General features: G+C 36.1%; 8 protein-coding genes across 8 annotated transcripts; 5 read left to right on the forward strand and 3 right to left on the reverse strand.

Moving 5' to 3' along the window:
* The first annotated feature begins 19,745 nt into the window (after window positions 1-19,745).
* LOC149943415 (uncharacterized) lies at window positions 19,746-20,931 on the forward strand. The gene is made up of 2 exons (XM_090175269.1): window positions 19,746-20,554; window positions 20,611-20,931. Exons 1-2 carry the CDS (start codon window positions 19,834-19,836, stop codon window positions 20,913-20,915), a joined length of 1,026 nt encoding a protein of 341 aa, XP_090031395.1. The 5' UTR covers window positions 19,746-19,833; the 3' UTR covers window positions 20,916-20,931.
* Window positions 20,931-22,001, forward strand: LOC149943416 (uncharacterized). Its single transcript, XM_090176084.1, has 5 exons — window positions 20,931-21,075; window positions 21,131-21,278; window positions 21,329-21,467; window positions 21,522-21,840; window positions 21,896-22,001. Exons 2-5 carry the CDS (start codon window positions 21,132-21,134, stop codon window positions 21,999-22,001), a joined length of 711 nt encoding a protein of 236 aa, XP_090032210.1. The 5' UTR covers window positions 20,931-21,075; window position 21,131.
* A 101-nt stretch (window positions 22,002-22,102) lies between these two features.
* LOC149943417 (uncharacterized) lies at window positions 22,103-24,458 on the forward strand. The gene is made up of 7 exons (XM_090176085.1): window positions 22,103-22,362; window positions 22,416-22,625; window positions 22,677-22,787; window positions 22,878-23,020; window positions 23,080-23,456; window positions 23,515-23,795; window positions 23,856-24,458. Exons 2-7 carry the CDS (start codon window positions 22,565-22,567, stop codon window positions 24,044-24,046), a joined length of 1,164 nt encoding a protein of 387 aa, XP_090032211.1. The 5' UTR covers window positions 22,103-22,362; window positions 22,416-22,564; the 3' UTR covers window positions 24,047-24,458.
* LOC149943418 (uncharacterized) lies at window positions 24,049-31,782 on the reverse strand. Its single transcript, XM_090176086.1, has 3 exons — window positions 31,711-31,782; window positions 31,090-31,652; window positions 24,049-24,074 (listed from the first exon to the last, which is right to left on the reverse strand). Coding segments are annotated over exons 1-3 (591 nt in total). The 5' UTR covers window positions 31,713-31,782.
* A 4,863-nt stretch (window positions 31,783-36,645) lies between these two features.
* On the forward strand, window positions 36,646-42,853 carry LOC149943419 (cytochrome P450 2J5-like). The gene is made up of 6 exons (XM_090175127.1): window positions 36,646-36,742; window positions 40,645-41,050; window positions 41,465-41,571; window positions 41,842-42,097; window positions 42,173-42,363; window positions 42,432-42,853. The coding sequence occupies exons 2-6, from the start codon at window positions 40,647-40,649 to the stop codon at window positions 42,605-42,607; spliced, it is 1,134 nt and encodes a 377-aa protein (XP_090031253.1). The 5' UTR covers window positions 36,646-36,742; window positions 40,645-40,646; the 3' UTR covers window positions 42,608-42,853.
* Window positions 42,854-66,511: 23,658 nt separating this feature from the next.
* LOC149943420 (cytochrome P450 2J6-like) lies at window positions 66,512-108,631 on the forward strand. Its single transcript, XM_090175154.1, has 6 exons — window positions 66,512-66,611; window positions 67,003-67,408; window positions 79,945-80,051; window positions 105,614-105,869; window positions 105,945-106,135; window positions 108,226-108,631. Exons 1-6 carry the CDS (start codon window positions 66,536-66,538, stop codon window positions 108,399-108,401), a joined length of 1,212 nt encoding a protein of 403 aa, XP_090031280.1. The 5' UTR covers window positions 66,512-66,535; the 3' UTR covers window positions 108,402-108,631.
* Window positions 108,632-136,804: 28,173 nt separating this feature from the next.
* On the reverse strand, window positions 136,805-137,704 carry LOC149943421 (uncharacterized). The gene has a single exon (XM_090176087.1). The coding sequence runs from the start codon at window positions 137,702-137,704 to the stop codon at window positions 136,805-136,807; it is 900 nt and encodes a 299-aa protein (XP_090032213.1).
* Window positions 137,705-137,822: 118 nt separating this feature from the next.
* LOC149943422 (uncharacterized) lies at window positions 137,823-140,387 on the reverse strand. Its single transcript, XM_090176088.1, has one exon. The coding sequence runs from the start codon at window positions 140,385-140,387 to the stop codon at window positions 137,823-137,825; it is 2,565 nt and encodes an 854-aa protein (XP_090032214.1).
* Between the last annotated feature and the right edge of the window lie 3,792 nt (window positions 140,388-144,179).

Below are 144,179 nucleotides of genomic sequence, written 5' to 3' on the forward strand. Positions count from 1 at the left end.
AATCACTAGAGATGGATATAGACTTATATGCTTTATCAGAAACCTGGTTTAAAGACTCTTATGCGGATTGTTATCCAAATCTATCGTTTGTAGGCCAAGGTCGTAAAGTGAAAGACGGAGGTGGGGTAGGTTTTTACTTAAAAAAAAACGTTTCTTATGACGTAGTCTCTGAAGCGTGTGTTGAAAATGAAATATGTGAAATTTTTACGATTAAAATCTATGACTTATACATTGCTGTGATATACCGTACAGGTCCTAAAATAGATGAATTTCTATTAACTCTTGAGTCACTAATTCAGAAAATGGGGCGACCGACGAATTGTAGGTGATTTGAACATTGACCTTGGAGTAACTAATCCCCCGATGCAGAAATTATTAGACCTCACCCGTAGTTATGGCCTGACCCAACTGGTATCGGAGCCCACAAGGGTAAAAATCAGAGCATCACTAATTGACCACTGCTTTACTAACTGCACCGCAATGGTTCAGGTCTTAAAAGATTTCGATGTCTCCGATCATTTTCCGCTATGGATAAAATTAGATTGCCCAACTAAGTTCAAATCCAAATTAAAAATTAGAAATTTTTTCTCAGCATAATTTAAATAAATTAACTAATACCTTAAAAAATAAAAATTGGGAATCTCTTGATAATCATTGAACTTGTTAATGACGCCTTTAACGAATTTCATGACTTCTTTGTTGACGCCTATATTACGAAGTTTTTAAAGGCGACTCCCACAAATGGATATCTGAGGATATTTTAATCGCAATCAAGCTAAAAAGAAAACTAAAAAATATTGTGAATCGAACTCCAACTGAAGCGTCCTAAAAAAAATACAAAGAACAGAGGAACTATTGTAATAACTTAACTAGAGATGCTAGAATTAACTACTATAAAAATAGTCTCGAGCTACATTCCGGTGATATTAAGAAGACTTGGAAAGTAGTTAACGATCTATTAGGGAGGAATAGGAAAAAAAAGGAATCGGAAATAGATAACACGGCAGATAATTTTAACAATTTTTTTAATCCCCCTAGACCCAGTCTAAGTCAAAATACAGAATCTAATGAAAGTATGCAGAATGTTAAAAAACCATCGAACTCCATGGTACTCTCTCAAAAAGATGCTTCAGTAGTTACCAATGTAATAGCCAGCTTAAAAAACGACTCGGCAGCGGGCTTTGATGACGTTACCCCTAAAATTGTTAAACTACTAGCGCCATTAATAATAAAACCACTCACCAAATTAATTAATCAATCGTTCCGAAGAGGCGTTTATCCAGATAGACTAAAAAAATCCATTATAATACCTATCCATAAAACTGGAAATATAAATCTACCCACGAACTATAGACCGATTTCCATCCTCTCTATTTTTGCGAAAATATTCGATAAATGTTTTTATTTACAACTTTTAAATTTTTCCTCGAAATATAAGCTGCTTTCCGACAATCAATTTGGCTTTAGAGAAGGTTCCAATGTTGAGCTTGCCAACTTACAGGTCTATAAAAAGATAACTGAATACCTTGATTTGAGTCAATATGCGCTAGCTGTTTTTCTAGATCTTAGAAAAGCATTCGACTCGATAAATCACGACCGTTTACTCGAGAAGCTATATCGAATGGGTCTACGAGGGGTTAGCTATGAATGGCTAAAGACGTACGTAAAAGAGAGATGCAGTTGTACCAAACTTAATAACCAAGTCTCCCAAGAGAACATAACATATACCGGGGTGCCTCAGGGCTCTATTCTCTCTCCCATTCTCTTTAACCTCTTCATTAACGACCTGATCTTGACTGACGAAAACGATTCGTTAACCCTATATGCGGATGATACAATCTGCGTTAAAGGTGGCCCCGATCTCTCGCAGCTGATAATTTCAACAAACTATATCCTAATAAAAATAGATACCTGGCTAAAAAACAACTTCCTTCTCCCAAATAAGGATAAAACGGTGTTTATGATATTTTCTAATATCAACAAGCCGCGTATAGGTCAAGAACAGGTTAAAATGGGTGAAGCTCTTCTGAATGAAGTAAGCCAATATAAATATCTAGGGGTCTGGTACGATTGCCATCTTAGCTTTAAAAAACATAGCTTATAGTACTTATATCTTAAATCAAAATAGAAGTATTTTCAAATATAAAACTCGCCTACAACTATACTACACCCTTATATATCCGCACTTAACGTTTTGTATTTCAATTTGGGGGAATACGTCTCAAATTAACCTAAACCGTCTATTCTTGCTACAAAAACGTGCCGTAAGAATAGTTGATAATAAGCCGTTTCTGGCTCACACTGATCACATTTTTAAAAGTTTGGGCCTTTTAACTATTTTCGAAATTTATGACTTTTTCTGTTTGGTATTAATTTTTAAAGCCCTTACTTCTAATTTATTTAATCCATTCAAAACTAATGACCGAAATAAATATAGTACACGACAAGTAAAAATTGTAGATCCGGGATTTGCACGAACCACACTAAGCTTAATTCTATCTTCTACAGAACTGTGAAACTTTTTAATGCTCTTAACCCTTCGACCAATAATAGCGTAGGAAGGTTTAAAGCCGTGGCACGTAAATATATATTAAACAAGCGTAATTTCATAACTTAATTTTATTGACTTTGTTATCTTAGGATTGCTGAATTGTTTCTCCTTTTTTTGTGTTTGTTTGTTTTGATTTATATTAATATTTTTTGTATTGTTTGTTTTTCAAAAGGCCTAAAAGTCGTTTTTCGACTTGGCCACTCCATCATGTTGTATTTAATTATAGCATCAAAATAAAAATATATTATTATTATTATTATTAAACAGGTGGCCCGGTTACAATGCGTAGGAGGGTGGTGGCAAGCCCTTCATGCCACGCGAGCCAACAGCTTCCTACACTAACTATTACCGTTAACTTCGACAAGTTTTTATGGGAAGGGGAAACCGAAGAACTCGACGGAAAACCCATTTAACCAGTGGGGAGAGAACTTGCAAACTCAACGCAAGGGATCACCGCAAAGGCCTAATTTGATAAACTTTGCCAACTTCGGTTCGTAGATATTCCTGTTGTAATTTGATATTTTATTTCAATAACCTGGTTTTAAAATATTATCTGGTTTTGTTTAGGCCCCATAACGATATTAATTTAAAACATTTGAAGAATAAATCCATAATTTTCGTACTTTTGGTCGCTTCGATGAGATTACCAACAAAATGGCTACCTATTTGGCTGGAATTTTTTATCTCCCCTCCCGGTTTCCATGGCGATCATAGGGCCCTCCCTTAGGCGCAAACTATGTATTGCCTAGGCGGAAAGGTGGCCCGATCGGTAACGCGGTTATTATTATCACGTGACTTCTTTGGACACTTTACTAGGTACATTAAAAAAGAGTGGTGAGGAGCAATACAAAAAGGTCCTCTCCTGGCCGGCGATTGCATCAGAAAAAGGCCTTTCTATAAAGCAACATTTGGCTCTCTTGTTTGGATGTTGCTGCTGCATCACGAGTGACGTATCATTGACGTTTTACTACGAAAAGCCCTGGACATAAGGGTAAATTTGACGAGGTACCCTGTTTTTAGTTCCACATCGATATATACATATATCGAAGTGGGACTATTGCTATGGACGGAATGTCGTTAAGTGTTGTTTGTTTGTTGTTTGATGTTTGTTTGTCGTGGAAAAGTGACGACACGGAGCTGCGAAAAATAATATATTTAATTTATATTATTCTCGACACTGCGATTCGAACCTAGATTTCCGGCCGCGTAATCTCCAAAACCGACGCCTTTACCAAGCTAGTCACGCCATCCTCTTCGAACTTCATGCTTGAACTTTTAGCCTTGAACACTTATAGTTTGTATAATTGGTCCAGAGATTTTCTTCCCCCTCACGCGTGCCGTTAATTTCCGCCCCCTCCGACCAACCCCCTTAAAGGGAGAGTGACCGAAAAACACAAGTTGATCTCATTCGATAGCACTCTTTCACGCGCACGCAGTGCCGTTAATTTCCGCCCCCGCCGACCAACCCCCTTAAAGGGAGAGTGACCGGAAAAAAAGTTGGTCTCATTCGATAGAACAATAAAAGTAAAAGATTGGAATCGTCTGCGCTCACGTCTTCGTGAAAGAGTGAGACCAAAAAATCCAAAGCAGTCGAACTTAGGTCCTGTTGCAAAAGTCTGCTTTTCTAGAATCACACATGCTAAATTCAATGGGCTAGCACTTTGGCTAGGGCTTTTGCAACAGGCCCCTAAGCTGCAAAGTATGCGACCATGGGGACAGAATCTCCGTCTTGCCATATTCTTAGTACATAAATACATTCTTGCAATAATATGATTCATGCAGTTGTTAATAATCCATGTTAAATACCTGCTCTAAGAAAATACCAATATAATCACCGAGATAATATAAAATCACAAGGCCTCAACAGCTTTCGTATTGGTTTGCCCACCAGGGTATCCTGAGGGTGGGCGGTGGCCACTCTTTAACATAAGATGGTAAATTATATATCAAACTATAGGAAATCACATGGCCTCAAAAGCTTTTTTATTGGTTTGCCCACCCGTGTATCCTGAGGGTGGGCGGTGGCCACTCTTTAACGTAGGATGGTAAATTATATATCAAACGATAGGGAATCACATGGCCTCAACAGCTTTTGTATTGGTTTGCCCACCCGCGTATCCTGAGGGTGGGTGGTGCCCAATCTTTAACATAGGATGGTAAATTATATATCAAACAATAGGAAATCACATGGGCTCAACAGCTTTTATATTAGTTTGCCCACCCGGGTCTCCTGATGGTGGGTGGCATCCACTCTTTAAATTAGGATGGCAATTTATATATCAAACGATAAGAAATCTTGTAGTCTCAACAGCTTTTGTATTAGTTTGCCTACCTGTGTCTACTAAGGGTGTATGGGTTTGCCCACCGGAATACACCGATGTGGAACTAAAATTACGGCCTGGGCCGACTTGTTAAATATACACTGAACTGAAATTCTACGTATTTCGTGACGAATGAGCTAAATGCCGAGGTAGGCTTTGGATAGATGTTAGAGCTTGGAATTTGGAAAAAGGTATGTAAAGGTTATTTATTACTTCTATTCCTGGTTATTTTGTCAAGATATTTTATTAATATCATTCCCCCAGCCCTAATTCATATTAACAAAGATACCGCATGTGTTGCTGTCAAAGATGGCCTACTTATACCGCATGTGTTGCTGATGGAGGAAATCAAAGAGCTTAATGGTCTTGTAGTAGCTGAGTTGACTAAATGTCATGTAAACACAGATTTTCCACAAAAGGTGGTGAGTAAATATTGAATGGAAAGCAAAGCTGAACCTTAGATCTAATTGAATTGGGAGGTAGAATGTAACACTGTCAAAACTTTAGTGGTTCTAACTTCCAAGGGTGCATTCTGATTTGTCTTTACACTTTATTTTATAAAAAGTATTTCTTTAGAAGAAACAATGGCTTCGCTGAAGATAAACAAAGGAATGGGATAAATATTTCAACAAGCTGTAATAAACTATCTGGAGGTGATTAGCAAAGGGTATAAAAGGGAAGAGTTACATGAGTTCAGATAAGTCTGGCAGAGAAAGCTTGGCCATGCGAAATTGAGAGATTTGTTTCGGAAAAAGGTTCCTAAAGAAATGACATAAAAGGCAAGAGAGGTATAGCTGGGCAAAACTTGACGTGCTATCTCTACAGGAACACCGTAACAAAAACTGTGGGCAAGGAAAAATTACAGGCTGATAAAGCGCGATTCCTAAATAAAACGTTACTAGAAGAAAATTACAGAGAGATAAAACGGTTCCTAAATTATCTGTTCCTAAAAGAAAGATACAGGGAGATAAAGGTGTTCCAAAAATGAAGATACACGGAGATAAAGGTGTTCCAAAAATAAAGATACAGGGAGATAAATTTGTTCCAAAAATAAAGATACAGGGAGATAAAGGTGTTCCAAAAATAAAGATACAGGGAGATAAAGGTGTTCCAAAAATAAAGATACAGGGAGATAAAGGTATTCCAAAAATAAAGATACAGGGAGATACAGGTGTTCGAAAAATAAAGATACAGGGAGATAAAGGTGTTCCAAAAATTAAGATAGAGGGAGATACAGGTGTTCCAAAAATTAAGATAGAGGGAGATACAGGTGTTACAAAAATAAAGTTAAAGGGGTATAAATTTGTTCCGAAAATAAGGATACAGGGAGATAAAGGTGTTACAAAAATAAAGATACAGGGATATAAATTTGTTCCAAAAATAAAGATACAGGGAGATAAATTTGTTCCAAAAATAAAGATACAGGGAGATAAAGGTGTTCCAAAAATAAAGATACAGGGAGATAAAGGTATTCCAAAAATAAAGCTACAGGGAGATAAAGGTGTTCCAAAAATAAAGATACAGGGAGATAAATTTGTTCCAAAAATAAAGATACAGGGAGATAAAAGTGTTCCAAAAATAAAGATACAGGGAGATAAATTTGTTCCAAAATTAAAGATACAGGGAGATAAAGGTGTTCCAAAAATAAAGATACAGGGAGATAAAGGTGTTCCAAAAATAAAGATAAAGGGAGATAAATTTGTTCCAAAAATAAAGATACAGGGAGATAAAGGTGTTCCAAAAATAAAGATAGAGGGATATAAATTTGTTCCAAAAATAAAGATATAGGGAGATAAAAGTGTTCCAAAAATAAAGATACAGGGAGATAAAGGTGTTCCAAAAATAACGATACAGGGAGATAAATTTGTTCCAAAAATAAAGATACAGGGAGATAAAGGTGTTCCAAAAATAAAGATACAGGGAAATAAAGGTGTTCAAAAAATAAAGATACAGGGAGATAAAGGTATTCCAAAAATAAAGATACAGGGAGATACAGGTGTTCGAAAAATAAAGATACAGGGAGATAAAGGTGTTCCAAAAATTAAAATAGAGGGAGATACAGGTGTTCCAAAAATAAAGATAGAGGGATATAAATTTGTTCCAAAAATAAAGATATAGGGAGATAAAAGTGTTCCAAAAATAAAGATAACAGGGAGATAAAGGTGTTCCAAAAATAACGATACAGGGAGATAAATTTGTTCCAAAAATAAAGATACAGGGAGATAAAGGTGTTCCAAAAATAAAGATACAGGGAGATAAAGGTGTTCCAAAAATTAAGATACAGGGAGATAAAGGTATTCCAAAAATAAAGATACAGGGAGATACAAGTGTTCGAAAAATAAAGATACAGGGAGATAAAGGTGTTCCAAAAATTAAGATAGAGGGAGATACAGGTGTTCCAAAAATTAAGATAGAGGGAGATACAGGTGTTACAAAAATAAAGTTAAAGGGGTATAAATTTGTTCCGAAAATAAGGATACAGGGAGATAAAGGTGTTACAAAAATAAAGATACAGGGATATAAATTTGTTCCAAAAATAAAGATACAGGGAGATAAATTTGTTCCAAAAATAAAGATACAGGGAGATACAGGTGTTCCAAAAAAAAAGATACAGGGAGATAAAGGTATTCCAAAAATAAAGCTACAGGGAGATAAAGGTGTTCCAAAAATAAAGATACAGAGAGATAAATTTGTTCCAAAAATAAAGATACAGGGAGATAAAGGTGTTCCAAAAATAAAGATAAAGGGAGATAAATTTGTTCCAAAAATAAAGATACAGGGAGATAAAGGTGTTCCAAAAATAAAGATACAGGGAGATAAAGGTGTTCCAAAAATAAAGATACAGGGAGATAAATTTGTTCCAAAAATAAAGATACAGGGAGATAAAGGTGTTCCAAAAATAAAGATAGAGGGATATAAATTTGTTCCAAAAATAAAGATATAGGGAGATAAAAGTGTTCCAAAAATTAAGATACAGGGAGATAAAGGTGTTCCAAAAATAACGATACAGGGAGATAAATTTGTTCCAAAAATAAAGATACAGGGAGATAAAGGTGTTCCAAAAATAAAGATACAGGGAAATAAAGGTGTTCCAAAAATAAAGATACAGGGAGATAAAGGTATTCCAAAAATAAAGATACAGGGAGATACAGGTGTTCGAAAAATAAAGATACAGGGAGATAAAGGTGTTCCAAAAATTAAGATAGAGGGAGATACAGGTGTTCCAAAAATTAAGATAGAGGGAGATACAGGTGTTACAAAAATAAAGTTAAAGGGGTATAAATTTGTTCCGAAAATAAGGATACAGGGAGATAAAGGTGTTCCAAAAATAAAGATACAGGGATATAAATTTGTTCCAAAAATAAAGATACAGGGAGATAAATTTGTTCCAAAAATAAAGATACAGGGAGATAAAGGTGTTCCAAAAATAAAGATACAGGGAGATAAAGGTATTCCAAAAATAAAGATACAGGGAGATAAAGGTATTCCAAAAATAAAGATACAGGGAGATAAAGGTGTTCCAAAAATAAAGATACAGGGAGATAAAGGTGTTCCAAAAATAAAGATACAGGGAGATAAAGGTATTCCAAAAATAAAAATATTCCAAAAATAAAGATACAGGGAGATAAAGTTATTCCAAAAATAACGATACAGGGAGATAAAGGTATTCAAAAAATAAAGATACAAGGAGATATAGGTGTTCCAAAAATAAAGATACAGGGAGATAAAGCTGTTCCAAAAATATAGATACAGGGAGATAAAGGTATTACAAAAATAAAGATACAGGGAGATAAAGGTATTCCAAAAATAAAGATACAGGGAGATAAAGTGTTCCAAAAATAAAGATACAGGGAGATAAAGGTATTCCAAAAATAAAGATACAGGGAGATAAAGCTGTTCCAAAAATAAAGATACAGGGAGATAAAGGTGTTCCAAAAATAAAGATACAGGGAGATAAAGGTATTCCAAAAATAAAGATACAGGGAGATAAAGGGGTATCAAAAATAAAGATACAGGGAGATAAAGGTGTTCCAACAATAAAGATACAGGGAGATAAAGGTGTTCCAAAAATAGAGATTCAGGGAGATAAAGTTGTATCAAAAATAAAGATACAGGGAGATAAAGGTGGTCCAAAAATAAAGATACAGGGAGATAAAGGTGTTCCAAAAATAAAGATACAGGTAGATAAAGGTGTTCCAAAAATAAAGATACAGGGAGATAAAAGTGTTCCAAAAATAAAGATACAGGGAGATAAAGGTGTTCCAAAAATAACGATACAGGGAGATAAATTTGTTCCAAAAATAAAGATACAGGGAGATAAAGGTGTTCCAAAAATAAAGATACAGGGAGATAAAGGTGTTCCAAAAATAAAGATACAGGGAGATAAATTTGTTCCAAAAATAAAGATACAGGGAGATAAAGGTGTTCCAAAAATAAAGATAGAGGGATATAAATTTGTTCCAAAAATAAAGATATAGGGAGATAAAAGTGTTCCAAAAATTAAGATACAGGGAGATAAAGGTGTTCCAAAAATAACGATACAGGGAGATAAATTTGTTCCAAAAATAAAGATACAGGGAGATAAAGGTGTTCCAAAAATAAAGATACAGGGAAATAAAGGTGTTCCAAAAATAAAGATACAGGGAGATAAAGGTATTCCAAAAATAAAGATACAGGGAGATACAGGTGTTCGAAAAATAAAGATACAGGGAGATAAAGGTGTTCCAAAAATTAAGATAGAGGGAGATACAGGTGTTCCAAAAATTAAGATAGAGGGAGATACAGGTGTTACAAAAATAAAGTTAAAGGGGTATAAATTTGTTCCGAAAATAAGGATACAGGGAGATAAAGGTGTTCCAAAAATAAAGATACAGGGATATAAATTTGTTCCAAAAATAAAGATACAGGGAGATAAATTTGTTCCAAAAATAAAGATACAGGGAGATAAAGGTGTTCCAAAAATAAAGATACAGGGAGATAAAGGTATTCCAAAAATAAAGATACAGGGAGATAAAGGTATTCCAAAAATAAAAATATTCCAAAAATAAAGATACAGGGAGATAAAGTTATTCCAAAAATAACGATACAGGGAGATAAAGGTATTCAAAAAATAAAGATACAAGGAGATATAGGTGTTCCAAAAATAAAGATACAGGGAGATAAAGCTGTTCCAAAAATAAAGATACAGGGAGATAAAGGTGTTCCAAAAATAAAGATACAGGGAGATAAAGGTATTCCAAAAATAAAGATACAGGGAGATAAAGCTGTTCCAAAAATAAAGATACAGGGAGATAAAGCTGTTCCAAAAATAAAGATACAGGGAGATAAAGGTGTTCCAAAAATAAAGATACAGGGAGATAAAGGTATTCCAAAAATAAAGATACAGGGAGATAAAGGGGTATCAAAAATAAAGATACAGGGAGATAAAGGTGTTCCAACAATAAAGATACAGGGAGATAAAGGTGTTCCAAAAATAGAGATTCAGGGAGATAAAGTTGTATCAAAAATAAAGATACAGGGAGATAAAGGTGGTCCAAAAATAAAGATACAGGGAGATAAAGGTGTTCCAAAAATAAAGATACAGGTAGATAAAGGTGTTCCAAAAATAAAGATACAGGGAGATAAAGGTATTCCAAAAATAAAGATTCAGGGAGATAAAGGTGTTCCAAAAATAAAGATACAGGAAGATAAAGGTGTTCCAAAAATAAAGATACAGGGAGATAAAGGTGTTCCAAAAATAAAGATACAGGGAGATAAAGGTATTCCAAAAATAAAGATACAGGGAGATAAAGGTGTTCCAAAAATAAAGATACAGGGAGATAAAGGTGTATCAAAAATAAAGATACAGGGAGATAAAGGTATTCCAAAAATAAAGATACAGGGAGATAAAGGTATTCCAAAAATAAAGATACAGGGAGATAAAGGGGTATCAAAAATAAAGATACAGGGAGATAAAGGTGTTCCAACAATAAAGATACAGGGAGATAAAGTTGTATCAAAAATAAAGATACAGGGAGATAAAGGTGGTCCAAAAATAAAGATACAGGGAGATAAAGGTGTTCCAAAAATAAAGATACAGGAAGATAAAGGTGTTCCAAAAATAAAGATACAGGGAGATAAATTTGTTCCAAAAATAAAGATACAGGGAGATAAAGGTGGTCCAAAAATAAAGATACAGGGAGATAAAGGTGTTCCAAAAATAAAGATACAGGAAGATAAAGGTGTTCCAAAAATAAAGATACAGGGAGATAAAGGTGTTCCAAAAATAAAGATACAGGGAGATAAAGGTGTCCCAAAAATAAAGATACAGGGAGATAAAGGTGTTCCAAAAATAAAGATACAGGGAGATAAAGGTGTTCCAAAAATAAAGATACAGGAAGATAAAGGTGTTCCAAAAATAAAGATACAGGGAGATAAAGGTGGTCCAAAAATAAAGATACAGGGAGATAAAGGTGTTCCAAAAATAAAGATACAGGAAGATAAAGGTGTTCCAAAAATAAAGATACAGGGAGATAAATTTGTTACAAAAATTAAGATACAGGGAGATAAAGGTGGTCCAAAAATAAAGATACAGGGAGATAAAGGTGTTCCAAAAATAAAGATACAGGGAGATAAAGGTGTTCCAAAAATAAAGATACAGGGAGATAAAGGTGTTCCAAAAATAAAGATACAGGAAGATAAAGGTGTTCCAAAAATAAAGATACAGGGAGATAAAGGTGGTCCAAAAATAAAGATACAGGGAGATAAAGGTGTTCCAAAAATAAAGATACAGGGAGATAAAGGTGTTCCAAAAATAAAGATACAGGGAGATAAAGGTGTTCCAAAAATAAAGATACAGGGAGATAAAGGTGTTCCAGAAATAAAAATACAGGGAGATAAAGGTGTTCCAAAAATAAAGATACAGGGAGATAAAGGTGTTCCAAAAATAAAGATACAGGGAGATAAAGGTGTTCCAAAAATAAAGATACAGGGAGATAAAGGTGTTCCAAAAATAAAGATACAGGGAGATAAAGGTGTTCCAAAAATAAAGATACAGGGAGATAAAGGTGTTCCAAAAATAAAGATACAGGAAGATAAAGGTGTTCCAAAAATAAAGATACCGGGAGATAAAGGTGTTCCAAAAATAAAGATACAGGGAGATAAAGGTGTTCCAAAAATAAAGATACAGGGAGATAAAGGTGTTCCAAAAATAAAGATACAGGGAGATAAAGGTGTTCCAAAAATAAAGATACAGGAAGATAAAGGTGTTCCAAAAATAAAGATACAGGGAGATAAAGGTGGTCCAAAAATAAAGATACAGGGAGATAAAGGTGTTCCAAAAATAAAGATACAGGGAGATAAAGGTGTTCCAAAAATAAAGATACAGGGAGATAAAGGTGTTCCAAAAATAAAGATACAGGGAGATAAAAGTGTTCCAAAAATAAAGATACAGGTAGATAAAGGTGTTCCAAAAATAAAGATACAGGGAGATAAAGGTATTCCAAAAATAAAGATTCAGGGAGATAAAGGTGTTCCAAAAATAAAGATACAGGGAGATAAAGGTGTTCCAAAAATAAAGATACAGGGAGATAAAGGTGTTCCAAAAATAAAGATACAGGAAGATAAAGGTGTTCCAAAAATAAAGATACAGGGAGATAAAGGTGGTCCAAAAATAAAGATACAGGGAGATAAAGGTGTTCCAAAAATAAAGATACAGGAAGATAAAGGTGTTCCAAAAATAAAGATACAGGGAGATAAATTTGTTACAAAAATTAAGATACAGGGAGATAAAGGTGGTCCAAAAATAAAGATACAGGGAGATAAAGGTGTTCCAAAAATAAAGATACAGGGAGATAAAGGTGTTCCAAAAATAAAGATACAGGGAGATAAAGGTGTTCCAAAAATAAAGATACAGGAAGATAAAGGTGTTCCAAAAATAAAGATACAGGGAGATAAAGGTGGTCCAAAAATAAAGATACAGGGAGATAAAGGTGTTCCAAAAATAAAGATACAGGGAGATAAAGGTGTTCCAAAAATAAAGATACAGGGAGATAAAGGTGTTCCAAAAATAAAGATACAGGGAGATAAAGGTGTTCCAGAAATAAAGATACAGGGAGATAAAGGTGTTCCAAAAATAAAGATACAGGGAGATAAAGGTGTTCCAAAAATAAAGATACAGGGAGATAAAGGTGTTCCAAAAATAAAGATACAGGGAGATAAAGGTGTTCCAAAAATAAAGATACAGGGAGATAAAGGTGTTCCAAAAATAAAGATACAGGGAGATAAAGGTGTTCCAAAAATAAAGATACAGGAAGATAAAGGTGTTCCAAAAATAAAGATACAGGAAGATAAAGGTGTTCCAAAAATAAAGATACAGGGAGATAAAGGTGGTCCAAAAATAAAGATACAGGGAGATAAAGGTGTTCCAAAAATAAAGATACAGGGAGATAAAGGTGTTCCAAAAATAAAGATACAGGGAGATAAAGGTGTTCCAAAAATAAAGATACAGGGAGATAAAAGTGTTCCAAAAATAAAGATACAGGGAGATAAAGGTGTTCCAAAAATAAAGATACAGGGTGATAAAGGTTTCTCAAAACAAATAGAGGGGGATAAATGTGTTCCTAAAAGAAAGATATAGAATGATAGTCCCGGTAAAGCTAAACGCTTAGCTTAGACTAGGTTTGGCAAAATGTGATATGAAATTACGCCACATGATATTCTGATAATTAGCAATTGTAGAAGTCAATTAAGTTGTGATACATTGCTTTAAATACCATAAATTTGATTTGTTCTGTTTTAAAAACATTTTCACATTATTTTCATTTTTAAAACATAATTTTATTAAAAACATTTTCACATTATTTTCATTTTTAAAACATAATTTTATTAAAAACATTTTCACATTATTTTCGTTTTTAAAATATCATTTTATTAAAAACATTTTCACATTATTTTCGTTTTTAAAATATCGTTTTATTAAAAACATTTTCACATTATTTTCGTTTTTGGCATATCAATTTAGTAGTTTTAGAAGATTGAAATGAATCCAAATTTACTTTACGGTAAAGTTGTTCTGCTGTTTTGGTGCATTTTCCCAGTTTTTACCTCTCCGAGGGGACAAAGTCCCCTAGGAGGGGTTATACAACGACCGTGTCTGTCTGTGGGTCTGTGGGTGGGTCTGTCTGTCTGTCAGGACTGCGAACGCGTTCGCATTTCGGTGCAAAGTGTAATCACTGCGTACGCAGTTTCTCAAAGGGTTGGCAAAACCACCGTGTGACGGTGAGCGTTAACGGATTCATTTGCGGTTTGGTTTGGATGGTGTTTTTTCGCTCACCGTCGTGACGGTTTGGTGTATTACGTTTTTGTTATGTTTATGCGTAGATTGTGAGTGTTGAATTTGTTGTGTTTGTGTTCTGATGGTTGTGCATGTTGTGTCTGTTGTGTTTATATGGGCGTTTTCTCTCCAACTTCTTCTTAACGACTTTGGGACGGACCGAGTGCTGAGTGTAATGCTACCTCTCAACGTCCAATGGCAGGGTTTCCACCAGTTGTACACGGTATTCGTCTTAGTATCAATTTGCGATCGCATCGGGCGGGATTTGAACCCGAGACCTCCTGATTGACAGGCGGACGTTCTACCACAGAACCACCGACACTTATTACGCCTTATTGAAAATTAGACCTTCAGCTTTATCGGAAGCGTATTTAATAGAGTACGAAATTTTGGTTTAATTGAAATAGAATTGAAATTGAAATTATTGCATCGAAGAAATTCTAATTTAGCGTTTCTCTATTGATTTAAAACAAATGCGCCACCCAGGTTTCGAACCCAGACCATTCGGCTTGGCAGTCGAGCGCTCTACCACAGAACCACCGATAGCTGCTTAGATTCACTGAAATTAAGACAGGCATCGTAAGCATAATAGGTAATAAAGTCTTTTTTTATTAATGAATTTATGAAGGCCTAATCTTGTATTTTTTAAAGGTTAAATCTTGTTTTAGCGCAGTCAGCCGAGATTAGAGGGTTAAAGGGTAGACCCTGTGGGTGGTCCACTTTCTTAACGACCTATATATAGTTCTGTTAATTCAAAGGAGATAATTTAACGTTAATTGCTTTAAGAGCTGGCGGTTAGTCAAGTGGCTCTCTGTGCTTTGTTGATGGTAAGGTTTTTGCTTCTTGTAAATACATTTGGTGTGGATATTTGGATATCTACGATTTCTAACGCAGTCAATGATTTCTTGGGTGTGCGAGTCATTATATGATATTGGAAATTGGAGGCATTGGTCTTTTTCATGTGGTATGCGTCACAACGTCAACAGGAAGTGAACGAGTCGTCCACTACCAGATATCTACGGTATCTTCATCAAGGGCGAGTGTTGAAATAAAATGAGCGTTAAAGATGCGGCAAGTATTTCGTAAGCGAGTAATTCCAAAAAGCCTCTGTAGATATTTCTTTCATTAAAATTTGCTTCGTATTATATTTAACTGATAAACTTGTTCTGTAAAAGGGTTTAATTCAATTGTGCATTGTTATAGTACGTCTAACTTACTGTTGTAACTACTTAACTTATGATATTCTGAATAAATTAAAATTGTTCGTTTCGTCTCAATTATTTTAATTATAATTAAAATTTTATACCGGGCGGGATAGAAATGGGTTAATATTTTTAACAAATAACTCTAAATTGCGGAGATATATCTTTAAGGGTTATCTCGAGAAATTAATACCACTAGGGACAATTCTTCCGAGGAGAGGTATATTTTGGCTTGCCAACTTGTTTCTTATATAAAAATAAAGGAAAAACAACGATAGTTAAAAGTGCACAAGAAGAAATTTTTATTATTAATTAATTAATATTTAAAGCACGATACCTTACTTCTCAAAAAATGTCTTCTTTTTATACTTTGGGTTATCGTGCTTTAAATATTTGCTCTAAGGATAACCTTCAGTCTGAATTGGACTTTCTTAAATTAGTCGCTATCGACAGAGACTATCCTCCTAAAATTGTTGACAAAGCAGTTAACAAATTTGATAATTCTAACGATATAACTAAACGTACTACTTTAAAACCATTTGATAAAAATTGCCCTATTATCTGTATCCCTTACTTTCCGAAAATATCCTCGAAAATAGCTAATAATATAAAAAATTCCCTAAACTGTAACATCACGTTTAAACCAATGAATAAAATAGTTAATCGCTTAAAATCACTAAAAGGTCCAATAAAAGCTGAAGATAAATCGGGCATATATGCTATACAATGCGAATGCAAAAAAGAATACATAGGACAAACTGAACGTGGTATTAAAAAACGTGTTAAAGAACATTGCGCCGATGTTAAACACAAAAGATTAGAAAAATCTGCCCTTGCTACCCATATCGCTGAAACTAGCCATGTTATTAACTTTGACTCTATTATATATAAAGAACATTGTAATAACCGCAACGAACTCGATATCTCGGAAGCTTTTTACATAAAAAAAGCAATAGAGGAAAAAAACTGTCTTGATCGTGATTACGGACCTGGTGTCGATAAATTGTATAACTGGAAAAAACTTTTGTAATAAGAAACGAGGTTATAACTAAGTGAATCTTTTGTAAACGGGTCATACCCCTGATGACGGCGCAATAACTCAGCCGAAACTAGTCGGACTTAAAATTTTTTAATAATAAAAATTTCTTCTTGTGCACTTTTAACTATCGTTGTTTTTCCTTTATTTTTATATAATATTTCTGTGCAAGTTAGCTAATAGTGTTTAATTCAGTTTGTTCTTTTAACGATTCCTCGCACATAATAATTTCTGTTGCCCAACATTCGAAATATTCTAATTCTTTTCACGTAGAGTTTATTGGGGCAGAATCCATTGAATTAGCATTTTCATGAGAGCGTAATCCATTATCAAATAATTGATAACACGCGTACAAATAATTGTGGCAGACTGGCAGGCCATAACCGAATCTTGATCATCCGGGGGACTTTCTTATTTTGGTTTGGCATAGTTATTAAGCTCTCCCAAAGTTTTATTGTCTCGCATTACTTTGGTAGGTCCAAATACGCTCAGTTTCGTCCATGAGTCTTTCTATATGAGCCAAATAGATCTTAAAAGAAATTGATTTGAAAAATTCAACGGTTATATTGTGTAAATTGGCGCGTGCTTGCTCGGAAGGGATAATCTTATTGGCTAAGACAAATGCGGATAAATATTGCTAAGCCCACGTGATTCTATTTTATTATCAGAATAAATAATTACACGTGCGACGAAAAAATGGGCGATATCATCGAGATTCACGCGTTTTTAATTTAAAAACCCTTCCTTTTGACGGTTTTTATTTTGGAGCGAATAATTTCTTTTAGCGTCTATTCAAGCCTCTAACTTGAGCTAACTTCTGGTTACCCGTCCGGTCAATTTCTCCATTGTGAACTATCCATTTTATTGGGAGTGATGCAAAGCGTTGATAAAATTTTTTAATTGGTGTGTCGGGAAACAAACCCAGTGAATCCATCTTTCTTTCAGGAATTGGAGGCAAATTGAGCCTTAAAACTGAAATCATAATAGCCATCATCCGTTTCAGTGTAACTTAACGAAGTAGGCATTCCTAAAGTGTGAGTAATGCCCAGGGGTACAATGTACCCACCTTGAAATTGGAAAGGGGCGCCAAATTGGTTTAGTAGGGGCGCAAAAAGCCTGTCGATGAGGGGGCGGCAAATTTAGCATTCAAGCTGTACCACCATAGATAAAATAACTTCGTATATAGATAGGAAACTTCATGTTGTAGAAGTGACGCCAGAATTTTGGCTGACATCTGGTGGCGGCACCCGAATAATATTATTTGGTGAAGTTCGCACTACTCGAAGTACGTACTAGAACCTTGGTGTAACGCAATCCCAATTGCAAAGGCTTAAGCGAGATATATGTATTAAAAGTACTTTTTCTTGAACTGAGAGCAAATTTTTAAAAATAGCACTAAAGAAATAGCATTCAGTAAAGATTTCAAGTTTGTTTTAAACGCTATTTCTGGTATATTTCAAGATATTTACCTTGCAAAATACGTTTATTCCCAAAACTCCGACCTCAAATTTCTCAATACGTTCTACGCTCTTGAGAACACAGCCAACTGGCGCAGTCACTAGATGTCAGGGCAATCTCGTGAGAGTCAGTTTGCCCCATTGAAGTTTCCTATCTATATACGAAGTTATTTTATCTATGTGTACCACCCTTAATCCAAAACGTTCCGACGCGCCTGGTAACGCCCCTACATTTGAAGTTAATCCGTCACAAACTAAATAGGTGCTCTCTAAACCAACGGATTGGAACGCCCAAATAATTTAAAAAGGAAATCGGCTATGAAACAATGTGAAGCTGGTTTGGAAAGCAACAAACTCATTGTTTCTTGAGTTCCATTTGAGTTTGCCAATGACCTTAATCTCATGAAAAATCAAGGCCCCTTCGGTTGGTGGTTTCACATTCCCAGGATGACCATAAGTGTACTTTTTTAAATTATCAGCTTCACATATAAGATATGTTAGATCAATTCTTTGTTTGCTTAGATTTTGCCTCAATTTATTTCTTATAGTGTGTACGCTTGGCAGTTTTATCACGTTGAAAGAAGCGAATGCTTCGTAAGCAGCACTGCCGTGCAAAGCACAAAAGCATTAACGACCAAAACCAAAATATGGAGAAAACCCGCGAAATTCAAAGTTTCTTTGCCTTAAGATACGATAACTTACTTCTTTCAAGATTATATAGTAGACTTGGATTTTTCAACTCAAATTATATTCTGGCACTAAACAATTTACAGGCCAAACGACATTTCAGAAAAATCATTAAAACCATGTCTTAAAACGCGAAGAAAATGCGTTTTGATTTGACTTTTAAAGAAAATAAACATATTAATGCGTTTTTGGTTTGAAAATAATGCAAAAACGTAAAAAAATGCGTTTTGCAACAAGTCATATCTCTAAGACCAAAAATTTTAAATTCGAAAATTTGTTCAAAATAGAATTTAACGCATAAAATAAGGAGAAATAAAACCAAAATCTGTAAATCGAAAATTTGGTCGTTAATGCTTTTTTGCTTTGCACGGCAGAGCAGTTGATCTCGAAAAAGTACTCAAAGCGATGCGATATGTCAATAGCTCCATTGTTCCCTAACGTCTGCTTGAGAAATTTCATGGAAGGCTAAAAATTAAGCTAAATAGTACACATCTTTTTTAATATAGGAACTTGTACGTGTAGAAAAACAAATATGACTGCCAATGAAATGTCAATAAAGTATTTACCGCGAAAAATATTGGTGATAAAAAATGGCAGGAAAAAATAAATACTTTTAATTAGGTATCTTTAAAACAATATAAAAACGGCAGCCAATAAAATGTTTTTCAATGTCAAATTTACACCCTAGTAGAAGGAAAGTAAGGTCGACACTCCGATCCCGGGTTCGGGTTTGGGTTCGGGATCGAAATCCGGGGTTTAAGGGGTGAAATGGGGGTAAAATCGTCGAAAAGTCAATGTATTTATGATATTTCTCGCGACGATTTGTTTTTTCGTATATCAACATATTGTGTCCAGGCCAACTTGTTCATTTATCTATGCTTATCTCGAAAGACACTTGAACGTATATCTTATCGCGTTTTATCGTACGGAATAAGTTGAAATGATGTAAAAAGTGATAACCTAGACGGCGCGTGCGCGGATTACCCGGGGGACGCGGTTAATTTGAATTTAAGAGTGTTTTGACGTCATGGAATATTCGTTGTTAAAGTAGAATGAAAATATTTTAAAACTTCATTTTAATAACATTATCACGTAAGTGGTACTTAAATATGCTTGGCACTTGAATCTATATCACGAGTATTTCAAACGAATATTTTAAGTATGAGAAACGTATCGTTCTCAAATGATACTTGAATATACTATAAAAGAGGTTGTATAGCGTTGTAGGAGGTCATTCCACAGTTAACTGCGGTAGCTATATTCAATATGCCTAAAGCTCAGTATACATGTCCTACGTGCGCGAAAAGTTTCGCTACCAAGTCCTCCTTAAATCGGCATGTTAGAGAAGTACACAGTGATAGACATAAGTTTATCTGTGAAGTATGTGGTAAGAATGTTGCTAGATTAGAGCATTTTAAGAGCCATCAACGAACTCATGACTTGAACGCACCCGGCCCTTCCGAACCCATGGACCTGTCTCGCACACCATCACCAATGCAACGTTCGCCAGCATCTTCCCGTACACCATCACCTAGTTTGCTCCAAGACATTCAACTGGAATCTATCCAACCATCTGCATCAGCTTTACCCAACAACCTAACACCATCATCTGTTCCCGCCTCACCAATACTTGATGAAACACCACCAGCATCTCCAAGTATGGTTCAGGCCTTGAATGATACGTTAGCATCTATTCGTTATAATGCCGAAGACTATGATATTGATGCGGGGATGTTTATTGAACGTTACCGAGCCGCTTTCAGTAAATTTCTAATGGAAAGACTCGCCAGTAAACGTGGAATTAAATGGTTCCTACTCGTAAGATCTGTTTATATGAGACCATTAGGAGGTGCGGAACAAAGAGCGGAAGTACGACCCTATTTCCGGAGCACTATGCAAACAACATTAACGCTCGACGTCATTGAAAACCAGCTGAATGACTGCATTGAAACAATACAGTCAGCAGCGGAAAACTTTGAAGCGACAGGTATGTACTAAAATTTATAAGTTATAATTTGAACTAAAACATTATATTTTTGATAGGATCGGGTTGGGTAATTGACCGTGTTCTGTATGGAGAATTAAATGTAGCATCTTACCAACCGTTGCGAGGGTCATCGTATATGGAACTACCTAAAAAACTCTCTCAACGTCATGCGATTCTTAATATTAGAAACGAAAATGACGAGAAATGTTTTCTCTGGTCAATTCTCGCTAAACTTCACCCAGTTTCTTGGCTTCATCACCCTAACAGTGTTTCGAAATATACACCTTATGAAAATGAACTTGATACCAGTGATATATCTTTTCCTTTGGCTTCTTGGGAGATATATTCCCCCTTTACGTAAGCGCTAACAAGTGTGGTAAGGAAAGGGAGGTTGATTTACTATACATCACCGATGAAACTAAGGATATTGACGATGGGAATAGACATTACTGTCTTATACGAGACCTAGGAAAACTGTTACAGCATCTAACAAAAAACAGAAGTACAAGTTATTATTGCAGGTAATTTAGTTTACAATATATTAGTTTGCAATCTACTAATTATTTTCTGTATTAGAATGTGTCTTCACCGATTCAGCGGTAATAACGCTGAACAGCGACGTGATGCGCATATCGAAGAATGCGCCACCCACGGCGTCCAAAAAACAGTTTTCCCTACCAAGAAGAAGACGCTTTATTTTGATAAATATGAGTGGACGGAAAAAGTAAAAATAAAAATTATTTAATTTAACTCTTAATGAAATGAAATTATTAGGTGCAGTATGTATTTTACGCCGATTTTGAAGCAATCCTACCGAGAGTTCAACGATGTGATCTAGATCCCGATTTAAATACCAGCAAAGTAAACATGCACATCAGCTGCGCGTATTCGTGGGTGCTTGTTGGACCTAACGGTAAGTTATTTGTCAAAATTCCCTTTTAGATATATTATAAGAGAATACTTATAGGTGTACCTGTTCGAACCGATTGCTATCGAGGTCAAGATGCAACTCGAAGATTTCTGGAGTCTATTCTGGAATTAGAGACGGAGTTGATGGAACTCATTGAAACCAATGCACCAATGATTATAACCCCGGAGGAGGAGGAACAGTTTCAAGCTGCTACGCTTTGCTACATTTGTCAGAAGCAGCTAAATCAGGGAAATATGCCCGCTGTTCGAGATCATTGTCATTTCACTGGCAAATATAGGGGGCCAGCGCATAACCTCTGTAATCTTCAAAAGAAAGTTCCAGAATTTATCCCTGTTTTCCTTCATAACCTTAGCAGGTGATTTTATTAAGTTAATTAACCAGGAAATAAACCTAATAATAAATCTTCATAGATACGATTTACATCTTATATGTCAGGAGATTGGTCATTTTAAGGAACAGACACTTGACTGTATTCCTTCCACTAGCGAAAATTATATTTCACTCAAACTAGGTTAAATATATTTAATTATGAATTTAACCTTAACATTAATTTTATTATTATTTTTAGGGAGATTTAGGTTTTTAGACTCTTATCGATTTCTAAGCGATAGCCTCGATGCTCTAGTATCTAATCTCGTTTTGGAAGGAGCCAGTAAATTTCAGATTGTTAAGAAATATTTTGAAAGTGATAAAGTTCAACTGCTTTTGCGGAAGGGAGTCTACCCGTACGAGTATATGGACGATGAAAAGAATTTTGACGAGACGATGCTGCCACCTAGAGAAGCGTTTTTCAGTTAATTGAAAAATCAAAATATTTTAGAATCTGATTATTTACACGCCCAAAATGTTTGGACAGCGTTTAATATTCAAACATTAGGTAAAATTACTATAGTATAAATATTTCAAATCTCTTAACCTCGGTTTTCGTAGGGGAATACACCGACCTCTATGTGAAAAGCGATGCGTTACTCTTAGCCGACGTTTTTGAAAATTTTAGAACATTATCTATAACTCATTATAAATTAGATCCCGCTCACGCTTACACCGCACCAGGTTTAGCCTGGCAAGCAGCTTTGAAGATGACCGATGTTCCCCTCGATCTCATACTTGATATAGATCAACACTTATTTATTGAAAAGGGTAACGCTTTTTGATATTTTAAATATTATTGTATTTACATTGAATTTTTAGGAATTCGAGGCGGTGTTTCAATGATCTCAACTCGCTATTCTGAAGCGAATAACAAATATATGCCCGACACATATGATTCGTCTAAAGAGAGCAGTTATATATGCTATTTAGGTAATTTACATTTTTAAAAAAAATATTTTATTTTATTTTAATTATTTTAATTTTAATTATATTAATTAACTTAATTTAACTTAATTGAAGATGCTAATAATTTGTACGGTGCTGTTATGTGTGAACCACTACCGCTAGGCGACTTCCAGTGGGTTCAGGAGGATGATTTGCAAACACTCTGTGAAAATATTCTGAGTATTCCCAATAACGTTGAAAACGGATACATTTTAGAGGTAAATAACAAGTGTTATAATTATTGAATTATATTTTTAAAGAATTGTTTCCTTTGCAGGTGGATCTTGAATATCCTCCAGAGTTGCATGACTTACATAACGATCTCCCAGTAGCGGCGGAATCTAAAGTTATTACACATGATATGCTATCTCCATACTCCAAAGATCTCTTAGGAAAATTAAATATTAACTATAATCAAAGTCTACCAAAACTTCTTCCTAATTTAAATAATAAAGAGAAATACATAGTACATTACCGCAATTTAAAATATTATGTAGAATTAGGTTTGAAAATAACCAAGGTTATTCAAGCTCTAACCTTCACTCAAGGAAAATGGTTAGAAAAATATGTTAGATTCAACACTGAACAGAGGAAATTATCCAAGAGTTCATTTGAAAAGAATTTCTGGAAACTTATGGTTAACTCTGTTTTCGGGTAAATCAATTTAAATAATTTATTACTGTTTTTTCCCTTACTTCATTTAATTCTTTAGAAAAACAATGGAAAATTTACGGAAGCATATAAATTTCGAGTTGATTCATAAACCAGAAAGAATGTTAAAAGTTACAAGTTCCCCGCAGTTTGAACACTTTACCATCTTTAATGAAGAGTTAGCCGGCGCTCATAAGAAGAGAGCTAAAATTGTTCTTAACCGGCCTATATTTACCGGATTCACCATTCTAGATTTATCCAAGGAGCTCATGTATCGGTTCCATTATGGATTCATAAAAAATACGTACGGGAACAAAGCATCACTATTATTTACAGACACTGGTAATTTAATTTAATATGCATTTTTTATTTAAATAGTACTAATATATAAAATATTTACAGACAGACTAACGTACAACATTAAGACGGATGATGTTTATAAAGACTTTGAAGTTCATAAAAACCGCTTTGACTTCTCTGATTATCCACCTTCGCATTTCCTTCATTCTAATCAGAATAAAAAAGCTCTCGGTTATTTTAAAGACGAGACAAATTCGCAGTTAATTCAAAGCTTTGTAGGACTTCGTCCATAGCTTTATTCTGTTAAATTGTACGGGGAGTCTAAGACCGCTGAAGAGATAGAAAAGGAGTTGCGATTGGGGAAATCTTTAGAGTCAATTTTAAACCATAAAAAGGTTTGTAAGGGCGTTGCCATGGACGTTATTGAAACGTCATCCGCCACGAAGACTATGAACGTTGTCTTTTTAATCAAGAAACCATGTCAGCCGAGATGATGCGTATAGCTAGTTTCAAGCATGAACTATTTACTTTAAATACTAGAAAACTTTGTTTATCACCAAATGATGATAAGAGATACATTCTACCCTGCGGGGTTCGTACATTAGCGAACGGTCATAAAGATATTGAAAAATTATAATGAATGCTTGTATTTATGTATATATAAAAAAAACTGCTATTGCTATAAATTGTAAAAAATTATTTTATTGAATACATTTTGCACATAAACTCTTTAATCATTTTATCGTTTACATATTTATCTTTCTTAAACCTAGACACAATGTTATACATTTCTATTCCTTTACACCTGTTTATAGCAAAATAGATACAGAATGCTCCACACGTATTACTAGAATTACTCTGTAATTGATTAGAATTAAAAGTTACAGTTTTACTGTTTCGTTCAATAAAGTCATTAAATTTAAAATAATCTGGCGGGTTTCCAAAGGAATCCATGAATTCACAATTTTTATGTTTATAAAAATATATTAGAACCCAGTGTTCTCCAGGTTCAGCACTCGTATCGGTATTTACAATAAATAGAGAAGGGAATATTTTTACGTATTTAGGTAGCTTGTCAGCCGCGAACACGCCTTGAAATATACTTTTAATACTTAAATCTTTTTCAAGAATTTTAGTTATCTGTAGCGAATCCATTAATTACTGTAATCGAAAATCACGGTTCGATTTTTATCAATTTCAATCAAATTTTGAAACTCAGCGTAAATTAGAATGGAAATCGTCTCCGGTAACGGTTTTGCAAATTTTAATTCTAATCTCAGGTTACTGTTTTTTACAAGATGCAAGTGATTAGCGTTGTTATTAAGATCCGAGGTTAAATTGTACGCGAATAAACAATTTCCGTTAGGGTAATCTTCCCGACTTATCTGATTCCCTTCATCTACGTTCCACTGATTAGTTTGAATGAAAAGATTGCAATACGCTTGAATATATTGATTCTCCTCAAAGTTTAGAGATAACGCCTTATGAGGGACGCTGCTACCGTCAATGTACAATCCAATGCTTGATAAATCGAAATGTTGAAAGTTGTACGGGGATTTTTTCAAATCTCCTAGAAACGCTTTTTGTTCCACAAACCCGATAACAACTTTCTTGGGTGCTTGTCCGGTAAATAAATGATCTTGCACACTAGCCATAAGACCAGCGGGTATAGAAAATGAGGTGCACTCCGAACGAGTTACAGGATATTTAGCGGTTCCATATTGTAGCGCCTTGGCTTGAGCGAGCGATAGTTCCGGTATCACTTTAACTTTCCTCAGATAAAGGGAAGCTGATAAAATCTCCACTTTACATTTTACGTCGGAATGAACGCAAAAAGCTGCTCTATTTTTATCGAATTTTAATTTCAAATCAACCATATTTAATAAAAAGCGTGGTTGTTGACATAAATCAGTATGGACTACGCCTAACAAGTCAATCGCCCCTTTTTGCGCTAAACTCGCTCGTTTAGAGAAACCATCGTTATCGAAAAATGAATCGAACTTTCCAGGCGTATCCCGATAGAAAAGTGAACTCGTTAAATAACTTTTTTTCGCAGAATCTCCGAACGTTAATAAAGTTTGTATCATACTTTTATAAGCGTAATTTTGACTGGAAGGTGTTACTGATCTTTCATTAAGAAATATGTGGACGTCGCTAAAAAGCGAATGAAGAAACAAATTATCGGGGGCGATATTGTCGGCTGGAGTTCCGGCGGCCCCACCCGCAACACCTGGAACCGCGGGTTGCGGTAGTTGACCATTATCTTTAGTTACCTTAACTCGAACGTGCAGCAAAGTTTGTGAAAGGTCTATATACGTTTCAGAGTTACCGTTGATAGAAAATGTAATTGATGCGTTATCAACTATATTTGATATTGGATTATACTCAACCCATTCTCCACCAATAATCGAAGATTGTGTCATAGGTACTTGAAACAAATCTAGCTCGGAATTTATACACTCAACTGAGTGCGGGTGTAAAAGGGACATTATGAGAATATATCGGAACGTTTAGGGAACCGTCCTTTCGCTATCCTGCCTGCTGTTGAAATGGCGCTTTTCGACTGAGTTCGTTTCCTTTTATTTCCGGAACCCGTCATTCTTTTAATATGATCCGTAGCTGAAGATGTTAGTCTCATGGCTTCATCAGCTGCTGAAGCTAAAGTTTCCCTTCCAGCTTTAATAGAATGCTATTTAAGCGCTGTTTTAATTGGGACTCCGCTAACAACATCGGTCGCTACTTTCGCTCCGGTACTTAAAAGTTTTTTTCCCAAGTAAGTAGCGCCTTTCTTCAGTAAAGGTACCGCGAATCTAAACGCTGAAGATAATATATTTCCTAGTCCATGTCCTCTTTGCACGGCTAAACCTCTATATACAGGTATTCCACCGAAACCAACCTGGTTTAAATAGTAACTTTCATAATCAGTTCTTGAAGGTGAATATTCAGACCTCATGATGTTAACTGTTCGCTCTCTTAAGCTAGAATGAAGGTGTGTCCTGAATGATTAAAGGTTTATAGTGAAGTCCACATTTTACGGGGTTTAAAATGTAATACAACGTGAGCTTTTCCACTATGAAACTGTATTGGCTCACCTAAATCATCTGTTATATTAATCTCTATAGTCTTAATATTATTACACACGACTGGTAGGTAATGAGGTTGTGAAAATATTTTTGTAGTTGTTTTCCTATTAGACTCGGCTTTCTCTTCGACGCTTATGATTCTTAATAGAGGTGCTAAACTATCCCCAACAACGCTATTTTCAACCAGATCAGAATAAACGAATAAGGAATGTAACCCAGCGTTCATATCAACTGGGTAGGGGGTTATCATTGAATTTAAAATGGTGAAATCATTATCTCTTCTATCCTTAAAACCTAGTAAAATCGATAGATCGGGGCCAATTACAGCTCTGATTTTCGGTTGCAATTTAACTTTAATTCGATTAGAATAATTTAAATAAGCGAATGGAACTTGTTCTTCTTCTTGGTTGTGGACGTTCATAACATGTAATAGTTCTTCCGGAGTTTTATAAAAACCCGCGGGAACTTCAATTATTTTATCATATTCGAGAGGGTCTTTAACTAGAGGGTTATCAGTCATTTTATCATATTCGAGAGGGTCTTTAATAACCAATAGATTAGGTTTTCGAACGTTATACCATGTCCGAGGATAGCTTATTTCCGCTAACCCAACTTCGTACTGTTCCTCAAATCTTAACGGTTCAGCTAAATACGTTCGAAATTTACCAACGCTATTATCTTGGTAATATAATGACGAGGAATCTGAAGGTAGCGTTACGTAAAAACTCATTTTAAATCCACTTCTTGTATCCAAGAATTAAATGTAGGGTCGTAATCTTGCCACTTGACATACAGTTCTACGCGGCCGTCCGATTTTTTCCTCTTTTTTATTACTTTTTCGATTATGAAGTAACAGTCTTTTAAATCTCGACCAACAATCTGAACCTCCTCTCGATAGAATACTCCTAAAATGGGGTTAGAATTTAAATCCATCAGCTTATATACAGGTGGGTCACGTGGTAGTCTCTCAGCTATTTTAAACAATTCTGTAGTAAAATTCGGGTTATTTTTCTTATCGAAAATTGATAAATTTCTACTTATTCTACAAATATCTCCAATTTCAAACGCGTATGTTAACGGAGGAGAAAAATTTATCGAACCGTAAAGATTTTTCCATATTTTAGCAGAGTTATCTAGAGTAACTTCCGCGGGTTTACATTTAATTGATCTGTGATAACTATTGTTATAAGCGTTTATAATATCATCTAAAACGTCGATATATTTAAGGGTGTTATTCTGCGTGAAATAGCGATATAAACGAGATTTAAAACTTCTAATGAATCTTTCAATAATGGACGCTTTCATTTCCGATCGGGTAGCGAAAAATTTAATGTTCCTTCGTTGTAATTCACTCTGCACTTCTTGACAGACAAATTCGTTTCCATGATCACTTTGAATTCTTTTCGGTTGACGGCCTTTTTCAAAAACGTTACGTAACGCTTCTAAAATTATTACACCTTTCTTATTTTTAACCGCTACAGCCATAGCGTATTTGCTAAATATGTCGATAATACATAATACATAGCGAGATCCTGAATTATATTTAGACAGCTTCTGAAAATCTGCCAAGTCCGCTTGCCACTGTTCGTCAATTCCATAAACAATAGTTCGATTTCGTTTGAATCGTCTTCTAGCAGGTTTATGCAGCGTATATGTATCCTGCTTTATTAGAAATTGTTTTACTTTTTCCAATGAAACCTTTAAACCTTTATGTCGAGCTGAATTATAGAGCGCTCGAACTCCAGCGAATGACCCTGGGTCTGCGGGGTTAGTATAGATCTGCTCAAGTTCTTTCTCAATATTGGGTAATATTTTGATGTAATGGCATGTAACGCCAAAAAAGGAAATTAAATAATTCTAATATTATAATAACTATGATAATTAATACAGCTGTGATAATTTTCGGTGATTTTGAAAATGATTGTGATAAATAGGCTAAAAGTCCTAAAGAGACCGTTTCTGTACAACCTTCCATTTGTAGGCTTATACTATGAAATGAGAACAAAATTATCAGGTTAATATATTTTATTTAGTATGTATCCAAGGTCTTAGAGGACTAGGTGAAGATGATGATAACATTGAACTACTTGGTGGTGTATGAAATACAGCGAATGTTTTTAACAGTGTCAATCTTACAGGATTTTTAATTAAACGTTTTGAAATATTTGACTTATGAATGCCCTCGTAAAACTCAGTAACTCCTATAGGATCAATCACTGTTCCAGGCGTTTTTCTCACAGCGTCATACAAAAGATCGATTATATTAGATCCACCAATCACTTGTCCTCGAATAGAAAGCTCTCCTGAGTTAGTCCATCTAATATCTCTCGGATCTTCCGTAGTCGCTCGGTATAATGAAATTGCATCACTAACATAAGTTGCAGGTAGAGAATAAGATATTTGAGCGAACCAAGTTTTAGGTCGTTCAGAGTTTTCAATAACGGGAGAGATTTGCTCTTTACGTACGTAAGTTAACCGTCGTTGGAGAGTTTGATTGTATAATGCTAATTTCTCTGATTCGTTTAAATCTGGATTATCTAGAATAGATTTCATTTCATCATCGAGTGTCTTCTCTTTTTGAAGTTCAGGTGTTTCTTCTGTTTTGGAAGGTGTATTGTTTTTTAATCTCTCCATTACATCTTCAGGTACTAGAAGCATTTTTCGAGCCATCATCGGTTTATAGCTCGGCTTATTGCACTTCCGGCGACTGAGCTAACGATAGATAGCAGTGGCGCTAATAAAAATGGAAGAAAACCACCCTTTTGTACCAGTATCTTTCGTCGTTTTGATATAGGGTTCTTCTTCGACACGTTTCGTATAACCGCGCTATGTTTCTTTAACCGCTTACGATGACGTTCTGACAGTTCAATTGTTCCGTGCAATACATTTATACAACATTCAACGAGAGCCAATATAGCTTCCTTGCTAGCGTATTTAATAGCTGTCTTTCTTTGATTTAGATTACAGGATGTTAGGAAACGTAGAAAGTCTATGTTTTTCTTAACTCGTTTTGAGACATCCATTTAGAGATTTTCTTAGCCTTTCTTAAAGCGCAATGAACAGTTTCGGAATGAAAAGGACAGTATAATTCAACGTCTTCTAGTTCTGATAATTTAGGACAACCGGTATCTTCGATGTTAGTTACTGGAACACCGAGGAGTGTCGATAATACTGCAGCTTTTTCTAAACCTTTGGTGAAAAACGAAGTCGCTTTTTCCGCTATCTGATTGCAAATGTCACGTATCGTTCTGTAAGGACGTTCGCCGTCATCCCATCGAAGGTGACAAATGTTATGAGATATCCATCTGCATTGTCTTTTATCTTCGTTTGAAAGCTCTTTGAAAGGGCATGGAGATTTGAAAGTAAACACTTCCGATTCTTCAGTTACTAATACTACGTAAGCTAATTCTTTAATAATCCACTCTCGATTAACCCTAAAAAAATTCCCTTCTATAATACACTTCATTTTGGAATAAAGACAGCCGATTCTTCACCCGGTATTAAACCTGTTCGTAGTAAATACTGATCTGGGGTGTGAGGTTTCAAGTCAACTAATAAATACCCAAACTTCCGTGACGTAGCTTGTTGAAGCGCATCAATAACGTATTTGCTATTGGTTGGAGATATCTGCCTCGCGAGATGATAAATTGTTGATTTATCTCGTGGTGATTTAAAAATAAATAAATAATGAGCATTTAAATTTAAAGTTCTTATTTCATTTCCGGGGTAATAAAGGTTTTGCATTAAAATTAGTACGGAGGTGTTTCTGTGATGAGATCCACGAATAAATAAATTAGTTACATCTTTATTATTAGATATCTCGCATAACAAATCGTCTAAAATAACTAAATTCCTAATTTGCGGGTTTAATATATTAACATCGAGTAACCCTTCGTGAAACTCGACTGAAGGTGTGTGTTCTAATATTGATTGAAATAGTTTCGGCTGATACTCGGTATAACACCATATTATCCTCTCCGGAGGAAGGGATATACAGGTCTTCTTATATTGAATCAACCGTCCCACCAGGAATGACTTTCCGCATTGGGTGGACCCGGCTACAAGCCCGCCCATTCATTGGATGTTGTAAGCTTAAATCCATAATGGTAAATGAGAATCGGAACATTAGTGCAATCAATTTTATTAGTTTTTTAACAAGTTTTTAGCATTGCATATTATTAGTGACATTATATTATTTAAAATTTCTTTCGACAATTCACAGCGAATAGTAAACATTTCAATAATATTTTCACAATCGACCGACATAATTATTTCATAAAAATGCAAATCTACACGCTTAGAATAATCCGTCATGATACAATCATGCTGGAGTTGAAATGGATGATCAATTTGACAGCCATTGCACGCTTTCTTCAGAGCTTCGTGTAATTGTTTAATTACAACGTTAGTCATCGCCTCCTTTATTTCCTTGATTTTCTTTAAACACTTCTGAATCGACTCGTACTGGTCGAGGAAATTCAACCAAGAAGATTGAGCGAAAGCTACCCCCTCTTTAGTCGGTAACAGTTTTCCATAGTTTACTCCATAACCATGGTACATTTGTCTAACATCTAAAACCTTTTGTTGGGCAAATCTATGAACCGAAAACCGTTTGGTTTCAGAACCTGCGAAAACCCACGAAGTTTCAGCTTGGTTATTGAAATAAGCTTCAATGGCATCTTTCTTTGTCCATAGCTCTTGCAGTTCCGCTTCTGTTAGTTTGATACCCTTTGTTAAATCTAATAGACCGCAGTGGATGGTTTCATCTGCATAAACGATTAACCCTTTGTCAGCAGACACAGGAAATGAACAATTCCTATAAAATAAATACATTAAGACAAAGTTAAGAATTATCACTGAGTATTCCTACGTACATTTTAAGGTTCCTCGGAGTCACTTCCAATACAATTCAGATGGTGAATTTTATAAATATGGTCTTACTATTATACGGTTTTCCCTTTTTATACTCTGAAATTATTTATCTTCGATATCTTATTTATTAAAATGGAGTTTAAAATTAATTCCATTCTACGTATACGCATTTTGAAGTGTATCGCGTTACGTATATAGGAATTTACACGGTCCTCATACGGAATCACGTGTACAATTACAATACTTGAGAACGATACGTTTCTCATACTTAAACTCTAGATATTCGTTTGAAATACTCGTGAGAAAGGTTCAAGTGTCAAGCATATTTAAGTACTACAATGATATTAAAATGAAGTTTAAAAATATTTCCATTCTACGTCATTTTAACAACGAATATTCCATGACGTCAAAACACTCAAATCCATGTTTTAAATTCAAATTAACCGCGCCCCAATCCGCGCACGTTAACCGCGTCCCATATTCCATGACGTCAAAAAACTCTTAAATTCAAATTAACCGCGTCCCCCGGGTAATCCGCGCACGCGCCGTCTAGGTTATCACTTTTTACATCATTTCAACTTATTCCGTACGATAAAACGCGATAAGATATACGTTCAAGTGTCTTTCGAGATAAGCATAGATAAATGAACAAGTTGGCCTGGACACAATATGTTGATATACGAAAAAACAAATCGTCGCGAGAAATATCATAAATACATTAGACTTTTCGACGATTTTACCCCCATTTCACCCCTTAAACCCCAGATTTCGATCCCGAACCCAAACCCGAACCCGGGATCGGAGTGTCGACCTTACTTTCCTTCTACTCACCCTTTAAATTTAGCTTGGAAAATATGATTATTTATATTAAATTAAAGTTCATTAAAAACGCACCCTCCTAAAAAACCACGGACTTTATTCTACCTTAAAGGCAGTGGCGGATTATCCAATAGGCTGAGTAGGCTTAAGCCTACGGGCCCGGAGGATAAATGGGCCCGGTAGGATTTTTCTAGAAGGGCCCTCGAGAATAAATAATCCACAGTTAACGCAAAATAGAAAAATATTTAAGCTTTTAGTTGGAAAAAAATTGTTGGAAAATTGTCCAAACACAAATTTTTGTAATCGCGTTTCCTCCTGATTGTCGGATTTCATTTCAACAACCGCCGCTAAGATCGTCTGAATTATCTTCGTTTTGTAGTAAAGCCGGATACATGAAAACATTCTTTTTAATTCATTTTATCTATATAGTATAATCCAAGCATTTATCTTATGCGTGTATCCTGTTTTCCTCAAAAATGAGTAAAATTAAACAAAATAATACTTTGCGAGTAGCCACGAAATAATAACGGACATGGACAGTCAGAGTCCATTTTGATCAGTGGCGGAGAAGCCCGAAGGGGGGGGTTGCAAATCATAACTATTAAACTTTAAGAATGACTTTGGGCTAGAGGGGGGTGCAATACGAAGGACCCGTGAAAACTTGTGCACGGTCCTGGGGGGAGGCCAGTGGCGTAGCCGGGGGGGGGGGCACAGGGGGCACATGCCCACCCCCGAAACGTATGGTCGTACGTACAAATATTTTTATTTTTTTACTTTTTTTTCAATTGCGTGCCCCCCCCCCCCCCCCCGAAACAAAATCCTGCCTACGCTAATGGGGGTGTCACAAAACATTGCCGCCACGGGGACCCAGCCTTTTTGTTTTTACTGTGTTTTATAACATATATATTTGCTTTCGAATTTATTTGATAACCAATTGTTCAGGTGAGCGTTCATTTTCGGCTCTAAAGAGGTTAAAGTCATATTTACGTTCAACGATGTGTGATGACAAACTTGGAAATTTCGCACTTATGCATATTGATTCGGATATTCTTCAGACAATTGATTCAAAATCTATCATTAACATATTTTTAAACCGAAAAACTAGAAAGTTTTTTAAAAACTAATAATTTAAAAATAAAATTAAAAATGTATCATCATATTTTTTTTAGTTATATATATTTCATAAGAATGTTTAGTATCGTACTAAGTACAACCATAAATTCTTAAACGAATAATATCAAAACCGCCGCGGCAAGTTTCCCAAGGTCAAGGGGGCCCTAAACAAAGCTAAGTCTAGGGGCCCGTGTGATAGTTAATCCGCCACTGCTTAAAGGACGGGTTATCCAGCCTTGGATAAATAATAAAAGCTAACCCTTACTGGATATTTCACTTTCGGTTTTCCCCGTCCACCAAACTTTGGGATTGCTTTCAGCGCCATCTGTCGATTTTTCGCGTTTTGGTGGGACAAGCTTTTAAGGAGGGCGCACGAGTTTCTCCACGTGGTGGATTATTACCCTATGTTATTCTCTCTTGCATAGAAATTATTTTTGTTTGGAATTTTTAAATAAGTACCACATATTATGGTTATTATTATTTACGTAAGTATTAATTAATTATTGTCTTAGATATGAGTTTCAGTGGCTGTAATCAGCTTTCGGTGACAAATTGTGAAAACAATGTACATTTTGGGTATAAAAAATGTTTGACTCTTCCCATTTTATAACATTATTGTACCGCATTATACCGTTTAATTAATAAGTAATAACGACTTAACTATTAATAGCTTACAATGATTCCACACGAAGCCGAAAACAGGACTCAAATTTCAAACGGCCGTTATTTGATAGCGTTTTCCATTTGATTGCTCAAGATTCGCTCCGAATCTGTCCCTGACGTCATAGATCTCGCCCCAATCGACTAGAGTAAAACCGCAAATGGAACATTCCATGAACATATTCCCGCGCTTTGTTGTTTTTCGCCTGTTGGTAATTTAAATTTTCGCGTCTTGGTCTGCCATTTTGCCAAAAAATCTAAAAGGAACACGCGAAAATTTGCTCCGATCTCGATCCCAATCCGTTGATCTGTCGAAATCGGCAGATCGGTTTTGGGCGATCTCGGAGCAGCCGAGAGCTGGAAATGGAACACGCGAAACTTGATCGGAGCAGATCCGAGCACGCAAATGGAACATAAAATGTTGATCAGAGCGATCTAGAGTGCTCGAGAGCAGTCAAATGGAAATCGCTATAACTTATTTTTGAAATCTCGCGCACGCGCCGCGAACTTGTCCCACTAACTTGCCCCCCCCCCCTCGCTTACCCACCGTCTTCTCCAAAGTTTGAGAGACGCCCGCGAATGCGTTGACGAAGTTACGTGTGAAATAACCAGTAAACGCTAGCTTTTATTATTAATCCAAGATACAGCGAACAATTTGGCGCGATAAGAGTCCGTTTGCCGGTAATTTAGCGGGATGAAAACTAGTTGGCAGTCTCTTAAATCTAGGCGTTTCAAGGTCATCGCGTATGCTAATCGATTTTGAAAAAATGGCCTTGAATATCATCGTCGAAATGGTCGAATAGCGTTGGCGAAGCTACAGGCATAACCCGTCCCTTAAGGCATAATAAATAAACAATAAATAATTGCGAACTAGTAACTACAGTTTAACGCCTAATCTAATAACAAAATAATAAAAACACGACAGAATGCGTAAGTGAAACTGTCGTGTTATTACATCTAGTGTAAGGAGTTTCAATTTTACCTAGCCTAATCTAATATTATTGGCGAATGTCAAGATTGCAATATCGCCCTATCAGACCATTCTTGAGAACGCAACAGTCATGGTTTAATCAAAATACCATCAGGGGTTACCATTATGAAGATCTTCATTAAAGCCATTGGACTAGTTTTGTGGTGAGCAACGATGTTTAGAATAATGGAATCGGTGGTGTCGTACGTCTATGGCGACGTCGAAACTCAAATTAAAGTGGTTCTAGTGTTTCTCACAACCTTGTTTCTCGTGTTGCTGATTCAGAGGCAACTGAAACATTTGAGGTATAACCTTCCACCGGGACCCTTCAGCTGGCCCATAGTGGGTCATCTGCCCTTCCTCGGAGACACTAAACACCTCTATTTTCACAATCTCTCCGAAAAATACGGGAAGGTTTTCAGGTAAGAAACCTTTTTCGAAAGAAATTTTATAGAATTTTAATATAAATCCTAGAAAAAAATGAACTAAATTTCTACAGAATCTATGAAAATTAGGGACATTTATTAAAACCTGTACTACGAAATTATTTGCACAGAAGTTTTTAAGGTCAGCAATTCGCCGTTTCACTTTTTTAGCATTAATTAATAATATGCAGGCTATATCCCTTAAAAACATTTTGAGATAGAAATATTTATATACAATTATAAAATCGAATGTTCAATAGAATCAATTAAAATTTTCTAAAGGATCTATCGAAATTTGTATGAATTTTCTATAGACTCTAAAAACATTTAGGTAAAAATGTAGGAGTCTAAAACATCAAGTTTGAAATAGTCCTATCACCAGATGTCGGAAAGCAAGAAAATGAAAATAAAATAAAATGAAATGAAATGAATGTTGAAACGGCTATTTGTAATATGTAAACAGTTTTTTTTTAAATATTAAGAGCCTAAATGAAAACTATTATTTCTTCATCGTGGTCTTATATTTATTTTAAAAATAACGAAACCCAAATATTTTATCTTAAAACAGTTTCTTACAAATGTTGTCCGTAAAATTTTTAATCAAACCAAAATTCTGGAATGTATATTGTAGATCGCCTTTCGAAAAACAAACCCCTTCTATCCCAATTTAATTGAAATATATATCAGTATTTTCTTCTGTAGTATTACGCAAACGCAATTTGAACCTGGTTGTACTAAAATTAAACTATACATTGTTAAAACAATATTTAATTAATATTACTGCCAAGAACGGATAGACCTGTAAGGCACCATATTAAATTACGCCCAGGGCCCCACAAAAATCTTATTACGACCCTGCAAGGTACATTTTTTTCAATTCCCTGATACAAACAAATTTGGTTTCAAAAAAGTAATAAATCCTTACTCACCAGAAGAACCGTCTCACTATCGTGGTCACTGATTACGATGTCATCAAGGATATCTCATTCAACGACCACTTTTCAGGACGCATTCCAAATGGATTGCAAATCATACCTGGACAGCCGAGTACGTTTAAATATTGGCAGTGTTAAGGGCTCCAAAAATAATAAGGAAATTATATGCGTGAGCACTTGGAATGTCTAAGTATTCATTGCCACCGTGTTGCGAAAGCGGGCTAAACGTCGGAAACTGGTCTATGTGTAAAATCACCTATTGGCTATTGATATGATTAAAACAAGAGCAAAGAAGTAAGTGAACTTCTATTCAAGACAAGGCTTAATGTCGACTAGGAGCCGAGTCTAGCTAAACAAGTCGCGGTCGAAACTCTTCATGGTAAACCAAGCCCGTTTCTATGAGAATCATTTGGGACACCATAGTCTTACTTTGACATTCCAAGTGTATACATATACAAGGTGTTTTTATTGGTCGATAAAGTTATTTTTTTCGATCAAATAATAAAAATATTGTTCGATTTAGATGCAATTCTGGTAGAAAGTGTCCCCCGGCACGTATAATGTACAGTACAAATTTCAACTTTCTAGAAAACATAGTTTTTGAAAAAAATCATTTTTTCGAAGAAAAAAACACCCTGTATAGGTTTCTGCACAATGAAATGAAGTTCTTGAAATGTTTTTAGATAAAAGGGGGCGCTGCGCAACATATTAGGGGACCGAATCTGCCTTCGAATTTGTTTAAGCTACACGAGACATTGTGCACCGATTTTCTGGATTTATTACCCTCGCTGTGTCGTACGCGCGAGTGTCATGTAAAATCAGAGGTACCCTTTTTATCTAGAACTTTTCAAGAACCTCATTACAGTCAAAGCGCAATATAGCGTCTGTGATACAGTGGTTGGGCTCATTTAGTGGGTTCCAATGTGAATTTGAGAGTTAAAACCACGCTTGCTGTCTGGTGGCACAATGTGTTCTGAAACATTCAGAAAGGAATTTAAGAAAATTCGCGTGCACGCTCCTTTATAATAACGTAGGCAATGGCCAAAGATGAGAGTTTTAGTCTTCTAAGTTCTGGCAGCATGCTTGGCGACGGGGAGGAATCATGGGTTAATTCTGGACCGAAAACTATCGCTACGCCCCCTTTGGTTCGCCATTGAAACCTAGATACATAGCGGCTAAAGCAGACGCTATTAGTTTTTCCTCGTCGTTATTCGTAAATTTGACTTAATAAATAATGGTACTTGCATTTTAATATAATTTTTACATCTTTGCTTATTTTTTGATTATACGCCACCTAGAATCGTTTCGGTCACGAGAAAGAGATTTAATCAAGGACATAACGACAAATAATCAAATTATAAAATAACCAAACTTTAAACGACGGATAGTTCATGGTACTACAACATTTTATTTGCAAGTTCTAAATTTGCATATCCGAAACATTAAGTACAAAATGAATAAACGACTATTAAAATGTGTTAAAACATCACGATTTACATACAATGACCTGACTAATTATAAATTTTAATCTCTCCGGGTGAACTATGTTTACGGAGGTTTTACATTCACCACGTCTGTCTGTTTGGGTGTGTCTGTCTGTTATTCCCTGCGAACACACTTTTGAAATTGTGGAAAAGGTGTTTTCAAAAACCGTTCTTTCTTCCTTCGGTTATAGTATGTGTGTTCGTTTACTCTGTAAATTTGTATTGTGTGGTGACGTATGTTGGAGTATTTGTAAGTGTTGTTTGTGTGTTATGGCGTATGTTGGTGTGATAGTGCGTGTGGTTTGTGTGTTATGGCGTATGTTGGTGTGATAGTGCGTGTGGTTTGCGTGTTGTGGCGTATGTTGGTGTGATAGTGCGTGTGGTTTGTGTGTTATGGCGTATGTTGGTGTGATAGTGCGTGTGGTTTGTGTGTTATGGCGTATGCTGGTGTGATAGCGCGTGTGGTTTGTGGGTTATGGCGTATGTTGGTGTGATAGCGCGTGTGGTTTGTGTGTTATGGCGTATGTTGGTGTGATAGTGCGTGTGGTTTGTGTGTTATGGCGTATGTTGGTGTGATAGTGCGTGTGGTTTGTGTGTTATGGCGTATGCTGGTGTGATAGTGCGTGTGGTTGGTGTGTTATGGCGTATGTTGGTGTGATAGCGCGTGTGGTTTGTGTGTTATGGCGTATGTTGGTGTGATAGTGCGTGTGGTTTGTGTTTTATGGCGTATGTTGGTGTGATAGTGCGGTGGTTTGTGTGATATGGCGTATGTTGGTGTGATAGTGCGTGTGGTTTATGTGATATGGCGTATGTTGGTGTGATAGCGCGTGTTGTTTGTGTGTTATGACGTATGTTGGTGTGATAGTGCGTGTTCTTTGTGTGTTATGGCGTATGCTGGTCTGATAGTGCGTGTTGTTTGTGTGTTATGGCGTATGTTGGTGTGATAGTGCGTGTTGTGGCGTATGTTGGTGTGACAGTGCGTGTGGTTTGTGTGATATTGCGTATGTTGGTGTGATAGTGCGTGTGGTTTGTGTGATATGGCGTATGTTGGTGTGATAGTGCGTGTTGTTTGTGTGTTATGGCGTATGTTGGTGTGATAGTGCGTGTGGTTTGTGTGTTATTTCGTATGTTTGTGTGATAGTGCGTGTGGTTTGTGTGATATGGCGTATGTTGGTGTGATAGTGCGTGTTGTTTGTGTGTTATGGCGTATGTTGGTGTGATAGTGCGTGTAGTTTGTGTGTTATGGCGCATGTTGGTGTGATAGTGCGTGTGGTTTGTGTGTTATGGCATATGTTGGTGTGACAGTGCGTGTGGTTTGTGTGTTATGGCGTATGTTGGTGTGATAGTGCGTGTGGTTTGCGTGTTATGGCGTATGTTGGTGTGATAGTGCGTGTGGTTTGTGTGTTATGGCATATGTTGGTGTGATAGTGCGTGTGGTTTGTGTGTTATGGCGTATGTTGGTGTGATAGTGCGTGTGGTTTGTGTGTTATGGCGTATGTTGGTGTGATAGTGCGTGTTGTTTGTGTGTTATGGCGTATATTGGTGTGATAGTCCGTGTTCTGGCGTATGTTGGTGTGATAGTGCGTGTTGTTTGTGTGTTAGTATATCCACTCTCCGTCTGCTACTATAGTTATTGACATTTGGGACGGACCGAGCACTAAGGGTTACGTTGATCGTCTTCGCATCCAAATAGCAGGGTTTCCACCAAATGTTCACGGTATACATCTTATTATCAATTTACGATGATGTCGGTTGGTATTTGAACCCGAACCCTCCTGCTTGGCAGGCGAGTGTTCTACCATACAACCACCGACGCTTATTACACTTTTCTTAAAATTAGAAATTCAACTGAAGTGGAAGCGTACATGAATTTTTTTAATAATTTAAAATTTTGGTTCTTATTTCAATAAAACGAAATTCCGTGTTCGATTTAAATTACTGCGTAGAAGAAATTCAAATATTGCGGTTTGTCTAAAAATAAAAACCAATCCGGCGACCAGGATATAAACCCGGACTCTCCTGCTTGGCAGGCGAGTGTTCTACCACAAAACAACGATATTTAGAAAAACAGCTTTAACGAAAGTCCATTTCTCTTTACGATTTTATAAACGTATTAACGTCATTTTATTCTATAATATTTTTAATGTTTATAAATTAATTAGTTATTTTGATATAAAATACGGTCGTGGCCAGGAAACGAACGCGGGTCGTACTTTTATCAGGTGGATTGTTAACCGCTGAGCCATTGACTTTTATGTAGTTCTATTGAAAATAAAAATATCATAAAACTCTTACGAGGAGAGGAATATTTCAGCTGGCCAACTTGTTCATTAACCAATGCTAAAGATTACCGATAGGTGTCCTTACGCTCAACAAGGAAAGAGCTTGATTAATTCCTTATTAAAAGCCATTCTGGACGCGCTTTTCTAGAGGGACGAACGCGTATGACTGTCATGTCCAAGATTCAAATCTTAATCTATGAGGCGAGATAGTCGGGATGGTTTTATTGAATCCACCATTACTGTTTAAGGTATGGGTGAAATGAGTGGACCCGACTGGAAGGATCAGCGTCGTTTCCTGTTGCAATCCTTCAGAGAACTGAGAATGGGCCGAACACACGGGGCCATCACGGCGCAAGACCACGTCGCCCGGTTCATGAAGACCTTGCGAGACCACGAAGGAAGCGCGGTTCGCTTAAGAGACGTCCTGGTGCACGAGGCCAACAACCTCATCTTCCAACTGATGGCCAACACCACCTTCGATCCGAACTCGAAAATGTCAAAAATTGTCCAGAACTTTCAGGCTAGTTTTCAAAATTATTCGGTGGCGAATAAGAAGAAGTACTACTACCCGTTACTCGGCAAATTCTTTTCGCTGTTCAATTCGGAAATCAGAAAAGCCATTCAATCTCTCTCCGCTCTCAAAGTGGAGGTCGAGTAAGTCACTTTCTTCAATTAAGAAATTCTTGTAAAGTTTTAGATATGGCTATAAAATTGTCGAAACATTTTCATCGGTTAATATAGATTATTAAAATATTTATATTCATAAATAAATTATATAGATAATATTCCTGATTAACCACACACAAATTTACATGTATTTCTAAAATATTTGTAAATCGCAAGTAAAGCTCGTAGTTCGTAAACATAAATGAGTATTTATTGAAACCTGATTCCAGTTATGAAACACCTGATTCCGTTTATCATTCATTTTTTGTTTGAATATCAATTAATATCTAGTTAAACTTGTTTAAGTCTTGCATTTACGATATTTAAAAGCTCTTCCCTACTTTTCTACCAGACAGGGTACAATATTTCGTAACGATAGACATTTTTACCCGTGATTTGCAGGAAACAATTGGAAAAACACGAGACAGAATACCAAGAGGGCTACAACAAAGATTTCATGGACTTCTACCTACAGGAGATCATGCAAAATCCTGACAAGTCTTTCACGAGTTTGTATCGAATCCAACTGTTCCACAACCTATAGTGTTGCGATGATAGTATGTTAGTCAAACACTTGTAAGATTTATGATAAAAGGGGTATTATTGTAAGCCTCACTTATCGAACTCCATAGTATCATGGATTCACAATTTTATTTGTAAGAGCGCTAGCGGGCGATTTGAAGAACAGAGCTTTTTCTTATGTATCGGGTCAATTAGTTAATTTGTCAAATTGTAAAATAGACAGTACATTTCTAAAAACTACAAAATTTTCACAACAGAACAATCTCTGGTATCAAATTCGACGCTACTGATCGTGGTTGGAGCGGAAGCGACGCAGCTTGCCCTCGAATGGGTTTTTCAAAACTTGCTTCTCTACCCCGAAGTCCAGGAAAAGATGCACAAGGAGATCATTTCCATCGTCGGCAAGGACCGGTTACCGGAATGGAGCGACAGACAGGAGCTGCCTTACACCCAAGCCGTCTTCCTGGAGGTTCTCCGACACCAAAACATGATGCCCGTTAACGAAGAAAGGCTGTGAGTTATATGAAAAGATGATAACAGATTTGAAGCGGAAATCAACCAGTTGACATACAATATACTGGTTTCTAGAATTCTGGAAGACGACCAGTTTGGTGGATATGACGCCCCGAAAGGAGCGGCTCTCCTGATGGTCTATTGGTCCGTCAACGCCGACAAGAAAATCTGGGGAGATCCCGAAGTCTTCAGACCCGAAAGATTCGTGTCCAAAGACGGGAAAAGGTTGAACGAGATGGTTGACTATATCGTCGCCTTCTTTGTGGGTGCGTATTCATTAGCCAAAGAAGATTCAATTCCATTTTCTAAATCTTTGCTTTTGTGCCGTCTTCAGGGAAGAGGAGCTGTCCCGGAGAAGGAATTGCCAGGATGAATACTTTCTTGTACATGAGCGCCGTGTCGCAGAAATTTCAAATACTGCCTCCGAAAGAAGGACTCAACACCAAAGTCATCTCCTCAATCTCAATCAGGCTGGAAAATGCTAGATTCGTTTTCAAACTTAGAGAGTAAAATGTCTTAAGACTAATCTACAAACTTACCGTAACAGAGCCAAAAAGAATTAAGTTTATCAAAGATTTCTTATTTTGCTCAATTTGTATGCTTCATAATTTAGATTTTATTTAAGTATTGTTTGTTTAATAGCTAATTCTTTAATGCAATATAAGCAGTACGCTTACGAGTTAGTTAAAGTCCAATTTTTTCCAAATCATATTTGATAATAAATCACCGTAACTCTGATTTGAACACTGAAGTATTTTGCGCATTATTTAATACAATATATGCTTTTTACTTCACCATGAAGACAATATATTTGGCCCCAAAAATTAAAACTTTAATATAAAGGTTAAAATAAAAGTCACAACACATTTGTCCAACTTCCTCTTATCTGATCAGATAAAATCAGTTATTCTTATTTTATTATGTTAACTCATCTACTTTTTTAATTGAAATTTTCTTGTTGTGTTATTAGTAAGTAATAAAAACTTTTAAGAGAGTCATTAAAGAAACCGGATGAATTTCTAAGCTTTATTTCTGCAGGTGGTTAAAAATCATTCATCTGATTTTGATTACATTGAATAAAATATTAATTAATTTTAGGAAAAAGCTCAGCTACGCTGAGTAAAGAAGGTGCTATATAGGTAGACCTGAGTCATTCGTTGCGGCCAAGAAGGGACAGGTATTTGAGTGGATAATAAATAGTTTTAAATGTAAATTAATTCCAATTAAGTTTTTTTGGGGTTACACACATACGTAATTAACGAGGTTATCGTATACCTTTAAAATTGTGTAGTTTTTGACTATCGCCTTCTAGTGACCGACGCTGTATGTATATATCAAAACACACTAAAAACTACATAACCGTAATGGCAACCACAATTGTTTATTACCGCGTTATCGATTAATGGAAAAAAAGTTTTAACAAATTGTACAACACCAATGTCCAAATATCATCTTATGTATTGCTGTTTTCCTTTTCAGTCTATATATAGCGGCCATTATGAAGTAAGTTGGTGAAATATATTTATGATTAATTATTAATTTTTATTAAAACTTGTTTTAGGGTTACTTAGTGGAAAAGTACACTGTCTACTGTCTCGTACATATTTCAAAATTAGACTTAGTTTTACAATAATTACGTGTAAAATAGTCACAGTGTTTGAGATCGGCGGCGTACTCGCCCAAGACTGAACGCGAACTTTATTAAACCTTAAAAATATAAGTGTTTATAGTATACTGACAATCGTTGAAAGTTTATCCTTCTAATTATATAGTAAAACCATTATTATAAAATAGTCCTCTTTTGTGTACTATATACATGTAACTAATACTGCACATCGTTAATAAAAATGGCCGCTATATATAGGCTGAAAAGGAAAACAGCAATACATAAGATGATATTTGTACATTGGTGTTGTACACTTTGTTAAAACTTTTTTCATTAAGCAAATACGCGGTTTACGGGTAATAAACAATTGTGGTTGCCATTACGGTTATGTAGTTTTTAGTGTGTTTTGATATATACATACAGCGTCGGTCACTAGAAGGCGATAGTCAAAAATTATATAATTTTAAAGGTATACGGTAACCTCGTTAATTACGTATGTGTGTAACCCCAAAAAACTTAATTGGAATTAATTTACATTTAAAACTATTTATTATCCACTCAAATACCTGTCCCTTCTTGGCCGGCAACGAATGACTCAGGTCTACCTATATATCATCTTCTTTACTCAGCATAGCTGAGCTTTTTCCTATAATATATGTCCTTTTTAAGAACTATACACACCTATTTCTTGAAATGTTTTATTTGTAATATTTTATAAATTATATAGTTATATTATATATTATGTATAATATATTATATGTAATATATATATATAAATTATATTTTCGTGGGTTATAAGCTCAATTCAAATTACGAAACTCTAAATATGAATTTGTTACCAACTTGAATATATAATTATTGTTACGAGAGTATGTATAAAATAGTTTTGATTCTGGTGTAAGACTAAGAGCAAAAACGATAATCAATTTGAAATGAACGTATTTACAATGAAAAGAAATATTTTAAAACATACATTGACACTTATCATACCAAAACTATATTAATGAACATTTAACATTACATTACCAAAAATTATATTTATTTCCACTAGGTTTACTGTTTAGTAAAATCTATTTATTTCCACTAGGTTTACTGTTTAGTAAAATCTATTTATTTCCACTAGGTTTACTGTTTAGTAAAATCTATTTATTTCCACTAGGTTTACTGTTTAGTAAAATCGTAGACATATTTCTCCAATTATATTTCTTTACAATAATTTTTTAAGTAGCACATAATAATTGTTTTCGAAAACATTTTCACGTGAGTACAATACAGCTAGTAATGATTCAGATTTAGTTGGATCGTGTTTCGTATGTTGAACTAGAAAAGGCTTCACGAAACCAGCTCCTTTCTCTAATTCTAATATTTCAGAAGGACCTTTTGAGTTCGGTTTTGTTGGCACACGATAGTAGAATCTCGCCCAATCATACAAACAAGTGTTTTCTCGATTGTCAAGGCGATTAGGGTAAATATCATTGCCTTGTTGTTTCATAAAAATATCGGTGCTTTCGGGCTCATTCTCTTTCAAAGATAGCAAATCTTGATATCGCTTAAGTAAGCGCTTTCTGTGTTCTTTAGGAGCAGTATTCACGAATTCGAAACTATCTGACTTTCCATACAAATGCTGATGTGTTAAACAATCAGCTGGCTGGTAACTGCCGATTTCTCGTAGCGATATAGCTTTTAGGCCTAAAGCCCAAAGACGACTACGAACAACGTTATTCGCCAAATCATTCCACAAATTATCTTGGTCAGATTTATCTTTTTTCGTAATGTACGAAGTAATATGACGTGCAATAGCCATTTTATCATCCGCTACAAACTGAATGTCCATGTTACCTTTGAAAGCCAAAAGCAATACAGGGTTATAGTCATTAATTTGTATTTTAGCCTTTGTTCTAGCCAGCGAATAGAGCTTTTTCGACGATTTTCCGGAGACAAGATGTCTTATAGTGGTGTCAACTTCATTCAGTTTACCTATACTAGTAACTTCTTTGGGAAACTTGAAATGACAATGCGTTATAAACTTATCACCTGATTTTTTCCTCCTAAAACAAGTTCGATTGCATTTGTTCCATTGATACTTGGATACTAAATCGTACAACGTTGGGCTCTTAGTCTTGTTTGGGAACGCGCAAGTGGCATGTTTTTGGATAAAGTTCATAACGACCTTATTAGGCGCTTCGCCAATTTTCGGTACGTTTTGTATCCATAAAATAAAATGAATATGAGGAGCACCTCGACTTTAATATTCTACCCTACAAAAAATGTTCAACTTCCCGCAAAACTGGGTTTTCTTTACTCATAATGAGATTTTGCCAAACAGCTTGAAACCTATTATGAAAATGTCGTGTTACGGCAACTGAGTCATTACTGCAAAGTTCACCAACTGGAATTTTAGAACCTTTTTCCCTTGATGGGTAAAAAGATCGCAAATGATAACGTAGCTCAATCCAATCGTATTTAGAGTTATAAGACACGTAGGTGGATCATAATAAAAATACATTGTTTTCACTTCACCGCATCGCTTATACCAATACTCTTGAGTGCCTCGCACATTTTGCATGTAAGCTGTCAAACCAGCTTCCAACTCTTTATCATTGCTTAGCACTCATACGAGACAAATGCTCGATACTATTCGACAAACCTTTGATTTCACTGTCATAAAGAAGATGATAGAGAACCTTCTATCCTTTTTTAAAATTCTTTGAGGACAAAAATTCCATAAGCTATTTAAAACATATGAGATAAAGATAACGAGGAAACAAGTTAACTCTGAACTTATATGTTATACTCTATACGTGAAGGATGTTGTAAGCTTAAGTTCATAATGGTTAATGTGTAGTATTTTTCTACCTTTTTACATTTTATAGTATTTCTTTATCTATATTTATGTATCGGAAAATTGTTTTTTTTTTAAATATTTTCTGTATATATTTGCGTATCAGAGTTGTGTGTTGTCGTATTAAAAGTAGAAAAAGGATTTTTTCATAGTGTTATTCTACCTATTTACATATCGGAAATGTATTTATATTTTACCGTATTTAAAATATAGGTAATTGTTTTTATAGTATTTTTTATACCTATATTTACATATTGAAATTGTTACGCATACGTGGTTCCCATTTAATATTGGAATATTTATAGTAATAAAAGATAACTATTGTAGAAAATAAAAGATATTTTAATTAAAACATTTCTTAATTTCTTTATTGTCTAAAAATATTTACAAATTTTTATATTGTTTAACTTCATTCATTTTTAAAAATGTAATTGCTTGACTTAAATAAAGCGTGAAAGTAATTATTTTCAAAATTATATTTACAAATCTTATCCACACAAATTTCATTTCATTTTCATTTTAGTGTTTGATAGTGTCTTTCTGGCTATATTTGTGTATAAGAATTCTATTTTACCGTATTTAAATAGTAATAAAAGCGAATTGAAAGTTTGAAGAAAATATGAATTTAGTTCGTAAATAAAATCCTTTTATAGTACTTTGAAGGACTCTTAATACGTTTTCAACTTGTATAAAATTAAAAACAATAATCTAAGATACCCTTTAAAGTTAAATTCCTTTAGAGTTTATCAGTAAAACCACTTACTTTAAGTATTTTTTCAATCCTTTTACCTATATTTACATATTGGAATTGTTACAAATGGTTCTTTTAAACGTAACTTAGTACATTAATTAAGTATTTTTAATTTACCGAAATTAAAATATAGGTAAGTGGTTTTTATCTTATTTTATACCTACGGAAGCGATAAATAAATTATAGCAATAAATTTTTAGAGTTTGGGGATGGGTGGGAAAAAATAAGGCTCTTCGTTTTTCCAACTGCTTTTCTGATGTACCCAAAAATGGACCAAAATAGACCAAAAGTACCCTAAAAACGACCAAAGTCACCATTTTCGGCCCTATGTACCCCATTTCGAACCAAAAGTACCCCAAACTGGACTTATTAGCTTTATTGTAATGTTAAACTCCCATAGAGCTTCCCCTAAAAAGAAAAAAACTTGTGGGTACATGAATTATTTCGGAGAGGGAATCCATGCTTTAAATTCAAATTAACCGCGCTCCCCGGGCAATCCGCGCCTCCCAGGTAATCCGCGCACGCGCGCGCGAACACTATCTTCGCGCCTAGGTTATTAAGTATCATACAACTTACATAATTTCAACTTATTTCGTACGATAAAACGCGATCGAGATATTCGTTTTAAGAAATACTCGTGAGATAGGTTCAAGTGCCAAGCGTACTACAATGATATTAAAATGAAGTTTAAAAATATTTCCATTCTACTTTAACAACGAATATTCCATGACGTCAAAACACTCTTAAATTCAAATTAACCGCGCCTCCCGGGTAATCTGCGCACGCGCCGCCTAGGTTATCAATTTTTACATCATTTCAACTTATTACGTACGATAAAACGTGATAAGATATACGTTCAAGTGTCTTTCGCGATAAGCGGAGATAAATGAAAAAGTTGGGCGGGACACAATATGTTGATATACGAAAAAACAAATCGTCGCGAGAAATATCATAAATACATTGACTTTTCGACGTTTTTACCCCCATTTCACCCCATAAATCCCGCATCTCGATCCCGAACCCAAACCCGAACCCGGGTTCGGAGCCTCGCCCTTACTTTCCTTCTACTTTTAACCTTGTAAATATGTCTTAGAAGAATACGACGCGCACTAAAATGTGGAACTAATTCCCTTAGAGTTCTCAAATAACTCGTACATTTCTTCGAATCAAGGCAGTGACCCATTCTAACTTGGTGAGAACCAGCACACTTGCTAAATATTTCAAGCCTTTTTGGAATTACCTATTGTCTTGAAAATTTCTACAATTCTTTCTACAGACATAAGCCTAATATAACAAATAGCGCCACAATTCCAAGAATGTTTGTTCTCTTTTAGTTTTTCACCATTCCCTTCATCAGCATTTACAATAAGAGGACACTGACCACACTCAATCGATAATTGATTTTCTAAAGTCAGTTTCTTTTTTTAAGGTATGGAAGGGTAATTTTTTATGTATGTTTTCTTTTCCGTAGTTAAATTTGTTGCTGAACAAATTTACGGCCCTCGTTCATTGTATTACCACTAGAATTGCGAACAACTAGCCGTTCAAAATTCCCATTATTATTATAATCAGAATTTAAACTACTGAGGTCATTCCTCGGGCCCTTAATGGGTCAGAGAGTGCAATAACTGGTGGCTTTACCGGGGAGTCGGGGTCCGGCTCTTGTAACCCATAAGGGCTTTGGCGCACTGGGAGATGTTAGCTCTAGTCAAATGGTCCTATCTCCACCTCCGACTTCGGTCGGGTAGGGGCTGGATACTGAGCTTCGGCTCAGGCTAACGGAGAAGGTCCGTGCAAACTGACCGCCTCGGTGGATTGGGTAGCCTGCTGTGGGGCGGCGGGCCTCCGTATGAGGGCACGGCGGTCCTGTTTCCCGGCCTTTTGGAATCACACCGGGATCTCCGGTGCCAGCTGTGCCGGGTTACTTGGACTGCTGTGTGCTCGTCGTTCCCCTTTAGGAGCTCTTTCCAAAGGGCTTGACTCCCTGCCTCCATAGGTGGGGTGTCGGCTGGAGCTGCTACAGCATCCATTCTTAATCCCACTGCTGTGTGCGAAGTGGGGATTGGTCCACCCATTGCTACACCTTCTGCTGGGTTGAGTGGCTTGCGTCGAAGGTGCGACCATCAGTAGTGGGGTTCTGCTACCCATGCTGGATTTGTCACCTGTCCGGGCTTGGGGACGCTGGCGTAGGGCACTATGATGATAGGCCTCCGGTGGTATGGTCTTTGTTACTAGGTACACCGGGCTATAAATTCTGACACACTGAAGTCATTCCTCGTATGACTATCAAGATTATTTCTCAGACCACCAGTGTGGTTATTTCTTTTACCACCAGTGTGGTTATTTAGAGTACCACCAGTGTTATTTTCAAAGCTATCATTTTCAAAAATATTTAAATCTAAATATTTAAAAAAACCAAGTGGCAAATTATTGAGTGTAGGTTTTTAACGCCATAAAAGATGTCGCTATACCGTAACTACTACTTAATTAGGCGGATACTAAAAAAAACATTATATTTTCAATAGGGAATGTGTCATATGTACAGGGATGTCTTTCGGGTGGGGCAAGGAGGGCATTGTTAAGTTAAAAGGAACCACCTATGGACTGCATGATAAAATTGGCGAATAAGTAGATAAGTCCATAATGAAAAGGGATAATAAAGCTAAACCCTAAACAAATTTGAAGAAATTTAAAAACTTACTAAAAGCTCGTACACAAGAACTATTTGGTTAAATAACCTGTACGTAGAATCGATATATTTTCGTTATATTTTTCGCTAAAACTTAAATAAATGAGTTTTGAAAGCCTTTAGGTAGTCAACTAGTCATAGCAAATGAAATTTTGAATTCGGGAGCTCGCTCTAGCATATAGTACAAGCTTATACCATGGAGGAAGCACGTGACTGATTCTGCGTTCAGTCAATAGGAGCGGACATCTCCATAGAAGAGGAGGGGTTCAAAAATCAAGTGGCTCTGCCGAACGGCGGAGACACGAGCTGAGTCTCAGCGGACGAATTTTCGTGAAAATTGGTTGCTTTTCCTACGGTAATTTGTTTTCCTAACGGTGTTGCAATTCGGAGACTTTTTAATAATTTTAGTGTTTGTACTCAACTTTGAATTTTTCATATGATTTTTAGTAAGTTTCCAGGTTTTATTTAAGACTACTTTCATAATTTTCCCTTAATTATTTCGCTCGTAATCTACTTTTAAAATCGACGAAAATTTTAAGGCGAGGAAATGAATTCCCCGCCTTTGGGACCTGTATTTGTGGTAGTGAAAATTGCGCCGTGGTTTTTGACTTGCGGTTTTCAAGACACCAGATATTTTTGCGTTATATTGTTTTAAAACAATAATAGATCATGCCTGTAGCTCTAAAAAAAGTTTCTAAACGAAAGAAAACTAAAGGTGAGTAATATAATTTTGGGTTATCTATTGAAATTCCTTATTTCTCAACTTGCTATGGAGCCCGATTTTTCCGACTTACGGCGCGAACTCAGTAAAAGCCTCACGAGAAAACGGGCTATCGCGAAACGCTGAGATTTCGAATCTAGGGTACGTAGTTATATTACCTTTGATAAAGCTAAACCCTAAACAAATTTGAAGAAATTTAAAAACTTACTAACAGCTCGTACCGATAGGTCTTCGAGCGGACAAAAAGACGCGAAACTCGGACCAAATAGATAGGGCATTGGTACCTCTGATTTTTACCAGTTAAAAAAGTTAATAAATATGCATTTAACTGCATTAGAAACGCTCCTGGCCCATTCAACCGAATCCCATTCAATCGATTCCCGAGCGATCGAAAAACTCGCCAAATTGGCCGGATTTCAATTTATACTTTATGTGTTACGAAAACAATAAAATTGGGTGAAGAGCTGTTTTATTAGTTCAATATGTACTAATATCAAAAAAATTCGTAGGAGGGATAAAAACAGGGGCTTTGGGTGGAGAACAAAAGTAGTCTATTTCCGGGAACCCCCTGTCACCTAACCTAACCTACCTTATACTTCTCCATGTGACAGCATGTAACCCGTGGTACAATATTCATTGTGATGTTCGGTAACAGCCAATAAATTGTATTTCGCCCCCAAAAATTTACATTCTGTACTTGCATACAAACAATATTACATTTTTGAAAATACCGCCAAAACATTCCCAATTAATAACTTTTAAAACGGTCCGTGTGATGGATGACCTACAAGTTCCTATTTTCTAAAGTGAAGTGTACTATAGTCTGAAAAACATAAAATTCGTCACGTACCCTGTTATATCCTTGAAACTCATAAATTCAGATATTTAAGAAAAATCATACCATGTCTATAAATTGAAATTCTTGCTTGAAAAATTCTTTCAAATGGGATTCGGTTGAATAGGCATACTTCTTAGAAACGTCTTGTTTTGGCAAATACTAAAAAGCATACCAGCATACTTAGCATACCTAGCATACCAGCTGGCCAAGATAGAAGCGAACTTGGCTAATCGCATACCATAAAGATGTCGCGTTGGGTTCATTTTAAACGGGTCCCATCCAATTTTATCGTTAACATTACTTCGTTTTAATTTGATTTTAAGCATTTTAGAATAACCTTCGTTAAATTATTTTCATTTTAAAACATTTCCACTCAATTTTACCGATAATTGTAAACGTTTCTACGCCGTTTGGAGCTATTCTGGAAAAAGCATACCGGCCGAGAGAAAAAGCATACCAACAAGCCGTCGCGTGGAACTCGTCTCATTATTGATTATTCTAATCATTAAAATTAAGTTTAATTTCCTTGTATTATGGTTTATTTGGTTTCTAACAAATGTTAGCTTTAATTCGTGTCGTTTTCACAAAAGAAGCGTAAAAATTCAAATCGCATACCGGCCGAGAGAAAAAGCATACCAACAAATTTTTAATATTTGTAACATAAATAAAATCTTTTTTTTTAAATGGAAAAATACCTAATATTTTTTCTGTTTTTAAGCCCTAGACTCTTCTCTTCAATGCCAGATATTCAAGAGAACCTTTCGCACTTTTTGTAAGCACCTGACATACATCGTGCATACACCTAGTGATGTAAAATACCCGGGTATTTATAACGCAAAGTAAATACCTTAGGTACTTACCCGGGTAAATACCTAAAATACATAAATACCCAGGTGTTTATAAACACCATTAATTTCTTTGTTAAATTTTTTTAATTTATTCAATTAAGAGTACGGTAATTGAAAAACCCACAAACACATCAACTTATGCTCACATTAAATTTTAATTATTATTTATTTATTTTCTGGACGATCACTTTAAAGTTCAGTTTCTGCTGCTACTGGGTCTCCTCAGACTCCGCATCATGACTATTTTCTTACCAGGATTAACACTAACAGTAACATGAGGAATTAAGGATTTTATTCATTTCATCGGGGCCATGAAAACATTTCCTGATATGCTTCGTCATTTTGTTGACATTAGAATGTTGGTACTTCTTCCAGCAATATTTGAATAGAGTAATATCGGCGTGACGTATATCGACGTCACCCATGCTTTTTCCTATAGATAAAAAACTGCCCTCAAAATGGCGGCCATAGCCCAAAGCTACAGAGCGATACTACTCTATACAACACCTTTATTTTATCTTTGAATAACTCCCAGGCTAGAAATAAAATTGACCAAAATAAAACTGCATTTAAAAAATGTAGTTTGCCCAAATTGCCCTACCTAATAAGCAAAAACAAAGCAAAAGATGTAGACAAGGAGGATAACAGATAGTACCACTCGACCCGATACTAACTGACGCCCCAATCATAAAAACCCTAGTTTTGGGTATTAACCCGGGCATGGGGTAAATACCCGGGTAAATACCTATTTAAAAATACCCTACCCACTGGGTATTTACCCGACTTACATCACTACATACACCTGACATACTTCGTGCCTACACCTGACATACATCGTGCATACACCTGACATACGTCGTGCATACACCTGACATGCGTCGTGCATACTCCTGACATACATCGTGCATACTCCTGACCAATATCGTGCATACTCCTGACACACTTACGAGGAGACGACCCGAGGTGGTTCTCACCGATTTTGTTCAAAGTTGGGGGATTGTTAGACCTAGATGTAACATGAAAGGGAAAAGTTACGCTGGGCTTCCGTTTTTCCATGGCAACCAAAAATGTTTTTGACAACATAATATGAGAAAAAGTCTACGTGAAATAACATGCGAAAATGACAAATTCTAAGGGTCCCCTGTGCAAAACTTCAATAAATCAAAAAAATATATATTTTTAAAAAATAAACAAAATAGTAAATTTTACATTTTTGGATTACTTTGGACAAATAGGGGGAATAAAAACCATTTTGGGTGAACTCGAGCTAATTTGAATAAATAGGTCGAAATTTTAGGTATAGGCCTAATACAAAATATTTGTAAAACTTATGCCGTGATAACTGCCATATATTTTCACCGATAAATCTTAAAATTTCTACATTACATTATCCGAACGATGTAAACAGATTTTAAGATTGCGATAGAAAAACGGATACAAATATAAATCATGGTACAATAAGTTAGGTAATTTGTATCCGATTAACCTGAGATTTTCTACGTTACATTATCTGCCCGAATGAATTCGTACTATAGATTTTTATAGAAATCCGACACCATTTTGTAAAATGGCGGATATCAATAAAACTCATCGTGTGATAAGTTCCGTAAATATTCGTCGATTAATCAGACATTTTCTACGTTTCAATAAATAAGCCCCTTACACTGTGATAGAAATCTGACGCCATTTTACAAAATGGCAGATATCAATATCTCATAATGCGATAACTGCCGAAATTATTTGTCCATTGATTTGAAATCTGCCGTTTGCAAAATAGCGCATAACAATGTATTTCTTGATTGTTATCAGAAAAATTATCGGAAAATTTATTTAAAATGGGTATATTTCGGCAAATTCAAATAATATTGGATACGTTCTTATATCATTGGGTTAACTGAAATAATTAAGGCTAATTTCACATTAAATTAGGAAAGGAATACATTTAGGTAAATTCGTATAATTTGGGTAAATTGAAATAACATTAAATTAGTTCAAATTACACTGTCGGCATTCATATAAATTGGGAGAAATTCAAACTATATTTGGTGTTTTTAATAATATTGAGTAACTTCAAATAATTTTGATTACATTGGAACAATTTTGAGTAACTTCAAATAATTTTGATTACATAGGAACAATTTTGAGTAAATTCCAATAATATTTGGTTAATTGAAATAATAGTGGGCAAATTTAAATAATATTGTGTATATTTATATAAAATTGGTAAATTGAAATAATATTGTGTATATTTATATAAAATTGGTAAATTGAAATAATATTGTGTATATTTATATAAAATTGGTAAATTGAAATAATATTGTGTATATTTGAATACATTGAGAAAATTCCAATAATATTGTGCAATTAACATAATTTTGTTTACAGTCTATTAATTTTCACTAAATCCAATTTATATAGTGAAAATTCGTTAACCATTGGGCGAATTATAATAATGTTGGTAAGTTTATATTATAATATATTATTTGGTTAAAATAAATATCGGAAAAATGTATATAATATTTTGTAAATAGACGAGTAAAGAAATCAGCTTTTAAATTTTTGCAACCATTTTCTGAGGGAATTGTGGGAAGGAGAAGATAAAGTGATTGGCTATTTCAGGGGTCTACACATAACCTTACTACTCTTTAAACAAATTAGTTAATATATAGACCAATATTCCGCCTCCTATAGGTGATACTTTAACCCTATTCTTTTGCTGTAGTGAAGTCCAAACGATAATTTTTTTTTAATTAGTTCTACCTTACCTTCGGGCATACCTGATTTTGGCCATTTTTTGACATATTGGCATATAATTTCCCGAATTACCAATAACTTCCCGAGTTACCAATAACTTCCCGAGTTACCAATAATTTCCCGAGTTACCAATAATTTCCCGAGTTACCAATAACTTCCCGAGTTACCAATAACTTCCCGAGTTACCAATAATTTCCCGAGTTACCAATAACTTCCCGAGTTACCAATAACTTCCCGAGTTACCAATAACTTCCCGAGTTACCAATAACTTCCCGAGTTACCAATAACTTCCCGAGTTACCAATAACTTCACGAGTTACCAATAACTTCCCGAGTTACCAATAACTTCCCGAGTTACCAATAATTTCCCGCGTTACCAATAATTTCCCGAGTTACCAATAGTTTCCAGAATTAACCAAAATTTCCTGAATTACAACCATTTTCCAAATTACCAATAATTCTACAATGCCAATTGAACTAATTTAATAATATTTCAATTTACCCAAATTATGCCTAAATGATGAATTTAACCATAATTATTTTCTATTAATCCAATGATATAGGAACTTAGCCAATATTATTGGATTTTGCCGAAATGCATTATAATTTACCCATTTTATATGAAGTTTCCTATAAATTTTTTATAACAATAATAATACGGAATTTATCGCACCAAGGGATACATCGAGGGATACATTGATGTGCGTTATTTTAGAAAACGGCGTATTTCTCTCAAAAGAAATAGGACTAATTTACTCGGTCAGAAATAGAAAATTTCAGAATAGTAGACCAATAATTACGGAACTTCTCAGACATGCGCCATAATGGCGCCCAAATTCTTTCAAAATAGAAAGGACTTATTTATTCGATCATTTAATGAAACAGAAAAATTCATATTTATCGTTGAATATACGGAACCTATATGACCGTGAGACATTTTGACATCCGCCATTTTGCAAAATGGCCTCGAATTTTATTAAAATTAATATGATTTATAGGACAAATAATTTCGGCAGTTATCGCATTATGATATCTGCCATTTTGTAAAATGGCGTCAGATTTCTATCACAGTGTAAGGGGCTTATTTTTTGAAACGTAGAAAATGTCTGATTAATCGACGAATATTTACGGAACTTATCGCACGATGAGTTTTATTGATATCCGCCATTTTCCAAAATGGTGTCGAATTTCTATAAAAATCTATAGTAAGAATTCATTCGGGCAGATAATGTAACGTAGAAAATCTTAGGTTAATCGGATACAAATTGCCTAACTTATTGCACCATGATTTATATTTGTATCCGCCATTTTATAAAATGGCGTCGTTTTTCTATCGAAATATAAAATTCTGTTAACATCGTTCAGATAATGTAATGTAGAAATTTTATGATTTATCGGCGAAAATATATGGCAGTTATCACGGCATAAGTTTAACAAATATTTTGTATTATACCTAAAATTTCGACGTATTTATTCAAATTCGCTCGAGTTCACCCAAAATGGTTTTTATCTCCCCCCCCCCCCCCTATTTGTCCAAAGTAATCCAAAAATGTTAAATTTACTATTTTTTTATTTTTTTTTTTTAATATTTTTTTTGATTTATTGAAGTTTTGCACAGGGCCCTTAGAATTTGTCATTTTCGCATGTTCTTTCACGTAGACTTTTTCTCATTTTATGTTGTCAAAAACATTTTTGGTTGCCATGGCAAAACGGAAGCCCAGCGTAACTTTTCCCTTTAGTGGGTTTCATGTTACATCTAGGTCTAACAATCCCCCAACTTTGAACAAAATCGGTGAGAACCACCTCGGGTCGTCTCCTCGTAAGTGTAGTTAGAAGAAACCACCTATGGACTGTGAGAAGGAAGATAAAATACGCGAAAAAGGAGATTAGTCCATAATTAAAAGGGATAATATAGCTAAATCCTAAACAAATTTTAAGAAATTAAAACACTTACTAATAACTCGTACCAATAGGTCTTCGAGCAAAAAAGGCGAAACTCAGATCAAATAGATCTTCGAGTAAAAATAAATTAAAAATAAATAAAATAGCCAGAAATTCCAACGGTAGACCGGTTTCGTTCTATTTGGAACTCATCAGTACCGTGCGGGAAATCTGGCTGGCGACTGTCAAATCTAAATGAGAAACTAAGCCTAAACATTAAAAATTTCAAAACGCGTTGCATATTTTATCATCCTTCTCACAGTCCATAGGTGGTTTCTTCTAACTTAACTTATCGTATATACGATTCTCCACCACACGCGTTTTTAAATTTTTAATGTTTAGGCTTAGTTTATCTTTTAGATTTGACAGTCGCAACTCGCCAGCCTGGGGCACGTCAAAATTCTAAGAATTCTTCCCTTGATAGTGAAAATTCTCACTTCTCAAACTTTTGACGGTCCTTCTCACAGGAAGTGACGTAGTCTCTTCTCACGAGTTCTCTTGAGAAGAGTGAGAATGCCTCCGAGCATTCTCACTTGGTCAAATTACAAATGAAAATGGCAGCTAATATTCTAATAAGTTTACTTGAAAATAAACATTATGATATTTTTTTGGACGAAAATTAATTTCAGAGAATATAGAATGGTTAGTTAATTTCCTACGAAACCTTTCCTTCATATATTGTCGTGAAATCGTCTAAAAATAATATTTATTGTCAAAGGCTTAGTTTACTAAGTTTCTGGGATTATCGTAACTTCGTAAACCGCCATCTTTAGAAGAGTCTTTTTACATTTGACGCATTTCAGCGAGTTCTTACAGGGAGAAAAATTCTCACGAAGAACTCTTCTCAAGAGAAGAACTCCTTCTCAGAATTTTGACGCGGCCCAGATTACCAATAGGTCTTCGAGCAAAAAAGGCGAAACTCAGATCAAATAGATCTTCGAGTAAAAATAAATTAAAAATAAATAAAATAGCCAGAAATTCCAACGGTAGACCGGTTTCGTTCTATTTGGAACTCATCAGTACCGTGTGGGAAATCTGGCTGGCGAGTGGCGACTGTCAAATCTAAAAGATAAACTAAGCCTAAACATTAAAAATTTCAAAACGCGTTGCATATAGCAACGGAAAGCCGAAAAGGGGGGAGTGTGGTGGAGAATAGTATATACGATAAGTTAAGTTAGAAGAAACCACCTATGGACTGTGAGAAGGATGATAAAATATGCAACGCGTTTTGAAATTTTTAATGTTTAGGCTTAGTTTCTCCTTTAGATTTGACAGTCGCCAGCCAGATTTCCCGCACGGTACTGATGAGTTCCAAATAGAACGAAACCGGTCTACCGTTGGAATTTCTGGCTATTTTATTTATTTTTAATTTATTTTTACTCGAAGATCTATTTGATCTGAGTTTCGCGTTTTTTTGCTCGAAGACCTATTGGTACGAGTTATTAGTAAGTTTTTTAATTTCTTCAAATTTGTTTAGGATTTAGCTATATTATCCCTTTTAATTATGGACTAATCTACTTTTTCGCGTATTTTATCATCCTCGTAAGTGTGTCAGGAGTATGCACGATGTATGTCAGGTGTATGCACGAAGTATGTCAGGAGTAGGCACTAAGTATGTCAGGTGTATGCGCGAAGTATGTCAGGAGTATGCACGAAGTATGTCAGGTGTATGCACGATGTATGTCAGGTGCATGCACGATGTATGTCAGGTGTATGCACGAAGTATGTCAGGAGTAGGCACTAAGTATGTCAGGTGTATGCACGATGTATGTCAGTTGTATGTACGAAGTATGTCAGGAGTAGGCACTAAGTATGTCAGGTGTATGCACGAAGTATGTCAGGAGTATGCACTAAGTATGTCAGGTGTATGTACGATGTATGTCAGGTGTATGCACGAAGTATGTCAGGAGTATGCACTAAGTATGTCAGGTGTAGGCACGATGTATGTCAGGTGTTGGCACGAAGTATGTTAGGTGTTGGCACTAATTATGTCAGGTGTATGCACGACGTATGTCAGGTGTAGGCATGAAGTATGTCAGGTGTATGCACGATGTATGTCAGGTGTATGCACGAAGTATGTCAGGAGTATGCACTAAGTATGTCAGGTGTAGGCACGATGTATGTCAGGTGTTTGCACGAAGTATGTCAGGTGTTTGCACTAATTATGCCAGGTGTATGCACGATGTATGTCAGGTGTAGGCATGAAGTATGTCAGGTGTATGCACGATGTATGTCAGGTGTATGCACGGAGTATGTCAGGAGTATGCACTAAGTATGTCAGGTGTAGGCACGATGTATGTCAGGTGTTGGCACGAAGTATGTCAGGTGTTGGCACTAATTATGTCAGGTGTATGCACGATGTATGTCAGGTGTATGCACGATGTATGTCAGGTGTATGCACTAAGTATGTCAGGTGTAAGCACGATGTATGTCAGGTGTTGGCACGAAGTATGTCAGGTGTTGGCACTAATTATGTCAGATGTATGCACGATGCATGTCAGGTGTAGGCATGAAGTATGTCAGGTGTATGCACGAAGTATGTCAGGTGTATGCACGAAGTATGTCAGGTGTATGCACGAAGTATGTCAGGTGTATGCACGAAGTATGTCAGGTGTATGCACGAAGTATGTCAGGTGTATGCACGAAGTATGTCAGGTGTATGCACGAAGTATGTCAGGTGTATGCACGAAGTATGTCAGGTGTATGCACGAAGTATGTCAGGAGTATGCACGAAGTATGTCAGGTGCTTACCAAAAGTGCGAAAGGTTCTCTTCTTAAAATCAAATTAAAACGAAGTAATGTTAACGATAAAATTGGATGTGACCCGTTTAAAATGAACCCAACGCGACGTCTTTATGGTATGCGATTAGCCAAGTTCGCTTCTATCTTGGCCAGCTGGTATGCTAGGTATGCTAAGTATGCTGGTATGCTTTTTAGTAGCTCCCCTTGTTTCTAGTGCGAAAGGAAGATTAAATTAAACATTAACTTACATAGTAAGTGTTGGGTAGTATTTTAAATACTTTTTCAGTATTTTGTATTTTATTTCAGATACTTTAAAGAAATGTATTTAGTATTTTATTTTAAATACATTTTTGTATTTTGAACAAAATACTGATTTTTTTAGCAAAAATACTTTATCCATCAAATAGTCTCCATACAACACCATCAAGCGGAGGAAATACGCCTAATTCATACTCACGCACAAACTCGTGAAAAATTCCGCTTATCGCACGTTGTGCCGTTGGAGTAGCGACGACTCGAGACTTACGAGACAATCTGCCTTTTAGATCGCGCATAAAAGTGGAATATTTTCAATCTTTCGAACAGTCTTTCATTTTTACCGCTTTTCAAGAAATCACAGCATTTTTAATATTTTAGTATTTTAAAATACTAAAATAAAGTATTTTATTTATTTTAAATACTTTATGCTGTGGGTATTTAGTATTATATTTTAAATCATTTACCGTAGGAGTACACGCTAAAAAAGGTTTTGTTAAATATTTTGGGTAAAATTTATTTCGACCCAGTTTGAGTTAATTTTAACCCATTTTGGGTTGTTCTAAAACTTTTGGGTTATTTCTCTGATTTGTCTTATTGCCCAACTTGGGTTGGTTCAATGTACCCAAAAACTAGTAACACTCCATAATGTCGGCTGCTAAACGTTCTGATTGTTTGAATGTTGAGTTATTATTGGTTCATTTATCGTTTACGCGCTAAATAGTCGAAACTAAAATTTTTAATTCTAGAATTTTCCAGGAACGTTTGAATTTTTAGGCCCACAAAACAACCATAAACTGAGCTGTTGGCACTAAAATAACAGACGTAATTAAATTGTAATTTTAAATTATTCTTCTTTAAGTTATAAGCAGTATGAACTTAGATATTTTAAATGCATTATGTTCTTAACTAAATTTTATGCATTTCCTACACGTAATAAGTTTAGGAATGAGTGAATCAGAGAAATATAGCTAATTTTTAAACATTTTTAGTTTTTCTTCTTGAAGTTATGGATAGGATGAGTGGAATTTTGACCTTTACCAGTTAATATATAACAGATTTCTGAATCAGAGAAATTACCTGATTTTCAAAACAATTTTGGTTTTTATCTTGAAGTTATGGATAGGATGAGTTAAATTGGTAGAATTTTGACCTACACCGTTAATACTTATTTTAGCGAAACAGATAAATATAGCTAATTTTCAAAATATTTTTTATTTGTATCTTGAAATGTGGATTGGATGAGTGGAATTGGTGGAATTTTGACCTATACGAGTTAATATATAACAGATTTTTGGAAAATTTAAAACTTATTTTAGCGAAACAGAGAAATATAGCTAATTTTCATAACATTGTAACAGTTTGAATCAACCTAATCGTATCCAAGTAAGGATGCAACACGATTAGGCTAGACTGTCACAAGTTAAGAGTTCGGGCCAGGCAAGTTTTATATGTATAAAATACGTCAGGAATTGAATGTGGTGAAAACAATGACCTTTATTGTTTCTTAATACAATAAATTAAACGAGGAATTTACAAACTTACAAGATATGACAACCCTCCTTGATACGCCATTCCTCTTGGGGATTCAAAAATAACAATTATAATATTGCCTTCTGGGCTTCGAGAGGGGTCAAGATTAACTAACTAAACACTGTCAGCTTGACAGTCTCTTCTTCTTCTGATCAGCAGCCAGGACGCGGTGCTTTTTTTTGTGCTCGTTATGAGCCATTGTAACGGGTGGGACAATACAGTCCGCTCGTCCATTTAATTAATCAGGTGCGAGATATGTGTTACGGCCACGCCAACGGGGGGATACTTGGGGATAGGGTTGGGACACCCATGGCGGAAGTATGACAACCACCCGTTGTGGGATTAGTGGTCGTCCTCACACGGCCATCCACAATCTCTGCCTCCCGGACGCCTGGGATTACAGGAGTGAGCCACTACTCCCGGCAGGACGCGGTGCTTCGTCTGTAGCGCCTTTTTATCGGCGACGAAGCGCCGCGGATCGTCCTGGTGGCGAATGAGAGAACAAAGACTAAATAATAAATTAATATGGCGAAGATAGCCGATCTGATCGCCATCTGTGACCGGATCGGTTACAACATTTTTGGTTGTTATCTTGAATTGTGGATTGGATGAGTGGAATTGATGGAATTTTGACCTATACGAGTTAATATATAACAGATTTCTGGAAAAGTTAAAACTTATTTTAGCGAAACAAGAGAAATATAGCTAATTTTCTAAACATTTTTGATTTGTATCTTGAATTGTGGAATTGGTGGAATTTTGACCTATTCGAGTTAATATATAACAGATTTTTGGAAAAGTTATAACTTATTTAAGCGAAACAGAGAAATTAGCTAATTTTCAAAACATTTTTGGTTGTTATCTTGAATTGTGTATTGGATGAGTGGAATTGGTGGAATTTTGACCTATACGAGTTAATATATAACAGATTTTTGGAAAAGTTAAAACTTATTTTTGCGAAACAGAGAAATATAGCTAATTTTCAAAACATTTGTGATTTGTATCTTGAAGTTGTGGATAGGAGGTCATTTTAAAAAGGTCTTAGCCACTCTGTGAAGAACAGTGAGGCTTCTGTATGACAGTGGAGTACAATCAAGGTTGCAAATTAAAATTTTTAGTTTTCAATAAACGATTATTAAATGTCTTCACGAAATAAGATATTATGGAGAGCTGCAAATGGCTGAGTAGTTCATTCCCATTGAATATAGTTTAAAAGTAACCCAATTAGTCTGTATTATTCGGCAAAGGCCATTTATAAATTATTTGGGTTAAATGTAGATTTTCGCCAATTTTTATATTTTACCAAAGTGTTTGGGCAAATATAACTGCCCAATAAATTGGGTTATTTTAGCCCATTATTTTGGGGATTTTCCTAAATACCCAAATTTTTGGGTTGTTTTCATTTGCCCAACTACTTGGGTAAGCAAGGTTTGACCCAAGGTTGGGTCATTATTTTTGCTCAAATTGGGTTGTTTTCATTTGCCCAACTACTTGGGTAAGCAAGGTTTGACCCAAGGTTGGGTAATTATTTTGCTCAAATTGGGTTGTTTTCATTTGCCCAACTACTTGGGTAAGCAAGGTTTGACCCAAGGTTGGGTCATTATTTTTGCTCAAATTGGGTTGTTTTCATTTGCCCAACTACTTGGGTAAGCAAGGTTTGACCCAAGGTTGGGTAATTATTTTGCTCAAATTGGGTTGTTTTCATTTGCCCAACTACTTGGGTAAGCAAGGTTTGACCCAAGGTTGGGTAATTATTTTGCTCAAATTGGGTTGTTTTACATTTGCCCAAATTTTTGGACTGGAGAAATACGGACCCAAATTTTTGGGTATTATTGACCCAATTTGTGTTAAATTTGACCCAACCTTTTTTAGCTAAATATATTTAGTATTTTATTGTTTTAAATACTTTATCGTTTAAGTATTCAGTATTTTTATAAATACCGAAATTAAAGTATTTTACCCAACACTGTGTAGCCAGAAATTCGACAAAGGGGGTCTAAGTATGTGAATGTTAAGAGGGGTCGAGAAAGGGGAGAAAATGTAGTGCAGTCAAAGCTAGGCCCAAGGACAGGGAGTCTGGACCTCGAAAAACCCCTTGTCTACGATAATCTTAATAATAATAATAATAATAATAATAATTAAAATAATATGATTCCGTCTTGTATAGATTAAGTAAACAGGATATAAATTAATATGTATTATCAAATTAAAATCTTAAATGTAAAAATATTAATTTTCTTTTGATGAAATTCGCACTCGCTCATCCCTCAAGCGCATTTAGCGCAGATATCTCACATTTAACGATTCGACCACGCACGGATAACAAACAGGAAAGTACAAAACTTTTAATAATCGAAGTGTAAGCCAAGGCTTAGGTAAAACACGAGCTAGTGCATCGTGGCGATACGCCATTTTTACCTCTCCGAGGGGACTTTGTACCCTAGGAGGGGTTATACAACCGCCGTGTCTGTCTGTCTGTCTGTGGGTGGGTGGGTCTGTTTGTCAGGCCTGCGTTCGCATTTTCGGGGCAAAGGGTAATCACTGCGTACCCAGTTTCTTAGAATCAGGGAAAAGGTTTTCCAAAAGCGCCCTCTTTTTGTCATTGGGTGTAGTACAATTTTTTAATCGTCTGGGATTTGAACCCGAGCCCTCTTACACGACTGGTGAGCGTTCTACCGCAGAACCACGGATCCAGTTACGCTTCACTGAAAATTAAAAACTCTTCCGAGGAGAGGTATATTTTGGCTTGCCAACTTGTATTTTTTATGATAGAGTAGATACATAATCAATAGAGGCTAGACTACCAAGGTTAAAATATTTGGAGTTGTATTTGTATCGACATCTGGTGGTATCAAGTTTTACAAGAACGTTTGGCAATTAATTTTAAAAAATATACAAAAGCACACAACTTACTCTCTAACGAAGATTCCTTTAAAAAAATTAAGCCATTATTCGGGGAATCAAAAATTTGTGTAACACTATTGTCCAGCTTTCACAAATATCTTACAGTTAATTTGCTCTGGTATCTACACTGCTATATCGATGTTCAATTGGAAGTTACTGCAATTTATCTGGAAATTACACTTATCTCTAGTTCGTTAACAAAACGTCTTTATCACAAGGTCTTTATGCAACATACATGGAAGACAGACGGGCTCCCGTTACAAAGCTAGATTTGAAGGACCTCAAAAATCGCGAACTATTGACTACATTTTAACGCCTTATCTAATATTATTGGCGACTGTCAAGATTGCAATATCGCCCTATCAGATCGCTGTATGAGAAACCGAACACTCTTTTTTAAAATCAAAATACCATCATAGTTTACCTCTATGAAGATCTCAATTAAAACCGTAGTTCTGTAGTGAACAACGATGTTTAGAATAATAGAATGGCTGGTTTCGTACGTCTATGGCGACGTCGAATCTGAAATTAAAGTGGTTCTAGTGTTTCTCACAACCTTGTTCCTCGTTTTGCTGATTCAGAGGCAACTGAAGCATTTGAGGTATAACCTTCCACCAGGACCCTTCAGTTGGCCTATAGTGGGTCATCTGCCTTTCCTCGGAGACACTAGACATCTCTACTACCACAAACTCTCCGAAAAATACGGAAAGGTTTTCAGGTAAGAAAGTTTCTACCGACATTTTATAGAATTTTAGGCTTGCATTGCAACTAGTGATGTAAATTTACCGGTAAAAATAAAAACCATTAACTGTTTTATTTAATCAAAATAATGGTTTGATGTCACAATAACTATAAAAGTAGTATTTTAATTTTACCATAGTCTTAGGTTACGTTAAACTTTGAGAAACCTCCTAGATAACCCCTTAGAAATACATTTAAATGTATGGAACGTAAAATCACAGTGCCGGGAATTCGGAGTCCTTAACGGGGCCGCTGAATAGTCTCGCAAATGATTAGTCTCGAATGTGAATAACACCGAAAGATTGTAAAAAGTGACCTAGCCTCGAATCTGAATAGTCTCGAAAGCTCAATGTGCGGTACTGGAATAGACTCGAAACTGAACAGATCACTTTGTACAATATTTCGGTGTTATTCACATTCGAGACTAATAACTTCCGAGACTAGTCGGGCGTCTCTCTTTAACAGGAAAATGATTTGGTTTTCTGGTCCAATGTAAAATGTAATTGTTTCTTCTTTTATTTGAAGTTTAACAAAATATTTTTGGGTGTTTTTGCTTTATGAAAATAATTGGTAAATTTACCGGTAAAACCACTCGGTAAATTTACCATAATTTTACCATTACCGGTAAATTTACGGTAAATTTACCATAATTTTACCATTACCGGTAAATTTACCTCGGTAAATTTACCGGCTCACATCTCTAATTGCAACAGGTTTGATTCACTTTTAACAGCCATACAGGGGAGTTTAGACGGCTTTGAAGAGTTGTGGCTAGCCCAGCTACAGATAAACACTAACCTCTCTACTAACTATTCCTTTAAAACCACTGCAAGTTTCTATGGAAAGAGGGAATAGAAGTACTCTGTGGAAAACCTCGTCTTAATAATATAAACCAGTTTCTATAGCAACGAAAATAGTTTACGCCCCCGAGTAACCTACGATAATGCTGGCAATATCCAAGACAAAAACGTTTCATTGAAATGTTTCAAGAGTAATCTGAGTCCTATAGAAACGTTTCTATAGAATATATTTGGGTACATTTTCTATAACCCATGATTTATTTCTACAGCTATCTACAGAGTTTGGGCTGATTAGATTTTATCGTAGGGAAGCAGATTACTCTTTTAGTATTTAAATAAAAATGAATTTTAACATTCGTAAGCATTCGAACAATACCCGTATTTTGGTTTCAAATTACAATTTGAAATTTGAAAACTTTGCTTCAAACTTGTTTTATTTTTTAGCTGACTATTGTTGTCACTGATTACGATGTCATGAAGGAAATCTCATTCAACGACAACTTTTTGGGACGCATACCAAATGGATTCAAAATGATACCTGGCCAGCCGAGTACGTAAGAGCACCACGATATCTCATTAATATCCTTGTCAAAGATTTGAAATTTGGCGAAAAATAGTTTGAAATCAATAAGTGTTTCCATAAAATAAAACAATAAAGAAAGTATAAAATGTTTTTTTCCGCCAGTTTGAGCTTTATAATACTTTATTGGCACGCGCGTGGACATCAAATTCCAAAATATTTCAATGACTATAGATAATGACGTAGAAAAATCATTTACACGTGGCCTCCCGTATTTAATAGAAAGAACTATTGAAATTTCCTAAAAATAGTATTTTCTAAAACGTTTCACGATTAATTACACATTTTAGAGGGCCGAAACCCTTTTAGACATGTCATTTGAAGTTGATTGCATTGATTTTAACGCCTATATATTTTCAAGGTATGGCTGAATTGAGTGGACCCGACTGGAAGGATCAGCGTCGCTTCATGTTGCATTCATTCAGAGAACTGGGAATGGGTCGGAAACACGGGGCCATCACGGCTCAAGACCACGTCGCCCGGTTCATGAAGACCTTGCGAGACCACGAAGGAAGCGCGGTTCGCTTGAGAGACGTCCTGGTGCACGAGGCCAACAACCTGATCTTCCAACTGATGGCCAACACCACCTTCGATCCGAACTCGAAAATGTCGAACATCGTCCAGAGCTTTCAGGCTAGTGTACAAAATTACATGTTTGAGAATAAGAAGAAGTACTACTACCCGTTACTCGGCAAATTCTTTTCGCTGTTCAATTCGGAAATCAGAAAAGGCGTTCGAGCTGTCACCGCCCTCAAAGTGGAGGTCGAGTAAGTCAATTTCAATTATGACATAAGTGTAATTAAATGTTTCGCATTAGATGTTTATTTGCGTCTATAGTTTTTTAAGCATGGCTTCAGCTTGTGATACCTTTGCGCTGGTATGCGTATTTTCCCCGACAGAGGGATAGGAGTAAAAACTCCTGTTGCAAATTGGAGTCGGGCCGACGTCATATATCCTATTTCTGCCGTCATACCATGAATCTATTTAACCCATGAATATTCAACTGGAATACCCTAGGTCACCTCTGGCGACGCGTGGGGCGGAGCCAATTTATAGTGACGGAGTCGAAGTAGAACTCAGCTGTGTCAGCTGTTATTTATAAGCAGTCGAAGCGTTAGTTCCTAAAATGACGCGTTATGGTTATGTTTCCTTTTTGCAGTACTTATCATTAATCTATTTAAATAAATAGATCTATTTCATATTATTATTAGAATAGATTTTATTAGAATAAAATGATAACAGAGCATTTATTATTTAATAATAATATGGCAAAAATTGACTCAGGTTTTCTTCCAAAGTTTCACCGAGGCTTAGGTTTTCAGAGATAGTTTGTATGTTTAAATTGTTATAAATCTCACAGACACTCGATAGCATAAGATTGCTTTCAAAATATCGGAGTAACATTCCTTTTTAATTTATATTTTTATACTATAAATAATTATAGCTGTAAAGCTTATTTTGAACAAAATAACGTGAACCGTACCTGAGAAGTCATTTCGCGGCTATTCTGCTCTCCGAGCTCTCGTAAACTATCTGGCGCTAAAATGACATCATTTCCGAATTCGTTCTTATTGGCTTAAAGAGTAAATCACTCGTATGGCGCGAAAATAGGCTCCGCCCCACGTTCCCTCAGAGTATACCGTGGCTAATGATAGAGTTGGATATTCATGGGTTAAATAGATTCATGGTCATACGTATTCCGAAACATCATTGGGTCGACTTTGTAAAGACGGCAGAAATATAATGTCGGGCCGACCTTAAATCAAGTAGCCTAGTAGGACATTTCGAGCATAAATAGTGAAGTGGGGTAATCAGCTATTTTAAATTGTTCATACTTTTTGCGATAATTTCACGATAAATAGCACTGCTGAAATCCGATTTTAGAACTGCCCACTATTTTAGGCCCTGGACTCCCGTGTGTTACAGGTAGGGGAGTGTTTCGAACGCTCCAAATTCCTCCGGACGCTCTCGTTCTCGTTATGAGGCCATGACTTGATCGTTATAAATTTGACAAACATTCTATAGGACCAAGAATGTGTACAGATTAACAGAGAATATGAAGCTGCAACTATAACCTCTGTTTTCCACGAAGAGGAAGCTTGTCCGGCGAAGAAGGGAAATATTACGCGAGGAAAGCTGGATGGGCGTCGTTTTCACACACAATCCTAAGGATTTGTGTGTATTAGTCTCACGTACTGCAGTGTCGCCGATGCCGCCGTGTCGCGCATATCTCTTCAACGGTTAGGGCTATAAGAGTCAATGATATCTCGTTCGTGGGACCATGCATCGCCATTGATAGCCTTTCATAAAGTTTTCAAATCGGAGCAATAGAAGTTGGGCATTTGCCGAATTTCCTATTTTCGGTGGTTTCGCTTTATGTGGTAGATATTTTATTTAAAATTAAGTCCGATAACGTTAAAAAAATATTATAGGATAGGTTAGGATTCAGCGGACCTACAACTTCGGTTATACACTGTTAAAAAAAAAATTTCTAATTTGAACAAATCGCCGTTCAGAAGGTTGTCCCTGTAGCAGAACGCCATTTTGTTCTAAAATGAACAAAACATTTTCGTTCGATAAAGAACGATGGTTGATGGTTCAATATTGAACTTAAGAGGTTCTATATTGAACAAACCTTCTTTGTTCAAATTAGAACGTTTTGTCGTTCGCGGTGGAACGCTTTGTCGTTCGCCGTGGATCATTTTATCTTTCGCCGCGGAACGCTTTGTCGTTCGCTGTGGATCATTTTCTCGTTCGACTTGGAATGCTTTATCATTATCCAATACACAGAGTACCTAAAGTTATTGCTTCCAAAATTATAGCTCATGTCTCCTGCCGGCGGTTCATCTTGCTAAATTAATAAAAGTTACCTATCCTAACCAATTGCCCGCCGAAAAGGAAAACCAGCCTTAAAACTAGATTATTTGAATTTAGTTCCAACCTCAACTACAACCTTCTTATTACGATTAAAATATCTACCACGAAAGTGATATGCGTAAAACAAATAAACCTTTTCATAGCGCAAAAGATATTACATTCTATTCTCAGCCGAGAGGCCGAGAACTGGTAACATACGATTTTAGAATTTATTTCTATGCTGAAAACGTCGAACCAAATTGCAGTATAATACGAAATATTTTCTGTAAATTTTAATTCTGGAACTTGGGCAATTACATTTCCGAACGTATTTCGTCTACCTTGCCAATCAAATAAAAATATACTTAAAAAAAACGGTCCGTGTCCTATAAATTCGGACCTTTCACGACCCTTTTTCGTTTTCCCATTCGTTAGGACACGGAGGTTATTTATATCGTTATTAGTGTGAAGTTTATTTTCAATAGGTGGGGTAGTTTCTGAGAAACAGCGTTACAGACCTAACGCCATTTGAGTCGCTAGTGAAGAACAATGAAATTTAATCTTCTGTAAATTTCCAAACACACTGTATATACAACTACAAAAACAACTTCATAACAACATGTTCTAACTCACCCTGTAAATAAATTACTACGAGTAATAGTTTAATCAACCAGTACACTAACTTAAAACAACATAATAATGTACGAAAAAACTACCTATAACAAAGCGCACTCTAAACCACTCATTTATTACTTTATGGATGTTAATCTTGTTTGTTACTTTTGGCCATACGAAGTTTTCCGCAAAATAGTGTCACACGTATTTGTTACTTTTGGTAATACGTTGAAAGTGTCACTCTTATATCTTAGTACATGGACAACAAACCAATACAAAGAAATCCATATAGGTTTGTGTGTAAAACCTGTTCTAAGGGTAACGATCTCTTAGCTATTGGAACGAATCTATTCTATTGTGTAGTTTACAAGCCTTCCTCCAGAGGGCGAAAGAGCATTCGTTCTTATTTGAACGAAATAAAATATCTGGAACACACCGTTCTCGGTTACATACCTTTAGAACGCTATCGTTCATTTTTGAACAGACTGTTCTATGTTGAACGTCTTCTGAACGAATTTTTTTAACAGTGTATTGATCAGAAAATATTAAATTTAAGTGTAATTTTCAGGGTAATTTACGGGACCCCATTTTCGTGGTTTTATATTTTCGCCTAAAAATCTACATACACTTCCTTAATTTAAGTCCGATTTTCATGAAAGTTATATTTTTGAATAGCTGTGGTTTCCATATAACCTAGAGTTGCAAATACGTTCATTAAATTTAATTCTAAGTAAGGTTTTTTGGGCAGCGTATACGGACCCCCGCAGTTTCCAACATTGTAAATCCCCGTGTTTATAGAGGTCTACGCGCCCGTTTCCCTCTAGCGTTTTTCAAGGCCGCGCTTTCAACGTATGACCAGAAGTAACAATTAAGTATGACACTGATCGACCTAGTCTTCGGCGTATGACCAGAAGTAATAAGGCTGACACTCAACGTAACAAATAAGTGTGATCAGAAGTCACAATAAGGTGTGATAAGAAGTAACAATTAGGTGTGATCAGAAGTAACAATTAGACGTGATCAGAAGTAACAATAAAGTATGACACTGATCGAACTAGTCTTTGTCATATAACCGGAAGAAATAAGTGTGACACTCAAGGTCTAACCAGAAGAAACAAATAAGTGTGATCAGAAGTAAAAAATAAGAGTGACACTGATCGAAAGAATCTTCGATGCTTTCAAAGTATGACTAGAAGTAACAAATAAGTGTAAATACAATTATGTGTGGCCGTGGATATATATTGGTTGTGATACCGGCGTTGCAGGTTGCTGTGAATAGCTCAAACAAACTTAACACATTAGAAGGATTGTGTGTATTCTGACCGTCGTACGTCTTGTTCTTCTGGCAATGACGAGACAAACAGGGTTTTATCTGCTCTCCTGAATATAATTGGAGCACGAGTTTTCATTGCGGACCATTTAGTGCCGAAATGTCGTTGCGATATTCGTTTCGGTGCCAACTAGGAGCAGCAAACGCAGCACCCACACAAGGAGAACGCAACCCGTCAAAAGTCGTGGATTTTCCTGCGTACAGTTTTCATTGGTTAGACGCATTATCTCCTGCTGCCGTCGGTAGGGGAAAATTTAGAAATTATCTTCCCCCTTTCCGTAAAACGCTCAGCGTAAAGGCTCCTCCAATGAAATTTGTACACAACACTGCGTTAGCGTGTTTAAAGGCTCCTTGTGTTTGTTGCTCCTAGGTGCCAATAAATTGCTGCAAGCTTATAGGTAGATAAAATATTTATGAAGTGTTTATTTAGGATGCCACGTGAAAATCGTTTTACTCACGATCGAAAAGAGTCTAGTTGGAGTAGCGGTGCTAGCTTATCGGAGGTAGCTCCTATGATCTAGCGTCTGCTACAGTCAAATTAAAAATTCATAAGAACTTTTTTCTTAAATAAACTTATCAAAATATAAGCAAACGATGTAAATATTATATTAAAATGCAGGTATCATTACTTATTAAGTCAAATTTACCAATAACGATGAGGAAAAACTAATAGCGTCTGCTTTAGCCGCTACCTATTCAAGGGGGCGTAACGATAGTTTTCGGTCGCCAATAGATATTAAAGGTAGAGAGCACGTAATGAAATTTGAAAATTTGAAGTCCACGTGCGAAACTAGCATGCCAATAAATTGCTAAAAAGCTTAAACTCATGACGCAGAGAAAAAGATTTAGTTATTTTAATTTTTTATTGTTTTATTTTATGGAAACACCTATTATACATATAATACTATGACTTACAAGGAGACATCCTGAGGTGTTTTCCCCCGGTTTTTTTCAAATTCGACGGTTAAGTAGACCTTCATTTATCTTGAAAGCTCCTAAAGGGAAAAGTTTCAATAGCCATTCGTTTTTCCATGGTAACTCAATTTAAGTTTAATCTTTCTCTACGTAAAATAGCATGGCAAAATCACGGATTATAAACCCCTACGATTTTACTTAAATTTTATTGATTCTACCCATTTTTATCGATTTTACTGAAATTTTATTGATTCTACCCATTTTTATCGATTTTACTGAAATTTTATTGATTCTACCCATTTTTATCGATTTTACTGAAATTTTATTGATTCTACCCATTTTTATCGATTTTACTGAAATTTTATTGATTCTACCCATTTTTATCGATTTTACTGAAATTTTATTGATTCTACCCATTTTTATCGATTTTACTTAAATTTTATTGATTCTACCCATTTTTATCGATTTTACTGAAATTTTATTGATTCTACCCATTTTTTTCGATTTTACTGAAATTTTATTGATTCTACCCATTTTTATCGATTTTACTGAAATTTTATTGATTCTACCCATTTTTATCGATTTTACTGAAATTTTATTGATTCTACCCATTTTTATCGATTTTACTGAAATTTTATTGATTCTACCCATTTTTATCGATTTTACTGAAATTTTATTGATTCTACCCATTTTTATCGATTTTACTGAAATTTTATTGATTCTACCCATTTTTATCGATTTTACTTAAATTTTATTGATTCTACCCATTTTTATCGATTTTACTGAAATTTTATTGATTCCACCCATTTTTATCGATTTTACTGAAATTTTATTGATTCTACCCATTTTTATCGATTTTACTGAAATTTTATTGATTCTACCCATTTTTATCGATTTTACTGAAATTTTATTGATTCTACCCATTTTTATCGATTTTACTGAAATTTTATTGATTCTACCCATTTTTATCGATTTTACTGAAATTTTATTGATTCTACCCATTTTTATCGATTTTACTTAAATTTTATTGATTCTACCCATTTTTATCGATTTTACTGAAATTTTATTGATTCCACCCATTTTTATCGATTTTACTTAAATTTTATTGATTCCACCCATTTTTATCGATTTTACTTAAATTTTATTGATTCTACCCATTTTTATCGATTTTACTGAAATTTTATTGATTCTACCCATTTTTATCGATTTTACTGAAATTTTATTGATTCTACCCATTTTTATCGATTTTACTGAAATTTTATTGATTCTACCCATTTTTATCGATTTTACTGAAATTTTATTGATTCTACCCATTTTTATCGATTTTACTGAAATTTTATTGATTCTACCCATTTTTATCGATTTTACTGAAATTTTATTGATTCTACCCATTTTTATCGATTTTACTGAAATTTTATTGATTCTACCCATTTTTATCGATTTTACTGAAATTTTATTGATTCTACCCATTTTTATCGATTTTACTGAAATTTTATTGATTCTACCCATTTTTATCGATTTTACTGAAATTTTATTGATTCTACCCATTTTTATCGATTTTACTGAAATTTTATTGATTCTACCCATTTTTATCGATTTTACTGAAATTTTATTGATTCTACCCATTTTTATCGATTTTACTGAAATTTTATTGATTCTACCCATTTTTATCGATTTTACTGAAATTTTATTGATTCTACCCATTTTTATCGATTTTACTGAAATTTTATTGATTCTACCCATTTTTATCGATTTTACTGAAATTTTATTGATTCTACCCATTTTTATCGATTTTACTGAAATTTTATTGATTCTACCCATTTTTATCGATTTTACTGAAATTTTATTGATTCTACCCATTTTTATCGATTTTACTGAAATTTTATTGATTCTACCCATTTTTATCGATTTTACTGAAATTTTATTGATTCTACCCATTTTTATCGATTTTACTGAAATTTTATTGATTCTACCCATTTTTATCGATTTTACTGAAATTTTATTGATTCTACCCATTTTTATCGATTTTACTGAAATTTTATTGATTCTACCCATTTTTATCGATTTTACTGAAATTTTATTGATTCTACCCATTTTTATCGATTTTACTGAAATTTTATTGATTCTACCCATTTTTATCGATTTTACTGAAATTTTATTGATTCTACCCATTTTTATCGATTTTACTGAAATTTTATTGATTCTACCCATTTTTATCGATTTTACTGAAATTTTATTGATTCTACCCATTTTTATCGATTTTACTGAAATTTTATTGATTCTACCCATTTTTATCGATTTTACTGAAATTTTATTGATTCTACCCATTTTTATCGATTTTACTGAAATTTTATTGATTCTACCCATTTTTATCGATTTTACTGAAATTTTATTGATTCTACCCATTTTTATCGATTTTACTGAAATTTTATTGATTCTACCCATTTTTATCGATTTTACTGAAATTTTATTGATTCTACCCATTTTTATCGATTTTACTGAAATTTTATTGATTCTACCCATTTTTATCGATTTTACTGAAATTTTATTGATTCTACCCATTTTTATCGATTTTACTGAAATTTTATTGATTCTACCCATTTTTATCGATTTTACTGAAATTTTATTGATTCTACCCATTTTTATCGATTTTACTGAAATTTTATTGATTCTACCCATTTTTATCGATTTTACTGAAATTTTATTGATTCTACCCATTTTTATCGATTTTACTGAAATTTTATTGATTCTACCCATTTTTATCGATTTTACTGAAATTTTATTGATTCTACCCATTTTTATCGATTTTACTGAAATTTTATTGATTCTACCCATTTTTATCGATTTTACTGAAATTTTATTGATTCTACCCATTTTTATCGATTTTACTGAAATTTTATTGATTCTACCCATTTTTATCGATTTTACTGAAATTTTATTGATTCTACCCATTTTTATCGATTTTACTGAAATTTTATTGATTCTACCCATTTTTATCGATTTTACTGAAATTTTATTGATTCTACCCATTTTTATCGATTTTACTGAAATTTTATTGATTCTACCCATTTTTTTCGATTTTACTGAAATTTTATTGATTCTACCCATTTTTATCGATTTTACTGAAATTTTATTGATTCTACCCATTTTTATCGATTTTACTGAAATTTTATTGATTCTACCCATTTTTATCGATTTTACTGAAATTTTATTGATTCTACCCATTTTTATCGATTTTACTGAAATTTTATTGATTCTACCCATTTTTATCGATTTTACTGAAATTTTATTGATTCTACCCATTTTTATCGATTTTACTGAAATTTTATTGATTCTACCCATTTTTATCGATTTTACTGAAATTTTATTGATTCTACCCATTTTTATCGATTTTACTGAAATTTTATTGATTCTACCCATTTTTATCGATTTTACTGAAATTTTATTGATTCTACCCATTTTTATCGATTTTACTGAAATTTTATTGATTCTACCCATTTTTATCGATTTTACTGAAATTTTATTGATTCTACCCATTTTTATCGATTTTACTGAAATTTTATTGATTCTACCCATTTTTATCGATTTTACTGAAATTTTATTGATTCTACCCATTTTTATCGATTTTACTGAAATTTTATTGATTCTACCCATTTTTATCGATTTTACTGAAATTTTATTGATTCTACCCATTTTTATCGATTTTACTGAAATTTTATTGATTCTACCCATTTTTATCGATTTTACTGAAATTTTATTGATTCTACCCATTTTTATCGATTTTACTGAAATTTTATTGATTCTACCCATTTTTTTCGATTTTACTGAAATTTTATTGATTCTACCCATTTTTATCGATTTTACTGAAATTTTATTGATTCTACCCATTTTTATCGATTTTACTGAAATTTTATTGATTCTACCCATTTTTATCGATTTTACTGAAATTTTATTGATTCTACCCATTTTTATCGATTTTACTGAAATTTTATTGATTCTACCCATTTTTTTCGATTTTACTGAAATTTTATTGATTCTACCCATTTTTATCGATTTTACTGAAATTTTATTGATTCTACCCATTTTTATCGATTTTACTGAAATTTTATTGATTCTACCCATTTTTATCGATTTTACTGAAATTTTATTGATTCTACCCATTTTTATCGATTTTACTGAAATTTTATTGATTCTACCCATTTTTATCGATTTTACTGAAATTTTATTGATTCTACCCATTTTTATCGATTTTACTGAAATTTTATTGATTCTACCCATTTTTATCGATTTTACTGAAATTTTATTGATTCTACCCATTTTTATCGATTTTACTGAAATTTTATTGATTCTACCCATTTTTATCGATTTTACTGAAATTTTATTGATTCTACCCATTTTTATCGATTTTACTGAAATTTTATTGATTCTACCCATTTTTATCGATTTTACTGAAATTTTATTGATTCTACCCATTTTTATCGATTTTACTGAAATTTTATTGATTCTACCCATTTTTATCGATTTTACTGAAATTTTATTGATTCTACCCATTTTTATCGATTTTACTGAAATTTTATTGATTCTACCCATTTTTATCGATTTTACTGAAATTTTATTGATTCTACCCATTTTTATCGATTTTACTGAAATTTTATTGATTCTACCCATTTTTATCGATTTTACTGAAATTTTATTGATTCTACCCATTTTTATCGATTTTACTGAAATTTTATTGATTCTACCCATTTTTATCGATTTTACTGAAATTTTATTGATTCTACCCATTTTTATCGATTTTACTGAAATTTTATTGATTCTACCCATTTTTATCGATTTTACTGAAATTTTATTGATTCTACCCATTTTTATCGATTTTACTGAAATTTTATTGATTCTACCCATTTTTATCGATTTTACTGAAATTTTATTGATTCTACCCATTTTTATCGATTTTACTGAAATTTTATTGATTCTACCCATTTTTATCGATTTTACTGAAATTTTATTGATTCTACCCATTTTTATCGATTTTACTGAAATTTTATTGATTCTACCCATTTTTATCGATTTTACTGAAATTTTATTGATTCTACCCATTTTTATCGATTTTACTGAAATTTTATTGATTCTACCCATTTTTATCGATTTTACTGAAATTTTATTGATTCTACCCATTTTTATCGATTTTACTGAAATTTTATTGATTCTACCCATTTTTATCGATTTTACTGAAATTTTATTGATTCTACCCATTTTTATCGATTTTACTGAAATTTTATTGATTCTACCCATTTTTATCGATTTTACTGAAATTTTATTGATTCTACCCATTTTTTTCGATTTTACTGAAATTTTATTGATTCTACCCATTTTTATCGATTTTACTGAAATTTTATTGATTCTACCCATTTTTATCGATTTTACTGAAATTTTATTGATTCTACCCATTTTTATCGATTTTACTGAAATTTTATTGATTCTACCCATTTTTATCGATTTTACTGAAATTTTATTGATTCTACCCATTTTTATCGATTTTACTGAAATTTTATTGATTCTACCCATTTTTATCGATTTTACTGAAATTTTATTGATTCTACCCATTTTTATCGATTTTACTGAAATTTTATTGATTCTACCCATTTTTATCGATTTTACTGAAATTTTATTGATTCTACCCATTTTTATCGATTTTACTGAAATTTTATTGATTCTACCCATTTTTATCGATTTTACTGAAATTTTATTGATTCTACCCATTTTTATCGATTTTACTGAAATTTTATTGATTCTACCCATTTTTATCGATTTTACTGAAATTTTATTGATTCTACCCATTTTTATCGATTTTACTGAAATTTTATTGATTCTACCCATTTTTATCGATTTTACTGAAATTTTATTGATTCTACCCATTTTTATCGATTTTACTGAAATTTTATTGATTCTACCCATTTTTATCGATTTTACTGAAATTTTATTGATTCTACCCATTTTTATCGATTTTACTGAAATTTTATTGATTCTACCCATTTTTATCGATTTTACTGAAATTTTATTGATTCTACCCATTTTTATCGATTTTACTGAAATTTTATTGATTCTACCCATTTTTATCGATTTTACTGAAATTTTATTGATTCTACCCATTTTTTTCGATTTTACTGAAATTTTATTGATTCTACCCATTTTTATCGATTTTACTGAAATTTTATTGATTCTACCCATTTTTATCGATTTTACTGAAATTTTATTGATTCTACCCATTTTTTTCGATTTTACTGAAATTTTATTGATTCTACCCATTTTTATCGATTTTACTGAAATTTTATTGATTCTACCCATTTTTATCGATTTTACTGAAATTTTATTGATTCTACCCATTTTTATCGATTTTACTGAAATTTTATTGATTCTACCCATTTTTATCGATTTTACTGAAATTTTATTGATTCTACCCATTTTTATCGATTTTACTGAAATTTTATTGATTCTACCCATTTTTATCGATTTTACTGAAATTTTATTGATTCTACCCATTTTTATCGATTTTACTGAAATTTTATTGATTCTACCCATTTTTATCGATTTTACTGAAATTTTATTGATTCTACCCATTTTTATCGATTTTACTGAAATTTTATTGATTCTACCCATTTTTATCGATTTTACTGAAATTTTATTGATTCTACCCATTTTTATCGATTTTACTGAAATTTTATTGATTCTACCCATTTTTATCGATTTTACTGAAATTTTATTGATTCTACCCATTTTTATCGATTTTACTGAAATTTTATTGATTCTACCCATTTTTATCGATTTTACTGAAATTTTATTGATTCTACCCATTTTTATCGATTTTACTGAAATTTTATTGATTCTACCCATTTTTATCGATTTTACTGAAATTTTATTGATTCTACCCATTTTTATCGATTTTACTGAAATTTTATTGATTCTACCCATTTTTATCGATTTTACTGAAATTTTATTGATTCTACCCATTTTTATCGATTTTACTGAAATTTTATTGATTCTACCCATTTTTATCGATTTTACTGAAATTTTATTGATTCTACCCATTTTTATCGATTTTACTGAAATTTTATTGATTCTACCCATTTTTATCGATTTTACTGAAATTTTATTGATTCTACCCATTTTTATCGATTTTACTGAAATTTTATTGATTCTACCCATTTTTATCGATTTTACTGAAATTTTATTGATTCTACCCATTTTTATCGATTTTACCCAATTTTGTCAATTTTAACAAATTGTTTTGCCAAAATTTTATTTTTTTAATTTTTTTAAAATGTCAATCCGTGATTTTCCCATGTTATTTTACGTAGACAAAGTTTAAACTTGAGTTGTGAAAACATTTTTGGTTGCCATAGCAAAACGAATGGCCATTGAACCTTTTCCCTTTTAGAGCATTCAAAGTACACGAAGGTCTACTTAGACCCAAGTTTGAAACAAATCTGGGAGAAACACCTCGGGATGTCTCCTTGTTAGTTGCACACGCGATATAGCTATCGGGTCTTATTTCTTAACACAACACATTTTCTTTGGCGTGATTTGTAGAAAAGAATTGGAAAAACACGAAAAGGAATACCAAGAGGGCTACAACAAAGATTTCATGGACTTCTACCTTCAGGAGATCATGCAAAATCCTGACAAGTCTTTCACGAGTTAGTATCGAAACCTACCGTTCCAAAACCTTCCAGTATTGACATGATGATATAAATGTTACAAACCAAAACGCATTTTTCATCCCCCATTGTTGCGTCGCGTCGCGACCTTTTTTTCCAAAATAATTTCAAGAACACTATTACACAGATAGATGATTGGACCCTAATTTAGTTGGTTGGCTTCGTTCTTTTAAAGCAGCACCACTTGTGTCCAAAATTGGAAAGATTTCACAAAAACATTTGTAAATTTAAATGAACGGCGTTATTTAAAATGAGTGTAATATACACGAACGATGTTAAGCCCCCGACCCCCCTTAAGTTTATTTTTATTAAGAGCCACTAGCCCAAGCGGGGGGGGGAGGGAATTGGGGGGGGATTTAAAATTAGGTAGGGAAAATAGGAAATAACATTTATTAACTTTAAAACAAGCAAGTGTATTATAATATCACACCTAATCATTTGTAACGCTAGATCCCGCTCTCGTATAGGGTAGGAAAACATAGTTTCAAAAACGGCGTATTAATCATCATGGAAGAAGAAAGCTAAGGAATAGAATTGAGTACCGAAGTTCTACCCACGGTTTGATGCCCACTCCCACAAACGGGTGAATGGGGTGGGTTGAAAATATGGGGATCGCATCGAGGTAAAATTGACATGTGACAGCATACTAGCTTCATCGCACCATGATGCGGCCATCTAGATAACTAATATATTTTTGGCCGTTGCGGTTGCGCCCGTTATTTTCTTAACCACAACATCTCCACAATGACAAGATTTTAACTGTTTTTGCTGATGATTTTAAATCTAATTTAGCTATAAAGTTTATAAAATGGGAAGGTACTGTGTTTAATATCACTGTAATTTTGAAAATATATTTTTTCCTATGGAAAGAGGGCGCCAACACGGACTACGCCAAACAGTTTCTATGCTACGTCACAAATATTTTACCACGATAACCCCTTTTTCACACCTCTAATTCTCCCACCAGGGGGCCTATTCTGTAAATATTCGAAATCCAATTTTCGATCGAAAACTATATTTCGAACACATCTCGACGAATGGTATTCGGTAAAGATTTCGAATAAGCATAAATCAATGCAAATTGTCGAAGTCGATCTCGACATGGTATAGGGTATCGAGATCGAATTCCCATTCGATTTCTTACAGAATCGCCCCCCTGGGGGTGGCGGAGTTCTCGCATGGGGTGCGAATCGCGCGCCTCAATTCTATTCCTTAGCTTTCTTCTTCCATGAAATCATGTTCCAGAAATTTCCGTAAAATATTTAATAAATATTTTTTAATTAAATTGAGAGCCCCGGTGGCCCGCAACCCCCGTTCGAATGATTTATTTTAAGAGCCCACTGATTTTTATTAAGAGCCATTGGCCCCAAGACTCCCGCTAATTCCAAGTCTGCTGAAAACCAAGTATGAATTCTGCTTTTCACCGAACATGTATCAGCAGAAGAGCATATCTTTTATTATTTCAAGCGTCTTTGGAAACTTAGCTCGTCATCAAACGTTTTTACGCACACGCTTTGTGTTTGGGTGGAAATGTTAGCGATTCTCTCAGTAGGAGTGCTGGTGTGCGATGCAACTTGAAGAAAAGGGTATTTGTCTGTGATTCTGGTTCATTAGTTTATTTGTTCAAGATTACGATATTGTATTCACGACCGAAACGAGTCTAGGTGAAGGTGGCTATTACCTAGCGCCTGCTACAGATAAAATAAAAATTCATAAGAACGTTTTTTCTTAAATAAATTTATCAAAATGTATGCAAACGATGCAAAAATTATATTAAAATGTAAGTATTAAGTCAAATTTACCAGAAGCCGATAATAAGAAAAGCCTCTAAGTTCTAACTCCCTATAAATCTTTTTCCTGCGGCCATTTTTATGGATTTTCACTGCCAAGTTTTTTGGTCCATATTTTTGTGATTGGCCTTGGAAGTGAAAAAACTAAGTGATAAAATCGCGAGCGAGGTAATTTTAGGGAAAATAATTCGTTGGTGTCTAAGGTCTGGGACCGACACCACCTTGTGAATCTTCATTTTCTTCAAAAACAAAAAAAGGGAAAATATTTCAATCCGTAACCGTTCACGCTTAGCCGGGAGTAGTGGCTCACTCCTGTAATCCGCCACGGGTGTCCCCACCCCTCCCCCCGTTGGCGTGGCCGTTACACATATCTCGCCTTGATTAATCAGATGGTGTCTTCGCCGGGCTCGCGGTCTTCTCAGACTCAAATTCAGCCCTTTCTTCTTTGAATAAAAAAAACCGTTCACGCTTGTTTTTTTTACAATAATCAAGTTAAGTAAACTGTTTAGTTTATATCTTTAAATTTCTAATGAGGAAATTACCGTTTATTGCTACAAATTGTAAAGTTAAATAAAAATAATAATCAACTGAATGAGAGTTTTGGTAAGTATATAAAGTAACTCAACTTAAATCTTTCCAAGGCTTAATATATGCTGTATCTTTTTTAAGGTACATCATGTCGTGATGACTGGTTCAAATTGTATTGTTAGGGACTGCAAAAATAGTCATAGGTTACTTTCAGATTGGAAAAATCTAGTCTGTGAAATTCATAATGTATTGAAGAAAGAATGCTTTTGTAAACCACCCTTCGCATTATATTCTTTACCAATAAAATGCCATTGCCAAAGTTTAAAATAGTTTAACACCTTTTTCGTAGGACAAACTGTAATTCTGAATATACTAAATTGAAATGCATTTTTTAAAAAAAGTGACTGTTCATTAAAAAAACATGATCTAATTCGGTTAAAGGAATTTGCTTTCTAGCATATTTTTCTTCATAAATTTCTGTCTCTTCAGTCACCTCATTTTGTTTTTCCTAATTTTAAAATATTTTAATACTATGCTAATTTTTTTTTCATATTATATAACTTACATTTTGAATTTCATAATTTGCAAGCTCTATACATATATTTGTATCTTCTAATGCACCAGCTGTGTATTGTACTTGATCAGTTTCAATTTCCATAAATTGGATCTGTTGTTGGTTTTCTTTTTAAGTCTGAATTGTTTGCCTATGTTTTTCGCAACCAAGGAAAGAGGTAGATTGTTCATTTAAGTCAATGTGACTAGGTTTTCTAAAATTATTTGTTAAATTAAAATTTAAATAGCTTATTTTAATTTTATTTAGTCAATTTGTTAAATACAATTCCTCTTTTTATGTGTTGCTCTGGTAAAAGCAAAGTTGGAACCGCGGTTGTATATAGTAATCTTAATTTAACGATAATCCGATTCCAAAAAATGGTCACCACAAATCACGTCATTTGGATCAGGAGTCCAGTTAAAATTACCGATAGCTTCAAGCCATTCTTTTAACAAATCCGACCGATTAATAGGAAATCTTCAAAACAGAACATTTAATAACTGAAACATCTATGATCTTATCAATTTTTCAGTTTCTTACTTATGCCAAGAAACTTTTTTATTTCTCCCAGTATTTACAAAACTTTTGACAGAACATTTTCTACCCATTGCAAAAGTTATTTTACTTTTAAAACCAAAAATATTTAAGGTCTACCAAATTTTAAAAGTGTACATATCTTAGAACTATCAAAACAAGTATTGCGTTCAAAATTTCCGCCAAGATCAATAAAGCAGACGACAGTTATCTTTCCTACGGCTAAAAACAGATGGCGCCAACACGATTCGATAGAGTTGAAACTTAAGCCTAATTATCTTACTCAAATAAAACGTGTCCCGCGAATCCCAGATTTGTTTGGTTCTTTATTTATTCTACCTCATTGCTTATTTCTATGTAATTATCCATGTTTAGAGCTTGGATTTAGTTGGGAATCTCAGACAAAATATAGGTTTTTTGTTTTCAAAATTCACAAGGTGGTGTCGGCCCCAGGCCTTAGACACCAACCATACAACATAAATTATTTCAAGCAACTGTCGGCTCTATCATTGCCACCTGTATTATGAAAAGGCCCCTGTTATTAGAGATGGCCATGAATCTATCCGAATCTTCGAAAAAAATGACTTTCGTGGAGAGCGTGGAGCCATCTATTAATGGGAACGGAAGCTAAAATTGAAAATAGCGAAACAATAACGTCGACAGAGAGCCATTATGGAGTATTATATTTAGACCACTTTTACTCTGCTTAGTGAACTTTAACCTAAATTATATATCCCATATAAAATATATTGTAAAGAATTACTATAATTGAAGTTATTGACAAATTTACAAACGAGCCAATCCACGCGAAGCATACTTTTATGTCCCGCCTTTTGAGTCAAAATGTAGCTTCAGCATCTTGTTTTGATTTCGACGCTAGCGACATCTGTTGAAAAAAGAACTACTTCACCTAGAGCCGACACTTGCTTTCAAATGTACCTCGTGTTAACGGATGGACGGACGAAAATTACAAAGGGATATTCTATCGTGGAACGACATTATGGTCGATAAGTTAGCAGGGCTACCAGGTTTAAAACAAAATGGCGGACTACAGTGAATTATCGAAAAAAAGATTTATAAGTGCTGCTGAGTGCGGCGCTCTAAGCGGTCGCCTTAGTCGCCATGCCCTAGCGCCGACCTTACTTCCCCTACGTCATATCATCGTCTGCTTCTTCCTTTATGATAGGATACTAGCGGAAAGATGGAGAAACACTGAACTCAGCGGTAGTCACCATACTTTCCGTATTAATAGTACCGACACATTTATGCGAAATACTAATTAAAGGGAATATAACCTCTGTATTTCTGTCGCCCTCCGAGGGTTCCAATATTGTCCGCTGCCTCCCATGGCTTTTCACACTTGCGGCGCTGATAATCGCTGATTGTGAAGGGAATACCGGTAACTGATGGGGTCTTCCATAAAGAACGCGTTGGAGGTTCTATTCCCTTGAAACTACATTCATCACGGCAAACGACGATGTCCGTCATGTTAAGAGTAGGTGTTTCTTTTAAAGTCTGACCAGGGGTGGATTGGGCTGGTGGGCTGGTGAGCGTTATCTCACGGGGCCTCGACCAAAATTACCCTTTAGTTCGACTTGGGACCGCTTGAAAAGTTATTTTTGGGGTGCCGCAAGCCTACAGTACCCACTTCACGAAAAAGGCGCCTGTCTGCCATTGAGTCTGACTCTTGCGCTACAAACGTTAATAATGCTCAGTGTTTCTCTCAGAAACGTTTCCTCGGGGGAAGGTACAGTCCCGGACAAAAGTTCCGGGCCGTTTAGTTTTTGTTACCATTTTTGTGTAGTTCAAGCTAGAAATTTCAGTGATAGCTTTTTGGAAAAAACAACATCGTGAGCATACAAATCTTTAAATATATTTGCGGTAACGAATATTGCGCCAAAATGAAACCGGAAGTGGTCACACCCCTCGAAGTCCACTTCTCATAACTCCCCAGGAACGCTTCTACAAGGGTTGCATTATACGCGCCTTGTTGCACCGAATCCAAATATCTTTACAGATTTAAAATCGCTGAAGTATTTCAAAAGATATTAAACAAACAATTCAGCTTTTGAACTAAAATTTTAACCCTAATGTTATTTATCGAGTGAACATTGTAGCAACATTAGGAAATAGAGTTATTAAAGACGGTGAGTTGAACCGACGGATCTCTATGTGAGCAACCTAAATCTAATCTAAACGAATCCCGCTCTCTCCTCGTTCGCTCTCTCTTCAGTGAGCGAGCTTTCTCTAAACGTAGAGAGGCCGCGATAACGAGTAGGCGCTTACGGCGCGACGAACGAGTCTGTCGCGAACCAAGGTTCGTAAAAGAAAAGGCACTATACATGGGTTGAACACCTCAGTTATCATGGTATAATAGTTCCTTCCGAGACATTTTTAAAGGATACGAAATTTATAGAATTAGAGTTTTCAAAATACCATAAAGGAAAAACTTCTAAAGATATTGCTCTAAGCAAAGACAGGGGAGTTACAAATATTTTAACAAATGTAATTTCTGACCAACTTTTAAATTACCCGCGAGACATTATTTATACTTACGTCAAAATGAGAACTATTATAAGAATGAATTATTTAAATTCCAAATTTACTACCGACGCTCAAAACAGAAGGCAAGCGAAAAAAATAACAAAATACATCCAAAACAAAAATCAAAAAGTTCCTCAAATTTAATATTTTACATTATATATACTAAATGTTTTTAAAATTTAGCTTTAGCTTTTGTTTTTTGTTAAAATCTGACATTAAAATCGAAAGTTTTGCCACATTTTGGTATTTGTTTACTATTTTAATATTTAAAAATATAAATAAAATTTCTTAATTCACAATCGCATTTATGGAAATAAAAATACTTCATAAATAATAAAGTTATGTTATTTGATTATTAATAAATATTTATACTATTATTATTAAACCTATCTTGATGAAAACGGCAAAAATAATTGTGCCATTTGCCATTTAGTGCTTTACCTATAAGAACCTCGGGCAGGGCTAAGATTAGTATAAAAGCAAAAAACCGCTTATATTGAAGGACAGACTCTAATAAGAACAGACGTAGCCACCCCGAAAATAGCTCTTTTGAAATCTGACCAGTGACGTCACTGGTCAGAGAGAAATATACCTCTCTCTATTCCTTTCGACTTTCTCTCAAAAAACGAGTTCCAGAGATGCGCCCCCCTTGGTCGCGAACGAAGAGGGCTTTTGCTCGCTGCAATCGCTCTCGGCGCAGAGAACGAACTTGTCCGAAAACCTCACCGTCGCGTTCGCATCAAGTTCGCATGCAGCTGATTTTTTATTGAACGATGGGGTCTCCTCTTTCGCTTCCATCTTTCCAATGAAATTCAGATTTTAAAACAAAGCGTTTGTTTAATCAAATTAACCATATTCAAAATATTTTTATCACCAAGCCTATTACTATTCTACGATTCTTAATGAAAATAATTTAATCTAACAAAGTTCACAATATTTTAACTTTATTCATATATTATTGTTAAAATAGTGCAGTATAATCACACTATGTTTCTTACTTAATGATCCGTATTTTTGAATTTTTACTTGCGGTGAAACAATCAATTAAATATATAATTTAAGTTTTATTTATAAATGTTGAAGCTAAATGTGTATTTAATGTTAGGCAACAAATAAGTACCTTCATCATATTTCCAATAATCTTAGTCAACAATTTATTTAAATATAGGGTGTTGAAAAATTATCCTAACCTATTTTTTTAAAACTGCCTGCCCAATTGAGTTAGGTTAAGCCTTTTTAACCACAACTTAATTGAACAATAGGTTTCCAAATTAAATAAAAGAACTGGCAAGAAGTTCCGATATTGGAGGTAGAAGTTGCAGTACCGTTCTCCTCTCAGGGGGTTGACATAACAGCACCCCAAAAGCAATTTCTCTCTACAAATCCCAGTAGATGGCGCTTTAATCGACAAACCTAATTTTTATTCGTGCACCTTTTCAAGTTCGATTTCGAAACTATATGAAATGTTCTTCTAGGAAATTTTAAAGGTTAATACTATCGTAAAAAGAAAAAAAATTAATTCCGAAAACCCCAAGTAGATGGCCCATTAACCGTCAAATCTCGAAATTGTTTTCGTGCACCGTGTCAAGGTCGAGGTCAAATAAAACGCTTTATTTTGAAAACTGAATTTCATTGGAAAGATGGAAGCGAAAGAGAAGGCCCCCTCGTTCAATAAAAAATCAGCTCAATGCGAACGCGACGGTGAGGTTTTCGGGCGCGTTCTCTCTGCGCCGAGAGCGGCTACCCGTCATCGCGTTATCTCCCCGTTTAGATTCACTTAAGAGAGGGCGAACGAGGAGAGAGCGGGATTTGTGTAGCATAGATTTAGCTCGCTCGCTGATAAATCCTTTTTAGTTGATTTTGTGTTATTTTAAGAAATCGATGTGTAATACGCTCAGCAAACAAACAACAAAAATATTGTTTCTTAGCTTGCTTTTTTATTGAGCAAACGTACACGAACTTTTTTTGGCTTACTTTTTGAACGTGATTATTTACTTCTAAGCAATCGCATCTTTTGCCCATGTTTGCACCTGCCTACCGGGTCAGTCCGCCCCTGAGTAGGGTACAGTGTATCTAAACGCCGAAAAATCGGTCAAATGAAAAAAAACCGCTATCATTTAAGTAAAGTTTGCATATTTGGAATAACAAGTTGGCAAGCCAAAATATACCTCTCCTCGGAAGAATGGTCCCTAGTGGAATTAATTTCTCGACACGACCCCCAAAGATATCTCCGCAATAGTTGATTTTATAAAATGTCTTTACACTCGTCCAACTTGTTGAAATGTTGCCCTGGAATAGTTCAGCCAATGGCTAAGAATGAGTTCATAAGCTCTTTAGTGGGAGAGAAAACGGATCCACAGCTGAAGCGGGGAGGCAACATTTCAACAAGATGGCCAAGGTTATTTTATAAAAAGAACTATTCAGAGTTATTTACGAAAAACGTATTCTCGGTTCAAACCCTGCCCGGTATAAAATTTTAATTTTAATTTAAATAATTGAGACGAAACAATCGAGTTTAATTTATTCAGAATATTATAAATTAAGTAGTTACATCAGCGAGTTAGACTTACTAAAACAATGCACAATTGAATTTAACCCTTTTTACAGTACATGTTTATCAGTTGAATATAATACTAAGCAAATTTTAATGAAAGAAATATCTACAGATGGTATTTGTATTTTTCTCGCTTACGAAATACTTGCCGCATCTTTAACGCTCATTTTATTTCAACACAGTATATACTGTATATGGGTAGAATAAATAGAGATACAAACAAATCTGGGATTCGCGGGACACGTTTTATTTGAGTAGGAGAATTAGGCTTAAGTTTCAACTCTATCGAATCGTGTTGGCGCTATCTGTTTTTAGCCGTAGGAAAGATAACTGTCGTCTGCTTTATTGATCTTGGCGGAAATTTTGAACGCAATACTTGTTTTGATAGTTCTAAGATATGTACACTTTTAAAATTTGGTAGACCTTAAATATTTTTGGTTTTAAAAGTAAAATAACTTTTGCAATGGGTAGAAAATGTTCTGTCAAAAGTTTTGTAAATACTGGGAGAAATAAAAAAGTTTCTTGGCATAAGTAAAGGTCTATTCACACGAGCCAACTTTTTGATCCAACTAGATGAGTCAACTTTGAGTTGAGTAAACTAGTTGGTTCGTGTGAATAAAAGTTCGATGAGTTGATCCACCAAAAAAGTACGCGAGAAAAAAATGGATCACCGATTCATTTTTGCTGACTCACCATTTTGATTTGAAAAGTTGGCTCGTGTGAAAAGGTCTTAAGAAACTGAAAAATTGATAAGATCATAGATGTTTCTGTTATTAAATGTTCTGTTTTGAGGATTTCCTATTAATCGGTCGGATTTGTTAAAAGAATGGCTTGAAGCTATCGGTAATTTTAACTGGACTCCTGATCCAAATGACGTGATTTGTGGTGACCATTTTTTGGAATCGGATTATCGTTACATTAAGATTACTATATACAACCGCGGTTCCAACTTTGCTTTTACCAGAGCAACACATAAAAAGAGGAATTGTATTTAACAAATTGACTAAATAAAATTAAAATAAGCTATTTAAATTTTAATTTAACAAATAATTTTAGAAAACCTACAGTCACATTGACTTAAATGAACAATCTACCTCTTTCCTTGGTTGCGAAAAACATAGGCAAACAATTCAGACCTAAAAAGAAAACCAACAACAGATCGAATTTATGGAAATTGAAACTGATCAAGTACAATACACAGCTGGTGCATTAGAAGATACAAATATATGTATAGCGCTTGCAAATTATGAAATTCAAAATGTAAGTTATATAATAAGAAAAAAAATTAGCATAGTATTAAAATATTTTAAAATTAGGAAAACAAAATGAGGTGACTGAAGAGACAAGAAATTTATGAAGAAAAATATGCTAGAAAGCAAATTCCTTTAACCGAATTAGATCATGTTTTTTTTAATTAACAGTCACTTTTTTTAAGAATGCATTTCAATTTAGAATTATTTTCAGAATTACAGTTGGTCCTACGAAAAAGGTGTTAAACTATTTTAAACTTTGGCAATGGCATTTTTTTTGGTAAAGAATACAATGCGAAGGGTGATTTACAAAAGCATTCTTTCTTCAATACATTATGAATTTCACAGACTAGATTTTTCCAATCTGAAAGTAACCTATGGCTATTTTTGCAGTCCCTAACAATACAATTTGAACCAGTCATCACGACATGATGTACCTTAAAAAAGATACAGCATATATTAAGCCTTGGAAAGATTTAAGTTGAGTTACTTTATATACTTACCAAAACTCTCATTCAGTTGATTATTATTTTTATTTAACTTTACAATTTGTAGCAATAAACGGTAATTTCCTCATTAGAAATTTAAAGATATAAACTAAACAGTTTACTTAACTTGATTATCGTAAAAAAAACCAGCGTGAACTGTTACGGATTGAAATTTGAAATATTTTCCCTTTTTTTGTTTTTGAAGAAAATGAAGATTCACAAGGTGGTGTCGGACACCAACGAAATATTTTCCCTAAAAGTACCTCGCTCGCGATTTTATCACGTAGTTTTTTCACTTCCAAAAATATGGACCAAAAAACTTGGCAGTGAAAATCCATAAAAGATTGTAGCTCTCATGAGGTATAAAAATGCCCGCAAAAAAAAGATTTATACTTTAAGTCAATAACTCTCGAATACGTATGAGAAGATAAACAGTATAGTACGTTTAGATAATTATAGCTGAACTAGATAAAAGTATCTTTCCACTAACAATCAACAGATACGCTAGATACTTAAACCTTAGGTACAAATATCTTTTACCTAGTATCTTTTATCTTTTACCTAGATACCAAATCGCTGAACACTGCCAAGATGTAATGATTGGTTTTAGCGCACTTAATAATATCCTATTGGTAGAAATAATCCAATAAAAAGTCATCAATGGCGATGTCATCCATGGGTTTATCTATTTGAATGAAAATAGACCTTCGGATTATCTACCAATTCAGATAAAAGAAAGCTTAATCGGAACATTTAATTTTATACGTTTCACCTTTGACCCCTCTTACCTGTAAGGCGTTCAAACCATATAAATAAACCGTCGCGTATGATCAGAATTCAATTATCAAGTTTATCTAATTAGGAGGTCTATCTGAAAAAAAATAAAAAAAGCAATATTTATTGGATAATTTACCCAACGAACAAAAGTAGTCATATTCTTCCAGATAAAAACAACATAACCTTTATCTCATTCGTTTTCGTAATATACTTTGTTTTGGTAAATGAACATTGCATCGGTTAATCTAATTTTTTTATCCGATTATCCGTTACGCGGTAGGCTACATAGTTTGGTAGAATTCAACGTGCCAGGCACCTCTAAACTGCGAAGTGACGTATATGGAGACATAATAAAGTGTCGCTTGGACCGTCTGAAGACGGAAATAGAAAATACAAAGTGGCCAAATGCCTTTACTGCGCGGAGCATAAGCAAAAGCGTAATTATATATTTCTTATGAGAAAAGTATACATCGCTCTATACTCTGACCATAGACTAATAATTAAAGTGCTTCGTACACGCGAGCAGTTTCAGTGATACAGGGTGTCCACCAAAAAACGATCCAGGGGCCCAGGGCGAATAACTCAAAATCGGTTTTAGCTAGGATTTTGAATATTTCAGGTCACATATCACGCGTAGGGGGCATTGGACGATGAAAATTCCAATGATCTTGAACCATGTCTTCAAGGTCATTCACAATCTATCTCGAGAACCATTGGGTTTAGAGATTTTGTTACAATTATAAAAGTGTGTCCGTGAGTTCGTATGTTTAATCGATGAGACGTTGGCAAGTTTAACTTTAAATTATTTAATGACAATACATAATTACATTTTAGGTAAGATTGAACCGCGTGCTTACGCTATGTTAGGAGACGCGCCGAGGACTGTCGGTATCCCCGCTTGGTACTGTTGATCCTCTTTCTGGAATGATCTTGTTCAACTAGCGGCATCTATTATTAATTTGTCTAATCGACATGGCGCTAATTATAAATATACAATAGTTCAAATATAACATTACCTCCTTAAAAAAAAAACGAGTATTACAAATTTAATCGATGAGGAGGTTTAATAACGCGGGTAGTACGGCGTATTGATGGTGATGACCTGCGAACTGGTGTAGAGATTGGGTGGGACACAGACTCCAGAATAATAGGATTGAGATTCGGAGAAATGTTCTCTTTTCGCCGAGTTGATGATGTCATTGTAGAATGAGGACGTACGCTGAGATGATTAGGTGCAGAACTCGAGGAAGGTCGATGTCGATGAGAATGTGGACTTCCAACCGGGTGCACTGGTGAATGTGGCGTAGTAATTGAAGTCTCGAACATCGGAGTGATGTGTTGTCTTCGTGCGGGAGTCTTTGAAATGTGATCCGGAACTTTGAAATATGACGCGGTGTGTTTTGTTTTCACTTGGTTTACATGACGAGTTATTACGCCATTCTCTGTCTGTATAGACAGTAACATGGTGCCCACCAATTTAATTACTTGTCCTGAGTACCATCGCTGACCTTGACCAAAATTGCGCGCGTATACTAAAGAACCAGGTTGATAAGAGTGTTGAAATCGTCGTTCGGTTGTGGAAGTATCTCGTCAATACGGTTGACGTAGACGCAAGTTGCATTCGTTTGGGATTGCACAAATCCAGGTTTGTTAATATTTGTTTACCCAACATCATTTGAGCTGGAGATTGACCGTTTGAAGTCGGTGTTCGTCTATAATTCATTAGAATTCGAGCTAAACGGAGATGCAGAGGATCCGTCTGGAATTTGCACAATCCGAAACCGATAATTTCAATTTCCTTGGTTGTTCCTCCGGTCACTTTCCGCAAAGTAGATTTGATAGTACGAACGGATCGTTCGGCCTGTCCGTTCGATTGAGGATGGTATGGTGGCGATGTGATGTGTATAATGCCGTTGTTTGTGCAAAACGATTTAAACAGGTCACTTGTGAACGCTGTGCCGTTGTCAGTGACGAGTGTGGGAATAACACCATACCTAGCGATACGTTGACGTAAGGAATTTATTACTACATCAACTTCTAGCCACTTGCTGTAGGCATCGACAATTACCAGTAAATACTTTCCTTCGATCGGTCCAGCGAAGTCGGCGTGAACACGTTCCCAGGGACCATTTGGTTTTGGCCATGGTGTGAATGATTTAGATGGCATAGACGAGTGTTGAATGCAAATTGTGCATTGTTGTACTTTTTCCTCTATGTGTTTGTCAATGTTAGGCCACCAAAATGTAGTTCGTGCCAAAGATTTCATGGCTACTATACCTTGATGGGTGCTGTGCAATTCGTCTAGTAACTTTCTTCTCAGAGATTCCGGGACCACAACTTTGTTTCTAACTAGAATAATGTCATCCATAAGCGAGAGTTCATATTGTCGACGATGGTAGGTCTTGCAATTATCATTCTGGTTCATCGTTTGTGGCCAACCGTTTTTTAAGTAGCGTTTTACTTTGGTTAGAGTCTTATCCTGACAAGTTGCATACTTGAGTCGGTCGACGGTTACGGGACTGTTGTGTAGTTGTTTGACCAATAAGACGTGTTCCGAGATGGGTGGAGGGTCTGACATTTTGGATTTAATCGGCAACCTGCTAAGTGCGTCGGTGTTAGCGTGAAGAGTGCCTTTCTTGTATTGGATCGTATAGTTGTAACCGGAAAGTAATAGCGCCCATCTTTGGAGTTGAGCTGCAGCTGCGGCAGGAACTGGCTTGTGTTCTGAAAATATTGTAACAAGTGGTCGATGATCAGTTACCAAGGTGAAATGTCTTCCTTGCAAGTATTGGTTGAATCTATTAACCCCAAAGACCAGTGCCAGGGCTTCTTTTTCAATTTGAGGGTAATTCTTCTCGGTAGGAGTGAGAGTTCTAGATGCGCAGGCGATTGGTCTTTCAATACCGTCAACGACGTGAGAGATGACGGCGCCAAGACCCACTGGTGATGCGTCGCATGCTAGAAGCAATGCTTTCGAAGGGTCGTAATGAACCAGTAAATTGGATTGTACTATAGACTGCTTGACTTGCTTAAAAGTGTCTTCGTGCAGTTTCGTCCACTTCCAGGACGTTCCTTTTGAAAGAAGCGCATATAACGGTTCTAATCGTGTTGCATTATTCTTTAAAAACCTTGAATAATAATTTAATAATCCTAAGAATGATCGCAGTTCTTCGACCGAAGTCGGTGAAGGTGCGTCAGTTATAGCTTGCAATTTTCCCTTCTGGGGGTGTAGTCCAGTTGCGTCCAAGGTGTGGCCAAGAAATTCCACAGAAAGTTGTAAAAATTTGCATTTTTCCTTTCGAAGTTTAAGTCCGGCGTCTTCCAAAATAGTTAAAATTCTGTCTAAAGTTTTCAGGTGTTCGGAAATTGATTTTCCACCAATTAAAATGTCGTCCTGGAACGGCGATACGTTTGGTTCGTTTCGGAATAGTGTTTCCATCTGCCGTTGAAAAATGGCTGAAGCCGAAGATATTCCGAATGGGAGTCTGTTGTACGTGAACAATCCTTTAGTCGTATTAATAGTAACCAAGTGCTTTGAGTCATCGTCCAGCATCAATTGATTATACGCGTCCTTTAAGTCTAGTCGACTGAAGATGACACTTCCATTAAGATTCGCGAATAAATCTTCTGATCTTGGTAAAGGAAATTTTTCTTCGTTGATTACTTTGTTCGCAGTGACCTTGTAATCACCACATATTCTTATAGATCCATTGGACTTCACAATCGGGACTATTGGTGCAGCGTAGTCGGAGTACGGAACTGGTGTTATTATGTTTTCTTCCTCCAGTCTTGCTAATTCAGCTTCTACTTTATCCTTTAAGGCGTAAGCTATTGTTCGATGTTTATGAAATCGAGGTTCGGAATTTGGTTTATCGTAAAGTTTAACTTTAACATTGCGTAAACATCCAAGTCCTGGTGAAAATAACGCTTCATGTTTGTTTAAGATGATCAATAAGTCATTGGAATATTGATGAACTTCTACTCTGTTGACTTCCGGGTTGTGTGAAAATAAGGGATTGACCATATCTAATTGCCAAAACCAAAGACGTCCACAAAGATTGGGACCTGGACCTTTAAATACAAGTGTTATATGTTATTCTCCCTAGAGGGCGCTACAGTAAAGGGACTGGGGAGTAGGTGCATGAGAGAAAGTGAGCTCACTTACTGAAACGTGCTACAAGCTACAGGTCATTCTAAACAATAAAGTAATATTGTATCTAAAGCCATCGCTGTTAATTTCTCAAATATAACATGGTGACAGCGATGGGATGATCCCTCGCTTCTCCTCTTCGCTTCGGTGTATTTATTTTTGTTTTGCCTTTTTCGTTCGTATTAACTTTCCGTTTTCCCTTTTACGGTCGCGTTTTTCTTTTCCCGCGTTCGGCCCGTCATTATGGCGGCGAATCCCGCGACGTCCTTCAAGAGCCCGCCGAACTTTATTCCCGGCGATGATCCGGCCTCCGCATGGGCTGAATATAAAGAACTTTTTGAAATTTACGCGACTGCGGCTAATTTGACTGCTGGATCTGTCGCTCATCAACGTGCCCAGTTTCTGCATATCCTAGGCCCAGCTGGGCTCCGCATTTACAAGACTCTCCCTATTGCGCAAGTTGACGATGACCGCACTCTGGACGTTATCTACGCCGCTTTTGATGCATACTATCAACCATATAAGAATCTCACGTATCTTCGTTATGCGTTTTTTCAGACTAAGCAGCTGCCTTCCCACACCTTTGATCAGTTTTTCACCGAGTTGAAACTTAAGGCGCAAAAGTGTGAGTTTACTACTTTGATGAACTCTCTTATCGCTACACAAATTGTATGCGGTATCTCCAATGATAAACTCCGCAAGGATCTCTTGGCTATCCCTACATTGACTCTCGATGACGCTGCGCGTCGCTGCCAAGCTGATGAAATCTCCACTCTGCACGCTGGCACTATGGGTGCTGTTGCTGCTCCTCGTGGTCTTCCCAGTTCCATGGATGGATCTGCAATCCCTTCCCTTGACGCCTTACATCGCCAGCGGCCTCCTGCCCACCACCGTCCCTCGCGTCCACCGTTCAACCGGCAGTTCCAGTACCCTGCCATGGGCTCTATGGCTCATCGCCCACCCCGGTACCCTTCTTTCCCTCTACAAGGCTACACCAACTACCCTACTTCTCGCCCGTCAGCACCCTCCACCGCCTCATTACAATTCAACAGGACACCGTTCCTCTTACGCTTCCGACAGCAGCTCACAACCGGCCGTGCATGGCTCGCGCTGTCCTAATTGCGGGCATCCGCCTCACAACCTTACCTCGTGTCCGGCTCGTTTCTCACTTTGCATAAAGTGTCATCAAGGTGGACATTGGGGTGTCGTCTGTCGTTCCGCTCATGAACTACACACATCGGACTTTATTCAACCCCCTTTGGAGTATGCTGAATCTTTCTTCTCTCCAGATACGGATGGCTACGTTCCTGATCCTTCTCCGGACTATGCCTACGATGATGCCTCTGCTGGGTATCTCTGCTACTCTCTCTTTCTGGCTCGTACCGTTGATCAACTACAAATGGCTCCTATGGTAGATGAACTTTATGATCATATTTGTCTCTATGACATTTCTGTGCAATTTAAAATCGACACTGGTGCACAAGTCAACATCATTTCGCGTCACATTTATGAAACTTCACTTTCAAGTTGTCCCTTGAAGGCTCCTCCTTTCAAGTCATGGCATATTCCGGTCACCCAGTTCCTATGCTGGGAGTTCTCGATATTCCCTGTACGTCGTACGCCGCTTCCAGGGATTTCCCCTTTTACGTTACCGAAGAAAACAGGGTCCCCATATTGGGTGCATCTGCTGCCTTGCAACTTGGCCTCATACAACACCATAGCCACCCATTGGGACCTCTCCCTAGCAAACTCATTTCTACTCTGACATCTACATCCTCACAGATCCTGCCACATACCCCTGATGACATTGTGATGCAGTACCATACTGTATTTGACAGAGTGGGTAAACTACCAGGTAGACATCAGATACGCCTCAAGACTCATCCTACACCAAGCATCAGCGCCGCACATCAGGTCCCCCATGCTTTCAGAGAACCTGTACGTCTGGAGTTGGAACGTATGCAGCGGCTTGGCATCATTGTCCCAGTCACCGGCCCTTCTGAATGGGTCCATCCGATGGTGGTAACTCCTAAGCCGGACGGCACTGTGCGGATCTGTATGGATACCCGAAAATTGAATGGCTCCATAATGCGTCATGGCTACCATGTCCCACCTACCCAGGAAATATTTGCTACTCTTAGCGGTAAGAAAATATTTACAGTTTTAGATGTTCAAAGCGCTTTTTGGCATATTGAGCTTACGGATGAGAGTTCTCGTTTGTGCACTTTTTCCACGCCTTATGGCCGGTTCCGCTATTTGCGGTACCCAAACGGCCTTGTCACTGGGTCTGAGATCTGCCAACAGACCCTAAGGCAGTTATTTCCGGAGAACGAATTTCCAGATGTCCACATTTCGACCGATGACTTCTTATTGGCTTCTGAAGAAATGAACTCTCACGTGATACTGCTCCCTCGTGTTTTGCAGCGTGCTCACGTTGTTGGACTTTGCTTTGGACGTATAAAGATGCCACTGATCATGCCAAATATGTCGGCCATGTTATCACGGCTGCTGGTGTTGAGGTTAACCCAGACAGAGTCTCTGCCATATGCTCTTTACCATCACCGAAAGACAAAGCCGCTCTACAAAGCTTCCTGGGCATGATTAATTATATCACACGTTTTATTCCAGGCGTGAATGTCGATACCAGCCCGCTTCGTAGCCTGCTCAAAAAAGACACCTTATTCCAATGGGAGCCCGATCACCAGGCACATTATGACTCGCTCAAACAGCTTGCATCATCCACTCCAGTTCTGGCTTTCTTCGACCCCCAACGGACAATCACACTCTCTGTAAATTCCTCTCAGTATGGTATTGGCGCAACATTGCTGCAAGGTGGCCAACCGGTGGAATTAGCTTCTACTACATTGACACCAGCACAATCCCGATATGCCCAAATTGAAAAGGAACTGTTAGCAATTGTCTATGCTTGCGAACATTTCCACTTTTATATCGCCGGATGCAAAATCACAGTGGAAACCGATCATAACCTCTTCTAGGTGTGATTAAGAAACCGATTCACCTACTATCACCCCGACTACAACGTCTACTAATGAGGCTATTCCGCTATCAAATTGACCTAGTCTATGTACCAGGTAACAAACTTTATATTGCTGACATTTTATCACGGGCCCCACAGCCACATATGACGATCGACACTGATCTTTTAGATGGCCCCTACACCGCGGTATATTCCCTGTCCACACTTCCAGTGGATAAACAAGAGCTGTATCGTCAGGCGACCGTTCAAGATCAGACACTCCAAACTATCATTCAGTATGGCCAATGTGGCTGGCCACGATCTGTAAAACAATTAAATCCGGACTTGAAACTTTGTTGGCCTCACCAAGACGAATTACACTTTCAAGATGGCTTATTATACCGGGGTTCTCGTCTTGTCGTTCCACGAGCTTTACAACCTGCAGCTCTTAAGACCATACACGGATCCCATCAAGGGGTAAGCTCTTGCTTGGCTAAAGCCAAACTTCACTTATTTTGGCCAGGGATGACAGACCACATCACACAGTTTATTTTGGCCTGTGACGTGTGTTCTAATAGAGCAAGAGCCAACTTTCCAATGTCGTTGCACCCCCATCCAGTACCACAACTACCGTGGGAAACCGTCGGAACTGACTTGTTCCATTTGAAATCCCAGAACTTTCTCCTTCTCGTGGATTACTACTCGAAATTCGTTGAGGCACGGGAACTCAATAACACGACTACTAACCGTGTAACAAACTTCTTAGCTCCACATTTTGCACGCCACGGCCCTCCACAACGGCTTATCTCGGACAACGGGCCACCCTTTAATTCAGCTGGATTCAAAGCATTCCTTGAACAGTGGGGTGTTACACATGTAACCTCCTCACCCTATTATCCTCAATCTAATGGTCTGACTGAACGCACAATTCAGACAATAAAAAATTCACTGGTCAAAGCCCAATACGATGGTAAGGATTTATCATACGTCTTGATGGAGTACCGATCAACGCCTAAGGGGCCCCTTCCATCACCGGCAGAAATGTGCATGGGTAGGCGCATACGAACACCAATCACGACCACAAGAGATACGTTACAACCTCATTTTCCTACAACCCAAGAGCGGCAAACGTTACAACAACAACAAGATATCATGGTCGATAGGGCAAATCGAACAAACCCACCAACATTATTGCCGTTTCAAGTTGGACAACGAGTCCGCTACCTTCAAGATCATAGGAACTGGTTACTTGCCACAGTTGTCTCCGTGGGCCCAGAGCCCCGATCCTATGTCATTCTCACAGATACCAATCAAGTACTAAGACGCACTCGACTACATCTGAAAGCGGTGACAAATTTTAATCCTCACAATTCCGCGACTCAAAGTCTTCTTGCTCAAACCAACATTGGGCCTCCTCGGGCTGACACTTCGCCAATGAAACAGTCTCCACGTACGGCAACCACCAATATCGGGCGCCCGTATCTACGAACGAATGAACATGTTGCCATGGTTGCTCATAAACATCAATCTCCTTCAACTCCACATCCGCCAGTGCTTCCTCAACATACCAACAGCCCACCACCATTAGTGGTGAGGCCACCCACTACTCGATCTTCGCTCCATGTTCATGAGCGGCCGCAAGGTTCTCCGAATAGCAACACTCTACCACAAAATATCATGCGCAACTATACTCCCACCACAGTATCCGGTAATTCGCCATGCACTCCAATTCACAACACCCTTTCGGAACTATTCCCTGCTCGATCGTCCACGCCTATCCGGTCGGGTCCTCCTACAATTCCTGCCTTCCCTCCGACCGGTGCTGCCTCTACAGTCAAATATAACAACAAGTATGGGTAATTTTGATGTTTTTCCTTCATATTTCACTTCCGCAGTTGTTTGACCTAGTATGTTTATGCGGTCACCAGTAAATGATGATAAATCTTCGTTCATAGGATCCAATTGTCGGTCACCGAATATTTGATACTTGACAGCTTCGGATATCATTGAATACCCGGTTCCAGTGTCTAATTGCATTGTCACCAGAATACCATTTATAGAGCAAATAACTTCCATAGGTGGAGGAGGTTTCAATTTTAATAATCCATGTCGTTCTGATGTAGTGTTTTGTCGAGAAGAGTTTGTGATGGTATTAACGCTAGTTTCATAATTTGAGTATAAACTATGCGGTTATGCTGTCGAAAGTCTTTAGGTCGTCCACGATGCTGTCGTGAATGACGTCGATCTCGATTCTTATCTTGATTTTGAGAAAATTCTTGACTCCTCGGCTTGGCTTGAAGGCAAGCTCGAATTATGTGGCCTTTCTTTCCACACTTAAGACATTCAGAGTTAAGGTGTCGACAATTCCATTCGTCATGCAGGCTAGCCTGTAGGTCTCTTGTAAAAAGTATCATCTTGAGAGTACGTTTGAGGACCTTGGGCTGAGTTGTTGAAATTACGTTTTGTAGGAAAAGTGGAATTGCCCTTAATAAAAGGTGGTTTATTACTGTAGCTTCCCTTGTATGATTTGTTCTTCATAAAGACTTTATTAACAACCGATGTGTCGCCTTGATTCTTAAGGGCATTGGCGTCGGTCGCGGCGTTTTCCATCGATTGAGCTAGTTTTACAGCTGCATCTAAACAATATTCATCTTCGAAGAGACGTTTCATCATAGCTTCATCATTAATTCCACAAATGAAACGGTCTCTTAACATGTCATCCAAAAAGTTTCCAAAATTGCAATGTTAGGTTAGACGTCGCAAATCGGCTAGAAAATCTGCCACTGATTCGCCCTTGTTTCGTTCTCTCTTGTAAAATTTATTACGCTCCACTATTTGTCTCGGTGCGGGGCTAAAATGTGTCGATAAAACATGGACTAGTTCGGTATAAGTCTTGTCTGTAGGCTTGTCTGTTTTCACCAAATTTCTCAATAATGAATAATTAGTTTTACCCAAAAACTTTGATTAAAATGGCTCGCTTGGTCTCTTGAACTTCAAGATTGGCAGTAGGATCAGCTACGTTTCTGATTTACATGATGTAAAGTGTTGTTCCAACCTTTCTTGATAAACAATCCAAGTTTCAGTTGATGCGTTGAATTCATCAAAACTACTTTGATGCGTAGCCATATTTTGCGTTATGTCAGTAGACTGAATACTATGTACTTTACTTTGTTGAGTTGATGTAACTTATATTTTATTTTGACTTGGACTTTATTGTGACTAGACTTGACTTTAATTTGACTTAACTTGACTTGACTTGACTTTAATTTGACTTGACTTGACTGTAATTTGACTTGACTTGACTTGACTTTAATTTGACTTGACTTGACTTTAATTTGACTTGACTTGACTTTAATTTGACTTGACTTGACTTGACTTTAATTTAACTGGACTTGACTGTAATTTTACTTGATTTCGATTTTATTGACTTCACTTCGATTTTTGTTGACTTGATTTAGTTTACGTTTTTTTTTTTGGAAACTGCCGTGAAAAGCGTCTTTTCATAATTTCGGTGTATTTTGCACACGTCGCGTAACCACGCTACCTTCCGAGTCTCGGCGGCTCTGTTTTATCCAGATTAGGCTTAGCCCACGTTGTTGTATTTTTGTTTGTTTTGTTACCTGATGTTTGACGCCTTTTCTTTAAAAATTGAATCCATTCTCCGTCGCCATTGTTATGTCCGTGAGTTCGTATGTTTAATCGATGAGACGTTGGCAAGTTTAACTTTAAATTATTTAATGACAATACATAATTTCATTTTAGGTAAGATTGAGCCGCGTGCTTACGCTATGTTAGGAGACGCGCCGAGGACTGTCGGTATCCCCGCTTGGGACTGTTGATCCTCTTTCTGGAATGATCTTGTTCAACTAGCGACATCTATTATTAATTTGTCTAATCGACATGGCGCTAATTATAATGATACAATAGTTCAAATTTAACAGCCAACGTTTGTTAGGGCTAGAAATGTCAAAGAATGTACTGCATCAATAGCTTTTCATAAATTTTTCAAATCAGAGCCCATCAAATTGGACATAGCCAAATTTACTGTTTTCGGTGGTTTCACTTTGTGTGGTAGATATTTTGTTTAAATTAGGTCCGATAACGGCAAAAAAGGGTTAGGTTAGGATTCAGCGAACCTATATTTTCCGTTATACCAGTAAATATTAATTTTAAGTATGGTTTTCGGGATAATTTACGTGGTTTTATATTTTCGCCTAAAAGTCGAAATAACTTTCCTTAATTTATGTCTGATTTTCATGAAAGTTATATTTTTGAAAAGCTGTGGTTTCCATATACCCTACATAGTTTTGCAATTACGTTGCTTAACTATAAATCTAATTTTTTGGAGCAGCCTATACAAACCCCCGCAACTTCCAACATTGTCAATCCGTGTGTTTATAGAGGTTTATAGGCGACTTTTCTTTTCTCATTTTTCAAAGCTGTTCTAAAGCTGGTTTCACACTCGACCAGTTGCGTACCTAGTCCCTTTGACGCTCGGGGCGCATCACGAATTTGCCGCCCTCCCAATTTCCAAAAGTGTTATCGTTTAATCGTTAAAAACAGTAAAAGCGTCAATACAAGGCACTGTTGGCGCACCACAACGAATAATTGTGTTCTAAAGGCTAGTAACCTTGCTTTATTATCTACAAATTATTTGAAATGTTCATGTGTCCAGCGTTACAGCAAAAGTACAAAAACACTAAGAATACGCATTCATTCTTGCCAAATGAACAAAAAACTAGTTTCACTACGAGAAAAGGATAAACGTTAACCATAACTAAAAACAGGCAATTTTCTTTACTTGAATGAAAAATGTCGCCCTATAGAAATGCCACCCGGGGCGGTCAGCCCCCTCCGCCCTCCCCTACGTACGCCAATGCACTCGACGGAAAATTAACAACGTTAAGTTGAGCGTTAACGGTATATCGAATGTAAAACAATATTCCGCACGGCGTTTATCGAAGACACTCCGTCATATTTTCCGTCGAGTGTGAAACCAGCTTAAGTCGTATGCCTCGGTTTCAACGTATGACAAGAACTAACAAATAAGTGTAACACTTTTCGGAGCAGTACACGTTGCTTTCAACGTATGATCCGACGTAACAAATATAAGTGTGACACTGATCGGAGCAGTGCACGTTGCTTTCATGACACACACGTCGCTTTCAACGTAATAATAATAATAATCAGCTAGGCTAATACCCAAGGTACCACCATAGGCCTAAGTCATCAAGCAACTTTTAAAGCCATTAATGATCAGAAGTAACAAATATAAGTGTGACACTTATCGGAGAAGTACGCGTCGATCTCAAAGTGTGACGAAAAGTAACAAATAAGTGTGACACTTATTTTAATCGGGTTTTCGACAGGATTGTGTGTATTCTGACTGTCGTGCGTCTTGTTTCATAACGAAGGGCTTTGTAAATATCGGCCTGCATAAGCAAGGGGTTGGCCTTATTCGGCCCGCGGCCTTTGACGGATTTCGGGTGGCCCACCCAAGTGACCCCACTCATCTCTAAAAAATCGGAAGAAAAGTACTTGAAATACGCTTACGTGATATATTTAGTTATATAGCAAAGAACAAAAACCGTATATGACGGTACCATGGACACATTAGGACAACACGTATTTAGAGATGTAGACTGGCGTTGTTTATGAACTTGGTTCCCGATTCTATATCATTAGGCCTAAACAATTTCGTCTATATTTCCTCAAATAATAAAACTAGCTTTCTAGAGCAGCGGTTCCCAAATTTATTTTTCTATGGAACCCTAAATTATCCACCTAATTCTGGTGGAACCCCAACTAATTTTTTTTTTACTTATCTTAAAAGACTCTTGACACAAACAAAGATGGCCGCGCTGCGAATTCTCGGAACCCCTGTGATCGCTGTTCTAGAGCATTGTGGGAGTGCCTAATTTAGCCTTTTCAGTTTACATAGAGCCACGTAGTGGCAAATGCGAGAAGCTCATGAACTGCTGGATTTTCGTCTGCTAAGCAGTAAATTTTTCAATAAAGCATCTGCTTAGCAGACGAAAATCCAGCAGTTTATGAGCTTCTTGCATTTGCCACTACGTGGCATTATGTAAACTGAAAAGGCTAATTAGGCTCCCTACACCGACAAAAAAAATGTAAACAGAGCCACGCGAGTCCGTCCGTGTTAGAGGTCGGCGAAACAAATAAATTAACCGCCAAAATTTCAATTAATCATTAAAATTAGTATTATTTGTTTTATACGAATAAACAACGATTTGACATGCAAACTTAATCATTTTTTTCGAATATTTCTGAATAATTCTCGGTTATGGATAAATATAAACAATCGTATAATTTCTTATTCAAACGCCGACCTTTAGTCCGTGTAAAGGTTTCATATAGGTTTACGTTAAATTTCGCAAAAACAAAATTTACCAAATTACAATAAATATTGAATTTAATTTGCATATATATATATATATATATATTGTGATGTTTCGAATCGACGATAATCGAACTTCTTCCATGCATATAGGATCCTTGCTAGGAGTAGGACTAGCAAATCTAGTGAGCGCTATATTTAGTCTTTGTGGCGAAAAAAATAGTTTGCTCTCCAAAACGTGGGTTGGCCAACCTCAAACATAGGTATAGATCATCCTTGGTTTCAAACTTTAAACGAGAAAGGCGGGCTAGTTTTAAAGTTTTTCAAAGCGTATTGAGAAAATTATACGGAGATATCGCTTTCAGAATCACGATTATTGTTCATTAGTATGTATATTTATGAAAACAAATTATAGTTTTAACATTTATTAGCTTTATAATGTAGAAATTACTAAGTTCAATCAAAACGAGGCGAGTCTCTCAAAATTTAAAATCCTCAGAAAAATCCTATAGGAATTCTACGAGCTAAAATGTAAAGAATCATCTGCTTTTTCAAATGTTTTCTCCGCTACTGCTCGCGTATGAATCGAGGGGCTATCCAAATAATCCAATCATTCCAATGTTAGAAATTTTGTACATCTGATTTCAGATTTCAAGTGATTTCAATATTTAATTGATTAAAGTTATTGAAGCTACGAAATTTACGTGATTTCAAGTGATTTTACGGCTGATTTGTACACCTGAAGTCCCTCGGTATGAATATATCGAGAGGACTATATTTTCTGGCCACATAGCGCCTTAACAAATCTGTATCCCTCCGAATACCTTCACGATTTTGGGCGAGTTAGAGGCTTCTCTTATTATAGGCTTCTGAATTCACGATTTAAGATGAGGAAACACTAATAGCGTCTGCTTTAGCCGCTACCTTAGCTCCCTATCTAGCTTTCAATGGTGAACCAAAGGGGGCGTAGCGATAGTTTTCGGTCGCGAATTGTCAAATGGACAGTGCATTTTTAAAAACTACAAACTTACAAAACAGAAAAATCACTTGTGGCCAATTCGACTCTGCTGATCGCGGCTGGAGCGGAAACAACGCAGATTACCCTCGAATGGGTTTTCCAAAACTTGGTTCTCTACCCCGAAGTCCAGGAAAAGATGCACAAAGAGATAATTTCCACCGTCGGCAAGGACAGGTTACCAGAATGGAGAGATAGACAGGAACTGCCTTACACCCAAGCCGTCTTCCTGGAGGTTCTCCGACACCAAAGCGCGATTGCCGTTAACGAAGAAAGGCTGTAAGTTATTTGAAAAGATGAGAACAGATTTGAAGCGGAAATTAACCAGTTGACATACGATATACGCGTTTCTAGAATTCTGGAAGACGACCAGGTTGGTGGATATGACGCCCCAAAAGGAGCGGCTCTCCTGATGGTCTATTGGTCCGTCAACGCTGACCAGAAAATCTGGGGAGATCCCGAAGTCTTCAGACCCGAAAGATTCGTGTCCAAAGACGGGAAAAGGTTGAACGAGATGGTTGATTATTCCATGGCCTACTCTTTAGGTGCGTATTAATAAAAGCGATTGAACCTAGTAAATGGTTTCTAAATGCATTCGTTGTTGCACGGCCAACTTTGACACTCGCGCAATAGCGGCCAACTTATTCGCCGAAATTCCATGAACAAGGATTTTCCCGCTACAAACCATGCTATAAGCTATCGGCGTTCAGCGCCACGCTCGTTTTTATATTGGCTTCAAATGCAAAAACTATTCTAATATTCTAGAGATATTTTTGTTCGTAGGTTAACATAGAAACTTCAACGAATGGGCTGGCCGCTATCGCGCAAGTTGGCCGTGGTTGTGCCGTCACCGAGTTTCTATTCCAGAGTATCTGTGCTTCGTGAATGCTAAGCCTAGTGTTTTGGTTAGTTAAGGTTATGTTGTACTGGGTTTAAGTGGAATTTTACATTATTATAATATAATAGTGTTGTTAATTTTTCGGAAAAATAAAATGCGGAAAATTTTCCGCAAATCGGAAAAATAAAAAATTTAAACTACTTTTTAAGGGTTTTTAATGTTTTTAACTTTTTATCGATATAAAATGTCTAATATCAGTAAACATACTGAGACGTTTCCCAAATAGGGTTAAGCCATGGACTAATTGTTAAGATTAGACGACGTACTCATTCAATAGATTAAATTAATGGGCACAGACTTCAGGAATTAGTTTCGTCATACTTTAATACACTAATAAAAATAATTATACACACCACAAAAAATAAAGTTAAACAACATTCTACATTTACTAACCTACACACTAAAACCTAACCAAGACTTTAACAAGCTAACTTAATTAATTAATTATACTAAATACATTGTTTTACGTTCGAACTGGCAGGTTCCCCAATTAAATTAAATTTATTTATACGGTACCGCATGAACGTTTATAAAGTTACTCCACGGCGTTATGAGTCCGATGAGAGGATAACTGGCAACATATGCGGGGCTCCACGACCACGGCGTTACGAGTCCGATGAGAGGATCACTGGCAACATGCGGGGCTCCGCGGCGTACGAGTCCGGCTAGAGGATAGTTATTCATGGCCTCACGTATTTCGCTTCCCTCGTGATATGTGTCCTCGCGACTATGGTCTAGCTTTTTTCAAGATCTGCCTCCTTTCGTCTCCCAAACTCTTCTGCCCATTTTGGCGCGCAATCCTTGCTCCTCAAAGTTTTCGCGCCAAAATATTTTTGTGATGCCAGTTAGAATGAACTAGTTCCATCGCTGAACTCGGCCCTTAATCCCTTCAGGAATGTCGAGGTACAAACCCACTAACGCGGTTCTCGATTTTCGCGCACACCACAGGTGTCCACATATTTGAAACCACGTTTTTGGGAAATCAGCCTTGTAGGGTAAACCAGCCATTGCCTATTGATTGACGTCAACTTATATTCCCTACCAAAAACCTTCATGTAGGTCTAAAAATATTACACCAATAACTAAAAACCAATATACACGTTACAATACTACAAAACATTAATAGTCTTACATTGTTAATCAGTTTAAACTAGTATAGAGGTTTAGTTTTACTTTTATATTCGAAAAAATAGGTGAAAATGCATCTTTATTTAAATTTGCAAACAATATATTAGACTAATCATGGAATGAAACATTTTTTATTTTTCGGAACAATACTGAAAATTTTCCGATTTACTTTATTATAATGCAATATACATGTAAGGGTTTCATCTATGACTTGGAAGACTTACTTTGAGTTGTGAGGGGGCTTTGAGCAATGAAAAACTAAGAACGGTTGCTACAGATGTATCAAAACTAATCAATTATATTTTCAGGTAAGAGAAGCTAAACTAGTATAGAGGTTTAGTTTTACTTTTATATTCGAAAAAATAGGTGAAAATGCATCTTTATTTAAATTTGCAAACAATATATTAGACTAATCATGGAATGAAACATTTTTTATTTTTCGGAACAATACTGAAAATTTTACGATTTACTTTATTATAATGCAATATACATGTAAGGGTTTCATCTATGGCTTGGAAGACTTACTTTGAGTTGTGAGGGGGCTTTGAGCAATGAAAAACTAAGAACGGTTGCTACAGATGTATCAAAACTAATCAATTATATTTTCAGGTAAGAGAAGCTGTCCCGGAGAGGGAATTGCCAGGATGAATATTTTCTTGTACATGAGTGCCGTGTCGCAGAAATTTCAAATACTGCCTCCGAAAGAAGGACTCAACACCCAAGTCATCTCCTCAATCACAATCAGGCTGGAAAATGCTAGATTCGTTTTCAAACTTAGAGAATAAAATGTTTTAAGACTAATCTACAAACTTACCGTAACAGAGCCAAAAATGATTAAGTTTATGAATTCCGTAACATCAAAGGTTTCTTATTTTGCTCAATTTTTATACTTCATAATTTTAATTTTATTTAAGTATTGATTGTATAATAGCTATAATTCTATAATGAAATATAACCAGTACGCTTAGTTAAAATCTAATTATTTGCAAGCCATATTTGATAATAAATCGCATTAACTCTGTTTTGAACACAGAAGTCTTTTGGGCTGATATTTACCACAATACAAGCATTTTACTTCACCATGAATACAATGTAATGTGTTTGGTTAGGAGTTCCTAACTTCTTTTAAGGTATAGCTACGCAAATGGCAATAGCTTCTGTGAAAACGACTCTCGAATTTTTTAAATATTCTGACAAGGAATTTGAAACACCTATACTTCATCTAAAGAAACAATCAAAATCAAGTTATGGAAGTTTTGTAGTTGGGAAATATCCTCGAGTTTTCCTTTTTAACCAAGTTCTCTAATGCTAGAAGAACAGAATCGAACCTGCTTCTAAAGTAATAAAGGCCCTTTTATTTTGCTGCACCACCTAGTGCTGGGAGGCATTTTAAGAACTTCGTCTTAACCCAGCTCTTTCTGAGAATTATCAAAACATTCACTTCTAATAACTGAATAACTGAAAATTTTAGATGGTTTGAACCAGTCCGAGTAATTCCCTAACCGCAAATATTTGGGAGCAATATTCAACCAGAACTAAATTTAACCAATGGGCATAGCAATGGACGTACAGGCAATTTCCATCTACTGTCTCTTCTATTTTGACCCTCACTCCTTTTACGTGTCAACTCATTACACATAAGTGACTAGTCTGAGCAACGCAATTTTCATTTTTAAAACCACTCTCCGTCAAAAGGTTGATTATGGCCAAGCTGATGCTTTCAGAGTCGAACTTATGCAAATCTGTGTAAGCTAAAAAAATTCTACTACGGCTATTCCTTTTCTAGTATACGTTTTACCTAAGGAAAACACTCAACTGCTCTACTCCCGTAATATTTCGAAGTTCATCCATTTATTAACCTCCTGTACTATCATTCTCCTAACCAAATTTCCACTAATGTTAATAGTTGATTTTGAATAGTGCTATGCGTGTATTTGGCATTATTGGCCATACTATCGCACTTGGCTTTTAAGTCAGGACAATTTATCTTAAACAAATTTAAAACGTCCACGAAATTTCCTCTATTCCAATTTTGGTCGTCTGATGTATGCCACCTGAATTAATGGCTTTAAGAGTCACTTGATGTCTTAGGCCTAAGGTGGTGCCTTGGGTATTAGCCTAGCTGATTATTATTATTATGCCCCTGAAGTGCGAGATCTTGTGGGCGCGTAGCAATATAATCTCCACGTGCGCAGCTAACACATCTCTATTTCGAATAACGTATAGTCTATGATGATCATCAACCTGAGCCCCGAGATTTCAAATAGTCCAAATACTTTTATAGGACTGTTGAATTAAAGATTTAGTCAAAATAAAGTGTTCTACGAATTTTTTTGCCAAATTGTTCCAGTCCGAAAATCCCTCAATAAAATCCGTATTTCAGCCGCCTAAAAAATGCCGACAACCAAAACATTAGACTTTATCTTTTGCTATAGCGTATTCGAGTATTCGGTATTTGGGATTTTGGTGTACCAAAAAGAGTTGAAGCCACAACTTTTACTACTCAATAAAGTTTTAGGAAAAAAGCGAGTTTAGGCTGAGCGGGCAGCGAGCGGCGGGCAGACAATCATTATCCAATCTTACGTTTGAACGGTCTACGGTCTCCCCGTGTAAAGGCCATATAATTCGTCACGTGGTCGACAAAACGTTCCGTTTGAAATGGGGGTTTACATTCTTTCGAATGACCTTGACGGCCCTGCGAATCGAGTACGGCCGACTATTTCAGCTAATACGAAGTAGGACGCAAACGGACAGTGAGGGGGTACCTCTTTTATGCTGCTTTTCCCGTCCGGTTAGAGATACAGTGTCCATGCTTTGGGTAGATGTTAGAGCTTGGAATTTGGAAAAAGGTATGTAAAGGTTAATTATTACTTCTATTCCTTGTTATTTTGTCAAGATATTTCATTAATATCATTCCCCCAGCCCTAATTCATATTAATAAAGATGGCCTACTTATACCGCATGTGTTGCTGATGGAGGATATCAAAGAGCTTAATGGTCTTGTAGTAGCTGAGTGGACTAAATGGAATGTAAACACAGATTTTCCACAAAAGGTGGTGAGTAAATATTGAATGGAAAGCAAAGCTGAACCTTAGATCTAATTGAATTGGGAGGTAGAATGTATCACTGTCAAAACTTTAGTGGTTCTAACTTCCAAGGGTGCATTCTGATTTGTCTTTACACTTTATTTTATAAAAAGTATTTCTTTAGAAGAAACAATGGCTTCGCTGAAGACAAACAAAGGAATGGGATAAATATTTCAACAAGCTGTAACAAACGTTCCTGAGGTGATTAGCAAAGGTTATAAAAGGGAAGAGTTACATGAGTTCAGATAAGTCTGGCAGAGAAAGCTTGGCCATGCGAAATTGAGAGATTTGTTTCGGAAAAAAAGTTCCTAAAGAAGTGACATAAAAGGCAAAAGAGGTATAGCTGGGCAAAACTTGACATGCTATCTCTACAGGAACACCGTCACAAAACCGGGCATGCTATCTCTATAGGAACACCGTAACAAAACCTGGCATGCTACACACAGAAAAATGTTATTGTAAATTTTACAGTAAGCTGTGGTCAGCATAGATGCCAGCAGATTGCTGTTAATTTCACAACCAACTCTGAATGTTTTTTATTATTGTCATGCTTATTGTTAAATTTACTGGACACTCTGCTGTTTAAAAATACAGCAAGACGTATTTAATACGGTAAATGCATGCAGTTTTTACAGTAATATCCAATGTTTGTAAAATTCCAGTGTTTGCCGTAGTTTTAGTTATCAAACGTATTTAGTACATAACTTATTCACAACCTTAAAATTTCATGAAAAATTTTACGGATCAAACCATTATCATCTGGTTTAATTAAAAACTTTCAAATATTTTATTAATCAATTCATGATAGAAATATAGAAATATTTTTATCAATTATTAAAATTATTATAACAAAAACTTTGGCAAAATATTTTCATAACCAACAGAAAAATTTAATCGAAAATATCAAAAATGAGTACAACTTTAGTTGATCATGTTAGGCTCGAGCCTTTGTAGTTTAGAGTTATAGGGAAAACCAAAGGAAATAAACTATTAACTTGGTTTCAAACTATTAAGCGATGAACAAGGGTTGTAATTAATATAGCATTTTGCGTGGGATGCTACTTTTACAAAAGAGTATATAAAAATATTTTTATCGAATATTATTATATTTAAAACTAAAATGAAACTTGTGCGATTTTAAAAAATGTTTTGACAACTAAATAATAATTAGTTGTTTTATATACTAGCGCTTGCCGTTTATAACAGAAAAAACAGGAACGTGTGGTAAATTGTACGCATTTTTGATGTAAAACGTCAACCACGGTTTCATATTGTTAATTTTAATATAACTGTCATTTTAAAAACAGTACGAATATGATTTTTTACAATCGCTACTGTTTTCTTCAATATACAGCAGAAAGCTGTAAATTTAACGACAAACTGCTGTTAACCCACTTCAACTGCACCTTGCTGTATATTATAAACCGTATTTGCTGTTTTTTTCAACAGTAAGTTTTGAGTGTGAACACCGTAACAAAAACTGTGGGCAAGGAAAAATTGCAGGCAGATAAAGTGCGATTCCTAAATAAAACGTTACTAGAAGAAAATTACAGAGAGATAAAACTGTTCCTAAAAGAAAGATACAGGGAGATAAAGGTGTTCCAAAAATGAAGATAGAGGGAGATAAAAATATAATAATAATAATAATAATAATAATAATAATAATAATAATAATCAGCTAGGCTAATACCCAAGGCACCAAGCGACTTTTGAAGCCATTAATTCAGGTGTCCGGGTTACAATGCGTAGGAGGGTGGTGACAAGCCCTGCATGCCACGCGTTCGAGCCAAAAGCTCCGTACACTAACTATTACCAAAAATATATATAAAACCCATAAAGTGGACCTCTACGGCCCCTACCGACAACATTAAAAATGATAAACCCCCCAATCACCCCAGAGCTGCGTCCCCCATTCGGGGAGAAGAGGAGGGGATGGTAGTTCGCCGCCGCGGAGGGTTAAATTCGCGTGTTTTTACCCAAGGTACATACGTTAGTTGGCAAAATTTAAATAGTTCCAAAAATCTCAACGTTTTCGTTGTGAAATTTCCAAAGTGATAGATTCAAATTGATTTTTAAACATGAGTGAAAATATTAACGGAAAACCATTAGATTTAGAGGCGTTAATAGCAAATTACGAAGATGAAGACTTTTTATCATTGATAAAACCGGAAAACTTAAAAAGACTCTGGAATGTTTGAAAAACAATGGAAGTTTGAAGGAAATTTTGGAGGACATGTGCACCCCACACGATCTTTTGTTAGCAAAATACCAAGATGAAACCTGTGGATATTCTTCTTTCCTGTTTTCATGGAATAACTGGGTTTAGAATTTGTTGCATGGGGATGATAAACCTGATCCTGTAATCGTCTGTGATGAAAAATACTATGTCTCACTTTCTAAGGTACTGCACTGGTTTGCCTGGAAGGTTTTGGATGCCAAAGTCAGTTTCACTAGGGAATGCAAAATTGAAAAAAATACTGCACTACTTAATAGAAGAAAGTATGAGCGGCCATACAATCTTGTCATTTCTGACTACCAAGCAAAACGATTAAAAACACGACATCTACAGTCAGATAGGCTATATACCATGAACAGAGTAGTTGGTGGTGCTATGGGGAAAATTTGGTCTATCAATAAAAACGGAATGCAAGTCATTAAGAGACTCAAACAAGGGAAAAAACCATTAACCCCAAAACAACGGGACAATGCCCATAAAATGTATCAAATTAGCCTTTCCCTCCGCAATCGTGAGCTACTACAGAAAGACATTCCTCCAGCATTAGAAGAAATAAACAAAGGTGGCTTATTTGTTGCTGATGTAAAACTAATTCCTTACGTAAACCAAATTTGCAAGATTGTCGTTGATGAGTTTAGGAAATGGAGATTCAGCGCACAACTAGCAAGAGCAATTAGTAGGTTTTACTATCTTATCAATTATTACTTTAATTGTTTTTGATAATTCCTTAAAAATTTCTATATTACAGAGGAAACCACTGCTACTGTATGGAACACCATGTCGCTAAAAGGACAATTTCATGCAGCTGTAAAAGATTTACCTGCTATCATCCAATATGGATTTCAAGAAATTGAATTAGAAAAGTACAGGATGGTTTTTCAACGAAAAATAATTCATGCTAAAATAGCAGATATGATTAGAGGAGCTACAAGGAGGAGGAGTGAGCGAAGAGGTAGAAGAGGAGTTGAAGGCCAATGTCTTCGTTGTATGCTATACGGAATGAAAACCAGAAGAAAAGCAGTTAAAACTGTAAAATTTTTAAAAAGCAAGTCCCCAAAGAAAAATTACAACGTCTCCAATTTCCAGTAAGATCTCAAAAAGAGGAAGAATAATTCGCAAGAAAATTATTCAAGATTATTAGTTCAACTTTGAATGAACAGTAAAGCTATTGTGATATTGAAACTAAAATGTTCCTAATGTTTTTATGTGATGAAAGGTACATTGGTTACTAAAGTTGTTGTTTTTTTAAATGTTTAATTTTTTTTGGGATATTAATTAAGTTTTAAAGAAACAACCACTATTGTACAGCTTGAAAACTTTATTTGACGCACTATGCAAGTTTTGAACTCTATCGCATGAGTTTTTGTCAGGCGCTAAAAATTGTAATACGTTTTAAAACCCAAACCACGTATCTTTTTAAGAGTTTAGTACAAAGTTACGTGGTTTTGGTTTTAAAGCGAAATATTACAATTTTAGCGCCTGTCAAGAACTCATGCGTTCGAGTTAAAACATGAATAGCGCGTCAAATAAAGTTTTCAAGCTGTACAATAATGGTTGTTTGTTTAAAACTTAGTTTTATGTACAAAAATATATTTTAAACAAACAATAGTCAATTAAATTTGATTTCTCGAAAACTATTTCTTTGGTTTAATCTTATTTCTCACAAATATCTAATCCTACTTTACGATACGATGCTTCAGCATTTAGTGAAGTCTTGGTACATCCTTTAATTAACAGTTCTCTTCGAGCACTCTGATAATTTAAACTTGTGAGTTTTCCAGCAGTGACATATTTCATCTGACTAAAAAGAGTCTCGACGGCTGACCCATTAATCCTAACTGGAAAAATATACCGTGTCGAATTCCTAGTTGTAAAATCTCCTACATAGTCTATAAATCCATAAATTGAAACTCTGAGAAGCTCCCAGGTTTGCCAAGCCAGAAATTTGGGGTTATTGGTCATGGAAACATTTACATCTTCATTTATTCTTTTAGTGGCCCAATACTCAAAGAACTGCAATCCCTTTAGCATGGATTTTACTGGATCCAAGTCCACACCATAAACAGGCTTATGTGAAAGCAAGCCTTCTTCAAATATATTGTGACAGGCTTTTAGGAAATCATAGCAGGCCATTACTTCTGCTCGATCAACTGGCGGCGCTTCAAACATAGGGTTCGCATAATTAAACATTTCACCCAAAACTGGCATTTGCTGCTTTATACTAGCAGGAGTCATGTTCAACTTCGACCAAGAATCTCTAATGATGTGCGACTGCAAGAGACCTTTAACTTGAACAAATTCATCGCAATCAACACGATGATCTTCCCGTTTCTTCATATCTTTTATTTGTTGCCATCCAAAGCGAACACCACTTTTTAGGAAATCCCTAGTACCGTCATCTTGCGAGTTGAACAAAGCATTGATCATGTTTTTCAGTTGATGGGTTGGACATACAAGCCAGTAGATCCACGCATCTTTGACACACGGATTTCTAAATTTGGTGTTAAACCGGAAATTTAGTGATCCATCCACATTTACAGATGACTCCTGCGCTTTAGTTATGCCAAGGCTTTTCCTCATAGATGTCATATTGCCACTACCTCCATCGCAGACTAGAACTCGATCTTCAAAACCACCGTGTGAAACGCAAAAATGCAGTTTAGTGTGCAACTTGAAATTGCAGCATGTGACACTGGCTTTTCAAACATAAAATATGGGCCAATGACATCATACTTCATTGCAGTACAACGCCATAAAAATTGCAGGACATACTCGGCTTCCAGCAGTTCTGAAGCAGTTTTGGATTTGAAAAGATCTTCCAAAGAAGCAAAGTTGGTTGAATCCAATGCACATCCCAAAAATTCACCATTTGCGGAGTTCCACATCATTTTGCCGATAATCTTAACTTCGTCGAAAATTAGTGCTCCTTTCGGGGGATTACAGGATCCAGGTTTATCTAGGATAAACTGAAAAAAAAATTCTGACTCTTTTTGAAGATAAACATAGTCAATACCACTTTTACTAGGAATTTCCCGAATTTCATCTCGCAAAGTATAAGCACTAGGTAACTTTAGAACATCAAATGACGAGAGTGCCTCATAGGCTGAAGGAGAGCGGGAGAATACAGCTAGCGCTTTTCTGTAGGTTAGTGGACTCCATCTATTTCCATTAGAACCCTTAACATTTTTCTTGATCTTTGAGGAAGTCGTTATCTGGATCTCTCTTACTGTTGATCTCCCAAGCTTTTTTGAAAGCCGATCCTACAATTTTATTTGTTTTCATTGCATCTTGAAAAATTTGTTCCAAGTCTTTCTGTCCCTTTAAGTTTATTTCTTTTATAACTTCTGTTAGATTTTTGTCCTGATTGTCACTTAGTTCAAGACTAGTTTCTCTTAGTATATTTTCAAGCTGTTTAATTTTCTTGGTTAACTTGAACCGGTTTTACTTGTTTTGGAGGATTCGTTTTTTCTGGATTTAGGAGTAAGGACGCTGATCCGACACTTGGAATCCACGGCTTGTCTTCTCATTTTGGTTCTTGGGGTAAATTGATCCTTCTTCTTAATTTGATCTTTTATATACCTTTAATTATAACAAACAAAAAATGCGTCAATATTTAACATTGCCCCTTTAAGTTGGTTCTGCCATTGCATTTCGCCCTCTGAGGTCTTAATAGGTAGGGCTATCCATCGAGAAAGAGACAGGAGGTTTTATGAAAGAGCTTTCTGCCGTAGGGCCGTGATGCCAACTCCCACAGGATGGAAGAGTGGGGGGAAGTCAAAATAGGGGAACCGCACCGGTCGCTTCTCTCTCCGTTTCTCAGTGGAAATGACGTCAGGGATCCGCGTTCGCTAGCTAGCGCCATCTCTCAACCTCGATAGCATAGTCAGTGCCGTAACTAGCTCTTCTTGGGCCCTGTGCAAAGTTCAATTTTTGGGCAACTTATTTTTTAGGTAAATTACTAAGAACGAATTGTGCACGGAAAATAATTAAGATTGAAATTTTATGGTACAAGTTTGTGACCGTGATTTTCGACGGTGAGAATAATGGTGGTTCTATGCATACACATATGAAATTGCAATGTAATTTTTAACCGAGCTCCAGGTCATTTGGCGTCTATAAATTCAAATTATATAGGGTATTTACTAAATTAATTGCCCTTTTTGGATATTTACTGAATTTAGTAAATATTTGAAATTTATTGGCCGAGCGAGCGAAGCGAGCGATGTGTTAGGCTTAAATAATATTCATAATTGATTTATAAGGGCCACACCGACCACACCGACGTTTACAAAAATCTGGTTAAAAATTCCTCTTGAGTATTTTCGTACTTTTTCAGAACCTTTTCCAAAAGGAAACCCGAGGAGCAGATCACTTTCTTGACTATTAGGACACCTTCGCATGACTAAAATCATGATTAAATATAGTTAAAATCAAATCTTCAGCTATTATTAAATTTGAAATCATGATTATTAGGACACCCTGCAACCTAGGAGCAACCAACACAAGGAGAACGCAGCTTGCCTTTAATCACGCTAACGCAGTGTTGTGTACAAATTTCATTGGACGAACCTTTACGCTGAACGTTTTACGAAAAGGGGGAAGACAATTTCCTGCTACTATAGGGCCCTAAGGGGTCCAGTTTATTTTCAGTGACGGCTTAATTTGTAATTTAAAAGGCGGTCAAAAAATTAAACTAGCATTTTAAAACTATTAAATTCCCTTCAAATAATTGAAATTTTTTAATCTGTTCCACTGCACCGAATCGCATTCGACCGAACCCAATCCCATTCGACCGAAAACGCCGCACTTTGGCGGATTTAGGATTCGGTCTAATGGGATTGTCCCATTCGACCGAAAACCCGCACTTCTCAGGGTTTAGGATTCGGTTTTATCCGTTTCAGCATCTGTCAGAACAGCATGCAGTGTTACCTAAACTAACCTAACCTAACAGACTTAAAAATATTTTAAAACGCTTCCATAAAAAATCAAAAGGAGTAAAAAGAAAAACTGTTTTTTTTTGCGGTCGCTCAATTGTGAATATTGTGTCGGTCGATTAGAAAAATACAAAACCCGCCTTTGGGCTAATTTCATCAAAAACATTGGCGGAATTCGGTCGAATGGGATTCGGCGCCATTTGAAGATACCAAATTTTTCTAATGGGCAAAGAAATTGAAATGTAGAGGGTGACTTACCATATGAAGATTTTATTTCCAAATAATCTCGGTGCCACCACAGCTTCGAAAAATAATTTTACATATTGGTTTTTAACCTCATTTATTTCCCCCGCTTAGCTTCTGGGCCCTGTGCGGCCGCACCTGTCACACCTGCCTAGTTACGGCACTGAGCATAGTCACATGTTTCAAATTATTGCGCCATTTCGCTATTCTTGTACTTTTCTTAGTTTTTTTGAAATTTCGCCGCTTCAACCATGGTTGCTTTATTAAAGTAATTTATATCAGTTTTATGGTAATTTAAAGAAATGGGGAAGAAATACTGTGTATTTCGTTCGTGCAAAAATGCTGAACGCTCGAAAAATTCAATAGCATTAGGTATACGTTTTTACCCATTACCAAAACCAACTACAAATATTGAACGTTGCGTCCGTTGGCTAAAAGCTATTAATCGTGATGACCTTAAAATACCAATCAATGTGAAATCCCATCATTATGCCTGCTATCAACATTTTGTTGGTGGCTTGGGCCCCCACATCAGAATATCCAGATCCTGTTTCAGACCAAAACTATGAGGTAAAATCATATTATAACCCTAATTTTAATTAATTATTTCAATCTAATTTACATTTTTCTGCACAGACACATTCTGATACTGTTTCACCTCATGAGAAAATTCAACCTGTAATTGAGGAAACAATCTTAAGAAATGCAGAAAATATCAAGAGCCACTAGTTCAATCATTCATCGACAATCAACCAACGATCCTCCAGGCTGAACCTGAGAAACGCGACCACGTACACATATTGCAATTAAAAGATACCTCACGCTGTCAACAGGTTGAAGCCGAGTTTCAATTAGATTGTAATGAGAAAAAAGGAATTGAGAGTTTTTTGCCTGATGTTGAATATCAAGAATATACCGCTGTGGAATTACCAAGCCAGATAATTAAAAAAATTTGCCAAGATTTTTTAAACCACCAACTAAAACATTTTGATTCTTTTAATTGGTCTATAGAGATTATGCGAGAGTCTCTTGAAAATTCCAAACATTATTTCAAGAAATTAATTTTTAAACGGAATGGTGATAATGATTCGTTAAAAGTAGAATTAGCGCAATCATTGGTAGTTACTGTATTGTTTTACGACCGCGTACTTTCTGCTGTACATCCTTTTTTTACATCATTGGAATGGAATTTTAATCAGCCCATATCGTGCCTCCAAGACTTGTTTAAAATATTTCAAGAATTAAGTGCGTGGTCAAGTTGTCAAGGTGTCCAAGGTAGTTTATTTGAGCGTTTCAACAACCAATATTTACAATCAATAACCATTTGCAACGCGAGTAAATGTCTTAGATCGGTGAAATGTCAGCAAATTTTTATAGCCAAGCGAACAAACGTGTGTCCTTGTTGTCGTCTGACTAGAAAGGTTTTACTGTGTAGAATAAGAAGATAAAAAGATGTTCGCGTAAAAAAACACAAACTTACGTTACATGACCAAAAAGCAAGTTGAAGAGAAAGTGTCGCTTCTAAAGAAGAAAAACACAGCGTTAAGGAATCGAATAAAACTATTGGAGTCAAAAGTGAAAAAAACCTTTAAGAGTGATGGTATTTTTATGTCTGAAAGCGAAAGCCAGGAATTTGAAGATATCCTTCTTAAAAATCCTTTCGAGAGCAAATCGGTTTTTCAAAGGCTCTTTCTACGAGAACAATTGAAGTAAATAATGTCCAAAAAATCTCGCCCTCGAAAATGGCATCCAGCCATAATTGAATGGTGCCTTTCTATTAAGGCAAAGTCAGCATCAACGTACGAATCTTTGAGACAAGCCTTTTCATTACCTTCAAAGGTAACGCTTTATAAATACTCTATTGATTTAACAACGAAGAGCGGATTTAATGACGCAAGAAATGAGAAACAAGATAGATTTAGAAATCTAGATGATCATCAAAATAATTTTTCATTAATAATCAATGAAATTCAGATAAAACAAGACCTTGTGTTTAACAGCAGCACTGGCAAATTAATGGGTTCTATTAATCTGAATACATTTCAAAATAAATTGGCAGAAGCTGAACAGCAAATAACATGCTCTTCCAAGGATAAAAATTCTACTGCAAACTTGGCCACTCACATTTTGCAACTAATGGTTAGAGGATTAACGAATAATTTTAAACACGCTTACGCTTATTTTCCTTGTGGAAATTCAAATGCTGAAGATTTATATTCGATAGTATGGGAGGCGATACAAAATCTTCAAGCGGCTGGTTTTAAAATACTGTCGGTGGTGTGTGATAAAGCGTCGTGTAACCAAAAGCTAATAAAAATGTGCACTGAAATTGATCAGCAAATTTTGAAAACCAAGGTTGGATACAAAACCAGAAATCTTTTTAACAACAGAGAGCCTTTATATTTCGTATCTGATGTATGCCATGGCGTTAAAACCGCTAAGAATGCGTTGGCCAACAGCGGAAAAATGAAGAAACATAAAGATGGAATTTCAAGGCCAATTCGATTATTGAAAAAAATGGGAAAAACATTCTTTGGCAACATAAAGTTGACACGTACAATGCTGATTCTGGTTCATTACTGAGGCTAGCACCCAAAATCACCTATAATTACATCTACCCAAATGCCTCAGCTGTATGAAGGTAAAGTTAGCAACCCAAATTTTGAGCAGCACCGTCGCCAACGCAATAGAAGAACTGGTAGGGGAAGAAGCTTCTGAAACAGTGAAGTTCATTCGATTGTTTGACACTTTCTTCGACATCCTAAATGTTTCAAACATATCCAACAGCGTGCGCAAAAGGAAACCAGCTATGGCACCGTTCACTAGTCTGGATGATTGGCGCTTTGCAGTAAGTGATAAAATAACGCGCTACTTGGGAAGCTATTCTAATGTACATCCTTTTATTTTAAATTTCAGTGGCTACAAAATGACTTCATTGGATATTTAGATGAGTGGGAAGAAGAAGTTAGCCAATTAAAAGTAGAGGATGGTTTCGATGGGTCCAAAATTATTCTGAGTAGAGAAACTTTAGAAGGTCTTCGTATTACAGTTAACTCAACGATAGAAATTATTAAATATTTACTTAAAAAAGGAGCGCCTTACGTATTGACAGCTAGGCTCAATCAGGACCTTGTTGAAAATTATTTTAGCAAACAGAGAGCTATGTGTGGTGCGGGAGAAAACCCCACTGTTAATCAGTATGGACAGGGGGCAAAACGGTTAAAACAAATGAAATCTTTATTGGTCAAAGTAACAAATGGTAATTGCTCAAAAACCAAGAAGAAAAGAGCTGCTAGAAGAAAATTAGCACGTGAAGCTCTTTGTATTGACCCATTAATGGAACTACAAAAATTTTTTTTGTTTTTGCGTGATGACTTTTGGCTCCTTTCGGATACCGTTACTGTTAAGACAGTCTCGCTTTAATGATTGGAAAATATTTTTCACTTTTCGTGTCAATCCCTTTAAATGACAATTGATTAAAATACTGTAGCATTTTTTTAAAGCAGCCATAGAGTTTTCATTTTATCCCCATAATTTGTTCCAACTTTGCGTAACAAATACATTCTTTTCTAGAATTTCAATAATGTTTTTGTTTCTGTTGGCATTGTCCTTAAATGGTTCACTAGCTCTTACAAAGGGGGTAATGTCATCGCACATTTTCTTAAACATTTCAAACGCTGGTTTGCCTAAATATAATAACCCGTCTCTGTCTTGCATAAAACTCCATTTGTGGAACTTTTCCGTCGCTTCACTCTTCCTTATTAGACAGTTTCTCCAAAAAGTAGGGCAATCATAAATTCCAATTATTTGGTTGATAGCGTAACCAGCGATTTGATGAATAGCTTTCAGATCTTTCCCCGGAACCTCTTTATCGCTTATTTTGCTGACTTCTTTCTTTGGTGTAGGGAGTGGTAAATTTTCAATTTCCTTTTCCAAATAATTACTATTAACCTCATCAAAGAGGCGCATAGAAAATATAGCAACAACATGTTTTTGGTCATTTTTACTAAGGGCAGTAAATGGGGCCAAGTGAGAGAATGATGACTTTAATTACTTTGAAAATCTTCGCTAACAAGTAGTTCGTGCCGTTTAAAACCAAATCTAGCTTTATCGAGAAGGCCAGTGTTCTCGTCATCAAATATTGATAAATAATCAATAGCTTCTTCACTTAAAGTTGTAATTGTTTTTTTCCTAATTTCTTCAAGAGCATTCTAAAAAAACAAAAAACAATAATATCTTTTATTTCAATAGTAATAGTAAATATAATTGGCATACAATAAAAATATCCTTTCTTCCCACGTTTGTGACTTTATGCAAACAAGAGGCATTAGCTAGTATAGATTTAAGATTTTCCATTAAAAACAGCTTGTTGAAACCAACTCCTAAAATGAAATGTTGGTTAGAAAATTCCAGCCAGTTTTATTATTTATAATTGTACACATACCTGTATCAATTTTTTTCTGTACAGCTTTAGATAACCTTTTTAAAGGTTTGAATTTGCAACAAGAGTGATCCATTAGTAACAACAATATTGAACTTAAATCATTAAAAATAGCGGGCGTGAAAGAAAAGTACAAGCATGGCCAAATTGCGCAATAATTTGAAACATGTGACTATGCTATCGAGGTTGAGAGATGGCGCTAGCTAGCGAACGCGGATCCTTGACGTCATTTCCACCGTGAAACGGAGAGAGACGTGACCGGTGCGGTTCCACTATTTTGTCTTCCCCCCCCTCTCCCCGGCCCTTAATGGGTCAGGGTGTGCAATAACTGGTAGCTTTACCGGGGAGTCGGGGTCCGGCTCTTGTAACCCATAAGGGCGGTGGCGCACTGGGAGATGTTAGCTCTGATCAAATGGTCCTATCTCCCCCTCCGACTTCGGTCAGGTAGGGGCTGGATACTGGGCTTCGTCTCAGGCTAACGGAGAGGGTCCAGGCAACCTGGCCACCTCGGCGGATTGGGTAGCCTGCTGTGGGACGGCGGGCCTTTTGGAGTCCCACCGGGATATCCGGTGCCAGCTGTGCCGGGTTACTTGGACTGCTGTGTGCCCGTTGTTCCCCTTTAGGAGCTTTCTCCAACGGGCTTGGCTCTGCACCTCCGTAGGTGGGGTGCTGGCTGGAGTTGCTATAGCATCCGCTCTCTATCCCACAGCTGTGCGCGAAGTGGGGGCTGGTCGAACCATTGCTGCGCCTTTTGTCGGGATGAGTGGCTTGCGTCGAGGGTGTGACCATCAGTCGTAGGGTTCTACTGCCCATGCTGGGTTTGTCACCTGTCCGGGCTTGTGGACGCTGGCGTAGGGCATTCTGATGAGACCACCGGTGTAGTAGGCTTTTTGATTTGCTTGGAGCACTGGTAAATAAATTTCTGACCACATGTCTCCCCCACTCTCCCATCCTGTGGCAGTTGGCATCACGGCCCTACGGCAGAGAGCTCTTTCATAAAACCTCCTGTCAGGCCAGGCCATGTTATATCTCTGGGGAGAGCTATTTAAATTGTTTACTCTACACTTAGGTTTCCTGACTGAAACAAAAGCCTAAGCCCTTTTAATTAGATTTATTTACTTAACTATTTTAATAGTTCCCGATCTCGTCGAAGTGATGAGTTATCAAAATTTTCTATCTTACAAGAAAAACACTGTTTACGACTACGAAAAATTGATTTTATTTATTACCACTAGGGTCTTTCCAAGAGAAAGGTTTATACAGTTCTGCCCTTCCTCGCTCTCTGGGGTATCGAAGAAAACTCGGCCGATGGCCAATATCCGTCGCAGGTGTGCAAAATGATATGACCACTAGCAGTGGAAATTTTGGTGACGTACTTGGAGTTTTCTGGGTTTTATCCAGAGAGCGTGGAAGGTTTTCAAATACAATAAAATAAAATAAAAATACAATAATACACTGGAAATATACATATATACAAGGGTTTTTACAAATGTTGGGAATATTATAAAAGGTCACAATTGTTTACAATTATTACAGTTTTAGTGTTTCATATTTTAATTTTAATTTTCAATTTATATTTAAGATTAAGTTTAAATTTGGTTTAATTAATGAGTGCGATTTTAATATTTAACACTCCCCCGGTAATACTGAAAGTATTACCCGGTTAAGCACTAATTTATTTCTAGGTTACACAAATGTTGCGCGTCTCGCTTAATGAAAGTTCCGTTTTTGGTTTTAATTACACACATCCTATTTTTACCTCCGCGACCCTCATCAACTTCACTTATTTATCTTCATAAATTAACACTACATCACCAATTTTGAATTTTACATCGTTTTTAGCCAGTTGCGAGTGGTGCGCGGACCTTAATTCCATTATATACTCTCGTCGCCACCTTTTCCAAACATCATTTAACACATTTTCTCGGTGTTTTAACCGCTTTGTTAGTACATTTTAATTTTTAATTTTCAATGGTGGCAATCCTATTTCCGATTAGAAATTCAGCCAACGAAAGGGAGACAGATTCGTTACAATCATTGTATACGTAAGTTATTGGCCTACTGTTAATCAACGCTTCTACTTCTAAAATTGCCGTTTCTAATTCAGTGTAAGTTAATGAATTTTGACCAAGTGTTTTCCTAAGAGGAATTTTGATGGAGCGAACTAGTCGTTCCCAAAACCCCCCAAACCAAGCTGCCCTTTCAACAATAAATTTCCATATAATCCCTTGATTACCAAAAAATTCCTTTAAATCATTTTCTTTTAAATTTGTCCAGATATCAATTAAATCGTTGTTTGCCTTTTTAAATGTTTTAGCGTTGTCCGTATAAATGACGGACGGCAGCCCCCTACACAATTTTTTTTTTTTTTTTTAGAAGCTCGTTATGAGCGATTGTAACGGGTGGGACAATTCAGTCCGCTCGTCCATTTGATTAATCAGGTGCGAGATATGTGTTACGGCCACGCCAACGGGGGGATACTTGGGGATAGGGTTGGGACACCCGTGGCGGAAGTATGACAACCACCCGTTGGGGGATTAGTGGTCGTCCTCACACGGCCATCCACAAACTCTGCCTCCCGGACGCCTGGGATTACAGGAGTGAGCCACTACTCCCGGCAATAAATTATTCTTCTTAACGCCATGATAAATTCGTCGGTAGAGAGTGACGGAACCAATTCTAGGTGGATAGCGCTGGTGACCCGAGGGGCTAACCACTCTTAGAAAGTCTGTACACCGGATTACGCTTAGATTACCACTGCCAAAGGCAGGGACTTCAAAGATTACGCGTAATCCCATTAGTACAGTCAAAGGTACGGCTCTGTACACCGATTACGCGGAGTGATCAGCCCCTCGGGGTGACCGCGCGTGTCGCTAGACAAACGTACGATTTCTTGGTGTTTTTAGCGCTCCCATCTTTCACAAACAAAGGTCCCGCAAAATCTATACCCATTATCGAGAATGGAGGGGATTCCGCGATTCTATCGGCTGGCAAGGGTGCCGTAGGCCTATCCGCTAATTTCGCGTTTGCTTTCTTACATTTAAAACAATTTTTAATAATTTTACGAGCTAATTGTCTGCTTGCCGGAACCCAGTACCTTTCCCTGTTTTCTACAATCGTCTCGTTTATCCTGTTATGTAGAACCCGTTCGTGGCTTCTAAGCATTAACAATTTTGTCAACAATAGATTTTTATGGAGAATAATGGGGTGTTTTTCTTCGAAACTTAGATTGGAATTTTCAATTCTCCCTTCAACGCGGATAACTCCATCCCTGAGAATAGGGCTTAAAGATGCAATTTTGGAAGAGCTTTCAATTTTTCCATGATTTATTAATGAATTTAATTCTTCTCCGTATTCTTCCGCCTGAATAGTTTTGACCCAAGTTAATTCCGCGTGTATCAATTCCTCGGCACTAATTGGGCCTGTCTTTTTGATCTTATCTTTTGAAATTAATCTAAACAAATAAGCAGTTACGCGCAAAGTTTTGTTTAATGAATTATGTCTACTTAAATCCATGATATATTGTATTCCAGTTTTATTTTAATAACCACCCCTAGCGTGAGCTTACGTCTTTCGTGAGATACCAAATCTAAGCTAGTTTCTGTAGTCAGTTTTGGCCAATTTTCTTCCGTTTGTTTAAGCCACGGTGGGCCTGACCAACAAAGTTCGTTAATAACTAAATCTTGAGCTTTTAACCCCCTACTTGGCAATTCTGTGGGGTTTAACGTACCTGGACAATGGCCCCATTTACCATTACCCGTTAAGTTTTGAATTTCTAAAACCCTGTTTAAAACAAAGGGCTTCCAAGTTTTTGCCGCGCTTGTCACCCAACCCAAAGCTACGGTCGAGTCTGTCCAAAAAAATAGCCTATCTAATTTGTCAACAAATGTGTCTTCAATGTAATTTTTTAATCTCGCTCCAATTAAACAGCCCATTAATTCTAGCCTTGGAATTGTTTGAGTTTGATCTTGTTTTTCAGTATTTTTCATAGGCGCTATTCTATAGTTTTCGCCGCGACTAAGGCCGTTCCTATCTTATTGTGTTTGGTTTCATATCGGACATAAACTGCGGCTGCTAAAGCTTTGAGACTAGAGTCGCAAAAGCAATGCGAGTCTAAGCGTTTAATTTCATCGTCTGCCTCCGAAAAATAATTTCGCTTGACCTTGATATTGTATAACATTGGTAATTCTGAGCACCAAGTCTGAAATTGTTCGCTAATGTCCCGTGGGGTTTCTGAGTCCCAGCCTATTTTATCCCTGTGAAGCCATAAATTTTTAAATAGCATTTTCCCTTTAATTACAAAAGGTGAAATTAGGCCTATCGGATCAAAAATCTGAGCGATTAGGGTTAACACGTGACGTTTTGTGTTTTTGGCCTCCTTGCTATTTTTAATTAATTCATTTAAATCAAATTTGAAAGTATCCGAAGCTGGATCCCATTTTATGCCTAAAATTTTAGTTTCTTTTTGGCTAATCCCCTTTTCAAATAGGTTATTGTTAACATTATCACCTTGTTGGTCCCACATTTTTATTAAGTCCTTGGAATTTGACCCCATTTTCTAAATTTCATACCAGCTTTATTCATGGTTTTGGCCGCGCCTATGGAGATTTCTAACCCTTCGGCCACCCCTTCAATCCCGCTTACCCAATCATTGTTTAGTTTCTCTTTCACTTTGTCATCTATTTCCATGCATTCCTGCGGGTGGTGCTTAATCGTACATGCCAACAAAAAAGGACTACTTTTAACCCCGAATGGGACCCGCGTTATTCTCATTGTGACGAAGTTGGATTGACAAATTTCCCCTTCATTTTCCCGCACCCATAAGAACCTGGTTGAGTCTTTCTCCTCTTCAGCTAGTCTAATTTCAAGGAAAGCCTTCTCTATATCAGCCACTCCTTAATAGGAGCAAAGATAATCTAGACTACGTACCCTAGATTGGAAATGCGGCGAGATTCCTACGGGCTCCCGTCTAACCACGCGATTCCCTAGTTGCGGGGGGGGGCAATGTAATAGCGTTGGGGTAAAAAGTCTGAAAAATTCAGTTCGGTTCAGTTTTAAATCTCGTATCCGCGGTCGGTGCTGGCTGCTGGCAGTCTAAACAAAATAAATCGGGACTGGAGGACGAGGCCCGACGTTTCGACCAAGTTTGATTTGAAGCGTAAATTTTCTTTATTTTACTGATTGGAATTTTATTTTACCAAGGTGTAAACTAAATATGGGAAAATCTGGCCAATTCAAGAGTTGTTAGAACTATCACAAATCACCTTTAATCATAAGTTGGGTTAAATTGAAATTGTAGCGAAGTTTATTAATAACGTTGGTGCCTTCAATTGTAAATATGGACAAGTAGGCCTAATGGAATGCTTCATTTATCATCATTTTTTATAGGATTTGCCTTAATTAGAAATTGGCGTTTGAATAAGAAATTATCCAATTATTTATTTTTATTCATAACCGCAAATTATCCAAAAATATACATAAAAAAACGATTATTTTTGCATGTTAAATCGTTGTTTATTCGTATAAAATGTTCATAAAAACAGTTAACCAAACTTTTTATGGTTAATCGAAATTTTGCCGGTTAATTTATTCGTTCCGCCGACCTCTAGCCTTAATTTTTTTCTAAGCAAAGCTGTTTAAAAAGAATAAAAATATAGAAAAACATTTGAAATTAAGCATTTAAAACTTATTTTTACAAAAGGTAAATCAGGAGATTCAATCTCTTCATTGGGCAAAGATATTAATTTTGAAGCGTTTTTTAAAGTTTACCCCTGAAATTATATTTAAAACAAACAATTTATGACTACATCGATGATAATTAAAATTGTAATACTAACCATTCGGCTTTTTAGATTGGGGTTGTTTCTTTTGACAATAAGCGTGATCCATTTTTAGTCCGAGGCCCGAACGAGGTCCAGATACCGAAGCAAACGAACCCGCTGAAACTTTTCAGACTTCCACCCCCCCCCCTCTCCCACTAGGGAATCGCATGAGACAACGCATCAGTGGCGTACCTAGACCCTTTGACGCCCGGGGCGGATCATGAATTTTCCGCCCCTCCCAATCTTTAAAGATACAGCGTCCATGGTACGACCACAATTTTAACCTAAAATTATTGTTTTGTACAATAATTATTGTACGTCAGGTAACGCTGATTTCAAGGCAGTCTAACAAAGTAAGTTAAAGTGAAGTAAAGTAGAACTCATAATTCGTTAAGATGTGATAAACGTATTTAAAACGAACAAAATTGTTTGCACTTGTTTCGATTTTCGTGGTATAAAGGTTTTAAAATTATATTTTCCCATCATAGCGTACGTAGACACGTATTATAATATTCCTAACTCAATGGTGTAGCTTCTACGAATGCATGTTTACTTTTTACTACTGTGAAAATTGGCGGGAAAAGACTGAAATCTAAACACAGTTGAGGTTCTATAAGCTTTATATCGAGGGGCTGATCACTCCGCGTAATCGGTGTACAGAGCCGTACCTTTGACTGTACTAATGGGATTACGCGTAATCTTTGAAGTCCCTGCCTTTGGCAGTGCTAATCTAAGCGTAATCCGGTGTACAAAATTTAAAGAAGTGGTTAGCCCCTCGCTTTATATGCTTATAAAATGAGAATTTGAGCCTTTTGAAGAATTCAACTGACCAAAAGGTTGGAGGGGGGCAGGGGCAATAACATTAGCTGCCCCTCCTAGCAAAATTCTAGGGCATTGCCCCATTGCCCCCCCCCCCCCTGATTTTTACGCCCCTGCACGATCGGCTAAAACTTCGACGAACATTTATCTACGGTTATTACTACGTTAGTAGCCGCCGGACTCAGGAAAGTAAAATTCGTATTTAATAACTTGGATAATACTTATACCATATGTAACATAATTACTCATAAGTATGCCACTGTACCTTTATTCCATTCAAAAATCTTCACTAACGGTTGGTTTCACGTTAGATTTTAACCTTTTTATTCATCTTAGTAATTTTGGGAGTCACACTATTGGCTACCAACATATGTAGGGAAAACCTTTAAATTGAGAAGGAATTTTCGGTGTCGGAATTTTAGTCAGCCCAATGTAGCTTTATTGAAATTTATAAACTCGCTCGGTTTGTGCGGATGAAGTTAAATAGTGAGTAATTTAGAAAAATATAAGGTTAGGGGAAAATGACCAATAAGTCAAAGTGGGATATTCCACCAGCGTTATTAAAAAACATACCTATAGCTTAGATGAGTTAGGCCTAGGCTCAAAAGAATCTGCTAAGACTCCAACCTTAGAGATGCACCAGAAAAGGTCAACCTGAATTTCAACTATTTTTTCCAATAAACCTGCTTCTTTTATTTGACCATGCAAATTTATTTTAGAACGTGAGTCTCCGAGAACTTCATTAATTTGCAAATTAATTACATTAACAACAACTTGACACTATATTGTAGTTCATTTTAGCTCCTAAGCCTTGGTTGTTCAAACAGGTTTGTTTACAGGTTTACAGGTTTATTAGTTGCCGTAGTTACACACCCTTTTATTACAGGGCGGTTCGGACACAGGGCCGGAGCTCAGCCTACAATTTTAGAGTTTTCAAGTTAGGAAAAGTTACGAAAATTATAACAACATTTAAACTATTAAGTCCTCATACAATAAACACTCTACAAACGCAAAACTAAAAATAATAATAATAATAATAATCAGCTAGGCTAATACCCAAGGCACCACCTTAGGCCCAAGTCATCTAGCGACTTATAATGCCTTTAAACCGGTGGCCGGGTTACAATGCGTAGAAGGGTGATGGCAAGCCGTTGGTTTATCAGACATAGAGCTATTTGTGCGATGGCATTATCGGCATTTCAGATTCGATGACGTCAAGAATGACATCAAATATGACGTCAAATATTACGTAGGGTACGGATGACGCAATATCTGTGAAAAAAACCGTTAGTGAAGAAATAGAGCTAGTAGCATACTTATGAGTAATTATGTTACATATGCTTATACTATCTTAATTTATAATTATCCCCGATTTATCGAAAAATCTTTTCCTAAGGACTGAAAACCTTAATTTGTGCCGTGATAGAATAATATTAAATCAAGGTTATAAAATGAACTAAAAAGGGGCCCTCTGGAACTCCCCAGGGCCGTAGTTAAGTCTCGAGAAATCTTGTGAAATTATGTTTTTTTGGGTTTTTTCAATCCTTTGGAATTTATCTTTTTAATTTTTGTGGGGGCCCTCTTTATTTGTGGGGGCCCCTAGGCACGTCCCTAGGATGCCTACCCTTAAATCCGGGCCTGCTCACTACGCGAAAAGACTAAACGTTAACCATTACTAGAAACACGAATGTTTTTCTTGAGTGAAAAATTCCGCCCCTAGAAAGTGCCGCCCGGGGCGGACCGCCCCTCCCCCCCCTAGGTACGCCACTGCAACGCATTTCTACCTTTCTACCATAGAGTTTATAATACAGGGAGTCGAAACTCCAGTCCCCCTCCTAGACAAAACGGTACCTCAAGTTCTGCGCATCGCTTTTTTGCCTCCCGCGCATCCCGAGCCTATGTAAACAATCTCCGGCGTCATCATTCTCAGTTGTCGACGGAAATGTCGTCTGCTTTACAAGGCTTAGATTTGTTTCTTATAACTTTTCTAGTCTGAAGTTTGTGATAACCTACATGTACCTGATAAAATGGATACAAATAATAAATCTAGTCAAGGAATGTTGTCTCCTATCGCAAAAGGGAGACTTCTGTTTGTTTCGGGGGGGCAAAAATCGGGAAAACGGAAATCAAAACAGGGTAAAAAGGATGGACGACCACGTTTGATTCACATAGATCATCCCTATTCAAAGTAAGAAAAAACTTTTTGAAATGTGAAAGCATATTAATTTACCAATATTCCTAATATTTTTAGGCCTCTAACTACCACTGATCTGCATCAATGTCCAGATAATTGTACCATAGTATACCCACACTCTTTGAACAACTCAGTGATTTGGGATTCTAATCTGTCGCAGGCCAGTGAATCCATTGATGATATTGGTACAAACTTAAGTTCAAGCTTGGCTCAAGATTTCAATCATCAGTTACCACATCTCGAGCTGATAAATACTTCGGTCGACACAGAATTAGCTTACGAAGAAACTGTAGGAATAGGCAAGCCTGAAGATGAATTGGATGAGTTTATTCCATTAAATCACTCAACTCCAATATTAAAGCAAAATGTGATTGCAAAGGAAAAAGTACAAAATATCAAAGTTTCGTTAGCACCAGAAGATTTTGATAGTCTTCTTAACTTCGCAGTTGAAAGTTTTCAAAATCTAACACGATTAGCCGGAGGGAATGATATCGAAGCTGCTATTAGAAGCTTAAAGGAAACAAAATTAACGTGGTCTGAAGGAATACATTTTTTCAATGAGTGTATCATTAAAAATTTAGCTGATTATAATTCAATTATTTCTAAAATTACAACAAAAGATGATACGATTGAGTCTTTAGCTTTACATTTGTCCTGAAGTCCAGCATTTAATAGACTCACAGAAAGGGACATTTATTATTGTTCGGCAGAAATTCTTCGAAGGTTTTCAGAAGAACTTAGAAAATATCTAGGAAAGGAATTTGTAACCAAGGAGGCAACAATTACACCTGAAAATACAAATCCCCAGAAACAAAACAAGAGCTTCTCTAAAATGACAAAAAGTGAGGAGATTCTCTATTACGTGGCAGGTTCAACTATAAACTCAATCAAAAAGTGCATTCCATCAACGGTTGACTTTTTACCTTTGGTGTGCTACAAAGGAGGTATTCCTAAAACTGATCTCTCTCGGAAGATAGCTGAAGTTGCCGATTGGACATTAAAATTAAATAGAGGTGGCTTACTTTTTGTTAATGAAAAAACATATTTACTTTTTGAAAAGATTTATTCTCTCGTAGAACCGTTTTATTGTAGAAATTTAAATGAGAGCTGCACTAATGTTGACAGAAAAGAATTAGCTAAAAAATCAGCGTTAAGTGATACTGTTGTGATAAAACTATGGAATGAAATGTGGTTGCCATGTGATTTTCCACAAAAGTATAAGTTACTAGTTAAAGTAATTGAATAATTTCTTAGCTTAAGAGGGAAAGGTTTGGCGATTTATTATCGATCGAAGCATCAAAGCACTAAAAGGCTTCATTTAAAAGCGAAAAAAAGTTTAAGGAAAGCGTTAAAACAAAAATCTGAACTCGAAAATGGAAATTTTTAAATGTGCATTTTAATCCTTTAAAAACTATTGATCTCATTAGACAAAACTGTTTGGAGCTTAGTCATTTAATAAACATTTTTTTTAATTATGAAATTAGTCAACACTATCATTGTAAACAGATGTGTTTCCTCGTTTTGGTTCTTGGAAGACATTTCCATGTCTTTTTAAACCATCCAAATTTAACCCATACTGTAAGACGTTGGGGCAATTGTTTCCTCCCCCTGCTGCTCGTTGCTTACCGAACTCTTTCTCAAGATTATCCTGATTCAAACGGTTCGTCCGGACAAATTTAGCCCCTTTATTCAGTAGAAATTTGACAACACTACTGACCGATTGTGCTACAGGTAATAACGAAATGACACGTTAATCTTATTACGATTTATATTATCTAGTCTCAAAACTTTACCAGTAATTTGAAATCCTTCTAAAGTTTCTTTGCTGAGGATCATTGCGTTTCTTTGGTTAGCTGTAAAGTTACCAGGACGGTTTCTGATTTCATCTTCCCAACTCGTGAAAAATAGGACAAAGTCATTTTCCAACCACTATAAAATTAAAAAGTAATTAATTTGAAATACAGAAATGGGATAATCATAAGTTGTAAAATAAAATATACCTTCAATCATTATCTAGCATCATTGACGTCCGAATAAGGAGTTAAGTTGGGGTTTCGTTTACGAATCGTTTCTTTAAAACTCCTCGTATTCATGAGAGGTCAAAAAATTTGTTGAGGGTTCTAATGAATTTTGTAGTCTCTTTAATAGAATCTCCATGCCTTTTTTCTAAGGCACTTGCGACTGTATCACTCATCACCTGAGCGGCCAAATTGACCTTCATTTTTGAATAAGGTCCGAGGTATACACGATCATAAGTTAATTTAGGTAGTTGTTTTATAGTACGTGGTATATCCTCTTCAAACAGTTTCACGATACAATTCCAAAAAATGTGCTGTCCATTTCTGTATAACTTTCTAACATGGTATGATGAAGTACCACTACTTGAGAAACAATTCCTTGCGGTTTTAATTAAATGTGGTGGGTCACATATAAAAAAACATCTCGGTTTTCATCTCTAGCATAAATGTTTTTACACTTGTAACCAGTCGCATCAACGGATGATCTTAAAACTTTTCTGTTGGTACTAGCCCCATCACCAGTAACGCAGAGCACCTTTATAGAACAATACTCCAATTTCGATATTGCTTCCCAAATTATACTGTAAAGCATATCACTACTCATGTTGTCTGTTGGGAAATGTGCCAATGAATATTTGAAATTTGATGTGATGCTTTGTACCATAATTTGTAGTATGTGAGTGGCAATTGGAATTGTTTCTGATGGTTCTAATATACGACTTTCATTCAGGATTGAATTTCCATAAGAGTTTAATTGCGCAAAACCAATTAATTCTCCCGTATTTTTCTTATAGACAATATCTTCTTTAATCTTTATCTCATCAATTAAAAGATTGACGTATTTTTGATGTTTTTCGGGACACGCCTTTTCGAAAGTACTTTTTAATTCATGAAAAACTTCATCTGTAAACCCGGACTTGGCCCCAAAATGTGAAGCATAATTGTATAGCGTTCTTTGAGATGGTAACTCGAAACACTGGCTCTTTTGTAATGCTTCATACACGCTTCGCGATTTACTCCTTAAGTACAAACACCACTGTATCATCTTCGGATGCCAGCGGTAACCTCTGCTACTTTTACATTTCAAAACGTTAATTTGTTCCTCGACAAAAAGCCTTTTATCGGAGTCTTGAGGAAAGTCGTTGGGGTGCTTCTCTAAAGTCAGTAGTAGGTCGTCACTATCTTTTTTTTAAGTCTGTCCCTTTGATTTAATTTCAGTATTCAAAGCTTTTAACCGTCTATTTTTTGCATTCAGATAATAATTTATTTTCTTCTGCTTTAGAATATTCGCTGCAAGCTGAGAACATGAATTACAAGATGATGAGTTTCATTTAAATTTTGGTTTCAATTCTTTAGTGACAGCATTTTGTTTTTTGACTTTTTTCCTTCTGTATATTCTTTTGTTCAAGGTTGACTTTAAATTTTTGCAGGTTTTACAAATGTCTTGATATATTAAATAATCGCATTGGTTCGAATGAAGAGAGTTGTCATGAAAAGAAAAATAACAATTTTTTTTGGCGCTGTTTTCAAACTCTTCTTTATACTTTTCATCTTGCAATCCTGAGCACACTCCGTAATCGTTTAGCATACTAAGAGTTCTTAAAATGTTACGTACCTTAAGTTCAGCAGGGTCATTAAAAAGATTGTCAAGTTGTACAACAGCATTATGGTGAGATGAAATATTTTTGTTTAAAACTTTCAAAACAATGGTGTTCTTTTCATTTTTAGTAGATGAAATTTTAACGGCAGAGTAATGGTATTGGTACTGTTTTCACTCGAGAATTTAAAAAAGTTTGCGTTTCCCTTAACGTCATCGTAAGAATAACCCCATTCTTTTGGAACTCGTTTGGAAAATTCTTTTGAGAAACTTAAAAAATGATCTTCTGTAGCATCAACTTCTATGATTTTGGATGTTTCTTGTTCAATTTCCATTTCATTTTCAAAGAATCTTGCAATAACTCTGCTGATGTCCATGAACCACTACTTTTCTTTGGAAGCAAATTATCTAGACCACCATCAACTTCATCATCTGCCGCTATAATTTGCACTTCTTCTAAATTAGCGTTTTCCTTAGAAATAGGTGTAGTTTGCTCTTCTCGATGCAAGACGTTAGCTTGAGCTTGCTCTTCACGATGCAAGACGTTAGCTTGAGCTTGATCCGTCACCAATGATGTAACAGGAGTCTCCGCAGACGTTGAGTGTATAATATCTAGAGAGTCATACTGCTCCTTGTAAATCTACATGTTAAATATAATTAGGATTATCATTCAATGAGACTACTAGTGCAGTACTAAAGACATTCTTACTTTATACTCCTCTGTTTCTCTATAATCTAGTATATCCGGATAATCACTAGTTGGTCCTTTTCCTCCAAATAAATGCAGGGAGCATACAAACGAATCTGGGTTTATGCTACTAACTCCAAATTTATCCAATCTCCCACAACGTTCGATCCACATAAGGCATTTCTTATGCCTTTCAATTTTTTTGCTTGGTTTTGGGAACGGTATAAACTTAATATCATTGTTCTTCATGTACCGGGAATCACTCCTACAACTACCATACACGCATTTCTTCTTTTTCCCTTTCCTAACGTTACTATCCATTTTAAACAAAAATAAAATAACGAAATAAAAATTGAGCTTGGATCCTAGGCTTATTATTATTATTATTATTATTAAATTAAAAATAAAAACATTTTATGAAGCCAACACCATGTGTACGTTAGATACCTAGCATTACAAATGCTACGATAGTAAAGTAAAATATACACATCTAATCAGCACCAGGTTTTAGCAACGCTTTGCAATAGTTATATTATTAGTTTCCAAATAACTTGACTTCTTAAGCAATATTGACTTGATATACATAATTAATTGTAATTATTTTTAAAACAATATTAATTATTAAATATAAAAATAATACACTATTAAGAATTAAATATATAAATAAAATGCTAATTTTTACCACAAAACGGAATTTTGGGCAGTGAGGCTACTCCGCGCTCCCATTGGTCAAGATCCATAGAAATTTTTCCCAACATTCCGAAACCGTGACGTCGAAAGTGGATTGGGACCCCAACAATAGCTTGACGCGATGAAAAATACGAGGTTTTCCGAAAGGGATTTCCAACGTGAAAGAAAACACTGAGCAAAAATACATAATACAACAATTAAATGAAACTTGAAAAATATAAAACTAAAAATACAATTACAAGAATTAAATACAAATGACAAAATTCACACAACGACAATTATATACACTTAAACGTAATGCAATTAAACAATGGGTTAATTAATTTTTATATACAAGAAAGGGGGCAAGAATTGAATTTTTAACAGACTCCCGCCCTTGACCAGAATGGTCAAGATAAAAATAGAAAAAAAAATTAAAGACTAATACTCGATATGGTACAACATTTGCACAGGCCGTTTAATCCTAGTTCCATTTGGTAATCTGACCATGCATGATCTAATCCCTTTACCAAGCTCATCAACTAAACCATATCTCCACATTAGACGAGGTAGCTTAGGCTCCTCAATTAAAACATAATCACCAATTTTTAACTCTTTTGTAGGTTTACATTTGGCAATATTGTGCGCGGAAGGCAGCTCTAACAAATAATTGTGTTTCCATTTAGCCCAAAATTGATCTAACAAACTTTGACGGTGTTTTAACCGAGTCTTTAATTGTTCCTCTTTGGGGTTTAAATGTTCGTTACGACCCACTAAGAAATGGGCGGGGGTTAAAGGTATTGGCTCATTAGCGTCCCCGTAAACAAAGGTGAGTGGGCGAGAATTAATAGTCGCTTCAATTTCAGTTAGTACAGTTTGAATTTCTTCAAAGTTTAATCTAGATTTACCAAGCACATTTCTGAGAGCTACCTTAACAGAGCGCACGAGTCGCTCCCAAAACCCACCCCACCCGGCGGCGCGATCAGCGATGTACCGCCACGAAATTTTGTGAGCACCGAAAAAATTTAAAACTTCCGGACTCCGGATATTTTCAAACAATTTGACTAAGTCGGCGTCCGCTCTTTTGAAGGTCATCGCGTTATCACTGTACATAACCCGAATTATTCCGCGCCGTGAAATGAAACGCCTAAACGCCAGTAGAAATTTTTCCGTAGATAAATCCGACACCAGCTCTAAATGTATAGCGCGCGTTACCCCGCACGTGAAAAGCGCCACGTAACATTTGTTCATGTCCTTCGAGTAGAGAGGACCCGCGAAATCTGTTCCCGTAACTTCAAATAGTGGCCCCGGAGTAGTCCTTGTTGTAGGTAGGGGCGCCATGATGACGCTGGAAGGCTTGGCCTTGAACTTCTTGCAGACGGGAAAATCATGTATGACCCTTTTAATCAGTTGCCTCGCTCGAGGAATCCAATAATTTTCTCTTATTTCGACCAAGGTGTCATTTACTCCGCCGTGCATCAACCGCTCGTGATGATGCTTGACCAATAGCTCTGAGAACCGATGATTTGGCGCTACAATACGAGGATGCTTCTCTCCGTCGGTGAAATTGCCCTCCTAGACGCATGATTCCCTTTTCGTCTAGCTGTGGCTGGAGAGTTAAAAGAGACGACTCCCTCCGGACTGGTTTTTGATTAGCCATTTCATCCGCGTACGATTGCTCTTGGACGACTCTTACCCAATATTCCTCCGCCTCTATCGTCTCCTCCGCTTCGATCAGCGACAGAGGTCCTATCGGTCGCTTCTTCGTAGCAATTTTCACAAATCTTTTTATCCAAGCCGTGATTCTTAAAACCACCTTTAACTCGCTGTATCTGACCAGCTCCAGTACTGGACCAATAGAATTTTGAATGACGCAAACGACTTGGATTGCTTCCCTGTAGGTCGCCCTTAACTCCTTTTCCGCTAACTTGGTATCCATTTTTCCGCTCTGAATTCCCGAAGTGAGTTCTCCGCCGCTTACGAACCAATCTGGCCCGAACCACCATAGTTGACTTTTAGATAACTCCAATAGCGATTTCCCTCTTGTCGGCAAGTCTGCCGGGTTGGTTTTCCCTTCGCAATGTCTCCAATTTAGAGGATCCGTTAATTGATGAATTTCTTTTACCCGATTCGCGACAAATGGCAAAAATTCTTTTGGTGGTCCACTGATCCATCTCAGTACAATCGTCGAATCCGTGTAAAACCGTATATGCTCGAATTTACCGGAAAATGTCGGTATTAGCACGTTTGCGAGACGAGATCCGATAAGGGCGCCCATCAATTCCAGCCGAGGTAAGGTTAATTTCTTTTTCAATGGCGCAACTCGGCCCTTCGACGCTATGAGAGCAGTACGAACTCTCCCGCCATGCTCCCTGTACCGGACGTAGGTGACCGCGGCGTAACCTTTCTCGCTCGCGTCAACAAATACGTGTAGCTCTGGGACTACTTCTTCCAGATTTCCGTCAATAATGTGTCGCCGAATTTTTATTAGTCGAAGATTTTGGAGGTCCTCGCACCAATTATTGTATCTTTCGGATAATTCCGGTAGCAGTTCGTCATCCCACGCGATGATCTGCGCTTGTTTTTTATCCCCTTCGTTCTTCTCTGCCCAAAGTTCTTGAAAGATAAATTTAGCCTTCATAACGAAAGGCGTCAGGAAGCCCAAAGGGTCGAATACCCTCGCTACCGCTTTTAGGACCCACCTTTTGGTATTCTTCCGATCGACTAAAAATTCCGTTAATGCGCTGTGATCAAAATGCAACACGTCATTATCTTCGTTCCAAGAGAGTCCCAAAACTTTGGTTGATTTTTCCTGGGAGCCCTTGCTTTCATCGTTACTAACCCCAAGGCGCTCTAGTAACTCCGCGGAGTTACTCCTCCACTTCCGTAGCGTCATACCAGCTTCCGAAAAAATAGTTCCCGCTTCGTTTGACAGTTTATAGGCATTCTCGACGTTGTCCGAACCCGATAGAAAAACGTCCATGTATAATTCTCGGAGAATCGCTTCGCTGGTGATAGGATATTTCTCCTTATAGCCATGAACGTGATGCCTGATGGTCGCTGAAAGCAGAAAAGGGTTCGCATTTACCCCGAATGGCACTCTCTTTAGTCGATAGATCTCAAGCTCTTGTTTTCCTTGATTCGGTTCCAATGTAATCCACAAAAATCGGAGCGCGTCCCGATCTTCCGGCGCGATGCTTATTTCATGGAAAGCCTTTTCGACATCGGCTATTACGGCAATTTTCTTCTCTCGAAACCTGACCAAGATTTCGAACATTTTTGGTAAGAGGTTCGGTCCCGATTTTACGCAATCGTTTAATGGCAATGTCCCTTTTGCAAAGCAGGACGGGTCATAAACAATCCGGAGCTTGGTTGTAAGGCTTCCCTCCCGTAGTACCGCTCTGTGTGGAAGGTAATAAACTGGCCTGCCCGCTGGAGCAATTAATTCGCTTTCTGGAACCTTTTCCACGATTCCAGTTTTGATCTGCTCCGTCATGACCTTATTGTAATTTTTGAATACGCTGGGGTTCGCTTTCAGTTTCGTGAGTAGATTCCGCGTTCGACGACTGGCTACTTCGAAGTTGTCGCCCATTTTTCCAACGTTGTCCTTCCAGGGCAGCGCCACTTGATATCTACCATCTTTCTGGGTGATTGAGTTCTCGAAAGCCAGCATCGTTTGTTCATTTTCTTCCGATTCATTGGTGGACTTGTCTACAATACCGAGTGCGTCCAGCTCCCAGAACGAGCGCAATTGAGAGGAGAGTTGCCCTTCGTCAATGCTTATCCGCATTACCGTTACGCAATTGACCCCAATAGAAGGCGCTGTTGAGTTAGTCGGGCCGTTGATGGTACACCCGAAGAGCGAATTCGAAGCGACGAGACCCGGTCCTAATCTTTCCGTCTCCTGGTCATTGATGATGTACCACAGGTAATCCGTACCGATTAAAATTTCGATGGGGGTGTATTCCTGAACCCCGCGCGCTGATTCGTCCGTATCCGCGAGTTGTAGACCGCGCTTGGTCATTTCTTCGATAACATCTGGTGGCGGCGAATTAAATTTGGCGTTACAGATGTTTCGCGCTTCCAACGCGACGATGGAATACCGCTTTTCCGGAAAACGGATGTTGTTCAAATTTACCCGCACGATTTTACGCCTGTACCGAATGCACGTCCACGGTCTCTTCGCCGAGGACCTCGAGTTTAAGCCTTCGCGACAGACTTTCGCTGATGAAACTGATTTGACTACCGCTGTCAAAAAACACGCGCGACTTTAATTTTTCTCCTCTCGTATCGGTTACTAACACTCGCGCTATTTGTAGTAGTAAGTAGGGTCTTCAGGCCGATCCCGGGCCATATACAGTGGAAGGCCTCCTCCCATTCCTAACACTCCTCCCAATCCTCCCATTCCACCAGGGAGTATACAGTGGAAGGCCACCACCCATTCCTCCCATTCCTCCCGTCCCGCCCGCACCTCCCGCACGCGAGTACAATGGTAAATACTTAAGTGGTGAACAGCCAAAGGTAGGGGTGATGATGAAGGATAAATACTTAGGTGGTGAACGTACAAAGGCAGGGGGAACTAGCAAAGCTATGTTTAACGAAAGAGTGAAGCAATACTTAGGTGGTGAACGTACAAAGGCAGCGGCCTTTTGTGTATTAATGGTTGACGCTCATCCCTTTACCCCCTCGTCGAAAAGAAGGGTTATAATCCTGACTGACAATCCCCGCTTTCGTTGGACGGTGAACGTGTAACGCTATAGAGAGTGGTGCATAAGAAAACGTAAAGACTGTACCCCGCTAAAATGAAAGGTTTATAGAAGGTAGCAGCCTTTCTCTGTATTATTGATAGAAGGTCCCCACCTGCAGAAAGAAGAGTTTTAATCCTGATTGACAATCCCCGCTTTTTCACCACCGATATGAAACGCGTACGTTTCTCCAATACTATCATACGCGTTCTACCGTAAGAAGACCGTGTAAATTAGGAATTAAGAAATAAACATAATTTTGATATGCAAATTAGATTTTGGTCCATTTTTGGTTACACCAGAAAAGCAGTTAGAAAAACGAAAAGCCGTAATTTTACCACACCTCCACCCCAATATCTATAATTCCAAGTAATGCTTTTTCACTCTAACTATGATCTTCCAATCCTCTCTATAATTTAGTGGATACAAGGTTACAAATTAATGTGAAAAAAAATTGGATTGAAGGTGTGGAATTAGTAAACGTTATCTGAAACACTCCGGTAAAACGGTATATATTATTCCTTGCGAGGATAGAGTTAACTACGATATAAGAAATAAACCTTATTTTAATTTGCAAATTAAATTAAAATTTTAACCGTTAATTTCGCCAGTTTTATTTAAATGGCAAAGAAGTTACAAGGAGGCTGTGTGATTCTCCGTTACAGTGTTTACATTGTTACTAATTCTTGCGCAATGTAATAGTATAAATAGCCGAGAAATCATTATCGAAAAAACATTCCAACGCATTCAAATATGGAACCAACAAGCTATACATAAGTATATTTTCATCTAGAGATTATATTTTCCGAAAACGTACTTGAGTGAATGTACTAAAATTTATTTTTATAGGAATAAAAACAATCTATAGTTATTGACTTCGAATTTCGAATGGACGTACTGGAGAGATAGAGATAAAAGAGTCACGGTGACTTTGGTAGCTTTTAGGGTACATTTGGTCCGATTTGGTCCATTTTTGGTAGAAAAGCAGTTGGAAAAACGAAGAACCGTAATTTTACCACTCCTCCAACCCAATTATCATTTCGCTTAAAAGACTTTACGCAAACGGAACATGATAAATTTATATTACCGTGTATAGAATTAACATGGAGAACTAGACTTGGCTTATGGTTGAAAACAGCAGAGCAAATTGTACAGGAAAACATCAAGAGGTCGAATGTGTCCTTAACATTACATTCTGACCCTTTTTATACAACATGATGCAATTTTTGGATTCATAGTTTTTCTAAACTCTCATTTTGTTAAGCTTACGTATACCTAAACTTTGACATGGTCAGTGAGACTCGGAAAACCCGGCGTAAGGTGTCGCAACACAGTGGAGTTAGGTCCCCGATTTCCCCAAGTAGTCCATGTTGCGCAATTTACCGTTGAAAATAGTATTTCCCATTGACAATAACTCGAAGGTTCTTAAAATACCCCGATTTATATACTATAAAATAATTCTTATATTTCATGTACAGATTATTTATTTAAAATAATTCTTATACATGTATTTAAAAAATTTAGCGTATCAATATTTTTTGTATATTTGGAAATAACATTTTATTCTCTATGAAATCGCACACTGTCTGATGTTAGTTGATTGCATGTTTTCGAAGAATGATAAAAAATTTCCCCGTTTTTAGAGATTCTGTCATTCACGTTACCCATAGTACGTATAAGTAGAAGTTTTCTCGATTAATATTTTCTAACCCGGGCGATAAAGTTTATTTTAATATAATTTATTCATAAATATTTTTTGAAGTGCAAACAAGAATAGTAACCTAAGCCTACACACAAGAAACATCTTTACTCTACTTTAAATCCAATAAAATCTATTTCCGATATGTAAATAGGTGGAAACATATCGCAAAAAATCTCTTTTTCTACTTTTATTGTCGTAAAATACAATTCCAAAATGTAAATATAAATATAAACAACTTACCCATATTTAAAATAGGGTAAAATACAAATCTTATACACAAATATAGTCAGAAAGATACCATAAAAACACAAAAATGAAAATAAAATAAAATTAGTGTGGATAAGATTTGTAAATATCATTTTGAAACTAATAATTTTTCACGCTTTATTTAAGTCAAGCAATTACATTTATAAAAATGAAAGACGTTAAACAAAATAAAATTTGTAAATATTTTAAAACAATAAAGAAATTAAGATATGTTTTAATTAAAATATCTTTTATTTTCCGGAATAGTTAACTTTTATTACTATAAATATTCCAATATTAAATGGGAACCGCTGTCCTAGAAGAAGTGAATTCGGAAATATTTTACAGAAATTATCTCCAAATGGCTATAGACAGAGTATTTCACCCAGCGAGGAATTGTTCACTAACTCGTATACAAACTAAGACGTTAAACAAAATAATATTTTAAATCAATAAATAAATTAAGAAATGTTTTAAATCAGATCTTTTTTTCTACAATAGTCACCATTTATTTCTAGAAGTATTTCAATATTGATATATTATTATTATTATGTTAATATTAAATCGCACAATTTTAACAGGAGTTAAGCCAGTCAATGGTATACAACATTGCAAAAAGTTCTAGTGGTACTGATTCACGATGTCAATTATTCTAGATTTCGTTTCGAACTGAGAGACTGTTTAAACTAGTTCGCGTGTTTCACTTTTTCTTTCTAGTTGTCTGCTCTCTTCCAACTATCTTGTAATATTTTCAATCCAATTATATCTGTTTTTATATCTTTAACTTTATTTCTCAGTACCATTTCTCTCTGACTAGCTTCTTCTAGCTTAAATTTCCACTCTTCAATATGCTTTTCCATTTCCTCCAAATGCTTTCTCATTTCTTGCACATCTAGCCACGTCACATTATACTCTTCCACTATTTTACTCGCTTCTTCAAATGTATTGAAATCGATATGGTTATAAGTAACAAAACATAATGGATATAAAAAGTTCAGAAATTCAGGTCGTCTGAAAGACCCTTCTCTCTACTACGGCACAAATGTTTTGTTAAAGAGAATCAAATTAATCATAAACTCCATTTAATATCATTAAGTGTCTATACACCGAAGTGGCTCTTTAG

Source organism: Leiobunum rupestre, chromosome 5 (genome assembly GCF_980474605.1).
Source record: "Leiobunum rupestre chromosome 5, qqLeiRupe1.1.hap1, whole genome shotgun sequence".
NCBI classification, from domain to species: domain Eukaryota; kingdom Metazoa; phylum Arthropoda; class Arachnida; order Opiliones; family Sclerosomatidae; genus Leiobunum; species Leiobunum rupestre.

Bases quoted from the DNA above. Each gene is read 5' to 3' on its own strand.
- LOC149943415 (XM_090175269.1), top strand. From the start codon at position 19,834: ATGCCTAAAGCTCAGTATACATGTCCTACGTGCGCGAAAAGTTTCGCT. The intron at 20,555-20,610 runs GTATGTACTAAA...TATTTTTGATAG, and splicing joins GGAAAACTTTGAAGCGACAG to GATCGGGTTGGGTAATTGAC.
- LOC149943416 (XM_090176084.1), top strand. From the start codon at position 21,132: ATGTGTCTTCACCGATTCAGCGGTAATAACGCTGAACAGCGACGTGAT. The intron at 21,279-21,328 runs GTAAAAATAAAA...TGAAATTATTAG, and splicing joins AATATGAGTGGACGGAAAAA to GTGCAGTATGTATTTTACGC. The intron at 21,468-21,521 runs GTAAGTTATTTG...GAATACTTATAG, and splicing joins GGTGCTTGTTGGACCTAACG to GTGTACCTGTTCGAACCGAT.
- LOC149943417 (XM_090176085.1), top strand. From the start codon at position 22,565: ATGACCGATGTTCCCCTCGATCTCATACTTGATATAGATCAACACTTA. The intron at 22,788-22,877 runs GTAATTTACATT...ACTTAATTGAAG, and splicing joins CAGTTATATATGCTATTTAG to ATGCTAATAATTTGTACGGT. The intron at 23,457-23,514 runs GTAAATCAATTT...TTAATTCTTTAG, and splicing joins ATGGTTAACTCTGTTTTCGG to AAAAACAATGGAAAATTTAC.
- LOC149943418 (XM_090176086.1), bottom strand. The intron at 24,075-31,089 runs GTGAAAATATTA...CAGCGGTCTTAG, and splicing joins AATAATTATGTCGGTCGATT to ACTCCCCGTACAATTTAACA.
- LOC149943419 (XM_090175127.1), top strand. From the start codon at position 40,647: ATGGGTGAAATGAGTGGACCCGACTGGAAGGATCAGCGTCGTTTCCTG. The intron at 42,098-42,172 runs GTGAGTTATATG...ACTGGTTTCTAG, and splicing joins CCCGTTAACGAAGAAAGGCT to AATTCTGGAAGACGACCAGT. The intron at 42,364-42,431 runs GTGCGTATTCAT...TGCCGTCTTCAG, and splicing joins TATCGTCGCCTTCTTTGTGG to GGAAGAGGAGCTGTCCCGGA.
- LOC149943420 (XM_090175154.1), top strand. From the start codon at position 66,536: ATGAAGGAAATCTCATTCAACGACAACTTTTTGGGACGCATACCAAAT. The intron at 80,052-105,613 runs GTTAGTATCGAA...CTTACAAAACAG, and splicing joins TCCTGACAAGTCTTTCACGA to AAAAATCACTTGTGGCCAAT. The intron at 106,136-108,225 runs GTGCGTATTAAT...TTATATTTTCAG, and splicing joins TTCCATGGCCTACTCTTTAG to GTAAGAGAAGCTGTCCCGGA.
- LOC149943421 (XM_090176087.1), bottom strand. From the start codon at position 137,704: ATGGCGCCCCTACCTACAACAAGGACTACTCCGGGGCCACTATTTGAA.
- LOC149943422 (XM_090176088.1), bottom strand. From the start codon at position 140,387: ATGACCAAGCGCGGTCTACAACTCGCGGATACGGACGAATCAGCGCGC.